At 68.3% G+C, this 125,897-nt stretch overlaps 13 protein-coding genes and 3 long non-coding RNA genes across 40 annotated transcripts in view; 7 read left to right on the plus strand and 9 right to left on the minus strand.

The window, feature by feature from the left end:
* Positions 1-5,543: 5,543 nt before the first annotated feature.
* ADAM15 (ADAM metallopeptidase domain 15) lies at positions 5,544-21,294 on the minus strand. 8 transcript variants are annotated; one of them, XM_083813594.1, is made up of 30 exons: positions 21,041-21,294; positions 19,890-19,993; positions 19,673-19,759; positions 19,083-19,159; positions 18,621-18,699; positions 18,453-18,529; positions 18,199-18,379; positions 18,060-18,122; positions 17,915-17,983; positions 17,649-17,818; positions 17,473-17,557; positions 17,258-17,406; positions 16,989-17,166; positions 16,743-16,835; positions 16,423-16,618; positions 16,245-16,353; positions 16,025-16,175; positions 15,871-15,948; positions 15,683-15,797; positions 15,438-15,576; positions 15,025-15,078; positions 14,653-14,758; positions 14,047-14,118; positions 13,658-13,729; positions 13,400-13,521; positions 7,563-7,855; positions 6,531-6,599; positions 6,358-6,417; positions 6,018-6,283; positions 5,544-5,910 (listed from the first exon to the last, which is right to left on the minus strand). In XM_083813594.1, exons 1-29 carry the CDS (start codon positions 21,114-21,116, stop codon positions 6,189-6,191), a joined length of 3,219 nt encoding a protein of 1,072 aa, XP_083669720.1. In that variant the 5' UTR covers positions 21,117-21,294; the 3' UTR covers positions 5,544-5,910; positions 6,018-6,188. The 8 variants fall into 8 exon arrangements, with proteins under 8 accessions (XP_083669720.1, XP_083669713.1, XP_083669714.1 ...); XM_083813587.1 differs by lacking the exons at positions 5,544-5,910; positions 6,018-6,283; positions 6,358-6,417; positions 6,531-6,599; positions 7,563-7,855 and adding an exon at positions 12,692-12,853 and having other exon boundaries at positions 21,041-21,291; XM_083813588.1 differs by lacking the exons at positions 5,544-5,910; positions 6,018-6,283; positions 6,358-6,417; ... (1 more) ...; positions 7,563-7,855; positions 15,025-15,078 and adding an exon at positions 12,692-12,853 and having other exon boundaries at positions 21,041-21,290.
* A 118-nt stretch (positions 21,295-21,412) lies between these two features.
* DCST1 (DC-STAMP domain containing 1) lies at positions 21,413-25,615 on the minus strand. The gene is made up of 12 exons (XM_083813787.1): positions 25,281-25,615; positions 25,115-25,219; positions 24,859-25,040; positions 24,590-24,756; positions 24,306-24,427; positions 24,063-24,220; positions 23,771-23,969; positions 23,561-23,656; positions 23,354-23,480; positions 23,091-23,207; positions 22,620-22,971; positions 21,413-22,438 (listed from the first exon to the last, which is right to left on the minus strand). The coding sequence occupies exons 1-12, from the start codon at positions 25,599-25,601 to the stop codon at positions 22,069-22,071; spliced, it is 2,316 nt and encodes a 771-aa protein (XP_083669913.1). The 5' UTR covers positions 25,602-25,615; the 3' UTR covers positions 21,413-22,068.
* A 446-nt stretch (positions 25,616-26,061) lies between these two features.
* Positions 26,062-30,079, plus strand: DCST2 (DC-STAMP domain containing 2). The gene is made up of 14 exons (XM_083813672.1): positions 26,062-26,402; positions 26,483-26,881; positions 27,005-27,199; positions 27,305-27,370; positions 27,486-27,699; positions 27,775-27,932; positions 28,026-28,190; positions 28,303-28,470; positions 28,565-28,665; positions 28,741-28,871; positions 28,980-29,095; positions 29,172-29,265; positions 29,364-29,621; positions 29,702-30,079. Exons 1-14 carry the CDS (start codon positions 26,093-26,095, stop codon positions 29,799-29,801), a joined length of 2,475 nt encoding a protein of 824 aa, XP_083669798.1. The 5' UTR covers positions 26,062-26,092; the 3' UTR covers positions 29,802-30,079.
* A 515-nt stretch (positions 30,080-30,594) lies between these two features.
* Positions 30,595-47,185, minus strand: ZBTB7B (zinc finger and BTB domain containing 7B). Of its 5 annotated transcripts, none has more exons than XM_083813654.1 (3): positions 47,060-47,185; positions 32,961-33,973; positions 30,595-32,375 (listed from the first exon to the last, which is right to left on the minus strand). In XM_083813654.1, the coding sequence occupies exons 2-3, from the start codon at positions 33,962-33,964 to the stop codon at positions 31,931-31,933; spliced, it is 1,449 nt and encodes a 482-aa protein (XP_083669780.1). In that variant the 5' UTR covers positions 33,965-33,973; positions 47,060-47,185; the 3' UTR covers positions 30,595-31,930. The 5 variants fall into 5 exon arrangements, with proteins under 5 accessions (XP_083669780.1, XP_083669778.1, XP_083669777.1 ...); XM_083813652.1 differs by lacking the exon at positions 47,060-47,185 and adding an exon at positions 45,002-45,152; XM_083813651.1 differs by lacking the exon at positions 47,060-47,185 and adding an exon at positions 44,875-45,011.
* A 161-nt stretch (positions 47,186-47,346) lies between these two features.
* On the minus strand, positions 47,347-51,549 carry LOC310887576 (mothers against decapentaplegic homolog 6-like). The gene is made up of 4 exons (XM_083813649.1): positions 50,545-51,549; positions 49,802-50,218; positions 49,537-49,644; positions 47,347-48,925 (listed from the first exon to the last, which is right to left on the minus strand). The coding sequence occupies exons 1-4, from the start codon at positions 50,699-50,701 to the stop codon at positions 48,390-48,392; spliced, it is 1,218 nt and encodes a 405-aa protein (XP_083669775.1). The 5' UTR covers positions 50,702-51,549; the 3' UTR covers positions 47,347-48,389.
* A 1,114-nt stretch (positions 51,550-52,663) lies between these two features.
* FLAD1 (flavin adenine dinucleotide synthetase 1) lies at positions 52,664-55,918 on the minus strand. 2 transcript variants are annotated; one of them, XM_083813644.1, is made up of 7 exons: positions 55,755-55,918; positions 54,565-55,324; positions 54,112-54,262; positions 53,810-53,908; positions 53,531-53,720; positions 53,057-53,130; positions 52,664-52,944 (listed from the first exon to the last, which is right to left on the minus strand). In XM_083813644.1, the coding sequence occupies exons 1-7, from the start codon at positions 55,893-55,895 to the stop codon at positions 52,809-52,811; spliced, it is 1,551 nt and encodes a 516-aa protein (XP_083669770.1). In that variant the 5' UTR covers positions 55,896-55,918; the 3' UTR covers positions 52,664-52,808. The 2 variants fall into 2 exon arrangements, with proteins under 2 accessions (XP_083669770.1, XP_083669771.1); XM_083813645.1 differs by having other exon boundaries at positions 54,112-54,259; positions 55,755-55,916.
* Positions 55,919-56,327: 409 nt separating this feature from the next.
* CKS1B (CDC28 protein kinase regulatory subunit 1B) lies at positions 56,328-57,722 on the minus strand. Of its 2 annotated transcripts, XM_083813621.1 has the most exons (3): positions 57,553-57,715; positions 56,717-56,844; positions 56,328-56,641 (listed from the first exon to the last, which is right to left on the minus strand). In XM_083813621.1, the coding sequence occupies exons 1-3, from the start codon at positions 57,609-57,611 to the stop codon at positions 56,589-56,591; spliced, it is 240 nt and encodes a 79-aa protein (XP_083669747.1). In that variant the 5' UTR covers positions 57,612-57,715; the 3' UTR covers positions 56,328-56,588. The 2 variants fall into 2 exon arrangements, with proteins under 2 accessions (XP_083669747.1, XP_083669746.1); XM_083813620.1 differs by having other exon boundaries at positions 56,450-56,844; positions 57,553-57,722.
* A 149-nt stretch (positions 57,723-57,871) lies between these two features.
* SHC1 (SHC adaptor protein 1) lies at positions 57,872-68,192 on the plus strand. 6 transcript variants are annotated; one of them, XM_083813615.1, is made up of 15 exons: positions 57,957-58,075; positions 59,858-59,925; positions 60,166-60,243; positions 63,602-63,763; positions 63,988-64,058; positions 64,507-64,570; positions 64,769-64,888; positions 65,318-65,371; positions 65,507-65,558; positions 65,765-65,891; positions 65,983-66,151; positions 66,368-66,428; positions 66,552-66,719; positions 66,872-67,134; positions 67,343-68,192. In XM_083813615.1, exons 2-15 carry the CDS (start codon positions 59,914-59,916, stop codon positions 67,469-67,471), a joined length of 1,530 nt encoding a protein of 509 aa, XP_083669741.1. In that variant the 5' UTR covers positions 57,957-58,075; positions 59,858-59,913; the 3' UTR covers positions 67,472-68,192. The 6 variants fall into 6 exon arrangements, with proteins under 6 accessions (XP_083669745.1, XP_083669741.1, XP_083669742.1 ...); XM_083813616.1 differs by lacking the exon at positions 60,166-60,243; XM_083813619.1 differs by lacking the exons at positions 59,858-59,925; positions 60,166-60,243 and having other exon boundaries at positions 57,872-57,962.
* LOC310887562 lies at positions 59,501-62,437 on the minus strand. The gene is made up of 2 exons (XR_014575749.1): positions 62,123-62,437; positions 59,501-60,943 (listed from the first exon to the last, which is right to left on the minus strand). It is a non-coding gene; the product is annotated as an uncharacterized lncRNA (long non-coding RNA).
* Positions 68,193-68,850: 658 nt separating the features above from the next.
* On the plus strand, positions 68,851-70,815 carry PYGO2 (pygopus family PHD finger 2). The gene is made up of 3 exons (XM_083813624.1): positions 68,851-69,051; positions 69,137-69,186; positions 69,291-70,815. The coding sequence occupies exons 1-3, from the start codon at positions 68,925-68,927 to the stop codon at positions 70,374-70,376; spliced, it is 1,263 nt and encodes a 420-aa protein (XP_083669750.1). The 5' UTR covers positions 68,851-68,924; the 3' UTR covers positions 70,377-70,815.
* Positions 70,816-70,857: 42 nt separating this feature from the next.
* On the plus strand, positions 70,858-74,885 carry PBXIP1 (PBX homeobox interacting protein 1). 2 transcript variants are annotated; one of them, XM_083813623.1, is made up of 11 exons: positions 70,858-70,997; positions 71,988-72,076; positions 72,155-72,254; positions 72,337-72,392; positions 72,485-72,629; positions 72,712-72,927; positions 73,008-73,031; positions 73,114-73,187; positions 73,307-73,432; positions 73,525-74,546; positions 74,639-74,885. In XM_083813623.1, exons 2-11 carry the CDS (start codon positions 72,017-72,019, stop codon positions 74,694-74,696), a joined length of 1,881 nt encoding a protein of 626 aa, XP_083669749.1. In that variant the 5' UTR covers positions 70,858-70,997; positions 71,988-72,016; the 3' UTR covers positions 74,697-74,885. The 2 variants fall into 2 exon arrangements, with proteins under 2 accessions (XP_083669749.1, XP_083669748.1); XM_083813622.1 differs by having other exon boundaries at positions 70,907-70,997; positions 71,900-72,076.
* A 756-nt stretch (positions 74,886-75,641) lies between these two features.
* On the plus strand, positions 75,642-77,915 carry PMVK (phosphomevalonate kinase). The gene is made up of 5 exons (XM_083813669.1): positions 75,642-75,797; positions 75,872-75,935; positions 76,837-76,989; positions 77,053-77,182; positions 77,398-77,915. The coding sequence occupies exons 1-5, from the start codon at positions 75,715-75,717 to the stop codon at positions 77,532-77,534; spliced, it is 567 nt and encodes a 188-aa protein (XP_083669795.1). The 5' UTR covers positions 75,642-75,714; the 3' UTR covers positions 77,535-77,915.
* Positions 77,916-79,316: 1,401 nt separating this feature from the next.
* KCNN3 (potassium calcium-activated channel subfamily N member 3) lies at positions 79,317-101,796 on the plus strand. The gene is made up of 8 exons (XM_083813640.1): positions 79,317-80,162; positions 84,514-84,609; positions 89,420-89,838; positions 94,161-94,302; positions 96,408-96,518; positions 98,412-98,539; positions 98,745-98,814; positions 100,136-101,796. Exons 1-8 carry the CDS (start codon positions 79,413-79,415, stop codon positions 100,430-100,432), a joined length of 2,013 nt encoding a protein of 670 aa, XP_083669766.1. The 5' UTR covers positions 79,317-79,412; the 3' UTR covers positions 100,433-101,796.
* Positions 101,797-103,303: 1,507 nt separating this feature from the next.
* On the minus strand, positions 103,304-108,273 carry LOC310887592. Its single transcript, XR_014575751.1, has 2 exons — positions 107,870-108,273; positions 103,304-107,002 (listed from the first exon to the last, which is right to left on the minus strand). It is a non-coding gene; the product is annotated as an uncharacterized lncRNA (long non-coding RNA).
* A 2,445-nt stretch (positions 108,274-110,718) lies between these two features.
* On the minus strand, positions 110,719-115,632 carry LOC310887591. The gene is made up of 2 exons (XR_014575750.1): positions 115,388-115,632; positions 110,719-114,796 (listed from the first exon to the last, which is right to left on the minus strand). It is a non-coding gene; the product is annotated as an uncharacterized lncRNA (long non-coding RNA).
* Positions 115,633-115,914: 282 nt separating this feature from the next.
* ADAR (adenosine deaminase RNA specific) overlaps positions 115,915-125,897 on the plus strand; it is a 12,956-nt gene continuing 2,973 nt past the window's right edge. The window contains exons 1-9 of one of the 6 annotated variants that reach the window (XM_083813625.1): positions 115,915-116,243; positions 118,135-119,676; positions 120,897-121,083; positions 121,153-121,310; positions 121,724-121,865; positions 122,047-122,264; positions 122,511-122,667; positions 123,653-123,851; positions 124,493-124,586. In XM_083813625.1, the coding sequence (XP_083669751.1) occupies positions 116,092-116,243; positions 118,135-119,676; positions 120,897-121,083; positions 121,153-121,310; positions 121,724-121,865; positions 122,047-122,264; positions 122,511-122,667; positions 123,653-123,851; positions 124,493-124,586 (2,849 nt within the window). In that variant the 5' untranslated portion in view covers positions 115,915-116,091. Of the gene's footprint in view, positions 116,838-118,134; positions 119,677-120,896; positions 121,084-121,152; positions 121,311-121,723; positions 121,866-122,046; positions 122,265-122,510; positions 122,668-123,652; positions 123,852-124,492; positions 124,587-125,897 lie in introns of all 6 variants that reach the window. The other 5 variants (XM_083813628.1, XM_083813627.1, XM_083813626.1 and 2 more) reach the window with 5 other exon arrangements.

Consider the following 125,897-nt stretch of genomic DNA (forward strand, 5'->3'; position numbering starts at 1 on the left):
GCGCGCCGTGCGGGGCGAGGGTGGCGATAGATCAGTGCTCGCCTACCAAATGTGGCAGCCCAGCTGGGGCCCCGAGGAAAAGGGATGGCCCCTCCGCCGGGCGCTGTGAGCCCTGCCCAGCCCAGCAGCTGGTGCCCTGCTGGGGACACCCCTGGGGTGCTGGTGGCACCGCCTGGGGACAGAGAGCTGTTGGGGAGCGGGGTGCCCAGTGCCACCCGGGGGAGCCCAGAGCACCCCAGCAGGGTGTCTGTCTGCCCCCTCCAGCCCGTGTGTGTGTTTGGGCTCCCGTGCTCCGGGTGCGAGCCTGGCCCCGCGCCCCCGCCGCCGCACGGGGTGTTGCCGTCGCGCAAGCACCACGCGCTCGCTCGCTAAATAATTCAGCGCATCGATCCGCTTCCTGCTGCAAGTGCTTCTGGCCACGGGCCGGCCAAGGCACACTCCTGCCAGACAGGGGGACCAGCCTGTCCCCGTCCCTGTCCTCGTCCCCGTCTTCGGCTGGGGCCCTGCATGGAGCTGGGGAGCCACCCCACACACTGGGGGTGCTGGGATGCTGGAATGGGGCCGGGCACGTCAGCTCTGTGCCCAGCAGTGCTGGCTGGGCAGCACAGGGCTCTCGCACAGCTGATGAGGTCTTTGCCAGGGAAGCTCGTTAGCAGCTTGACGATCAAAGGAGCATGGAGCGGATCAATGAACACGGGGAACAGGCACAGAGGCACTGCAGGGCTCCTGCGCCGGGGCCATTGGCACGACAAGGGACCCCTGCGCAGGCTGGCAGGGAGCCATGGAGAGGAGCCTGCCAGCCCCAGCACCTCCGCCCTGTGCCCGGCCATCATTTGTGCAGCTCAGCCCTCAGCACAGGGCCCCCATCCCGCCCAGACGGGCAGGGGGTTTGGGGTAACAGGATGGGCAGAACCTCCTCCCCACCCTGCCTCGCCACCAGCTGCAGGGGTCTCCCTCCAGCCATCACCGGCGGGCTCTGCGCAGGCCCTGCTTTCCACGAAGGACCAGCACCTGGCAGCAGCCAGAAGCGTGCATGGAGGGGGCGGATGGGGCAGTGAGGAAGTGCTGGATGGGGCAGCGAGGCTGTGCACCCGCTGCATGACCTAGCCTTGCTAACACTGCAGTGAACCCTGGGCGTCCGGGCAGCTGGCCCCCACGCCAACCATCGCAGCACCCACCCCAGGCACAGCGCACCCATGGGCGATGCTGCCCTTGGTGCAGGAGCACGAGCCCCAGCCCAGCCCTGGCCGCCCCTTCCAGCTGTCTCTGGGGACGCAGCACGCCGGGGGTTGACGCCGTATCATTCGCACCAACCCCTTATTTTCCTGATCTTCCTCTCAGACACGTCGCTGAGTGCTGGGTGAGCTGCGGCTCCGCTGTCCCCCTGCCAGCTGGGCGGGTGCCAGCCGGAGATTCCCAGGATGGACTCGGCTCCATTTAAAACCAATTAGGAGCGAGAGGATGGGATGCTTAAAACCTGGGGGGGGGGAGCCCTGCCCCGTGCCCTGCTCAGATCCTGATGGGGCAAATCCCACACTGCAGGCTCTGCCTGTGCTCCCTGGCGCCACTGCGAGCCACCAGCCCTGTCCCCGGGGAGCCGGGCAGGGGTCCCTGCCATGGGGACCCCAGGTGTGGCAGAGGCAGCTCCAGCACCGAGGGCCCTTAGTATGCAGCAGGTGATGGCAGGCACCGACAAAGCCGGCAGCTGAATCGCGCCGCAAGGACAGCTCCTGCCCGTCCTGCTCGGGCACGGCAGGATTATCGTCCGCCGGGATTACAGCGGGCTGGGGGGGCGGACAGGACAGGACACGGGCAGATGGAGACGGACGTCTGGCAGCGGAGTGGAGCAGAGGCGCATGCCGGCGGCGTTTGCCTGGGTGTGCAAACCCGGCGGGTGCACGGGGTGGCGAGCGCACGCCCCGAGCTCACGCACGCTCTCCCCGCTGTGCTGGCTGCTGCCCTGGCGGCGGGCCAGCGGAGATAAGCAGCGGTGCCCTCTGCTCCGACCCCGTCAGCAGGAATTGGCTGGAGGAGACGCGGAAAAAAGCTCCCCAGCGGGTGCAGGACGAAGCGTCCGCCCCGGCGTGCTGGGCCCAGGATGGAGCTGGAGGGGGGCAGCACAGTGTGTGTGTGTGGGGGGGGGGGGGGGGGGGTGTCACTGTGCATCGCCCGGTGGGGGCTCAGCTGTTCCAAGCAAGGAGAAAGCAAGGAAAAACGGGGACAGGGGAACGCTGAGCCTGCCCCAGCCCTGCATGGCCATGCTGCCCACCCAGCTCCCTGCCCGGGTCCCACGTGATGCGGGCTGGGATGCAGCGGCCCCTGCCCTGTGCAACGTGTGTGCTGCGCTGGTGCAAAGCGGCGTGCACACCCACCAGCCCGGTGCGCACACACACACACACACCCTCATTGCTATGACAGGCGTGGGCTCGGTGCGTGCGGCTCTGGATAATTAGCTGGCGCGGGCCGGCTCCCTCCAAAGCCCCTGCTGAGTGTTTTGCTAAATTATAACCTTGACGATGCGCATCATCAGACGGCTGCTCGGGGAACAGCCGGCTCCAGCCCCGCGTGCCCGGCGCTGAGCACCCGGCTGCAGCGGTGCAGAGCTGCCCGGCTGGAGCAGCATCATGCCGGGGGGACATCCTGCCAGGGTGGCATCCTGCTGGGGTGACGTCCTGCTGGGGTGGCATCCTGCTGCCGTGGGTGATGCAGGAGCAGGAGATGGGCTCTGTGGCGTGGCCAAAGGGTGCTGGGGAGGTCGCAGCTGGGGGCGTGGGGCTGGTGCCCGGTGCTCGGTGCCCGGCTTGCCCGGTGCTGCGCTCCGTGGGGCTCCGCACGTGCCTGTCCCCTCGGCATGGCAATCCGGTGGCCCCGTTTCCATGGTGACACGGAGCCATTTCCCATCTCCGGGATGCTCTCAGCAGCTCCCGGGGTGGGGTCTGCAGCCACTGCCCTGCGCCCATGGGAGACTGGCAGGGATGAGCCCCTTGTATGTCTGGGGGGGGGGGGGAGCACGCTCTTCCCTTTGATGCCTTTGGGGTGCTGCCGGGCCCCACTTCCAGCCCTTTGTGCCCTGCTGCTGCCCCCCTGGGACAGCTGCGGTGCTTGGCCTCCTCCCAGGCTGTTGAGGGGTGTCGGGGTGCATCGGGTCTCCTGTCCTGGAGGCTGGGTGGGAGCACCCAGGAGCAGGACACTGCCCCCCCCGGGAGCCAAGTTCCTCACAGCGGGGCTGTGGCACTGCCGCCCAGCCGGGGAGCACCGCAGGGCCCCGAGGTTGGTCCTGGACCCGTCCCGATGCGCACCCCACAGCCCCTGTCCTACGGGGCTCAGGGGCACAGATCCACCCCAAGCACCAGCCCCGGTACCCCACGGGCTGGAGCAGGGGTAGCGGGACCCAGGCAGCCCACGGAGCACCCTCACCCCACGGCCCTGCTCACCCTCCCCACGGGGGACCCTGGCACCCAAATATCCCGGCTGGCACTGGCGCGGGTGGCAGGGGGGGCTGGCATTTGGAGGGAGCCCTGGGGCGGGGGGGTTGCGAGACGGAAGGGAAGGGATAATGGAGCCTATTCCTTTAATAGATTCAATTTCTGCCGCGGCTGGCTGCGGGGCGCGGAGCCATCAATTCGATTCAGGGGACGGGGAATCTGATTTGGAGCGGCCGTGCCATCAATTAGCTTTTATTGATGGCATTGCTCATTGGAAGTCGATGGGATTTGAAGCCGGCGGTGGCTCCAGCATACCAAGCAACCCGCGCTCAAGGACGGGGCCCAACCACTCAGGGGTGCGGGGCACGGGACCCACTGGGGGGTGTCCCCCTGGGGCCACAAGGACCCCCTGGCATCACCCAGGAAAGTCCCAGCGGGCTGGGGTTGGGGTGCTGGGGTGGTGAGATGGGCTGCCCTGGGGGGGGGCACAGACCCTGGCATCCCTGCGCAGGGGTCCCTTGGGGCACAGACACCACCATCCCCACACTGAGGTGCTGCAGGGCACAGACCCCCCCCAGAATCCCTGCATGGGATCCCCTGGGACATGGCGCCCCTGCATGGGGGTCCCACAGGGCAGAGTACCCCCAGCATGCCCTCATGGGGGGGGTCTCTTGGGGCATTTCCCTGACCAGCACCCCCATTTTGGGTCCCTTGGGGCATAGGCCCCCCCTCCCAACATCCCCACATAGGGTGCCTTAAGGTACCGATCCTCCAGCAGCCATACGGGGGGGGTCCTTAGGGCTGAGAAACCCCTGGCATCCCCACACAGGGCATCCTCGGGGCACCCCCCCCACTATCCACACACTGGGGGGGTCCCTTGGGACACACCCCACCCCCAGCACCTCTGCAAGGGGATTCCCAGAGGGCACAGGACCCCCAGCATCCCCACACGGGGGTCCTTCAGCGCATGTCCCCCTCCAGCCACCCCGTCCCCACGGCACGGCCAGGCCCCATTGCCCCACCGAGCCCCGGGGGGGGCACGGGGGCCCCCCTGGCGCAGGGTGCGGCGGGCGCAGCGGCTCGAGGGAGGGGCGCGGCGGCGGCCGCTGCTTTCGCTCAGCCTCTCGCCCAGCAGTTTCTCTCGAGAAGCCATAAAACCTGTCTGACGTGCCCGGCACCACTGCGGCAGGAGGCCGCAACGCAACGCCTGCGCCGGGAATGGGGGTGGCTGGGCCCGGCTGCCCCCAAGGCACCCCCCCCCCCCCAAGGCTGGGGTTCAGCCCCACATCGGGGGCTGCACCCATGGGGCGGGGGGCCAGGAGCTGCATCCCGATGCCTCCCCGAGCGCCGCTTGCTCGGCAGACAAAGCAGGATGCTGCTGGTCCGGTGCTGGGCCCCGCTGCGCCACGAAATCACCCATGGGTGCCCCAGTGGAGAAGGGTGGCACCCCCAGAGCCGGGTGGGGAGGGCTCCACGGGTCTGGCTGTGTGAAGGGGCTGCTGCAGGGCTCTGCAGCCGCACGCAGCCCCCCGCCTTGCACGGCAGAGCCTAATTGCCTCATTTAAGCGCAGGGCGAGGAGGGGGGGGGGCCTCTTAACGCCGGGTAGAGCTGTGCCGCGAGGAGGGCGCCGGCTCCCGGGGATAAATCCATTTCATGGGCTTTTTGCAGGGCATACGTGAGCGCTGCTCCTGCCTGGGCGCCGCAGGGAGCGGATGGCAGGAGCGTGCCGGCCCCCCAGGTGCTGCCGCAGGGCTGGGGGGCGCAGGGTGGGTACGGACAGGCCAAGGAGCTGCGTCTGAGCCCAGCTAAGGGCAGGGATCAGGACCAGCGCGCTCGGCCTGGGGCTGCGGGTGAGCGACCCCCGCTCTGCCACCCCCTCGCCCCTGCCCCTCTGCAGGTGCCGGCGCCGGGCCCTGCCACCAGGCACTAATTGCAGGCGGCTGATCTGTAATTAAAGCTCTCCCTGTCACATGAGCTGACGTCTCAATATCAATCGCTGCAATTAAACCCCCCCCCAGCCTGAAAGGTTGCAGCGAGGGCTGCGAGACGGACACCCCAGCATCCCGCGGGGACAGGGACCGCGCTTGGGACGGGGGCGCAGAGCCCGAGGGCACGGCGGTCTTGCAAATACTGTATTACTCGGCTCAGTCACTACCAGGGGTTAAAACCAAGCCGCACGGACTGGAACCGCACGGAGGAGGAGGGCGTCTTCGCAGAAGACAGATCGGTGTCCTCGCTGGAGGACAAGGCGAGCGGAGGGGCCGGGCGCCTGCCTCCATCCAGCGCCCGGAGGAGCTGTCGCCCTGCTCCAGGGCTTGGGGGTCCCCGGCCCCCCGCAGCAGGGGGTCCATGGGGGAAGGCACAAGATGAGGAGACGGCCCTGGGGCAGAGCAGGTGTCCAAGGAGCTGCAGGGAGCCCACAGCGCCGGGGCAGGGTGGCTGTCGGGGCCGGCGTGCGGGGATGCTGGCAGGGAAGCAAGGCCCCTAGGAAGGAGAAAGCGCCATCAGGAGACGCTGCGGCACGGCCGAGGGGCAAAGCTCCAGGGGCTGCAGAGCTGTCTGGCCCGGGGAGACCCCCAGGACCCCCTCACCTTCCAGCCGGGAGCCCCTGGCCCCCAGCTCAGCTCGGCAGGGGGTTGGCAGGAGAGTCGTGGCCCAGGGCTGCCCCACGGGCTCGGTGGGACAGTGGCAGGAGAAAAACGTTTGCAAGCGGCCAGCGTGGCGGAGGAGCCCGTGTCCCCGCCGCGGGCAGCGCCGCGGGGTCAGATCCAGAGCAGGGCGAGGAGCGTAAGAGCCAGGCACTGGGCACGGCGCTGCTGCAGGGCCGGGGCCGCGGTGTCCCGGGGCGTCCCCGCGTCTGCAAGGGCAGGAGCAGAGGTCAGCGCGAGGCGGCCCGGGGGGGCCCCCATCCCAACCCCACCTCGTACTCACCCTCGGGGGCCCCTCGCCCGCGGGGCTGGGAGTTGGGAACCTCCGTCACCGGCTCCGGTGCTGGAACAAACCCAGAAGGCGTCAGAGAGCCGGCGTCCCCCCGGCACCAGCGCGCGCCTCCCCAAGCCCCAGTGCAAACCGGTGCCCCCCAGCAGCCCCCCCCGAGGACTCACTGGTGGCTCTGCAGCAGACGGAGACGCGCAGCTTCAGGCAGCGCCCGGCGCTCTCGGGGCTGGGCACGGCTGGGCAGAGGGGACACAGCAGCTGCCGCGGGCACCGGCACCGGCACCGGCACCGCCGCCCTGGACGGGAGCCCCGGGGCTCCCCGACGGGCCGGGCCGGGCCAGAGCCGGGCCTGGCGCGCCCCCTCCCGGCCGAATGTGGGGCGTGAATCCCCCCCCCACCAGACCCCCCCCCGCACAGCCCCGCTTCTCCGTGCGCCTCGCCCCCGGGGGCACCCAGATGCCCCCCACACCCCTCCTGAACCTCTGGCTGCATCCAAAGTCATCGTGCACCCCCCCCCGGGGGGCACCCAGACCTCCCCCCCCCCCGTGCCCTGATCCCTCATGCAGCCAGAGCTCTAGGTACAGCTGGAGCCCCCCCCAACCCCGCTTGCATGCGCAGCCCCAGGTGCAATCACTGCACCCTCCCGTGTGCCCCAATCCTGATCACATCCAGACCCCTGGGCGCATTCAGACAACGCCCCCCCCCCCAATTCTCCTCAACCCTGATTGCATCCTGCCCCTCCGCGTGCTCCAACCCCGGTTCCATGCAGACCACTGCTACACCCCAACCTGCCCACGTGCCCCAATCCTGGTTGCACGGGTGCAGCCAGACCCCCAGTGCGCCCCGACCCATTGCAGCCAGACCCCCAGTGCACCCCGACCCATGGCACCCAGACCCCCAGTGCACCCCGACCCATGGCACCCAGACCCCCAGTGCACTCCGACCCATTGCACCCACACCTCCATTGCGCCACAACCCCAATTGCACCCAGACCCCAGGCACAGCTGGTACCCCCCAGGCACCCCAGCCCTGGGGGCAGCCAGACCGCCAGTGCACCCCAAGCCCGGCTGCACCCCGACCCCTGCTGCACCCCGCTACAACCACATGCAGCCCCCCAGCGCACGCCAGCCCCCACGCACCCCGACCTGGGTGCACCCAGAGCCCCGGGGGTGCCCCAGGCCCCCAGCACGGGCACTCACAGATGTAGTAGTAGGTCTCCCCCGGCTGGAACTCAAAGCCGAGCGAAAAGGGGGTGAAGCGCTGGATCTTCTCCGAGAAGCGGACGGGCCCGAAGGGCGCCTGGGGCTGGTTGCACTCCCAGCGTTTGAAGGCCCCGGGGGTCTCGTAGCAGCCGCGGTAGCCCTCCCGGTCCACCATGAAGAGCGTGAACGTCTCTGCCCGGCCGGCGGGCACAGCCCCCTCGTAGTGCGGGCAGTAGATGTCCAGGTAGTCATTGATGGACACCTGGATGGAGTAGTCGTCCCGCAGGAACCTGCCAGGCAGGGAGGAGCTGGGGAGCGGGCGCCGGGGGTCCAGGAGAGACGCCCCCCACCCCATGCTGCTCTGCTCGGCCCCTTCCTCACCCCAGCAGAGCGGGTGGCCAGGCTTTTGTTGAAACAGCTACCGGGCACCCGGCCTCTCCAAACAAACAGGCATCAGCTCCGATTAGCTGCAGCCCGATGGAGCTGAATGGGCTCAGCGGCTGCAGCTGGGGGGCCGGGGCTGGCCTGCAGGAGCCCGGCCACGCGGGCCGGGGCCAGGGGCCGGGGCACAAAGCCCCTCGCCCCAGGCAGCAGCCTCACAGCCCCCAGCGCTGATCGGCGGTGACACCCCGACGGGGGGTGGCCCCGAGCGCTGCCGGCCTTGCAATGGGGCAGCTGCTGGGGTTGGCGGGGGGGCTCGGGCCCCAAAGAGGGGCTCCCCCAGCTGTGCAAACCCAGCCCGGGGACGGGCAGGGGAGGGGGCACAGCCCAGGTACCTGCGCAGGCAGGCACGCACCGACGCGGCATGAGCTCACGCCTGTGCAAACAGCTTGTGCAGCCAGGCCGGGGTGGAGCAGACACCTCTGCAGACACACACGTGTGCACACACATGCAGACATGCACACACGTGTGCACATGCTCGGTCCTGCCAGCCCGGGGCGGGAGGTGCAGCAGGAGTCCCTCTCCCCCATCCCCACCCCAGTAGGGTGGCAGCCCCCACCCTGCACCCACGTCTCCCAGTCGGCCGGATCCTGCTGCAGCAGGGGCAAGCACTGGGCTGGGTGTCGAGCTGGCAGCAGGCAGAGCCCTGGCCGTGCTGGCAGAGCCGCGGTGGGACGGGGGACTCCCGAGGCTCAGCACCCTGGCTGCTCGCAGCGATGGGGACAAGGGTGGGGACGTGGAGCCAGCACCTGGGACTGGGTGCTCCCCTGCACCCTTTACCAGCCTGATGGGGCGGGATGGATGTGGGGACCAGCACAGCCCAGGGCTCCCATCGCCCACTTGCTGCAGCCAACCCAGCCGTGCTGCCCCATCTCTGGGGCTACTTCTGGCCCAGCAGGGCCAGCGGGGAGCCCCCCCGGCCAGCAGCGGCCCCCTTCTCCTGCCCCCATGCCCAGCCGGAGCAGTGTTTACACCAGGCGCAGATTTTTGGCAGCTGTGGCAGAGACCGGCGCATTAATCACCGGGCCGGCAGCGCTGTCGGGGCTGGGAGGCTCAGGCCTCTGTGAGCCCCCCCCAAGCCGGGGGCTCTTCGAGGACAGGACCAGGCGTGGGCTCCCAGCTGACTCAGAGCATCAGCCAGGCTGCTCCTGCTGGGCTACGCTGGCCGGGACGAGCCCAGGCAGGGCTGAGGGCTCCCGGGGGCCAGGGCCCACACCCTGACCCTGCAGATGGGTGCTCAGCACCCCAGCCCCGTGCTGAGCAACCCCCCTCCTCCATCACAGGGCGCCTGTGGGCTTTGGGTCCCGCCTCCTGCATCCACGGCTCCCCACACCCGAGGTGGTGCCCCCAGCCCCGCTCGGGTGTGCGCCCACCTGCCCCAGCCTGGCTCCACAGGCACGAGCCCCCCACGGGGGAGCAAGGCTCCAGGGCCCCCAGCACAGCGCTCCGACCCTGCGCCCTGCACTCCCCCCTCCTCCAGTGCCCAGAGCAGCCCCGAGCCTGCAAATGCCTAAAATGGAGGAGGCCGGGAGGGAGGGATGGGTTTGAGGCGAGTGCGGGGCTGGACCCCAGCCCAGGGATGATGGCAGAGACGCGGGCGGCACCCCCAGCCAGGGGGGGAATGCTGGGCTCGGTGCCCACCAGCACGATGCCCAGAGCGGGTGACCAGTTTGGTGCCACCCGAGGATGCCCCCCCAAGGGTGGGGGGCTTGGTGCTGCCCAGGGGCGGCTGGCAGGCTGGGGACACCCAGGGCTCGCTGCCACCAGGGGCTCGGTGCCAGCAAAGGATGCCCAATGCCATCGGGGGCACGGTGCCACCCAGGGGTGCCCACCAGCTCCCTTTCACCTGGGGGTGCCCACTGGCTTGGTACCACCCGGGGCTCGGTGTCAGCCGGTGGTGCCCAAAGGCTTGCTGTCACCTGGGAGTGCCCGGTGCCACCGGAGGTGCCCGATGGCTTGGTGCCACCTGGGTCTTGGTGCCACTGGAGGTGCCTGATGGCTCAGTGCCGCCCGGGGCTTGGTGGCACCCCCAGGTGCCCGATGGCTCGGTGGCACCCGGGGCTCGGTGGCACCCGGGGCTCGGTGGCACCCCGAGGTGCCCCGTGGCTCAGTGCCGCCCGAAGGACTCAGCGGCTCGGTGCCAGCCGGGGCTCGGCGCCCACCGGGGATGCCCGGTGGCTCGGTGCCCGCCGGCTCCGCCTCGCCCTGGGGTCCCGCCGCCCCGGTACCGCGACCCTCCCGTCGGCGCGGCCCCGGCTTCGCACGGCGGCGGGGCCGCCCCGTGCCCAGGTGCCGAGCACCGGCCGCGCCGCGCGGGCTCGGGGCCGGCGCCGCTCCCGGTGCCGCTCCCGGTGCCGCTCCCGGTGCCTCGCCCGGGCTCGGCCGCGCCGCCCGGCGCACACAAAGGCGGGCGGCCCGGGCCGCCCCGGTGCGGCGGCGCTACCTGGGGTTGCTCCCGTTCCAGTGGACGCCGTGTCGGAGGCCGCGCACCGGCGGCGGCGGTGCCCAGAGCAGCGGCGCCCAGAGCAGGAGCCCGAGCAGCGGCGCGGGGCGCATGGCTCCGCCGGCGGCGGGCGGGGGGCGGCGGCGGCGGCGGCGGCCGGGGGCGGGGGCCGGGGGCGGCCCGGCCCGGCCCGGCCCGGCCCGGCCAGGCCCGCCCCGCCCCGCCAACTTCGGGCCAATCCGCGCTGCGCCGCCGCCCGGCAACTTCCCCGAGTGCCATTAACCCTTTGGAGAGGGGGGGCGGCACCGGCACCCCGCCACCGGCACGGCATCCCCGGAACCGATCCGGACTGGGACCGCCGCCCCCGGCATCCCCGGTACTGATCGGGACTGGAACCACCGCAGCCGGCACCGGCCTGGCATCCCCGGTACCGACTGGGGCTGGGACCGCCACCCCTGGCATTCCCGGTACCGATCGGGACTGGGACCACCGCAGCCGGCACCGGCTTGGCATTCCCGGTACCGACTGGGGCTGGGACCACCGCCCCCAGGACGGGCTCGGCATCCCCAGTACCGACTGGCACCGGCCCAGCATCCCCGGTACCGACTGGGACTGCTGCCCCCAGCACTGGCCCGGCTTCCCTGGTACCGGTCAGGACTGGGACCACCGCCCCCGGCATCCCCGGTACCGATCGGGACTGGGACCACCGCCCCCAGGATGGGCTCGGCATCCCCAGTACTGACTGGCACCGGCCCAGCATCCCCGGTACCGACTGGGACTGCTGCCCCCAGCACTGGCCCGGCTTCCCTGGTACTGATAAGGACTGGGACCACCGCCCCCAGCATCCTCAGTACTTGTCAGGACTGGGACCTCCACCCTAGCACCGGCCTGGCATCCCTGGTACTGACCTGGCATCCCCACGCCCCTCACAGCCCTGATGGACTCTCCCAGTTCTCCCAGTACTGACTGCACTGAGACCAGCGCTGACCAGAAGGGCCCAGAACCGGTCCCCACCCAGCACCGGTACCAGTGGCCTGGGGCACCCTGGCTGCAGCCAAGTGCAGTGGGAGCCGGGGGCCACCAGCACCCGGTGCTGCTCGCCCAGTGGGGTCCGGTGCTGGTCCTGCACCCGGGGCAGCTCCTGCACACGCGTGTGCCTGCACGTGGGCTGCTCTTACACATATCTGCACATGGGCTGCTCTTACACGTGTGCCTGCACATGGGCTGGTCTTGCACACGCATGTGTTCGCACATGGGCTGGCCTTGCACATGTGTGTGTCTGCACGTGGGCTGGCCTTGCACACGTCTGCACATGGGCTGCTCCTGCACACGTGTGTCTGTGCACGTTGCAGCTCCTGCACCCGTGTGCATCCCTGGGCCAGCTCCCGTACGTGGGTTTGCACACGCGGGTCAGCTCCTGCTCACACCTGTGTCTGCGTGCCCAGGGCATCTCGCAGACCCATGGGACGGGTTGGGGTGGCGGGGAGCTCAAAGCCCCCCTGGCTCCTCACACCCCCCCTTTGTGTATGGAAAGGCTGCAGGGGGGCCTCCCCGGAGCCTTCCCCAGGCCGACCCCCCCCAGCTCCCAGCCTGGCCCCGCAGCAGAGGTGCTGCAGCCCCTGAGCAGCCTCGCGGCCTCCTCGGGCCTCACCAGCCCCACGTCCGCCTCGTGCTGGGGACCCAGAGCTGGACATGGTGCTCCGGGGGGGGGCTCAGGAGAGCGGGACGCCCCCTCTCTCAGTGGGTGCGGCCGGGTTTTGGGGCTACAGCCCGGGGAGGGGGGGCCGGGGTGACCCCCTCGAGGTTCAGGGGGTCCCTCCTGCTGCTGCCCCCCGTCCCTCCGCTCCCCCCGGGGGCACAAAGCCGCACCACGGGCCTCAGGGCCGAGTGTCTGGGGGTGCCCCCCCGACCCCTCCCCCCGTGCAGACCCCCGAGGCCCTCTCCGGGCCCTGCCTGCCCCCCCCCACCCCTTCAACCCCCCCACGGCCCCCCAGAAGCGCGGGGGGACCCAGAGGAACACCGACGGCCCCCCCCCGCGCTGCAGCCGCCCCGTGAGGCCGCCCCGGTGCCCCCCCCCCCGCTCCCCCCCGCCAGGCGGCGCTGGCGGCCCCCGAGCCCTTTCCGGTAGCGGCGGCGGTTCCGGCGAGCGCCGCGAGTGCTGCCGGGAGCTGTAGTCCCGGCGCCCCCCGGTGCCGTTCCCCGGCCCCCTCCCGGTGCCCCGGCCCCGGAGGCAGCACGGAGGCAGGCTCACGGCCCCTTTATTGGCCCGGCGGCGACAAGCGGGCGGCGCGGCCCCGGGGGGGCGAGGCCCTCCCCCGCGGCCCGGCCCGGCGGCTCCAGCGGCGGTCCCGGCCCCGCTCAGGCCTCCCGGGGGGCGCCCGCGGGCGGCGGCGGCGGCGCCGGCCTGGGGAGGGGAGAGGGGCGCTGAGGGGGGGGGGCGGCGGCAAGGGGCCCCCCCGAGCACCCCTTGTGCCCCGCTGCGGTCTCCAGCTGCACCTCACCGCCTTCAGCCCCTGAGCCCCCGGTCCCCCCCGAAGTCCCTGCAGCCCCCCTCTTATAGCCCCTACAGCCCCCCTCTTATAGCCCCTACAGCCCCCCCATACACACTATAGTCCCTGCAGGCCCCCCCACCGCCCCCTCTACAGACCCCCCCAGAGTCCCTACAGCTCCCCCTACAGCCCCCACACACACTATAGTCCCTGCAGCCCCCCCACTATAACCCCCTACAGCCCCCCCCACTATAGTCCCTACACCCCACCCCATAACAGCCTCCAGTTCCCCCCATAGTTCCTACAGCCCCCCAACACTACAGTCCCTGCAGCCCCCCCTGCTACAGTCCCTACTGCTCCCCCCACTACTACAGGCCCTACTGCCCCCCCATAACTGCCTGCAGCCCCTCAGTTTGCCCCCCCCTCCCCAAATAAAAATCCTGCCCCCCCCCCCCACTCACCTGGAAGGGATGACGGTGACGTGGGGGTGGCCAGGGGGGGTCTCGCTGCACGGCAGTGAAGGCCCCGGGGGGTCCGAGGGCAGTGGCCGGCGAGGCGGGGGGGGCTTGGCAGGACCTGGGGGCTGCGGGGGAACGGGGGCATCAAAGCTCTGGCACAGAGCGACCCCCCCCGGGAGGCTGGGGGGGCCAAACCACCTCCCCTGCCCCAGCGGGAGCAGGGGGCCGCTGTCCTGCCGGGTGCCGCCGTGCTGCCGTTACCTGAGTGCCTGGCGCCACGGGGTCCGCAGGCAGTGGGCGGGTGGGGGGGGGCGGCCTGTCCGAGGGGGGGGCCTGGGCAGAAAGAGCAGGGACGGTGAGCGCAGCCTGGGGAGCAGGGTGGGGGGTAGGGGTGCAGGGCTGAGCCTCCAGGGCAGGGCTCCGAGGTAGGGGCTGGGTGGGCGTAAAGGGTGGTGGGGGTGTCAGGGCATGGGGGTGCCAGCCCCTGGGGGCGGTGGGCGCAGGGAGGGGGGCGCAGACCACCTGGGTGCTGAGCCCAGCCTCTGCCCATGAGGCTGAGCCCCTGAGGTCTTGCACAGACGCATGCAGCAGTGGCAGGAGGGCAGAGAGAAGGGGGGGCCCGGGGACCCCCACCCCAGCCAGGGTGTTACCTGGGAGGCCTTGGTTAGAGGGTCGGGCGGGAGAGGCCGCGCAGGCGGATCGGGCCGGGCCGGGACAGCCGGCTGCAGAAAGAGAGAGGCGGCGGAGGGCAGGCGCGCCATGCAGCCGTGCACGGGGCTCGTGCAAGCCGTGCAGCATGCGGAGACCCCCCCCCCCCCGAACCAGCAAAGCAGAGACCCCCCCACCCCACCATCAAGCAGGGGGATCCGGGGCTCAGCCCCGCTCCACGGTGGCCACCGCAGCCCCCGGCCAGGCACGGACCCCAGGCTGTGGGACCGTGCACGGGGTCCCTGCCTACAGCCCCCATGGGCACAGCGCCAGCGTGCCGGGCACAGGGACACCGGGACAGCGGTCCGGGGCTGCGCCAGGCTCAGGGTGTCACGGAGCCGAAGCACGCAGCCCCAGGAGGCTGCGGTCAGCGGGGACGCTCCGAGCTGCTCCCCGCCGGGCATCTCCTCAGCAACAGCCGTACAAAACCCCGGTACCCAAGGCAACCACACTGCAGGCTGGCAGCACAGCCCATAACCACGGCAACGGCAGCCCCCTCCCCAGGGTGACGTCCCCAATCCCCCCCCCCGCAGCCCCCCGCCTCTCACCTTGCTGCTGTGCATGACCTGCAGCTCCGTGGCCTGGCGCCACTGCGGGGGCCGGGGGCGCTGCGGGGGGCCCTGCCCGGCCAAGGGGGGCTCCGGCTGCGAGATCCTGCAGGGGAGAGGCAGGATCAGGCCCCGCTCGCTCCTGGCCCTTGGGGGGACCCCGCACGGCAACCAAGCGACACCAACACCAAGCAGAAGCCGAAGAGAAACGAACCCCTCGGCACCAGAGGATGCGACACCCTGCGCCCCCGAGCCCGGGGCCGTCCCCACACCCCAAGGGCACTGCCAGGGGAAGATCGCAGCACCGGATGCCTTGCGAAGCAGGACGGCTCAGGGACAGCCCCCAGGCCCAGGCTCCGGCAGTGACGTTACCCGCTCCAGCCGTCTGGGGCTTCTGGACCCAGGAATCGGACCCGGGTCTCAGCGCTGTGGGGAGAAGAGTCGGGGCTCAGCCCGGGGGGGCCGGGGCTCGCCTGCAGCGCGGTGGAGAGGTGGGGAGGGCAGGGTGGCGGCAGGGTGGCGGCAGGGGGGGAGGAACCGCAGTGACACGGGACGACGAAGTGCGACGGGGTCCGCTACTTGCACTGGGGGGGGACGCGCACAGACACGGCTCGGTTACCTGCTCACGGACACGCTCATGCAAGCCCACGTGCCCCGCTCCTCCCCACGGCCGCACGCGCGTGCCCACATGCACGCAGGCAGCCCCACGACGCGCAGCCACACGCGCGTGTGTGTGCACGGCCACGGCTGGGCGGCCGCCCCCGGTGCTTACCCCCGGCGCTCACCTGTACTGGCACGACGTCCCCTTGCCCAGCTGGCAGAGGTGCTTGTGCAGCCCGGCGCGGCGCGCGCAGCACAGCCCCAACACCAGCGCCAGCCCCAGCAGCGCGCTCAGCAGCAGGGCGGTGGGCAGGGCGCTCCCCCCTGCCGAGAGCCACACGTCAGTGCCCGGCTGTGCCCCGCGCCGCCTCGGGCCGCACAAAGCCCCATTCTCCTCCCCGCTGCTCCCTCCCCGAGCTCGTGCCCTCACCTCGCTCCAGCGTGGCGGCGGGGCCGCTGTCCTGGCTGCCCCCAGCTCCGGGGCTCTCGCAGGTGGGGGGCGCCCAGCCCGGCTCACAGTGGCAGTGGCCGTGGTTGTTGCACACCTGGGTGGGTGACACCAAGCCTCAGTCCCCAGCTGCTGGCAGCCCCCGCGTCCCCTCCAGGCCCACAGCTCACCCCGTGCCCGTGGCACTTGCTCCGGCACTGCTGGTCGCCCAGCACCGAGACGTCCTGGCACTGGTGCTGGAGGCACACCTGCGGTGGGACACGGCGTCAGGACCCGTGCGCACGGAGAACACCCCCGGCACCCCCCCGCAGCCCTCACGCTCACCTTCCCGGGGCCGCAGGCTGTGCCGGGCAGCACCATGGCTGCATCGCTCACGTCCTCGACCCCGGGCAGCACGGTCCCCCGGCAGGAGCCCTCCGCTCGGCCCCCACGGGCACCGCCACGCCGGCACTGCAGCCTCCCGCAGCCAGCATCCCTGTGGGGACCGAGGGTCAGGGGCACAGACAACAAGGATGGGGACAGTGAAAATGGGGACAGCACTCACTGCTGGGCACAGGCGACGTAGGAGCCATTGGGGAGCTGCCCGCAGTGCCCACGTTCGTCCGCTTTCGCATTCAGAGAGGCCATGCAGGAGCTGGAGACAGGGCTGGCACCTGCGGCAGGAAGAAGTGAGCCCAAGCCCCCCACACCAGGCCGCCGTCCCCGCGCCGTCCCCGCCGTACCTGGCCCCAGGAGCTGCTGGCACTGCCCCTCGTAGGTGGCACAGGCGCCGCCGTAGCAGCGCGCCCGCCCCCCAGCGCAGGGCTGCCCGTCCTGCAGGAAGGCGTTGGGTGGGCAGTGCGGCGAGACCCCGTCGCAGAACTCGGGCAGGTCGCACTCCCCCAGAGGCTCCCGGCACAGATGTCCCGCACGGCGCAGCTGCACAGGGGCAAAGTCAGACGGGCAGGGATCCCACTGCGCCTCCGGGGGTGGCACCCCAAGAAAACCAGCCCTGCGGAGGGGCTGGGAGGTGGGTGGTGGTCCCGGACCCCTCCCCTGGCACCTGGCAGTCGTGGCAGCAGGTGTCCCCCGTGGCACACTGCGCTCCGGGCACCAGCTGGCAGGTGCTGCTGTTGCAGCAGGGGTCGGTGCACTCCTGCGGGCACAGGGACTGAGGTGAGCACACGGTGGGACCCCCCCGCTGCCACCCCAGCCCCACAGCGGGGCCGGGACGCACAGCTCCTGGGTACAGATTTAAGCCAGGGCAAGGGCAGCTGGGGCTCAGCTGGTGCCCCCCACAGCCCCGTACCAGACTGAGGCCGCAGTCGCAGCCCTCGCCCGGCTCCAGGAAGCGGTTCCCGCAGCGGGGGCTCTCGGCCAGCCGCTGGGGCTCGGGCACGTTGAAGAGGCACCAGCCCAGCCCCTGCTCCAGGCTGCGCTCCAGGTCCCGCTGGCTGCAGTTGCTGAAGCTCAAGCCGGGTGTGAGCCTGCAGGGATGCAGAAGGGACAGTGAGGAGGGCAGGGGGTCACCGGCCACCCTCCCACTCCCCTCCCCGGAGTCCCCCTTGGGGCCCTCACCCCGTGGGCAAGTCCATGATGCAGCCGTGGTCGTGGTAGAGGTTGCTGCACTCACAGAAACGCCCGACGCCGTCGTGGCCCATGCCCAGGCTGTGCCCCAGCTGATGGGCCACAGTGGAGGCGATGACGAGGACGCTGACCGAGTAGTCCTGTGGGACAGGAGGGGCTCAGGGCGGGGGGGCAGCAGGGGGACAGAGGGACATGGGGGTACTGACCATGCTGACCCCCCCGGAGCGCGTGGACGAGCACATGGAGGCTTGGACCGACATCCCCACCGCGACGTCGTCAAAGCTGGAGCCCCTGGGGAGAGAGCAGGAGCCTCAGCAGGGCTGACACCGCCTGCGTGCCCTGCCCCTGTCCCCGTCCCCTTGTCCCCGTCCCCATCACTCACGTGAGGAGCTGCGCGTTGTCGTGGGGCAGCCGGGGCAGCAGCTCCTCCTGGCGCCACCGCAGGAACCGCTCCAGCGTGGCCCGGGCACTGCGCCCCACCTCGAACCTGTCGCCCTCGCTCCAGACCTCCACCGCCACCAAGGCCACCCGCACGCCCAGCGGCTGGAAGAACTGGGGTGCGCGCAGGGGGGTCAGGGACCCCCGCGGCAGCGAGGGGATGACACAAGGACAGACGGACGGCGTGGCGGGGTCCCCGCATCGACTCACCGTGTCCACCTGGTTGGCGATTTCCAGGGTCCGGGTGCGGGCACGTTTCAGGTCGGGGTAGTTCTGGAACTGCGGGCGCAGGGAAGGGCATCAGCAGGGGAGGGGGCAGCCCCCGGCACAGGGCGCCCACCCGCCCTGCACTCACCGCGGCGTGGTCCAGCACCATCACCAGCTCCACGAACCGCTGCTCCGCCGTCGACCGCTTGCCCTGGGGGACAAAAATGGGTCAGGGCACCAGCGAGGGGACCCCGCTCTGGTGGGGGAGGACCCCAGAGCCACCTTACCCTTTGCAGCCGGGGTGGCTCCGTCTCCACCTCCACCCGGGGAGGCTCCGGGGGGCCCTGCCCACAGGCCCGCGGTGCCAGCCGGACCTCCCGCAGCCGGTAAGCGATGTGGCTCCCCGGGGGGCCGCTGGCGTCCGGCTCCAGCCCGTAGCTCCTGTTCTCTGCCACTCGGAAATGGCCACTGCAAAGAGGGAACAAGGTGTCAGCGGCACGGCACGACCCGGGCTCAGGGACCACCGGGGTTGGGGGCTCACCTGAGGCCGGAGCAGGCACAGAGGCTGGCCCAGGAGCTGGGGAAACCCCTTACGTTCCCCCTGTAGCAGCAGTGCTCCTGCAGCAGAGTGGGGGTTAAGAGCTGGCCCCGTGCTGGAGGCCCTCTGGGGACGGGGGGGGCTCAGGGACGCAGGGCATTCAGGTCCTACCTGCCTGCTGGCCTCCTGCACCACCCGCGTGCCGTTGGGCAGGTAGTAGAGCAGCGCCCCGGTGCCCAGCACCAGATCCCTGCCAAAGGAGCGTGTCAGCCCCGAGTCAGGGTCCCCCAGCTCGCCCTGCTCCCAGCAAACCACCGACAGGGCCCCCGGGGTCTCCCCCCCCATCCTGCTCTGAGTCCATGGACGAAGACAACCCCAGCCCCCCATCCCGTGTGGATCACAGATGGGGACGGGGCTCACGGGACCCCCACCCTGCACACACCGTGGAAGTAGACGGGACCCTCACCCACACGCGTCACGGATGGGGATGGAGCCCTTGGATCCCTCACCCTGCGCCCTCCTCAGTGGATACAGGACCCCCACCCCACACGAACCACAGATGGAGACAGGGCCCACGGGACCTCCACCCCACTCCTCCCACCCCTGCCCTGCCCCAGCCAGCCCCCACCTCACCAGTTTTGCTCCAGCTCCAGCACCAGCTGCGTTCCCTCCAGCTCCAGCACCACCTGCAGCCGGCTGGGGAACCCCCCCTGCGACAGGCAGCGGTCACAGCGGGACCCCCACCCCAAGGACCCATTCCCATTCATCCCACCCCATTCCTATGTGCCCTCCAAAACGCCTCAGCCCCCAGCTGGGTGCCAGCAGGGCCGGGGACCCGCCTGAGCCTGGCGCGTGCCCACCAGGGAGGGGCGGAAGGGATCCCCCTGCACTCCCTGGCCCCCGCCCGCACGCCGCGCAGGAAGCGTCCCTCCCTCGGCAGCTCATTGTGCGGGGACGGGGGTGTCGGATCGGACGGAGCTGCCGCCACCACCCCCAGCCCCCCCCGGCCGCTCCCCTCGCTTCCTGCCTGGTGCGGCGGCGGAAACGCTGGAGAGACTCCCAACGGCCACGGGGCGGGCTGGGCCCTTCCGCCCCGGCCAGGAGGGGTGCTGGGCGCACGGTGGGTGCCAGGACCCGGTAGGGTCCCTCCCAGCACCGGGAGAGGAGAGGAGTGGGGAGGGGATTTGCTGTTCCCCCACCCCACCGGACCCTTCCCCGCTGACCTCGGGGCTGAGCAGCTGCGCCCAGAGGCTCCAGGTGCTCGGTCTCTTGGGGGATTTGGGGTCGGGGGCACTCGGATGCTGGGTTTCCTGCACCAGGAAGGGTGCAGGGGGATGTGGCGAGGCCACAGGCATCCCCCACCCCGCCGCAGTCCCGCTGTCACGAGCCAGGCAAACACCCACGTGGCACGGGCACCCCAGGGACGCGGCAGGGGCTCACCTGCATCGCCTCCTCCAAGCGGAGCGGCCGGTCACCCCGCAGGACCCGTGGCGTCACGTGCCAGTAGTGTCCCAGCCCTGCACGGTGCTGCTGCCAGCTGTCACCTGCGCAGGGCCCAGAGCCACTGTCACAGCTCGGTCACCCAGCACAGTCCGTCCGTCCCCACACGGCACGGGCAGGAGATTTGGGGTGGAGAAAAGGAGCCAGGGTTCCCAGGCTCACCCCAGCAGCTCCAGGCTTGCCACTGGGTGAAGCCCCCGAGCATCACTGGTCCCAAGGGACCAGGGCACCAAGCCTTGGAGGTGCCGGGACGTGGCACCTGCAGCCGGGACGTGGCACATGGGGGCACGAGGGAGCTTGCGGCCCCGCGTCGCAGCACGCCCTGGGCCGGGTGGGATGGGTTTCCTGGGGTCTCCTGCCAGCTCTTACGTCAGCCGCCAGCACCGAGCCGCCCCGTACAACCCGCTCGGGGACCGGGGAGGCCTGGCCCCAGCTGACTCAGTGTCCCTCGCCCCTGCAGCTCCCCACGACGCTTCCCCACCCTCCGAGAGGGCTCCGGGCACGGCCTGGGGCCGGAGCAGCTGGGGCCACGGCAGGACACCTGCACGCCCCCATCCCCACCGCCCCGACACCCCGGGCGAGGGCTGGACCCCTCCGCGCCCGGGCCGTGGCGTTGTCCCCAAAATCCCCCGAGATTGCGACAGCCACCCCCGTGTCCCGGTCCCACGGGAGCCTTTCCCTTTCGCCACGGCCCCCCTTGTCCCCGGGGGCTGGCGGTCCCCGAGCGATGCCGAGCGCCCACTGGCACCGAGCGGAGACTTCGGGGAGCCCCCCCGGGAGGGCTGGCGGGGGAGGGACAGACGGACGGCGGGACAGACGGACGGCCCGGCCCCGGCCGGGGCCACACGGCCGAGGAGGTGACGCGGCAGCCGGTCCCGACCGGGACGAGCCCCCCCCACCCCCGGCCCGGACAACGCCGAGCCCCCCGCGTATGGCAGCTCCCGGGTAGCGGGGGGAGGAGGAGGAGGAGGAAGATGAGGAGAAGGAAGAGGAAGATGACGATGATGATGATGAGGAGGAGGAGGCAGAGAGCCCGGTGCCCGCCTCCGGACCCCGCCGCGCCCGGTCCCCGGTTCCCGGTCCCCGCTCACCTGCGCCTCGCCCGCGCGCCCCGGGAGCGGCGGCGAGCAGCAGCAGCCCCAGGGCGAGGAGCAGCGCCCGTGCCATCGCCCTCCCGGCACCGGGGCCCGTCCCGGAGCCGGCGCGGGCTGCCGCGGCCCCGGGCTGGCGGCTCCCGAGCTGAGCCGGCGCGGCCGCCCCCGCCGGTGCTCCCGGTGCGCATTGCACCGCCACCGCCTCCGCCGGCAGCGGCCCGGCCCGGCCCGGCCCGGGAGGAGGAACTTCCTGCCCGCCGCCGCCCGGCTCCGCCCGCCGCCGCCGCTCCGCCGGCGACGCCCGGCCCCGGCCGGTGCCTGGGGGGCGGCGGCGGCTCCGCCTCGGCTCGCGGCTCCGGGGCTCCGCGCAGCGGCGGCAGCGGGCGCGCCGGGGAGCCCGGTGTCGCTGCCCGGCGTTCCGCAGAGCCCCCCGCTTTCGGTGCTGGTGCACAGCAGGGTCCCCGCCTGCAGCATCCCGTGGGCTGGGACCCCCAGCTTCACCGCCCCGTGCGCTGGGGACCCCCACCTTCATCACCCCGTACAGCTGAAGCCCCCACCTTCGTCACCTCACACATTGTGGACCCCCACCTTCATCAGCCCGTGCAGCTGAAGCCCCCACCTTCGTCACCTCGCACATTGTGGACCCCCACCTTCATCAGCCCGTGCAGCTGAAGCCCCCACCTTCATCACCCTGTACACTGGAGACCCTCAGCTTCATCACCCCATACACTGGAGACCCCCGCCTTCATCACCTCACACACCATGGACCCCCACTTTCACCATCCCATACACAGGAGTCCCCTGCCTTCATCACCCCATACACTGGAGACCCTCAACTTCAATACCCCATACACTGGAGACCCCCACCTTCATCACCCTGTACACTGGAGACCCTCAGCTTCATCACCCCATACACTGGAGACCCCCACCCTTTACCACCCCGTGCACTGTGGACTCCTGACCGCACCGTCCCATACTCCAGAGCCCCCCACCTTTGTCACCCTGCGCAGCAGAGACCCCGACTTTCACCACCCCCTGCACCACGGCCCCCCACCCTCAGAGCACGTCACCCCACAGACCCCCACCTCACCACTCTCCTCGGGGTGGGGGGAACGCACAGCATTTATTGCAGGGTGCCAGGCGCCCTCAGGCCGCGTACCCCTCCTGCTCCTCGCTGCTGTCCTCGGAGAGGCCGTGGTCCCCGGGGGTGCAGGCGGGGCACACACGGCCCACGTCCCTCCAGCAGGGCCTGCAGTACGAGGCGCCGCAGGCAGGCGAGGGGCAGGCCTGGTGGTCCCGGGGGGACTTGGGCTCCCCGCACACCGTGCACGGCCAGCGCACCCAGCGGCGTAGTCGCGGCCAGCGCCGGCAGCACCACTCCAGCAGGGACGTCCCCTGCAGCAGGGACGGGGACACGTGGGGCTCCAGCTGCCCCGTGGGGAGGACTGGCCACCCCATGGGGCAAATAGGATGGACCTGGGGAGCGGGGGACACCCTGGGCTGCCCATCCTGGCGTAGGCAGGGGGGGCCCGGCTCCCTGGTGCGGTGCCAGCCCCGCGTCCCCGTCCCCACTCACCAGGGCTGGGTAGCGGCGTGCCCGCCGGGCGATGCGCTTCCTCTGCAGGCGGACGAAGCACTGCCGCTGCCGGAGCAGCTTGTTGTAGAGGTAGAGCACGCGGCTCTTCTCCCGCTGCGCCGGGCACAAGTTGTGAGCCCTCCCCAAAAAAATGGAGTCCCTGGGGATGAGCAGGGCCTGGGGTTCTGGGGTCGGGTGCCACCGCTCACCTTGGGGAAGTAGAAGGCGGCGATGGCGCGGCGCAGGCGGTACATGTAGACCTGGAGCAGGCAGAGCAGCACCAGCACGGCCAGGGGCAGGCAGCTGTCCACGTACTGCTGCCGCGTCATGCCCTGGGGCTGCGGCAGGCAGGCTGGGGACGAGGCGGTGGCGCTGAGCAGCTCTCGTGGGCAGGAGCAGCCAGGCCAGGGAGCCAAGGGGGGCTCCCATCCCTGCCCCATCCCCAGAGACAAATCCCCAGGGGGCCCTCACCGAAGTTGGACGTCTCCAGCTCCGTGTCGGAGGAGGTGTTCAGGGACCCGATGGTGCTCCGCAGGAGCCGAGCCATCAGGGACGTGCCCGTCACGTGCACGGACAAGTGGTGGCTGCCTGCAGGGGAACAGGGGCACGTGGGGGCTGCACGGCAGGGCTGGGGGCTGGGGAGGCAGGCAGAGGGTGGGGGGGGCGGTGCAGGTTTTGTCATGGGGCTGTGGGGCTGGGAGCTGCCCCCCGGGCGCTGCGGGGCCGGGCCTCACTGCGGAAGGAGTACTGCACGAAGGAGTGCTGGTGGATGATGCTCAGCATGGTGTAGAGCGTGTGGTCCAGGCCCCAGGCGAGGAGCAGCAGGAGCAGGGGCGGGATGCACTCCAGCAGCTCCAGCACCTGCGGGGAGAGGGGTCCTCCACGACCTGCCCCCAGCCTCCCAACCCCACTCCCCCAGCCCCCCTCCCCCAGCCCCTCACCACGTTCTGCAGCTCGCGGGGCTGCATGGCCAGGCGGCACGGAAAGATCACGGCGGGGATCTCTGCCCGGCGCAGCGGCAGCAGCGTCCGCTTGTTCTGGGAGAGGGGAGAGCAGGGGGGCTCAGTACAGCCCTGGGGGGGCGTGGCAGGACCAGGGGGTGGCAGGGACCCCTGGGTGGGGGGGACCCCCTGCCCCATCTCCCTCCTCACCTGCTTTTTGCGGCGGGCGTCGATCTGGCGGAAATAGGTGGTGATGTAGAGGTTGTCAAAGCAGATGTCCTGGCAGTACTTCTTGGTGTAAGAGAACGCCCTGGGACGAGAGGGGGTCCCAAAGGAAGCAGGGGACAGCTGAACCCCCCCCCCAGCACCTTCTTTGTGTTCACAACCCACCGTACCTGTCCTTAAAGGAGGTTCCCATCCCTCCGCGCCCTGCGGCTAGCATGGCCAGAGCCCTCCCAGCCCCCCCAGCCCCAGGGCTCAGCCAGCCCAGCCCACGGCTCACGAGATGAAGATGAGGAGGAAGGTGAAGGAGAGCAGCAGGCGGAAGAAGGAGACGGCCTGGCCCAGGCGGGCGCTGTGCTGCCGGATCTGCGAGGTCACCTCCTCCACGATCTGCTCCCCGGACACGTTGATGCCCACCAGCATCTCGTGGTGCTCCTCCTGCGGCGGGGCGGGGGGGTGGGGCGTGGGGCCAGGCACGATCCTGCCCCGGCCCCAGCACCGGGTGGATGGGGTGGGTGCCCACCTGGAAGACCACTTTGGCGCTGAAGTGCTGGCTGAGGTTGTTGACGGAGTTGTTCAGCATGTCGTACATCTGCCCAAAGTTGCCCTCGACAGGGATCCTGTCCCAGCACCAGCTGTGCATGACTGGGGGGGCACGGAGGGGACAGCGCTGGCGTCAGCGGGGGATCCCCCAGGCACCTCCCCGGCACGGACTGGGGCTCACGTCCAAGGGGTCTGGCAAAGGGGGCTGAGCTCCCGGAGCATCTCCCCCATGGGAGGCCGGGGCTGGGCCCCCACATCACCCACCCTTGACGATGTGGCAAAGGAACTTGAACTTCATGGGCAAGCAGAGAAGGTGGCTGATGAGGGGCACGACGATAAGCGCCATGCAAGCCTTGTGCTTCGTGTTGAACCAGTCCCGGCACCGCTGCATGGCCTGGTCCACCACATCTGGGGGGCAGATGTGGGGGGCTCAGCTCAGAGCACAGCTCCCCTGCGCCCCGCCCCTCGCTCGCTTGCAGCCGTGAACCATCCAGGGCTTGTGGGGATGAGCACCGGGCTCCGCTGTGCCCCACTCACACGTGCAGCGCAGTTTGGTTTTCATTTCGTACAGCTTCTGGGTGCTGAGCGTGGCCTGGGAGTCCGTGCGCCCGCCCTGCGTCAGGTCGTACCCCTCCTCGCTGGCCACCTCCTCGTTGAGCCCCACGAAGGCGCGCGAGATGTTCTGCGTCTCGGCGTTCAGCCTCTGCCCACTCCGCTGCAGGATGGGGGGAGCGGCTCGGCCCCGCGCCCCCCGGCCCCCTCCCGCCGCCCACCGCCCCGCAGCCTCACCACCATGTCCTCCATCACCATGCGCAGCGGGACCGTGGACACCCGCCAGAGGTGGCGGCTGTGGTTGACCTGCAGCTCCGTCACGCAGCCCACCGCGCGGATCACCTCGTCCAGGTTGTGCCACACGTTGGCCACGGGCCCTGGCGCAGGCAGGGCTGGCTCAGACACCAACCCCCTCCCAAACCCGGGGACCCCGCGAGGGCAGGGGTTGGGGGTCCCTACCATTGTAGATAGCAGCGAGGACGAAGGAGAGGACGAAGACCCGTCCCTCCTTGCCCAGGAACTTGGGGACCACCAGCAGGCTGGCGCAGCGGACGTGCGGGGACGTGGCCCAGCCCAGCGCAGTCACCCCTGCGGGGAGCGGAGAGCTGTCCTCACGGCCCCACGGGGGACCAACGGCTCCCGTTGCCCCGTGCCTCCCCCCGGCTCCATCCTCACCTGCCAGCCCGCATGTCAGCTGCACCTTGCGCGTCTCCGTGAGGTTCATGGGGACAATGAGGAGCTGGCAGAGCCCTGAAACACCCGCACAGTGCCCTGAGTCCCCGGTGCCAACAGCCCCTCTGTGCCCTGCACCGGGACATGCTCACCAAGGCCGAGGAGGCTCCCGATGCTGGCGCCAAGGAAGAACTTGGTGCCGCGGTGCTGGTCTGGCCGGCTCCAGAGGAACTGGCTGCACGAGGTGGGCAGCAGCGTGACCACTGCTCGCTTCAGGGCTGGGTGGGGAGGGAAGCATCAGCCCTGCCCTCGCCCATGTCCTGTGGGGCCAGGAGCCGGGCAGGAGAGGCCCTCACTTGTGTTGGGTGGCTTCTGCCTCCCGTGTGCCTCTGTGCCAGCCATGCTCTCCAGCTCTGTGGCTCGGTGCTCGTCCCAGTGATGGGCGGGTGCTCCCATGGAACCGGTGCATTGTGAGCTGCCTGCTGCCATTCCACTGGCAGCATCGGATGTAGGAACTGCACCGGGAGCCTCAGAGACCCAAGCATGGAGCCAGTCTTGGGGCTGAAGAGGCTCCGGGGCTGGGCAAAGAGGGCCTGGGGCAGGCAGCCCCGGCACAAGCGCTGGCTGGAGGAGGAGAGCAAGGTGCGGGAGGTGGCGCGCAGCACCGCCGGCTTCGTGCTGGGCATGGCCCTGGCCAGCCTGTACGGGGCCCTGGTCCTGCTGGCGCAGAGCGGCAACGTCTGGTACTGCCTGGTCACCACCGTCAGCCTGGGCACGGCGCTGGGGCTGGGCATGGCCTTCTCCACCAAGGTGCGCGTCTCCGTGCTGCTCACGCTGCCCCACATCTTCACCAGTAAGCAGCCGGGGTCCCGCAGCGGGGGCACGGGAGGTGCTGGCCCCCCTCAGAGCCCCAGGGTCACCCTGTCCCCGCAGGGGAGGGCAAGATGCTGCTGCTGCTGCTGGCGCTGGGCATGGCTGTGCAGGGGCCCTGCACCAACATCCTGCACAACTTCTCCCGGGCCGCTGAGTCCCTGTCGTGTGGTGCTGAGCTCGCCCTCAACCAGACGGCCGAGAGGCTGCAACGTGCCCGGGAGCCACTGCTGAGTGAGATGGGGGGGGATTGGGGGAGCGGGGGGGCTCTCCCTGGGGTGTGGGAGGAGATGGGCAGTGCTGGCTGGTCCCGGGCTGCCCACGCCCTGCGGGGTGCACTCAGGGCCCTGCTCTCTGCAGACGTGCTGGCCAAAATCAAGGACATTGCCCAGAAAGCCAAGGTGGTCGGCGACCGCGTCCGCAAGTTCTTCCGCTCCATCATGGACTCCGTGAGCCACGTCGGTGCGTGGGGGCTCCCGGGCTGCCCCCAGCCTCATCACCCCGTGTCAGACCCGTCCTCACCCCCCCCCATCCCCATCCCCGAGCCCCCGTTCCCCGTCCCCATTGCCCTCTCCCTGCCCGCAGCCCGAGCCCTGCGCAACGTGTGGCGCTGGCTGGCCAACGTGGGCGAGCTGTGCAACCAGGAGCTGGGCACGCCGTACCGCCGCTGCCTGCGCCTCTTCGAGGAGGCCAAGGACAACTGTGAGCGCGCGCTCTCCTTCCTCTTCTTCCTCTGCTACATCATCATCACCTTCAGGCCGCTCTGCGGCCTGGCCAACGGTGCGTGCGTCCCCCCGGCACCTCTGCAGCGAGTGGGGGCACAGTGGGGCAGAGCCACAACCGCTGCCTGCGGCCCCACCCTGGCAAAGCCTCCCCTTTCCACAGCTGGCCTGCTCTTCTGCATCATCCCCCAGTACATCCAGTCCTTCCTCAAGAAGACGATCGCAGCCCGTGAGCATCCTGGCACTGACGGGGGGCTGGGGGCCCCCCTCTGCCCCCCATTTCCCCTTTCCTGGCTCTCTCGCTCCGACCCCCAGCACTGCCCCTCTCCTTGCCACCCCCGCAGCCCTCAGCAGAGCGCTGGACCGCGTGCGCAGGGAGTTCGAGTTCAACATCTCGGCTGTGCACCACTTCGAAGTCAGCCTCAACTCCAGCAAGACCCTGGCTGATGTGGCCCTGGACATCATGGAGGGCGTGAGCCAGCGCCTGGAGCCCACCCGCCAGGTCGTGGGGCTCTTCGCATACGCCTCCTCCTGCGCCATCCTCTACCTGTACCTGAAGTGAGGGTGCTGGGGCTCTGCTCCGGGGCTCGGGGAGCCCAGCGAGCCGTGCCCAGAACCCCACACCCTCCCCAGGGCGCTGCGGTACCGCCACCAGTACCTGCGGGATGACGCCTTTGACAACGTCTACATCACGCAGCGCTTCATGGAGATGGACGTGCGGCGAGCAGAGCAGGGCAAACCCACTGTGCTGCCCCTGAACTTCTGGGAGAGCGGCCGCTACATCCACCCCGGTGAGCCCTGCGGTGGGGAGGGTCCCCCTGTGCCGGGGAGCCACGGGGGGTCCCGGCATGGCACAGCCTCACGGTGCTCCCGTGCCCGCCCAGGGATGCCGTGGCTCTCGCAGCAGGAGCGGCGCCGCTACGGGCTGGAGCTGGTGGGGCTCCTGCGGCACATGCTGCTGGGGCTGAGCCTCGTGCTGGCCGACTACAGCCTCTTCTGGCTGCTCGACCTGGTGCGGCACCAGATGCAAGGCGAGATCGTTGCGAGGGGTGAGCGGGCATCCCTGGCCTGAGCCCTTCCCTGGCTCCCCCCTTTCTGCTTCGCTGGCTCGGGGATGAGGTTTTGGGGTCCCGCCGTGCCCCTGACTCAGCCACCCCGCAGCCCCGGCGATGCTGGCCATCAGCGTGAACGGGACGGGCTACACCAGCGAGATCTTCCAGGACCTGGTCTCTGCCTTCGACGTGCTGCAGCGGGGCAACGTCTCGGTGCTCTCCCAGCGGTGCCTCCTGCAGCCCGTGGAGCCCGACTACAGCGCCTACATCAGCATGGGTGACCGAGGGGGCGGGCGGGGGTGCCCGCACCCCACGCAGGGTGTATGGAGGTGGGGGGGGTCACCACGGCATGACCCATCCCTTCTTTGCAGGCATCCTGTATGGCATCTGCCTCTTCGTTGCCATCTTCGGCAACCACGTGGGACGCCTGCGGCGGGTGGTGTGTGCCGCTTACTACCCGGCTCGTGAGCAGGTGAGAAGCCCCCACTAAGGCACCAACCCCCCCAGCAACCGCTCGCCCTCACCCTCCTGTCGCCTTCGTGCCCAGGAGCGGACGTCCTTCCTCTACAACAGCATCCTGGCGCGGCGGGCAGGGCTGGTGCATGCCCTGCGCCAGGCGGCGAGGCTGCACTCGGCGGATGCTGGGCACGGCAATCTGCTCCTCTTCCTCACCTCCAGGCAAGCGTCCCCGTTACGCGCCTCGCTGGGCATTGCTGAAGGTCGGTGCCAACCCCCGGGGCTGGCTTTGCCCTGTCCCTGCTGAGTTGTCCCCGTTCCTTCCTGCAGGGTGCCTGCCTTTGGCCGGCTGCTTCGGCTCCTGGGCATCCAGCAGAAACACTGCCTGGCCTGCGGGATGGCGGAGCAGAAGGACTTCATCGCGTGCATCACACCCAGCTGCAAAGGTGGGCAGTGGGAGGAGAGGCAGGAGCCCCCCCCAACACACACACACCTGTCCCACCCTGCTTTATGTCCCTCCAGGGCTATACTGCAGCGACTGCCACCAAGCCCTGAACAACGTCTGCTCCATCTGCATGGGTCCCCTGAGCTACAAGGACATGGGGGACGAGGAGATGTGAGCAGGCTGGGGGGGGGACACAGGGGGCGGCACGGAGCTGGGGACATCCCGTGGGCTTGTGGAATGGGGGGGCTTCCCCTGCCCTCTCCCCACAGGGACTCCAGCGACGAGGAGACGGTGGGGCTGTGGCTGGGAGCGCTGCGGACGCTGCGGGGCCACGAGCAGGAGCAGTGCCGGGAGCAAGGGCGGCTGCTGAGGCAGCGCATCCAGGAGGTGGCGGGGGGCCGGGGGGGAGCCCGCCGCTTGCCCCCTGAGATGTTGGCTCAGCTGCGAGCCCAGCTGAAGGAGGAGGCGAGCGAGGAGAGCGATGGGGACAGCTACGGGGTGCCTGGTGAGGACAGCTCCTTCTCCAGGTGAGGACTGGGAGGGGCGGCCTTGGGGACATGGGGGTGCGGGTCCCTGACGCTGCTCTGCCCCCCCCATCCCCTCCCAGCCTTGATTTCAGCTACCAGGAGCAGCCCGAGGGCAGCGGCAGTGAGCTGGAGGAGGTGAGGGTCCTGCAGCCACCCAGCAGCAAGGGCAGGGCCGGGTGACGGCAGGACGGTGCCGCGCAGACGGCTCGGTGGCCGTGGGGACACGGCACAAGGCTCTGGGGATGCGGCCGAAGCCCCAGCAATGCAGTGGAAGCCGTGAGCTGCTGGGTAGATGGGGAGGGGTTGGTGAATAAAGCACCCGGTCTTCAAGCCACCCGTGTCCTTGTGCCCTGAGCTGGCAGCTGGCACCGCTGCAGTGGCCCTGTCCTCCCCCCTCATTGCACCCCCAGCTCCAAACCCCAGCCCTGCGCTGTCCCCAGCCCTGCTGTAACCCTGTCCCCACCCCTCATGGTGCCCCCAGCCCCACCCCCATGGTGCCCCCAGCCCCATCCCTGTCCCCAACCTTATTGTGCCCCCTCCTCCATCCTGGTGGCTCTCCCACCTCTGTCCCCGTGATGTCCCCAGCCGCACGGTGCCCCTGTCCCCACGCTATTCCCAACCCCATCGTGCCTCCACCTCCATCCCAGCAGTGCCCCCTGCCCCCTCTGTGTCCCCCCAGTGTCCCCAGCCCTATCGTGGCTCCATCTCCATCCCTGCAGTGAACCCAGCCCCATCACCGTGATGCCCCCAGCCCCATCACCGTGATGTCCCCAGCCCCATCACCATGATGTCCCCAGCCCCATCACTGTAATGTCCCCAGCCCCATCACCGTGATGCCCCCAGCCCCATCACCGTGATGTCCCCAGCCCCACCACACCCCCAACTCCAGCCCCGTGGTGTCCCCAACACCGTGCAAAGCTGTACTGGTGGCGGTGCGGGGTGCTGGACAGACAGACAGACGGGGCGCACGGGATCCCTGCTTCTCTGTTTATTATCAAGCAGCCTTCGTTTAAAAAAAAACAAACAAACAAACAAACAACAAAAAGACGCGACCCGGCGGCGCGGGGGCGCGGCCGCCCGCGGATTATTTCATTTGGTTTCTTACACCAGAGAGGTTCAAGTAGCCGAAGATTTCAAGTTCACCATAAGGCACTTTAAAGCCATGACAGGAGCCAACCCCCCCCCCCCCCGTCCCCATCACCCCTCCCGTCACCCCATGGCAAGGGACAGACACGCAGAGGCCAGGCAGCGCTGGCGGGCAGCAGCGGAGGGGCCGGGAGGGGTGGCTGGAGGGGGGGGGGGGGAATATATTACATCATCTTTTTAAATATAGATAAAACTCTTATTTTAGGCAAATAGTGCCGGTCCCCTGCCCCCCGGTCGTGCCGGGGGGGTCTGCGCCCTGGGGGCATGTGCAAAGGGCAGAGGGGTGACCGTGGGGGCCCGGCCACCCCGGGGAAGGGGTCCCACAGGGCCGGGGCGTCGCGGGGGGGGGGTGGGGGCCGGGGGGGGCTCACCCGGAATAGTGCAACCAGAGAAAGCAGCCGGGAGTGCAGGGGCGAGGGGGCTCGCCGGGGAGGGGGGGGCTGCTCGGGCCGGGGGCCTGCGGGGGTGGGCTCGGGGGGGGGCTCCGGGGACAAGCTATGTACAGCGCGGGCCGAGCGGGCGGGGAGACCCCCCCCGGCCGGTGCCGCGGGGGGGGGGGGGGGGGCCGCCAGGGGGCGCCCCCCCGCCGGCCGGGTCCCGCCCCCGGCGGCGCTCCCGGTTACCGGGAACGGAGGGGGGCGGCCCCGGGGGAGGGCGAGGCGGCCCCTCCCGGTCCGGGGCCGGTCCCTCCCCAGCGGCTCCGGCGTCCCGGGAACGGCGGCGGGGTCGCCCCGGGAAGTCGGGGTTCGGGGGGGGGGGCGGCGGCGGCGGGGGCGCCCCGGGCCGGAGGGGGGCGGCGACGAGGGGGCCCCCCCCGCCCCATTGTGCAAATCCGCCAGGGGGGGAGTTTCCCCCTTTTGCATAATTCAGAACAAACCGTGACGGGAAAAACAGGAACAGAAACCCCGTCGGGAGGCGCGGCGGGGCGCGGCGGCGGCGGGGCAGCGCGCCCGGGGCTGCCCGGGGGACCCAGGCGGGCCGGCGCCGCGCCTCCCCCCCCCGCCCTGCCCCCCGCCCGGCGGGCCCGGCCCGGCTCGGTACGGCCCGGCCCGGCTCGGCGCGGCTCGCTACGGCCCGGCCCGGCTCGGCGCGGCCCGAAGCGGCCCGGCTCGGCTCGGCCCGCCGCCCCCCGGCGCGCTCCGTCGGGGCGGCGGCGGCGGCTCCTACGCCGTCTCCACGGGCACGGCGCCGTCCGGCTGCGGCCCCTCCTCGGGCTCCGGCTCGGGCTCGGGCTCGGGCTCGGGCTCTTCCTCCTCCTCGTCGGGCCTCGCCGGACCCCAGTAATGGGCGAGGGAGAGGCGCAGCCCGTCCAGGCGCCCGTTGGAGAGGTCGAGCCCCGGGGGCCCGGCGGGCGGCGGCGGGGGCTCGTCGCGGCGGCGGCGGCGCGTCCGCACCTCCAGGCAGTTCTGGCCCTTGAGGTGCCGCTGGAGGTGGTCGTCCTTGGCGAAGGCCTTGTGGCAGACGTTGCACTCGTAGGGCCGGGCGCCCGTGTGCAGGTGCATGTGGTTCTTCAGGTCGTAGCTGTGCAGGAAGCGGGCGCTGCAGTGCTGGCAGGAGTAGGGCCGCTCGCCCGTGTGCTTGCGCATGTGGATCTTCAGCTTGTCGTTCCTGGGGGGGGGGAGATGTCAGCAGGGTGGCCGGCACCCCGAGGCAGCGGCTGCTGGGATGACAGCGCACAGCCGGGGCAGGGATGCGCTGCGGGGACAGCAGGGGTACCCCTGGGACAGGGATGTGCTGTGGGGACAGCAGGGGCACCCCTGGGACAGGGATGTGCTGCGGGGCAGTAGGGACATCCATGGGACAGGGATGCGCTGCGGGGACAGCAGGGGCACCCCTGGGACAGGGATGTGCCAGGGGACAGCAGGGGTACCCCTGGGACAGGGATGTGCCAGGGGGTGGCACAGGCATCCCCAGAGTGAGGATGGGCTTGGGGGCAGCACGGGCATCCCAGCAGAGTGCACGGGATACGCGGGGTCGGGGTGCTCTGGCAGGGCAGGGGACCACATCCCTGCTGCCTGGCTGGGGCGCACGGAGACCAAAGCCCCCCCAGGCAGGCATGCATCCCAGGGGAAATGTGTCCCTGGGATGCTGCGGGGACACCAGCAGCCACACGGGCTGGAAGAGGACGTGTCACAGGGTACCCCACGGACCCCTGAGGCAGGGCAGGGAGGGGGCCAGGCCGGCAGCACTCACCGTGTGAAGCGGACCCCGCAGACCTGGCAGGCGAAGGGCTTCTCGCCCGTGTGCGTGCGCATGTGGCGGGGCAGCTTGCCCGCACCGTGGATGACCTTGTGGCAGACGGGGCACTCCTGGGGCATCTGCGAGCGGCGCTTGCGCACCAGCTTGTCGGGCGTATCCAGCCCGGGCGCCAGCGACTCGTGGTGCAGCGAGCTCAGGTACGCCATGAGGTCGGGGTCGATGGCGTCCTCATCGGAGCCGGCCTCCTCGGGGGACAGGGGCGGCTGGTAGGGGAAGGGGAAGGGGTGCGGGGGCAGCTCCTCCTCCTCGGGCATCTCGTAGCTCTCGTAGGTCTGGACCAGGCCCTCAGGCAGGGGGGGCAGCGGGGGCGAGGGCGGCTGGGGAGGTGGCAGGGGGCTGTCGTACCCCTCGGCCTCGGCGGGCAGCTCCTCGGTGTGGTTGTTGAGCCGGGAGCCACGGGCTTGCAGGAACTTGCGGGTCTTCTTGCTGCGGCGGGCAACGGGGCGGGCGGGTGGCAGGGTGGGCACCTCGTCCTCGGGGAGGGTGGCGAAGGCCTCCAGGTAGCGGCGAGCCCGCTCGCAGTCGCCATCGTCGGGGCCGGGAGCCTCCAGCCCGCTGCCCTGTAGGATTTCCACGCAAGCAGCGATCACGCACGGTATTTCCAGCAGCTGGGCAGCCTGCAGCACCTCGCCCATGTTGGCGCTGCTGATGGTGAGCGTGGCCGTGTAGGCAAATTCCAGCAGCGCGCCCAGCGCCTCCGGCCCCACAAAGTCCAGCTCGCAGACCTCCTGCCCCGGCCCCTGCCCCGCAAACAGCTTCTTGAAGTAGCGGCTGCAGGCGGCCAGCACGGCCCGGTGCGTGCGGTACTCCAGCCCCTGCGTCTTGATGGTGACGTCGCAGAGCACCCCGAGCTGCCGCTGCTCGTTCAGGCTGCTCAGCAGCTCGCTGCTGTGCTCGGGGAAGGGGATGCCAATGAGGTCGTCCTCCGGGCTCGCCATCGTCCTCACCTGCGGGAAGCAGAAGCCAAGGAGGCTCAGCACCGGGCAGCACCCTTGGGTGCTCGGAGCCGTGGGGTGCTGACGGCGCAGAGGGCTGACGGGAGGCGGGGGGAAGATGGCGCTCGGAGGAAACTTTGTGGCTGAAGTGTCAGCTCTGCTGCAGAGCCGGGGGGGGGCGGCAAGGAAACCCCCTGCTCTTGAGGAACGCGCTGGGGGCAGGGTGCCCCCAGCAGTGGGGTGCTTGGGGCTGGAGGGGCGCACGGCTCGGCACCACCGCCGCCGCTGGGGCCTTGGGTTTGGGTTGGATGCTGAACCTTCCCCGCCACGTCGAGGCAGCCGTGCCGCGGGGGCTGCCCTCGCCCCCCGCTGCGAGGTCGGCTGGTGGCGGGCCCCCCGCCGCAGCCCCCCGCGCTTCCTCTGCCGCCAGCACCCAGCCGCCCGCGCCGCCCCCCGCGCGACCACAGCAAAGGGGGAAATCTCGGTGCGGTGCCTTTGAACGGTGCCGAGGCGCGGCGCTTCCTGCGCCAGCCCACCCCCCGCGGCCCCCAGCCCGGCCGGGCGCAGCCGCCGGCTCCCGGCACCCAGTCCTGGGAACGTGGGCCTCGCCGGCGGCGGGCGCGGGTGGGCGGGCGAGTGCCGGGAAGAGGGCCCCGAGGGCCGGGGGCCGCCCCGCAGAGCCCAGCCGGGCTGGGAACACGGGCCACGCTTCCTGCCACGGCAGATTAGGATCAGCACAAGCGCCGGTTCCTGCCCCCGCTCCCAGTGGGGGCCCAGCCCCCTCCCTCCCCCTTTGCCCCAGCCCGGGGCCGCTCCTCGCCCAGCCAAGCCCTGCCTGCGTGAGCAGGGCCTTTCCCACGCTGCAACTGGCAGGGCTTTACGTCAACGCAGCCATAAACCCAGCACCGAGGCCTTCCCGGGCCTGCGGCACCGCGGGGCAGGCTGTGCCCAGCACAGGGGCACCGCCACCACCGGGTCCCCACGGAGCAGCAAGGAGGGGACGTGCAGGCACCCAGCGCAGAGCAGCACTCGTGGCCGCAGCCAGCTGCCGGGGCTGGCGCTCAGAGGGCGATGGACCCGTGGGATGAGGGAGCCCTCTTGCTATCCCCAGCCTTGGGCATGGGACGGTGGCTGCAGGAGCTCTGGAGCTGTTGCCTGGACGTGGCCCCAGTGCTCAGCCACCAGCAACGCTGTCCCAGCCCTTTGCGGTTGCTCAGTGGCACCGGGGCGAGGGGTCTGTCTGGTGGCTGCGACGCTTGGTAAAGGCAATGCCAAGAGCGTGGCACCGCCGTGCCCGCACACCCGGCGGTGCTGTGCCACGCCATGCCAAGCACAGCCACGGCTGTCGGCGCTGCACATGGCGCTGCCGGACAGCGCCAAGCCGTGCCCATCCCCAGCGCACCATGCCGAGCCGTGCCACACCAAGCCGCTCCGAACCGAACCCTGCCGCGCCGGGACGGCCGTGCCAAGCCGCGCGGTGCCGTCGGCGGGCGCGGGGGACGTGCCCCCTCTTGCCCGCCGAGGGGCGGCGCGGCCGGCGGGCCCCCGGCGCAGGGGCCCATCCCCACGCCGGCCGCTCCCTGCGCTTGGGCGCCCGCCAGCTGGGGCTGCCTCGGCAGGCGGCTGGGAACGGCCCCGGAGCAACCGGCTGCGGAGCCGCCCCAGCCGCTGCCGAGCAGGCCCGACCGGCAGGGCAGGCGGCAGCCGCCCCTGAAACTGGGAGCCGGGCAGTGCCGACCGCCCGGGACGCCGGCGCCACCGAAATCCTGTGCCCCCCCCCCCCCCATCCTACCCGTACCCACCCTGCGGTGCCCACCGCCACGCGCCCTGTGCCGCTCCCGGGTCCCCACTGCCCGCCGGGGTGGGGGCGAGCGGATTAGGGGCGATTAAGCCATCAGGGCGCTGGGAGCCAACAGGCAGTGACAGCCCCCGATGAGATTAGGCAGGATTAGCAGCGGGGGGAGGATTATGGGAGGTGAGCACCCTGTGCCGGGGCTCAGGTGGCCCTTGGGGGGGGGGACAGGGACACTGTGTCCATCGAGCGCTGCCTGCAGCACCTCAGGGCTGGCACAGGCAGGCTGAGCACCGGCTGTCCTGGGATGGGTGGCACGCGCTGCTGCTGGACGCGCTGGCAGGCCAGACGGACGGGAGCAAAGCAGGGCAGGAAACGCTGGCAGAGCGAGGCAGCCCACTCATGCCCTCCTTCACCCGTCGCTCGCTGCATCCCCTGGACGAACACGATGGCAGCAGGAGGCACCCGCTGCCCCAGGGTCCCCATGTGCCCTCCAGCACCCCCAGCCCCTTGAGACATCCGGGCACGACTCGCTCGTACGGCTCTTCCTGTTTGCAGGGCTGGGGCTGGCACCGCTGGCACACTCCCCTTTGGGGTGCTGCTTCACCACGGGCCCGTTGCAGCACCCGCGGCCCCAGCTGCACCGCGGGGGGCTCCGAGGCCCACACACGGCCTCCGTTCACGCATCCCTCCGGCAGCCTCGCCGTACCGCAGGGTGCACGCGGGAACGTGAGCCCAAGCGCCCCGTCCGCGGGAGCAGCCCGGGTGCTGCAGAGCTCCCCGCGGCCTCGGGCAGAGGCACAGCTCGGAGGCCGGGGCGAAGGAGCCGGGACCCCCGGGAGCGGCCGCTGGGGCCGGATGCCTGCGGACGTGCGACCCGCGCTGGGGCAGGGCGGGGGCGAAGAGGTGGCAGGAGGGGGATTTTCCATCGCACCAAACCGCCTGTTACTGCTTCTTCCCCGACACCCCCCCCCCCGCGCATCCTCCCCACTGGAGCGAAGTCACATGCTGAGCGGGTGCCATTGAGGAGATCACAGCGGCGATAAGGAAATGGGGGGGGGCAAGGTGTGAGGGAGCCAGAGCCGCCCCCAGCACCCCCCGCACGGCAGGGTCCCCTGGCCGGTGCGGGGGGACGATGCAGCGGGGTGCAGCCAGCTGGGGAAGGGGCTGGCAGCATTGCCCGTGCCCCCACCTAGCCAGCACTTTCTCGGTTACGTCAATGCCCGCAGCCGGGCCCGTTTTGCCCTCCCCAGCTGCACAGGGCCGGGGAAAAGGGGAGGGGGGGTTGCTCCCCGCGCAGAGCCGGCTCCCATGCCCGGGGCATGCTGCAGCAGGAACAATGGCTCCCGGGTCACCCTGACATCCCAGCCGCTGCCGGCCCCGCGGCATCTGGCAGCCAGCACCCACCCGGCGCAGGAACCGGCTGCGTCCCCCGCTGCAGAACCTGGCCAGCACACCGCACACAGCCACGGGGCCAGCCTGCGCCGAGCTCGGGGCCTGGGGACCCGGGTGGAAGCGGGGACCCCGGGGCCTCTGCCTGCTCCTTGCCGTGGGCAGGAGGATGAGGGGCTGGGGGTCCCAGGGTACGTGGCTCCGGCTCCGGGCTGCTCCTGGGTGCTGCTGCTCTCATTAAAGAGAGTTGAAACGCTGTCGAGGGACTTCACAGCCGCACCGGGGAGAATGAGTCACCCAGGAAGGTGAGCGCAGCACCAGGCAGCGCATCGGGCCCCGGCCCCTCGCCCCAGAGGGGCCCCTCGCCCTTTGGGAGCTGGGAAGGGGACCCAGGTGGCCGGGCGTCCCCCCACCCACCCATCACCCTGCCCAAAGCCTGCAGGGAGCAGCAGCAGCCCAGGCGCCCACGCCGTGGGGCATGGGGGGTGGCATGGCTGCGGGACGGGGGCTGCACAGCCCCGCTGCCATCTGCAATGAAGGGAGTGGGTCAGGGTCCGGCCGGGCTGGTGGTCCCCGAAGGGGCATGCACCAGAGGTGCGGCTGGGGGTCCCGATGCCGAAGGGGAGCCCGGACGTGGGCTGGGGAAGCGGTCCCGCTCTTTGAAAGAAGAAAACAACGAGCACACAAGAAAGGAAATGGTTTGAAGAGACGAGAACAAACAGAACCCACCCGCCCTGTATTGGGGGGGGGGGGGGGGGTGAGCCCCGCAGCAGCTGCCCCACCAGCAGCCCCCCAGCTCCCTGCGCACCCTCCCAGCTCCTCCCGGCCCGCAGTGACACCCGGAGAGCTCCTGGTCCCCGCGAGTGGCGAGTGCCCCGCGGTCACAGCCGCGCACCCAGAGCCCAGCCATCGGCACCAGAGCGCCCGAGCATCGTGGCCCAGGTCTGCCTCTGTGCGCACCCAGGACCGGGGCCGGGCTCCAGGCACAGGCAGCCCCGCCATGGCGGCACGGCCGGCCTGGCGGCATCACCACCGCTGATCCCAGCGCCTGCAGTGGGGACCAGCAGCTGGGAGCCTACTCCATCCCCCTGCCCGCGGGCCCCAGCCTGGCAGCACGGCCCCATCCTGCTGCCAAAGCCTTCCCCACTGCCCATGCCAGGCAGAGGCACGCCCGGCACTGCTGCTATGGGGCGCGGGTCCCGCTCTGCCAGGCGGGGACACCGAGGTGACCCACACCTCGCCACCCATCCCATCCTTCCCCATCCCAGCGGCAGTGAGGGCGGTGCAGGGCTCGGTTGACGCCAGCATCCCGCCGGCTGGCCCGGCAGCCTCCCAACCGGTGCCCCGGTGCCCTCCCCACACCCGGCTGTGCCAGGGCCCTGCTGGCTCCCCAGGGGCCACTCGGCACCGTCTCCGCCGTGGCCGGCGGCGGGTGGGCGCACGGCTCACCTGGCGCGTGTCCCCGCGTGGCTCGGCGCTCCACCGCCGTTGGGTCCACGGCCCGCGAGCGGCAGGGAGGGGAAGGCAGGGTGCTGTGTGAACTTGGCCCCGCTCCCCGCTGCACTTCAGCGCGGATCCCACCTCAAAAGGAGTTGACGCCCACACCCCGGGTCACGCACCTCCCAGCCCCGCTTCCCAGAACACACACAGCATTAACCCTTCTGCAACCGGCACCGCGGCCGGGGCGCCAACCCGGAACCGGGCAGGGGGCAGCCCCGGCACCCTCCCGCCGGAGGAAATTCCCAGCGGCGCTGGGACCGTGCGCCCCGCACCGCGGGCATCCCCTCCCCGTCGCACCGGCCCCCCACGCCGAGGCGTCGGACGGGCCCTCGCCCTCCTGCCGCCCCGGGGCAGGGCGCTGGGTGCTCGCCGCTGGCCGCGGCCGGCCCTGGCCAAGCCAGGAGGGCGCCTGCGCTCGGCGGGAGCAGGGCTGCCACCGCAGGGCTGGGCTCGGTGCGGCGTGCCACGGCCTGCCCCGGAGCCGCCCCCCATCCCTGCACATGCATGTCCCGCTCTGCCCCCAAAGGCAGCCCCGACACCGCCGCGCCGCCCCGGGTCCTGCCGTACCGCAGCCTGGCAAAGGCGGGTGGCACGGGGAGCCCGGCCACCAGCATCCTGGCACAAAGGGCTGCACACGCCGCGACCTGGGGAAGGGGCTTGTGGATGGCCCCAGGCACCCGCCGTCGCTTGGTCTCCTCCGCAACCCAGGCAGGGGCACCCACAGGGCTCAGCTCCCCGCTGCCCAGCCCCACACCCCCTGCTCAGCCCCCTGCTCCGCTGCCTGGGGCAGGCTTAGGGTTCTCGCAATGCCCCCATAATTACACCCTCTGCGTCCCCGGCTAAACAGCAATTAGCAGCCCAAGGAGAGCTCCCCACACCCCACCGCCAGCACCCAGCATCCGCCCCGGCCGCCCACACCAGCTCAGCACCCGGCCAGGGCCGTGCCAGGGGCTGCTCCCCCCCAGAGCCTGGCTGAGGCCATCGGGCAGCCGTGCCAGCGCCCGGGAGCCGCGCTGGCCATGGCACGAGGCCTGGCAGAAAGGGGAAGAGCGCTGCGCCGGCGCGGCCGCCCCAGCCGTCAGGGAGGGGGCCTCTGGCCCCAGCAACGTTCTCGGAAAGAGCCGAGCCGTGTTGTGCAAGAGCCCGACCACACGGGCGGGCAGCAGGCGTGCAGAGGGGCAGCAGCCACGCCAGCATCTCGCCTTCGCGGGCACCGTGTGCCGGGCAGGGCGCAGCCGTGCCGCGGATCGGGCAGGCCCCCGCTGCTCGCGGCGCCGGCAGCCTCCCCCAGCACGCCGCGATGCTCGGGGCTGGCAGGACATGGCAGTGGGCACAGCCTCACGCCAGCAGCCCCGGGAGGGAGGGAGCGTGGCACCTGCCTGCCAACCCTCCGCCTGCCCTTTGCTCCCCATAAAGGAGGGGAACGGCGCCAGCCCCCCCTGGCCCAGGTGTGCCAGGTGCTAAGGGCGGGAGATAAGGTGGGCGAGGCGGGCAGGGAGGGGCACGGCATGGGCACGCAGCCCTGACTCAGGGTTCCCGCTGGTGGCCAGGCCCCGCTGGGGGTGACTCACCGCGGCCCCCCCACCCTGGGGGTGTTGCAACCTCCCACACGCCGTCGCCAGCCCCACAGGGCCGCTCTCCCCAGCTGGGGGGCACGGGGGGTGCCCACCCGCGGAGCTCTCGGTCCACCCAGTGGGCAATGGGCTATTGAAGAAGCGGGGTGCTGGCCTTCGGGAACGATGGACCGACCCTCACCCGTCCTCACCGTGGCTGGTGCCACCAGTGATGGCACTGGCTGGGGATGCCCAAACCCCCATTCCCCATGGGATAGGGACAGGGCATGTCCTGGGCCAGGCCTGGCTCCAGCACAGCACCAGTCCCTGTCCCCGAGGCAGGACGGACATCCAGCCGCAGCACCCCAATGGGCATCTCCACCTCTCCCACCCCACACCGCAAAATGTGGGGCCCTGACCTGCTGGGACACACGGCCCCACTGCCACCTGCGCGTCCAGCAGTGGACGGGACAGAGGTGGCTGAGGGCGTGCAGCCTCTGGGGGTCACCCCGGAGCTCCCCGCACTGAGCGTGGCTGTCCTGGGACGTCCCAAGGGCAGGGGAGAGGCCACGCGAGGCCGGACGCTTCGGCTGTCCCCAGCTGCACCCTGCCGGGGTGGCACGAGGAGCGGGGCCACGCGGAGGCAGGAGCAGGCAGAAGGAAGGAAGCAAGGAAGGAAGGGGTTGCCAAAACGGAGCTTGAGGGGGGAACAGGAAGGAAATGGTCAACAGCAAACACTGCATCGGATCGCCCCAGCGCAGAGTGAAACCCACCCACGGGCGTCTGCCGGGGCAGGGAAGGGTTGGGGCCGAGGTTTGCGCTTGCCCAGGGTGAGCAACGCTCGAACGGCTCCGAACGGGGCCTTCGGTACCCAGGCCAGCGCCGAGAGGGGCCCAGCAGAGGCGGGCAGCCCCGTTGTGGTCCGGATCCCACAGCCCAGCCCGCTCCGTTTGGCGGCTGCCCCCACCCTGCCCAGAGCCCCCAGGGGCAGCAGCGAGCCCCAAGCACCCCCCAGGAGCCACGCTGTGGCTACCGAGAGCCGGGGGCAGCAGGACCAGATTCCGCCAGCCTTACAGCGTGGGACAGCCGGCGCTGGGGAGAGCAGGGCCAGGCGGCTCCGCTCCCGCTCGCCCCGCAGCACGCAGACAGTCACGGGAGCCCCTTGGAGGACAGCCAGACCCCCAGGTTCTGCTGTACCGTGTGGCCCTGGGGGGGTGCCACGGGCTGGTGACATCTCCTCCCCCCACGCGGGACCCTGTCCTCACGGCACCCCGGGAACCAAGCAACGCCAGCACCATGGAACCGGTGCAGGATGGGCTCCAGTGCTCCATCCCGGCACCGGGACGGGCCTGGTCCCCATGGGGTCACCCAGCAAGGACAGTGCCAGCCCGCAGCCCCCCCTTAAACCCCCCGAAATAGCCCAGCTTCCGCCCCCACGGCAGCTGCCTGCCTCCAGTTCCCCGCTGCCCACGGATGATCCTAGGGGAGGGAGGGAGCAGGCGGCCCTAATCCCCCCCGAGCCCACTTAGCGCTGCCAGCGAGGCTGAGCCCGACGCAGCCCCCCCAGCCCGCACAGCACCGACAGCGAGACCCCCGGCCAGGCCCCCCCACCTCAGGGGACACGACAGACCCTGACCTGTGCCTGCGATGGAGCGGATCTGGGGCAGCCGGACACGGAGCCAGGCCGCCGCACATGGGGCTGTCCCCACGCTGTCCCCAGCCCTGCAGCAACCCAGCCGGGATGCCCCCACCGAGCCAGCTCGCTCCCGCGTGGCCCCAGAGGAACGGGAATCCCCTTCCCCTCCCCATCGCAGCCCCCAGAGCAGAACATCTTCCTGCCCATCCTCACCACAGCCCCCAGTGCTGCTGGGGGGAACCTGGCACGGGGACAGCCGGGGACAGAACCGCAGCAGAACGGCCAAGGCATCGCCGTGCTCCCGCGCGAGCCCAGCCGCGCTCCCCAGCCCACTGGCACTCCGGGTGGGCAGCACCCAGCGCCTGCGCCAGCAGGGACCCAGCGCCCCGCGGCAGGACCCCGTACTCACCGCTGCCTCCAGCCGCTGCCCATGGGGCCTGGGGACGCGGCGGGGACAGCCAGGGCAGAGCGGAGCACACAGCGCAGCCGAGCCTGCCGGGAGAGGCCAGCGCTCGCCTGACCTACTTCTCCTTCCGCATCACCTGCTTTCATTTTCCCTCACCACGGCTCGGTCCCCCCGCCCGCCCACAGCCCCGCCAAGTCACGCCAGCGGCTCCCCAGGGGCACGGGGCGCCGGGGTCCACGGCTCCCCAGGGCACCGGCGTGCACGCGGCCGGGTCGCCCGCACCCGGGGCACGGAGCGCGGCGGGGCCCTGGGCGCGCTGAAGGTCACCGGCCGCTGCTGGGGACAGCTCCAGCAGCAGGCACGGCCGCCTCCCCCCCCGCCCGCGCGGCCACCCGAGCGTCACCTCCCTGGCACGAAGCGAGTTCGACGGGTCTCAGCCCAGCCCCTCGCCGGGTCCTCCGGCCGCCCTGGGGCTCGCCGGGGTGTGGACACGCAGCTCCCGGGGCATGTCGGGGGACGCCAGCGCTGCCTCGGGGATCCGGGCGGGTGCGGAGAAGGGAGCCCGGCTCCCACCCCCGGCACCCCGCTGGCTCCTGCACTGGGGTTACTATGGCAAGGCCGCAGCACGGGGGGAGCGCGCGCGCTCCCGGGGGCTCCCGCGAGCAGCCAGCATGCTGCCAGGAGAGATTTCTCTGTGGTTTCATCATCCACCGCCCGCCCCGAAGGAGAAGTTCCTGCTCCACGCACGGGGCAGCAGCCACCCCCCCCAGGGCCAGAGCGCAGGGGCTGCCCCGCACCCCCAGCTGCGCCCACTGCCCTCCCCCTGCACGCCCGGGGCCTTCGCACTCGTGCCACGTGTGCACAGAGGGTGCTCAGCAGCAGCTGGCAGAGCTGCGCTTCCACAGCCTCGGGCTTGGCGCTGACGGGGGGGGGGTGGGGGGGGGTTGTCCCTGCACGGGTGGCTCTGTGCCTCCCCAGGATGCAGCCACCGATGTCCCCCACCCGCCCGTCACCGCCCCCTGCCCCAGCCTGGCGGGACCCAGCCTCACCCGCCGCGTGCGTCCCCCTCCCCAGCACAGGCACCCCGGCCTGAGCAGCCCCTTCTCTCCATGCCAAGCCCCCAGACCACCGTGGCAGCACTGCAGCCCAGTCCCGCTGCCCCACACCCCTCCCCTGCCCCACAGCTTCCCCTTCTCCAGGCTCCAAGTTCAAGTTCCTGAGCCCAACCCCTCCCTCCACGCCCGGCCCCGGCATCACCACCACGGCCTCAAACCCTCGGGCCGGCCCACACACCTCTGCCGGTACCGCCAGTATGCACCCCCTGCCCCGAACACGCGGCTGGGAGCCGTGCCGGGGAGAGCCGCCGGCCCAGCTCCGGCAGGGGAAACTGAGGCACGGCGAAACTCACCCCAAAGCACAGGATCCAGCCGGGGAAGGGGGCACCCAGACCTCCGGTCTCGCCACTGGGAGGGAACGCAGATGCCCGGCCACCAGCCCACGCCAAGCCCAGCCCCGCGTCCCCTCGCCCAGCGCGAGCAGCCCCCGGTCAAGGGCAGCCTCAGCCCAAGACGGCAGCCCTCGTCTGGCGTGGGCCGGGGCGGCCGCGGCGGGAGGGTAAATACCGCACCCCGCCCCTGGACAAACACCAGGCTGGGGGCAGCCAGCCCGGGTGGGAACAATTACAGCAGGGCTGGGTGCGCGCGGGGCAGAGTCCACCGGTCCCAACGCTTGGCGGGTGCCGCGGGGCGGCCGGGCGGGGTGGGCACCCCCCTGCAGACCCGCGGCTGCGGCGGGACGAAGGGAACCGCGGCCAGGGCCCCATTTCGCCCCCGGCAGGGGCAGCAGCGCCCTTTCTCCATCACGAAGGCGGGTGCCGCGGCTGCCAGCTCGCCAGGCCCGGGCAGGTCCCCAGCAGGCCCCGCAGCACCGCACAGTGTGCCAGGACACGGGGACACCGCGTGCCGTGCCACGGCTGGCCCCAGCCCCCCATGGTGACGGGAGAGCAGCGGGGGCTCCGAGCAGCCCCCTTGCCCGTGCACCCGGGGACGTGGCTGAGGGGCTCGGCCAGCCGCCGGGGGGGCGGCCCAGCCGCTGGGGGGCCGGGAAGGGCCGTGGCACGGCCGCACGCGGGGGCTGAGCACCCGGAGCGCGCCCCCCCCCCCCCCGAGCTCCGGTGCGGGGAACCGGGGCCGAGGCTGGAGGCCTGACAGCCGGCGGGGACCTGCCCTTGTCACCGGCTTCCCGCACTCCTCGCTCCGGGGAATTCCCCCGGTGCCGGGCCCGGTGCACGCAGGGAGCGAGCGCCCGGTGCGTGCAGCCCACGCGTGCCCGGCCCGAGCCGCCCCCCCCCCCCCGCGTCCCGTCCCCCCCCCCCGCGCCTGGCACCCGGCCCGGCGACGTGTCCACGTCCGGCGGCCCCAGCGCGGAGCCGCGGCGGGCGGGCAGGCGGCCGGGCACGGCGGGGCCGGCGGCGGCGGCTCCCGAGCTCGCCGCTCCCGGCGCTCACCCGGAGCGGAGCCGCCGGGCACCGGGGCTCGCGGCGGCCGCACCTGCCCGCGCACCTGCGGCGGAGCGAGAGGCACCGGCAGCCCCGCGCGGGGCCGGAGCGGGGCCGGCCCGAGCCGCGCCACTCACCGGGGCCGGGCTGCGGGCGGGAGCCGGGCGGTCCTCCGGTGCGAGCCGTCGGTCGGGTCGGTCCGCGCGCTCCGTCCGTCCGCCCGCGCCCGCGCCCCCGCCGCTCACCTGCGCGCCCCGCGCTCACCTGCGCGCCCCGCCCCGCCGCCGCCGCCGCGCCCGAGCTGCGGCCGGTCCCGGGGCCGCGGCCCCGCCTCCGCCTTCACCTGCCGCCGCCGGCCCCGCCCGCCCCCCCCCGCCCGGCCGCCGCCGCCGGGCACCAGGAAGCGCCCGCCCCGGGCCGCTCATTGGGCGGCGCGCCGCGCTCCCGGGCTGCCATTGGCGGGGGGGGCCGCCCCTCAGCCCCGGCACACCCCCGGGAGGGCGGGGGCCCTGCGGGCGGCGGCGCGGCCCCCCCCCCGGGGGCGGCGGGGGGGTGGGGGGGGGGTGCGGGCGGCGGAGCCGCGGCCGCGGCCGGGGCCGGCCCCGGGGAGCGGGGGGAGGAAGAGCTGAGTCAGAGGCGCAGGGAGGCGGCGCGGCCGGGGGGGGCGGGGGGGGGCGGTTAACGGGGCCGCGCTCGGACGGCCCCGGGGCCGCCCCGCCGCCCCCCGGTGGAGGGAGCCCGGCACGGCCCGGCCGCGCCTCGGCCGGTGCCAGGCGCCGAGCGCGCTCCGCCCGTTTGCGGCCGGGCCCGCCCCGCTCCGCCCGGACGCGCCCCGCTCGGGCCCCGGCTGCACCGGGAGGAGCGGCGAGGGGGGGGGGGGCGGCGTCGAGCGCAAACGGGGAGCGGGGCGCGCAGGGGGGCGGCGGAGAACGGGGACCGGAGAACCGGAGGACGGGAGGGGGGCTGGCGCGGCGGGGCGGCCCCCCCCGGCTGCCGGTGCGGGCAGGGAAGGGCGCGGCGGCGGAGGCGCCCCCCCCCCCCCCCCCCGGCCCTCCCGGAGCGGCCCCTCCGCAGGTGCCTGGGCGGGGGCCCCGCACAACCTGTTTGGCCGCCGCCGGTCCCCGGGAGGCAGCAGCGGCAGCGGCCCGGCCCGGCCCGGCGCTCACCTCGCTTCACCCCGGCCCCCCCCCCTCACCCCCCCCACCCCCCCACCCCGGAGCGCTCCTGACTCAGAGCCCGGCCGCGGCCGCTGCCCGGCGCTGGTGGAAAGTGTGAGCCGCCGCCGCCGGGGGCTGCCAAGGCAAACACCGCCCCGCGCAGACGTTATGTCAGCGGGGCGGGCGGGCCGCGCCGGGGGGCACCGCTCCAGCGCCGGGGCCGCCCCCCGCCCCGCAGCGCTCCCGGCCGGGCCCCGCAGCCCCCGGGGCCGCCGCCGCCTCCCGCGGCCCCACCTCTCCCCGCCCCCCCCCCCCCCCGCCTCGGCCGGCTCCGCCTCTGCCGCCGGTACCGGGCACCTGCCGCCGCCGCCCGCGCTGCTGTGCCCGGGGCGCGGGGCTGCGGCTCCCCCCGTGTCCGCCGTGCCCGTCCGTTTGTCCGCCCGTCCACCTGCCTCGCCTCCGCCCGCCCGCGCACCTCTGTCACCTCCCGTCGCCTGCGGGCAGCCCGGCCGCGGCGAGCAGCACCCCCGGCCGGCCGCCCGTCCATCCTCCCGGCCGCCTCACCGGAGCCGGCCCGGGGCCGCAGACCCCGCTCGGGGCTCCCGCGGGGGAGGCGGAGGGGGAACCCCGCAGAAAATCCCCTCCGCGCCTCCTGCCGCCGAAAGCCGCTCCCAGCCCCGCGGCGCCGACTCGCAGCGGCCTCGGCCCGGCCGCCCACCGGCCCGAAACCGGCCTCCCACGGCCCCGCCGCCTGCCGCTCCCCGCAGCCCCGGCGGACACCGGAGCTCCCCCTCCCCCGGGGAGCCCCCCCTCGTCCCCCGGGGATCCCCCCCGCGTCCTCCGGGAGCCCCCCGAGCCCCGCCACAGATGGCGGGGGGGGAGCGGATGGATCCGGGCCCCCGGCGCCGTCCCCAGCCCCCGGTACCGACGCTGCCTCGCCCGCTCCCCGGGCCGGGCCCCGCCGCCGCCCTCCCGGGACCCGCGGCCGCAGCCCCCGCCCCGACGGCCCCGCCGCTATTTTTAGCAGCCTCCGCTCTATTTTGGTGCCCGCCGTTGCGCTGCCGGTGCCGGCGGCGGAGCCCTCGGTTCCCGCGGCTGCGCTCCCCCCGCCCCCCCCCCCCCAACGCCCCGGCGGCGCGGCCCCGACGGCGCGGTGCGCGCTCACCTCCTCCCCGCCGGGACGCGGCCGGACCGGGGCGCGGGCGGGGCCGGGGGGGGGCCGCGGAGCCGCCAGGCCCCGTCTAAGCCGGGCCGGCAGCGTGGCAGGAAGGACCGGGCGGTCATCGCGGCCCGGCCCGGCCGCCTGCAGAGGGCACTGCCGGTCCCCGGAGCGGAGCCCCGCGGGTGCCGAGCTCGCCGTGCCCCGGGCAACGGCACCGGGAGCCCTCGGGGCACTTCCTAGGGGGGGGAAACCGGCGGCCCCGCGCGGTACCGGCACGCATCGGGACGCACGAGGTTCCGTGGTGCCGGTGGCACCGTTTATTGGTTATAAATACCGGACACGGCCCGGGCGCACCGGGACCTGGGGTACCCGCTCCCGTGACGGCTGCGCTCTCCCGGGGGCTGGAAGGGTCCGGCGACCGGGAGGGTCCGGAGACCTTCACGGACACCGTGCTCGTCCTGAGCTGCGCCCGAGCTCAGCTCTCCCCCCGGTCCCCACGTCCCAGCCATCCTAACCCGGGCCACACCCCCCCCAGGGGCGCTAACCCGGGCCGGCAGCTGCCCCGGCTGTGCTCACCTGCCCTGCGCTCCCTCCAGCTGTGCTCGCCTCCCCACATTCCAGCTGTGCTCACCTGCCCAAATTCCAGCTCTGCTAGTCTCCCCAAATTCCAGCTGTGCTCACCTGCCCCGTGCTTGCTCCAGCTGTGCTCACCCCCCCAAATTCCAGCTGTGCTCACCTGCCCCGTGCTTGCTCCAGCTGTGCTCACCTCCCCAAATTCCAGCTGTGCTCACCTGCCCCGCACTCCCTGAACTCTGCTCCCCCCGACTCCCCCCACGCCTGCCATGCCCCAGGGGCCCTGCGTCCGCAGCCCCCTGCCTGCTGCTCCGGGGCTCTGCCCCCTGTGCCCCTCCTGTTGCCCCCCAGCCTCCCCCAGACCCGCCCGGCCCCTGCACACCCTGACCCGGCCACCTTCCCTGGGTGCCCACTCTACATCCCTACAACCCCTACATTTTACTTTTTTTTTTTCTTACAAAAATAAGATAAATTAAAATAAAATTAACCAATAAAATAAAAAAAGAGAGATTAAATAGTGCCCCGCATCAGCGAGAGACCTGTGGCGGTGGGTGCAGAGCCAGGCTTGGGGGCACGGCCCCACGGTGGGGCTGGGGTGGGGGGGTCCCAGCAGGGGTCCCATGGGTCAGGACAGCCCCGTGGCCACGCAGCCAGAGAAGAAAGAGGCTGGGGTGAGGCAGAGGAGCCCCACAGCTCGTGTCCCCCTTGCGCCCAGCCTGGGGGGGACCTGCCACCACTGCCCCCATCACCCCCCGGCTGCTCAGCGGGGCTGGTTCAGCAGCACCTCCAGCCAGCACGGGCAGGAGGTGATGAACTGCCGGGAGTAGCAGGGCCCCCAGCCCTTGCCGAAGCTGATGCGGACGCTGTGGGTGTCGCAGGGGCCGTCCCCGGGGTGCCGCCAGCCGGCCAAGCCCCCCGCCCGCTCGTAGTCGAACACCTTCACCGAGTAGCCGGGCAGCACCTTGAGGACGGCGAGCCCACGGGCGCCAGGGGGCCCCAGCGTGGGGGAGCTGACGAAGATGGGGTGCTCGCTGCGGTTGTAGGCCCACACGCCGCCCGGTTCCCGGCTCAGCAGCAGCCCGCGGCCGATCTTGCCCCGCGCCCGGCGCACGGCCTGGCTCCGGTGTGCCGCTGGCAGCTGGCCCAGGCAGAACCCGCTGCCCCACGGCAGCTCGCAGAAGACGTTCACCGACGCCTCGTGCACGGCGTAGAGGCGGCCCACGCGCGTCCGGTGCTCCCAGTAGGCCAGTTTGCACCAGTAGCCGTCCCTAATGGTGCTCCGCGAGAGGCTGGTGTCTGTCGGGGGAGAGAAGAGCCGTTGGTGCCGGGCAGAGCAGCGCCCGATGCCGTGCGGGCACGTGGCAGAACGGGCCAAGGTGAAGCCTTGAGGGATGGGGGCACGGGGTTTTCATGCCCCCGGGTCGTGCACGGGGCATCCAGCTCCCGCCGGGGCTGGTGGAGCGGACAAACGGCCGCGGCACCCCGTGGCTGTCCCGCCAGGATGTCCCGGCGGTACGGGACGGCCGGCTCCGGTGCGGGACGTGAGTCACCGGAGCTGCTGAGCGCCGGCACGTAGGCCCAGGGCAGCCCCAGGCGCTGTCCCTGAGGGCCATGGGCCGTGGCGAGGGGGGGTCCCCGTCATCGCGAGGGGAAGGTGGAGCCCTGCCATGGAGCGGCCTCGTGACCAGCAGCCAGGCTGGAGCCGCGGCTTTGTGCGTCAAGGCACATTGTGTGTGTCCCCGTGGGCAGCGCTTCCTCCGGCGGGGAGTCCGGCACGGCCAAAAATAACAGGAGTGGCGCGGGAGGGGGCCGGGCCGAGGCTGGCTCCCCCGGCAGGAACCCCTCATCCCATTGCTGCCTCCCAGATCCGCTCCCCAGTTTCGTGGCACCGCGTCGCTGCCCCTTACCGCGCCAGTCCACGCGGTTGTAGCTGAACTCCAGGAGCTGGGGGTGCTCGGGCTCGGCCGGCCAGGAGGGGCCGAAGGAAGACTTCGAGTAGGGGGGCGGAGGGGTCTCTGGGGGGACAGGGAAGCGGGTGAGGAGCTGGGACATGCGCCCCGGCCCCCCAAAGCCCCCTGCTCCCCCAAAGCCCCCTCAACCCCCCCTCAGCCCACTCCAAGGACCAGATGCTGGAGGGGTGGGATTGGGGGGGTGAGGACGGGGGGCACTCACCGGGCACAGCCAGGCGGCTGAAGTGGTGGGGGTTGCAGCAGAGCGCGGCCGCGTCCCCGCAGCCCCCGCGGCCCCCGGCGCTCTGGCAGTAGGAGAGGTGCTTGAGCTCGTGGGGCTGGCGCAGGTCGGGCCAGCGGTAGAGGCGGCAGAGCAGGACCTGGGGGGGCAGCGCCTGCTTGGCCCCGCGCGGGTCCCCCCGCGGTGCCCAGACGCAGCCGGACTCCCAGGCTCCCCGGCTCTCCACCGCCTGCACCAGCAGCTCCAGCTCCTCGTCCTTGAGCTTCTTGAAGAGGGCATGTGCCGCGGGCTTCAGGGCGCCGTGGCCGTCCTCGGGGCCGGGCGCCGCGCAGCGCTGCCGCCAGAGCCGCCTCACCAGCGCGGCACGACGCGAGCGGAACATGGGGCAGCAGCGATGAGCTGGGGGACAGGGACAGGCGTCACTCGCTGCGCTCGGCTCTGCCACACCGGGTCCCCCCGCCCCTGCCCCGGGGGCGATGCTGTGACCCTGGGGGGGCTGCCCCATCCGTCACCCCGCTGGTCCCAGTGCACGCGGAGCTGCGGTGCCCTGCCCCGCCGGGTGCCCGCAGCCGCCATCCCCCTGCGTCGCTCTGTGCCAGGTCCCCAGGCTCACCTGGGGATGTGACCCCCACCCCCCAAAAAAAGCCCCGTGCAGGGCAGCCTGCCTGTCCCAGGGCAGGGATCCGCACAGGGCGAGGGGTCCCGGGGGAAGGGGTCTCACTCACGGTGGGCAGCAGAGCTGGGTGCAAGGAGCCGGGGCTGCGCATGGGGCTGTGCTCTCGGGGCGGCCGGGACCGCTCTGCCCACGGCGCGCCGCAGCCAGGACTTTTTCCTGTGCCGGGACTCTCTCCTCCCCCGGACCTCCCCGTTTGGGAAATTCATTGATTCGTGGCGTCCAGGCCTTGGGCTGAGCTGCGGCCGGGGCCAGGACGTGGCGGCAGCGGGGCAGGCGCCAGACGCGTGGGCCGTGGTGGGCAGGGATGCCCCGCTGCCCGCAGGGCTGCCGGAGCCAGGCTGTCTCCCCAGGCTGTCGGGCACGGCCGGGGGGGTGGCGAGGAGCCCGGAGGGCACCGAGCACCGCGGCGACACATGGCTGCAAAGGAGGGGCCGTGCTGGCACAGCCCCGGGCACGTGGGCCGTGCCGGGAAAAGGGGGAGCAGCGGGGCGCAGCACCACGGCACCGTCTGCAAGCCCCCATCCCTGCCCGCAGCAACAAGAGGGGGCCGCAGGGATGAGCCGAGCCCCCCCAGGCAGGGGTCCCCGCCGCCCCCCAGGGCCCCCCGGCTGTCCCTGCAGCCAGGCCCCCCCGCGGGCACTCCGCGAGGGTGGGAGCCCGCGCCACAACAAAGCAGCTAATGTAAACGGGACCCTTATCCCGCGCGGGGCCGCGCTTCCTGCTCCCAACTTCCCGCCGAGATAAGGGAGGCCGTGCTGGCGCCAGGCGCTCCCGCCGTGGCCGGGGCGAGCGGAGTTTCCCCTGCAGCGGGACAGGGCCGCAGGCAGCCCCTGCACCGGGGCCAGCCCGGCACCGCACCGGCCCGGCCAGCTGTGGGGCACGGTGGGCTCAGGGGACCGCAGGCAGCCCCCAGGGCCGCGGTGCCCCGCGCATCCCGCGACCTTCGCCGCAGCTCCTGCCGGGCCCTCGGGGTACGTTTTGCTCCGGCGGCTTCCCGCTGGCTCTTGGCAGCGCTGGTGCCGGCCGGGCGTGCAGGGCCAGGGCAGGAAACAGCCTGGAACGGGGACAAGCGGAGGCACTCTCTAAACAAGGGGCTGAGTCACAGCAGATAACCCGGCAGAGGGGGCAGCGGGGCCACGGCCCCCGGCACCAAGGGGGCTGGGGACCCTCCGGTGGGGGCAGTGGGTCCAGGCCGGGATGTCGCACGGGTTCTAGCTGGGTGCAGAGGGTGGAAGTTTTGGGGGTACAAGTGGGGGGACCCCTTCCCAAGCACACGCAGCCAGTCACACACTGCTCAGGTTTATTGGGGTCTGGGTGGCGAGGGGGCCACGGGCTGGACCAGGTCCTGGTGCTGGGGGTCCATCAGCTGCGGGCTGGGCAGGGCAGGGCAGGGCAGAGCCATCACAGAGCCACAAAAAGTCCTGGGGAGGGAAGAGAGGCAAAGAGGGGTGAGGAGCCCTGGGGGGCATCATGGCTGGGACCCCCCACCCCATCACCCCCTCTGGCACCAAAGCTGGGGCCCCGCGCCCTATCACCACCACCCGAGCACCACAGCCGGACACCCAAACCCTTCCCCACCCCCGGGGACCACCAGGGCCACATCCCCCCACCCCATCGCCCCCCTCAAGCACCGCGTCCGGGCCCCCGCACCCGACCCGGAGCAGGGCTCCCCCGGTCCAACGGGCAGAGCCGGGCACTCACCGGGGCGCGGGGGTCCCGTGCCCTAGTCCAGCAGCTCCCGGATGCACCAGCTGCACAGCAGGAGGTAGGCGCACTCCCGCAGCACCCGCAGCAGCCAGGAGCCGAGGCGCAGCCCCAGGGAATCGCCGTTGGGTGCCGGCAGTGCCGCCGCCCGCACCGCTCGCCTCGGGGCGCCCGGCAGCCGTGCCGCCGCGGTGCGCAGGAGAGGCATGGCCGCGGGATCCGCAGCGAATGGTGGGTGACGGCGGGGGGGCAGCTGCGTGGCCACGAGGGCCCCCAGGGCAAGCGCTGGAACCTGCTCCATTCTCTGCGCTTCAAAAGCCGCCGCGGTGACGTGCACGGGGAGGGGGCACTGCCCGGGGACCCTTTTGTTCGGGCAGAGCCGGCCTCAGCCCGCTTCGCGCTCCCACTGGAGCCCCGCAGGGCCTGGGGGGACCAGCAGAGCCAAGGCCGCACGAGACGTGGAGCACAGGCTGAGCACAGCAGCTTTATTCAGCGCCGGCACTCAGCAGGTTTATTCAGCGCTGTCCCCGGCGGGGCCAGGGACACCCGCCGGAGACCCCGCAGGCGGCGGTCTCGGCGCAGCTTCCCCCGAGCACAGCCCACAGGCTCTCACTGCCGGGACGTGCGCTCGTCCTCCTCGTTTTCCAGCTCGTAAGCGGGCCGGTAGCTCTCACGGCCCCGGGCATCGGTGTAGCGCAGCGCCGGGTTCTTCGTCGTGTTGGCCATGCTCCCCAGGGACGTGTAGCTGCGAAGGGCCGGTGTGGCTGCGAGCGGCCCCAGGAGCGCCGCCCGATGCTCTGTCCTCCTCCAGCAGGGCACCGCCGTGCCAAGCAGGGAGGGCAGCTCCCAGCACTCACCCCTTGTCGTAGAGGATGCAGTAGGGGACGAAGAGCTTGCGCAAGAACTCCCAGATGTCCCTGTACGTCCAGTCCTGCGGGCAGAATGGCGCAGGGATCGCTGCAGGCTGGTGCGGGCAGCCCCTTCATCCCCAGGGAAGCCAGCTCACCCCGGCCCGGAGCACACAGGGGGCAGCCGGCCCCTGTGGGAATCCACAGCCCCCTGCCCGCAGCCCCAGAGCGCGCCCGTCCCTCCCGGCACGTCCCCAAATGTGACAAAAGCCAGCAGGCAGGAACATGCCCTGCCTGCCGGCACCAGGCTGCAGTGAAAGGGGCCCACGGCTGGGCAGCAGGGCAGGAGATGCCAAGGGGAGAGGGGAAACTGGGGAGAAAAGCCCCCAGGGATGAGGACGGATTAATGCTGCTCCCTCCCCACCGCTTCAAACGGCCCTGCCCCTGTCCCCCGCGCAGGCAGAGGCAGCTGAGGCCACGCACCAGCAAGGGGTTCACCCGCATGTACTGGGGCCAGTCGGGGTCCGTCATGCACATGGGCGTCAGGGTGCGCGAGTAGGGGTCCGTCCGCCGCGTGCCCATCAGGACAGCCTCCAGCTGCGGCTGCTGCTCCTTCAGGGCCACCAGGGCCTCCCGGATGGAGCCCTCCACGGTGCACAGCTGGATCTTGTACCTGGTGGGCAGGACGGGCAGCTGCCAGCCGGGCTGCGGGAGGCGCCGCCCGTCCCCTGCCCCGAGGACCGGCCCCTCTCCATCCCGTACCTCTGGACGGTCGCCTGGATGAACTGCTCCAGTTCAGGGAAGGGGGACACGGTGCGGATGTAGAGCACCTGCAGCTTCTCCTGCCTCTCCGGGTACCGCCTGGGGAGAGACCTGTCACTGATGGGCCCCAGCGGATGGAGACTCGAGGCAGGGCAGCCACGCAGTCCCCACAAGGCGGGCCCCAGCGATCCGCTCACTGCCCCAGCCGAGGGCAGAGGAGAGCCCCGGAGCCCCGGCCGAGGGCTGGGGGACCCCCGTGACCCTGCCCCAGGCTGTGCCGGGGCAGCCCCGCAGCTGGGTACCTCTCCAGGGCAGCATGGACAAGGTGCAGCAAGGCCGTGCAGTCCTTGCCCCCGTTGAAGCCGACGCAGAGCTGGGCCAGGCTGTAGCGGTCCAAAGCCTCCTCGATGGTCCGCAGTGCTGCTGCCACCTTCTGTCCCAGGGCCGAGCCTGCTGGGAGGGGACACTCGGTGCCTGCAGGCACTGCTGCCTGCCCAGGGCCACGCCGCCTCGGCTCAGCCCCAGGGCCCAGCTCCCTCCTCGGGGCTCATTTCGTCCCCAGACACAGCACCCTGGGGCTGGGAGACTAACGGTGCCGATCCCCCGGCCCAGGAAGGGGACGGGACGGGAAGGCCCCGCACAGCCCGCAGCCAGTTCTGCTCCCGGGCCGCCCTTCCCGCTGCCCCGGCCCCTCGGGGCCTGCCCGGGCTACGGGGGCCGTGTGGGAGCAGCACGAGGGCCTGTACACGAGGTACCTGACTCCGCCAGGCCGTACACCTCGGTGGCCGCCGGCGACACGGGGTCCGCCACCAGCGGCACCACTACACCCGGCGGCAGCTTCTCCATCAGGAAGCGGTGCGCTTCCTCCAGGTGTTGCTCCGACTCCGAGTCCAGCGTCAGCTTCACGCGGTAGTAGTTGCTGGCCCAGTCCGGGTAGGAGCCCAGGCTCACGCGGCCCCGGAAGGCGGCGTCGGCCTGGTCCAGCGCGGGCGCAATGAGCACCTCGTCGGCCGCCACGTAGACGGCCCGCGAGTGGAAGCGGGTCTGCTCGCTGCGGAACAGGTGGCTCAGGCCGTCCAGGGCGCGCTCCATCAGCGCGGGGATGCCGGGGAAGATATAGACGTTGCGCACGCTGACCAGCGGGTACTTGAAGGCGCCGCCGGTGCGCCGGTCGGTGCCGTAGTGGAGGCACGAGGACTCAGGGACGCGCGCCAGCTTCATGGCCGGGCGCCGCGCGGCCGTCTCGCCGAAGACGTCGTGCACCAGCGCCGCCAGCTCCGGGTGCGGGACCACGCGCTCGCCGAACGCCTTGGCCACGGCCTCGAAGGTGACGTCGTCGTGCGTGGGGCCGACGCCGCCCGAGGTGAGCACGAAGGTGAAGCGGGCGGCGAAGGCGGCCACCTCACCTGCGATGGCCCCCACCTCGTCGGGCACCACCGAGACGCGGGCCACGCGCACGCCCAGGGCGCGCAGCCGCCGGCACATGAAGAAGGAGTTCGTGTCCTGCGTGTGGCCCTGCGGGGGCACGCCCGTTACACCGGGAATGCGCCCAGTACACCGGGAATGCGCCCGGTACACCGGGAATGCGCCCGGTACACCGGGAGCGCGCCCGTCACACCAAGAACACGTCCATTACACCGGGAGCGCGCCCAGTACACTGGGTACATGCCCGGTACACCAGGAACAAGACCCTTACACCGGGAGCACGCTTGTTACACTGGGAACATGCCCGGTACACCGGGAGCACACCCGGTACACCGGGAGTGTGCCTGTTACCAGGAGCATGCCCCTTACACCGGGAACGCACCCATTACACTGGGAGCGCACGCGGTACACCGGGAACATGACCCTTACACTAGGAGCGTGCCCGATACACCGGGAGCGCCCCCCCCCCAGGTTCCCGTTCCCCCCCGGTGCCCGGTCCCGCCCCGGCTCCCGGCCGCACCTTGAGGATCTCGTCCCCGATGACGATGATCCCGGCGGTGGCGGCGGGGCGCGGCCCGGCCATGGCTCGGCAGGCCGCGTCCCGCCGGGCCCGCAGCAGCGCCCCCAGCCGCGCCCCCCCCGCCGCCGCCGCCGCCCGCATGGGCCCGGCCCCGGTGCACCGGGAAAGGCCGCGCAGCCGCCCCCCGCTCTGATTGGCCAGCGGAGGTGTACGTCAAGGGGCGCTGCGAGCTCCGATTGGACGAGGGGAGACGGAACCATGGCTGCGGGGCGGGGGGGGCCGATCCCCCCCGCCCTCCCCCCGGACTTGAGCCCGCCCGGCCCGGCGGCGCGTGCCCCTCCCCCGCCTCCCCCGGTCACCGGGTCCCCCCCCCGCCCCCTCCTCCCTCCCGTTGCCCCCAACCGGGCCCCAGGAGCCCCCACCCCTCCCCCCCAGCCCCCCAGGGAAGGGCAATGCCCCACCGGGAAGCCCCCCCCGGGGCACCGGGGACCCACCGGCAGCCCCCTGGTGGGATGCTCCCGGTACCGGGACCCCCCCATCCACCCCCCCAGTACACCGACAGCACACGGCAGCTCCCGAACGTCCTTTTATTGAAGCTTTGGAGAGCCCCAGCCCCGCGGCACGGGGCCGAGCCGCCGCGGGTGCCCCGACGGCACCGTGGGTCACGGGCACCCAGCGGCTCGGCCCCGGCCGGGCAGGGCGAGACCCCGCGGGGGGGGGTGGGGGGTGGGCACGGGGCCGCCGGGCGGGCGCGTTGGGGGGGGCTCCTGGGGGCCGGGGGTGCAGGAGAGGAGCAGGAAGGTGCTTGGGTGGCCCGGCCGGCGGCGGCGCCGCTCACTTCTCCGGCTTCTTGGGCAGCGGCCGTCGGAAGAGGAGGATGTGCGGCTCTGCGGGGACAGCGGTGAGCGGCGCGGCCGGCCCAAGGGCGCGCAGCCCCCCGGGACGGCCCCCGCGGGCCTTACCTGGCTCGTGGATCATGTAGTGCACCCAGCCCTGGCTCTGCTGCACGCCCAGGTTGCGCCACTCCGACTCGGACATGAGGTGGGTCTTGGGCACCAGCTTGGCGATGTCCTTGGGCAGCATCACGTGCCTGCGGCGCCCACGGGGGGGGCTCACACCGGGACGGCGGGGGGCACGGCCGTCCCCGGGGCTCCCCCCGGTCCCCTCCCGTCCCTCTGGGGCTCCTCTGCCGCCCCTGGGGCTCCCCTGCCGCTCTGAACCTCCCCTCCTCGTCCCCCCCCTACCCCCGGGGCCCCCTCCCCGGTGTCCCCCCCCGCCCCCGGGGCTCCCCTCCGGTCCCCCCCTCCACCTTCCCCGGTGCTCCCCCCCGCCACCGGGGCTCCCCCACCTTCCCCGGGGCTCCCCCGCCGCCCCGTGCCCCCCTCCCCCATCCCTCCCCTACCTCCGGGGCTCCCCCCCTCCCCGTCCCCCTCCCCCCCCCTCCGGGGCCCCTCCGCCGCCCCCGGGGCTCCCCCGCCGCCCCCGGCCCCATCCCGTCTGCCTCTCCCGGAGCTCCCCCGCCGCCCCCCGTCCCCCCCTCCCTCCCTCCCGGTGCTCCCCCGCCGCCCCCCGCCCCTTCCCGGCCCTCCCAACCGGGGCTCCCCCCTCCCCCCCCCATCGCCCCGTCCCGTCCCGGTACTCCCCCGCCGCCCCCCTTCCGCCCCGCCCCTCCCCTCCCTCCCTCTCAGTCTCCCCCCTCCCGGGCCCCCTCTCCCCCAGGGGGAGGCGTTACCGGGAGCCGTTACGTGCCCCGCCCCCTCCCCTCCCCACCCCCGGTTACCGGCCCGCCGCCGCTCACCGGTACTCGAACTCCTCGTCGTCGTACTTGTCCGAGTAGTAGATCTGCTTGTGCGCCATGCCGCCCGCCGGCCCGCGGTCCGCCCCCTTCCCGGCAGCCCCCGCCGCGCCCCTCTCCTCTCCTCAGCGCCCCGCCGGGCCGTTGGCTCCCCTCCCCCCCCCCAACCCCGGGGGCCGCTTTCAAACGCCGCCGCCCCGCGCTCCTATTGGGCGGCGCTGCCGGGGCGGGCCGCGCGGCGCGGCAGCCGATTGGCTGCGACGCGGGACGCCCCGCCCCTCCTCCTCCCTCCCCCCCCTTCCGCGCGGCTCCGGGCCCGCCCGCGGGCCCCCGGGGGAGAGAGAACGCGCGCGCGCGGGCGCGTCACGTGACGGGGGCGCGGCGAGGCCGTGCCGGAGGGGCGGGGGCCGGAAGTGAGTGGCGGGGCGGCGGGGGGCGGGGCGGGAGGGGCGCTCGGTGCGGGCGCCGCGGCTGCCGGGAGCGGAGGAGGCCGGCGCGAGACCCGCGCGAGACCCATGGTGCCCCGGTGAGCGCAGCCCGCGGGACCGGGCCGTGGAGGGCCCCCGGTGGCCGCGCAGGCCGCGGGCGGGCTCCCGGGGCGGGCAGGCCCCGGGGGCACCGGGCGGGGCCTTGAGGCTGGGGGGGGGGCCCCGCCCCCTGCCGCCCGCCAGCCGCCCTCCGACCGCCCGCCGGCCGCCACCGGGCTGTGCCCCGCGGGGGAGTGCGGCCGTTCCTGGTGCCGGTCCCGGTGCCGTTCTCTCCGGTTCTGCCCCACCCGCGCCGGTTCCGCCTCGGCGGGCCGCGGGGAGCGAGCAGCGGGCCCGGGTGCCCCTCCCCGGTGCCACTGCACGCCCGGTGGGGACCGTCCGGTGTTACTACGGCGGCGTGGGGGGGCTGGGGACGGCCCCGCCGGTCGCCTCCGCACCCCTCCCGCGTGTCCCGGGCCCCCGGTGCTGCGGGCAGGTCGAGGGCCGTGTGTCACCGGCACGGGCAGCGCTGCAGGGACCCGCGGGGGGCTCGCTCCGGGCCCCAAACCGGCGACACTGGGCCCCGAGGCCCCCCCGTGTCCCACCGCCGTGCCCCCGGCCTGGCTCAGCCCCGGGGCTTTGGGGGGACTTGGGGGACGGGTCCGGTGTGGGCCTGGTGGACGCTTGCCCCCGAAGGCCTTCGTGACCCCGCGCCTTCCTGTTTTGGGTTAAAATCACTCGGTTCTGGGTGTGGAAGGTAACCCGGTAAACCCCAGAGGCCCCCGTGGCTCACGAGGCGCCGCCGTTCCCCCGGGACTGGGACCGGGGCGGCCGCGGCCGTGCCCCCTCGCAACTTTCTGGGGGGCGTGCGGGCACGGCGGGGCACCGGGGTGGCCTCCCCAGGCGGCCCGGTGCTCCCGGTGCCGGTTTTAGGGCTGCTTCTCGCCGCCGCTGTCTGAGCCCCGTTCCTTCCCTCTGGGGCCCTCCCGTCGCCGCCGTTACCCCCGCGGCACGAAGGGGCCTCGGGAGGCGGTGCCGTTACCGGCGGCCCCGCGGGGGCGGCTGCGCCCTGCCCGGGTGCCATGCCCGCCGGGCGGCCCCGCTTATCGTGCTGCCTTGGCCGGCCCCAGATAAGGGCGCGATGGCTTCGAGGAAGTAAATCCGGGAAGCGCTGCCCTGCTCCGCCCCGGCCCGGGGCTCTCGGTGCCGCTCCCGCTTCCCCCCCCCCCCCCCCCCGTTCCCCGGCTCCCCTCGCTGCCCGTGGCCCCTTTCCTCTGCTCCTTCCGAACACCGGCTCCCGTTCCGCTCGCTCCCGGGGCCGCAGCCCTGGGGGAGGGGGGGACGTGGGCAGGAGCGGGGGGGCCCTGCTCGCTCCCCCTCCTTGCGGCCCTCTTGGTGCTTTTTTGGGGACCTGGCAGCTTCAGGGCCTTAGGGATCAGCTCCGGCGCTCGTCTCACGGCACAGAGCCACCGAAAACGGGGCGCTTTTGGTTTGGGGAGCTGCCCTGTGCGGCTCCCAGCTCCTTTTACTGGTGGGCAAGGTCTGAACGGAGCCCGGTCCGTGCCCAGCTCGGCCTCGTGCCCCCCCCCCATTCCCGGTGGTGTCCCGGGACGGGGCCGTCGGGAAGGAGGACGCCTCGCAGGTCCCTGCCCCACGCCTCGGCAGCGTCGCAGCCCCGTCCGCCTGCGGCCAGCGAGGAGCCGGACTCGCTGACCCCCGCGGGTCCCTTCCAGCTCGGGACGCGGCGATTCCAAGGAGCAGGGGCTGCCTCTCGGCGGCGGGGCCACCTCACGCGGCCCGGGGCCGGGCCGGCTAACTCCCTGTTTGTCCCCGAACCGCAGGTGGGACGGCCAGACGAGAGGGGCTCTGCCTTTCCGTTCCCTGCCCTCCGCCGCCGATGGAGTACGTGGTAAGGCCGGCCGGCGCTCGGGGCTTCGGTGGAGGGCTAGGTGGCTTCGGTGGCGGGCCCTGCCTCCTCTCCCTCCCCGCCGGGCCCCCGCCGGCCTTCCCCCGTCCCCAGGAGGCCGCGGGGACGGCAGAGAGGAGGGCCGCGTCGCCGCTGCGTGACGTTGGAGCGATATCTGGGGGGGAAAACGCAGCCGTAGGCTGGCGGTCAGCCTTTTCTCTTTGCTCTCGCCCCGTGCTGCAGGAGGACGGGGGACGGGGAGGGCTCCACCGCCGCTGCTTTCGGACCGAGGGGGTCTCCGGCCCGCCCTGCGCCGCTGAGGTGCGTACGTGCGGCGGCGGGCGGCCCGTGTCTGCGCGCGCGGCTGCGTGCGCCTCGCCGCGATTCCTTGCCAAACCCCGCGCGTGTTCCAGCTCTCTGACTCAGCTCCCGGTTTGCGTTTCCTGGGAGGATGTCGGGCGCTGGCCCAGCGGCGGGGCCCCGAGCGGAGCCGCGCCGCTCGGCGCCCGGGGAAAATACGGGCTTGGGCTTTGCTCGGGGCGGCGGGCTCGGTCCCGGTTTGGAGGCTGCGACCCCTCTCTGCTTCTCGTCCTGCTGCGTGCCGTGCGTGAGGTCCCCAAGCACACAGCAGCACGCGGGGTCTGGCCGAGCCGGCGCGTCCCCTCGCTTCCCGGGCACGAGGAGCGGCTCGGCCGGGACGTGTCCCCGCCAGCTCCTCGGGGGCGGTGGTTCTGGCGGCTCCCCGCGTCCTCCGCTGCAGGGGCAGGAGCTGTTCGTGGGGCTGCGCACGTCTCGGTCTGCCTTCGGTGCTCCGCGGCCCCTTGGGGGGGTCTCTGCGGCCCCTGGGGGGGCTCTCTGCCTCCTTGGGCCCGCGGAGCCGTTGCAGACGAGGTGTTTGTCTGCGAGGGCTGGCAGCAGCAATATGTCTCATGGCCAGCCGGTGCCAGTTGGGATCACGTGCGCTATCTGGCCTCGGCCTCGATGCTGGAGGTCCTGATAAAATCAGCAGCGATTCCGTTTTCTAAAAGCAGAGCCCCGTCTGAGCGGCGGGCCGCGGCCGCTCCCAGCCCTGCCGCCTGCCTGGCCTCTTGGGGTCCCCTCCCCAGCCGGCTCCAGGAGACCCCAGCCCCTCTGCGCTTCCCTCGGGGCTTAACGCAGGGGCTGCCGTGCCGGGTGGGACGCCCAGCCCCGCGTCCCCGAGCCGCCCGGCTCCTCGCAGGCCCCCCGAGCCCCTTCAACGCCGCCCAGCCCCGCTCCCCCCGGCGGGACTGGCGGGTCCCTGCTTCCTGGCTCCCCGGCCCCGGGCTTCCTGCCTTTCTTTGGAGCGGCCGCGCTGCCGGCCATGGGAAGGTCACGGCGCTGAGCGGCTGCGGGGCCCCAGGCGGGGACGAAGCGCGCCGCGGGACGGCTGGGCACGGGCTCCCGCGGGACCGGCGGCGGCCGAGGTGGGGGGCTCGGAGCGGGGAGCGGGCCGCGGGACACGCCGGCGGCGGGGCGCCCTGCGCAGGAGGATATTTCCAGCTCCGGCCCGGCCTCCGTTTCCCCGGCTGCGTGGCGGTGCGCCAGGGTTCGGGAAGCGGGGCGCGAGGCCGCTGGTGCCGTGCTGGGTCCGAGCCGGGAGAGCCCTTCCCTTGGGCTGGATTCGGCCGAATTTGGCTCGGCGTTGGGTTTTGCAAAGCAAGCGGCGCCTGGGAACGTCCCGGCCCGCGTGGTGGCGGGGAGCAGGCGCCCGGCGGCAGGTCGTAGGGGCCCGAAAGCCCCTGCTGCATCCCCGAGGGCTGGAAAGGGCAGCTGTGGCCCCGTGGGGAGGGCGAGGCCGCGGAGATGAGCGTGGACGCGTGTGGCGTGGTTGGGTTGCTCCCGGCTCCTCCTGGCCCCGTTCGCCTGCTGGTCTGCATCAGGTGGGGGTGAAGGGGGAGCGGGGCAGACCCAGCGGCCCCCACCAGAAAACAGGGGCTTCGCCCGGCCTCCCCGCCGCGGAAAGGGGGTGAGCTTTGCCCCGGCGCCGCTGGCACGCTCTTGCTTTTCCCCAGCTCCCGCTAGCTCCGCCTGTGACCTTGATTTTTCTGCTCCAGATACTCGCTGGGTCCCCACCCCTCTCCGGGAGCCCCTCCTGCGCTGCCACCCCAGCCCGCTCGCAGCCCCGGCGCGGGCACAGCCCGCTCCGCTCCCCGTGAGTCAGCACGGCCCTGCCGCTTACCGGCAGCTTACCGGCAGCCCCGTTTTCCTCCGGGAGGAGCAGCCGCTCGGCGCCGGCCGCGATGCGGGGAGCAGCGGCCATCGGCAGCTCCCGCCGGCCCCGCGCTGCAGCCGGGGGCTCGCGCTGAGCCCGGCCTCTCCCTGGGGGCTCGGCGCCCACCCCCGGGCAGCCCACCTGTATTCCTGCTCCCGGCCATCCTCCTCTTCCTCCGGGCAAGGTCTGCGCCCGGAGCCGTGCCGCCGAAGGACTGGACGTCCCCGCGGCCCCAGCGAGCACTGGAGGCGTCCTGGCATCGCGGCCCCCCCGTCCTCGGGCGGCGCTCCCCCCTGCAAAGCCCGGGGAGCCAACGGCAGCTGCCTGCCGCCGGCACGTGGGTTGCATAGCGCTGGCCACCACAGAAGGACCTTGTTCGCTCCTGGCCGGGGCTTGGAGCAGGGCTGGGCTGGGCTTGGATGCGCTCTGTGGCTGCCTTGTCTCAGGGCTTTAAATATTCATGCTTTTGATTTCCTCTTAGCTGCTGGCGACTGCTTGGGGGGGAGCGCAGGGGCAGAGCGAGCCGCCAGGGGCGGAGGGGCAGCGGTTTGGGACCCGTCCGCGGGGCAGAGGGGGCCGGATCGGGCCTCAACCGAAGACAATGGGACTCGTGGGCAGCCCGGTTCGGGAGCAGCGCGGGGCTGCGGGGCTTGAGGACCTCCAGGCTGGGGGCCGAGCACGCTGAGCCCCCGCTCCGGCTGTTCGGCACGGCGCCCAGCCCCGGGGCGTAGCCGCAGCCCCGTTTCCTCCCCGCCGCTCCGGGAGCAGGGGTTGCTCTCCATCTGGCCGGATCCGTGCGTCCTCGCTGACGCCGATTGCCATCGATCGGCTGCGGCGGCGTGGAGCTGGGCAGCCCCCGCGGCGCGTCGGGGCCGGCTCTCCCCGCGAGCCATGCCGGGCTGGCGAGGGCTCGGCCGAGGCTTGCGCTCGGGGGCGGCTTCGCGGCGGCTGTAGGCGCTCGGACGGCCGATGGGGCCTCTGTGAGCCGTGCCGCGCGGGGTGGGCGCCTGCCAGCCCTTCTCGCCTCTCTCCGGAATGGATCTCCTGCAGAAGAGCAAATACAGCCACCTGCGGAATGAGTCCGTCTCCTCCCTGGAGGAGGCGGCGGGCGGCGGGGGGGCCCCGGCCTCCCCCGTGGAGTCCCTCGCGGGCACGCGGTCGCTGCCTGGCTCCCTGTCGTCCTCCTCCCTCAGCCCCATGCTGCCTCTCGGGGAGCTCTCGTCCGAGTCGGAGGACAGCCCCACCACCCTCTGCTCCTTCTTCCCCAAAATGGCCAACCTGAAGCTCTCGAACCCCGCCAACCTGCTCAGCCTGCGGGGCTCCTCGGCTGCCAGCCTCAAGGAGCCCGGGAGCCCGGGGGAGCCCGGACCGGCCGGGACGCTCGCACCGGCACCGGGAGGAGCCGGCGGCCCCGATTCAGCGGGACCTGTCGCTGTCTGTTCCCAGGATATGAACAAGCTGAGCTGCGGGAAGAAGACGCGGGTGGAAGGCGGCCAGCTGGGCGGTGATGAATGGACCCGCCACGGCAGCTTTGTCAATAAGCCCACGCGCGGCTGGCTGCACCCGGACGACAAGGTCATGGGCCCGGGGGTCTCCTACCATGTCAGGGTGAGTGCCGGGGCCGGGCTGCGGGGCACGAAGGGGCACGGCGGGCTTCCGGGGAGCTCCCGGCGCGCTGCTCGCGGGTGGGAGGTGGGCGGCGGGTGTCCTGCGGGGGTCGCCCCCGCGTGGCGGGTGGCGCGGGGACCCGTCCCCGTTCCCCTCCCTGCTCGTGGGCCGCGTGGGGGGCGAAGCTCGGGGCGTTCTGGGCTGACCCCGCTGTCCCCTGCCAGTACATGGGCTGCGTGGAAGTCCTCCAGTCCATGAGGGCTTTGGATTTCAACACCAGGACCCAGGTCACCAGGTGAGCCCTGCGTCCGCGCGGGGGGCTCTGCTGGGCCGGGGGGGCTCTGCTGGGCTGGGGGGGGGGGCTTGGGGCTGCCCCGGGGTGGGTCCGTAGGTGGTGGCCAGGCTGTCTGCAGCCGTGGAGGCAGCTGCCCGGCGGATCGATGCGCCTGTCAATGGGCTTGGCCAGGCAGGAAGCGCTCCTGCGACCCCATCAAATATTAACCGAGCTCTTCCCCTGCCCCAGCCTTGTCCGGGAGCCAGTCGGCGCTGCCCGAGGGCTTCCCTTTCTGTGTTCCTCGCTTAACCCCGTCCCTCCTGCGCTGATTCCCTCGTCCTCCACCCTGCGGACGTGGCGGTGAGCGCAGAGCCGCCCCGCCGCCGCCTCGTCCCTGTGCTGGGGTGGGTGGGGGGACGAAGTGGGGGGCCCCCGGGCCCAGACTGACATCCCGCTGCGCTCCCCGCAGGGAGGCGATCGGCCTGGTGTGCGAGGCTGTGCCCGGTGCCAAGGGAGCCGTGAGGAGGAGGAAGGTGAGGCTGGGCCAGGAGAGCTGCCGGCGGGCTCGGGCTGCCTGTGGCCGAGGGCTGGACCTCAGCCCGGCCGCCGGTGCTGGGCCGGGCACCCGGGGCTCTCGTCGCCCCCGTGGGGAGGGCGAGCTGGCCGCCCCTGCTGGGGGACGAGGCTCCGGGCCCAGGAGCCCCGTTCCTAACGCTGCCGCCTGCCCCCAGCCCTGCGGCCGCTCCCTGAACTCCATCCTGGGGAAGAGCAACCTGAAGTTCGCCGGCATGCCCATCACCCTGACCATCTCCACCAGCAGCCTCAACCTCATGGCCTCCGACTGCAAGCAGGTGAGAGCAGGAAGGGGCCAGGGGCCGGGCGGCTGGCTTCAAATGGGCAGGGGTCGTCGTGTCCCCTCCGGGCCCTGCTGGGGGGCAGGGGATGTCCCCAGCCTCCACAGGGACACCTCGGTGGGTGTAGGGCCTTGCTGAGCGCCCAGCTCCTCCTGGTCCGAAGGGCCTGGCTCACCCGTTGCTGGGGGCAAAGAGATCTGAGCGATACTCTGCAGGATCTCCAGCCAGCCTGGAGCCAGGCTTCTGGCCTTGACCTGGCTTTTGGTAGCTCCGGGGGTGTCTTGGCTCTCCTCTGGTGGCCTGTGGCTCATAATCAGGGCCCCCCGAGCTCGCGAGCCCCAGCCCCAGGGGGAACGTGGCAGGCAGGAGGCGCCAGCTGAGGCTGGGCGCCGAGGAGCTGCAGCCAACGACCCGTGTGCCTTGCAGATCATTGCCAACCATCACATGCAGTCCATCTCCTTCGCTTCTGGCGGAGACCCGGTGAGTACGGCGGCCCCCCATCTGTGCTGGGTCCTGACCCCTGGCACGGGACAGGGCTCCGCTGCCCTGTCCCTAAAGTCTCAGGGCACCGTGGTCCCCGGCAGCCCTGTCTCACCAGCTCCGTCTCTCCCGCAGGACACCGCTGAGTATGTCGCCTACGTTGCCAAAGATCCCGTCAACCAGAGAGGTGAGACCGCTGCCGGGTGCCCCAGAGGCCAGAGCCCCATTTCGTGGGTGTTTGGGTGCAGCTCGGTGGGGCGGGGGGGGACTGGGACCCCCGCAGGGAGGGACTGGGACCCCCGCAGGGAAGCTCTGGGGTGCACAGGGTGGGTTCAAGGGGTGGAGGACTTAACGCTGAGGTTCCACGCCCCCGCTCCACTGTTCCCTTCCCAGCCTGCCATATCCTGGAGTGCCCTGAAGGCTTGGCGCAGGATGTGATCAGCACCATCGGGCAGGCCTTCGAGCTGCGCTTCAAGCAGTACCTGAAGAACCCCCCGAAGCTGGTGACGCCCCACGACAGGTAGGAAGGGAGGTGTCACATCTCTCGGTGGCGGCGCAGGGATGCTTCCCTGGCTGCTGTCGGCTGCTGAGCTGCGCCGTGCCCCCCCCAGGATGGCGGGGTTCGACGGCTCTGCCTGGGATGAGGAGGAGGAGGAACCAGCCCCAGACCACCAGTACTACAACGACTTCCCCGGCAAGGAGCCTCCCATCGGGGGGGTCGTGGACATGCGGCTGCGGGAGGGGGCTGCGCAGACCCCCAACCACCTGGGGGCCACTCTGGTAAGGCCTGGGGCACGTCTCCGCGGGGTGCTCGGGGGGAGATTCCGCATTACGAGGGAGACGTGGGGACCCCGGTGGAGCTGTGGGCTGCTCGCTCGGGGTTATTCCAGCACAGAGTCCGCGGCGTGCGTCTCCAGCACCTCTCGCAGCCCGGGGTGGGGACTGGGGGCATGTCGGGACCCCCTGGGCTCGCTCACCGTGTGCCTCTCTCTGCAGCCCATCGGCCAGACGTCTGGTGGGGAGTACGACCCCCGGAAGCAGCACGCTCCTGCCCAGGGTAATGCGGGGGACGTGGCTGTCCCCGTCCTGCTCTCCTGCACCCCGAACCGCTCCAGCATCGAGCGCTGGTGCTGGGGCCAAGGCAGGCTGGAGCCCCGCTGACTTTTTGTGCTCTTTGCAGCAGGGAGAGAGAAATACCCGGCTGCAGCAGGCGCGTCCGGCCGCACGGACCTGTTTGATGACCCGTCCTACGTGAACGTGCAGAACGTGGACAAGGCGCGCCAGGCGTCAGCTGCTGGCGCCCCCGCGACGGCCAACGGCAGCGCCCAGCGGGACCTTTTCGACATGAGTGAGTGGGATCGGAATTGTAGGGGCTGGAAGGGACCTCGAGAGATCGCCGGGTCCAACCCCCCAAATGGGATGGCAGCCGCGGTCGTGCCCGGGCTGTTGGGGTCTGCTCTGGGTGCGAGGCGAGCGATGGCCCCGCTCCTTTCCCCGCAGAGCCCTTTGAGGATGCCCTGCGCGTCCCCCCCGCCGTGCCGGTGAGCCTGCCGCCGGCCCAGGTGGTGGCCTCCATGGAGGAGCAGCTGCGCCGGGAGCCCTGGTACCACGGGAAGATGAACCGCAAGGAGGCCGAGAAGCTGCTGAAGGTGAACGGAGACTTCCTGGTGCGGGAGAGCACCACCACCCCGGGCCAGTACGTGCTGACTGGCTTGCAGGGCGGGCAGCCCAAGCACCTGCTGCTCGTCGATCCCGAAGGAGTGGTGAGTCCCTGCAACCCCAAAGTCCCGGGGGTCCCGCACCCCCTGCGATTTACGGGAGCCCCCAGGGCGTTGGGCTTCCCGCTGCCCCTCGGGGGGGGGCACCTTGGGGCTGGATTTGGGGGATGGAGCGGGCACAGCAACGCACGGGGGGCTCGTGGCTTTGTCCTCCTGGGGGCAGCTGCGGTTTTCTGAGCGCCGCTCCCCGCAGGTGCGGACAAAAGATCATCGCTTCGAGAGCGTCAGCCACCTCATCAGCTACCACATGGACAATCACCTGCCCATCATCTCGGCTGGCAGCGAGATGTGCCTGCAGCAGCCTGTGGAAAGGAGACTGTGAGCGCCCGGGGGCCCTGGTGCGCGGGCCCCCCCCCGGCCCTGCTCCCTGCCCCAGGGGGGAGCGCTTGGACTCGCAGCCGGGTGCCCTGCCCGGGACTGGGCTCGGACTGCCTGGGGATGGGGACGGCCCCGGCCCCGTCCGCCACGTGGAGCTGGCAGCCGCGGGGGCAGCGTGGTGGGAGCTGCCTGCAGGGCGGGGGGCTGTCGTTGCCAAAGCCCCTGCCTCCCCCCCAGCTCCAGCCTTTGCACAGCAGCTCAGCTCAAACCAAAGCCTGGCCCCGGGCGGTATCGCCGCAGCGTGGTGCGACCGCGGCCGCCCTCGTGCTCACCCACGGGGGGCACGGGCCCTCAGCCCCTCGTCCCGCCAGCCCCAGGGGGGGTCCGGCCGGGGGCCTCCCCAGGGCTGGGCCCTGCGCTCCCCAAGCACAAGGCCGGGCGGCCGCGCACCGAATGTACCCGATCACTTTACGTGTTAACTGTGCCTTGACCCCGCAGGTCCCACACTCTTATGCAATGCAGCCAGGCGGGGGGGCGACGGCCCCGAGCCCCCTCCGGGCCCCGCCGAGCCCCTTCCCGGGCACCCTCCCCGGGGGGCTGGGGAGGGGGGGGGTGGCCGGGCCCTGCCGCATGCACCTCGTTCCCTGAAGCCAAAGCGCAGCCCTGCCCCGGCCCCGCTATAACCAAAGGAACCGGCGGGCGGTATTAAAGTTGGTATTTCTCTAGGCCGTGGTGCTGTGCTGGGGCTGGGGGGGGGCCAGCAGCGGGGCTGGGGGGGCGAGCAGCAGGGGCGGGGGGGCAAAGAGTGGGGCTTGGGGGGTGAGCACCAGGCCTGGGGGCTAAGCACTGGGGCTGGGGGGGCGAGCACCGGGGCTGAGGGGTGAGCAGTGGGCTTGGGGGAGTGAGTACCGGGGCTGGGGGGGCAAACAGTGGGGCTTAGGGGGCGAGCATCAGGGCTTGGGGGGGCGAGCAGTGGGGCTGGGGGGGCGAGTAACGGGCTGGGGGGGCAAACAGCGGGGCTGGGGGGCGAGCACCAGGGCCAGTGGGGCTTAGGGGGTGAGCATCAGGGCTTGGGGGGGCGAGTAACGGGCCGGGGGGCGAGCACCGGGGCTGGGCGGCGAGCGCTGGGGCTCAGGGGGGCCAACAGCAGCCGGGCCCCTGCACCCCCCCCTCCCTCCCCATGCAACCTGCTCCCCCCCGTGCCCGTCACGTGGTTCCTCCCGCCACCCCCGCGCGCCCCGCACATGGTTCCTCCCTTCCTCCCCCACCCCTACTCATGGACCGTCCCACGCCCGCCCCCCCCCGTTGCCCCGCACATGGTTTGTCCCGCTCCGCCAGGCGCCCCTCGCCCCGCCCCCGCGCCCCGATTGGCCCCGCGCGCGCGCCCGCGGCTTCCGCTTCCGGCCGTGCGGCGGAGCGCGGCGGGGCCATGGCGGCGCCGGGCCGGCTGTGAGGCGATGGCGGCGCCGCACGGCGAGAAGCTGGAGGGAGGCGTCCCGGCACCGCCGCCCCCGCCGGGGGGGGGCCCGCACCCCGCGGGCAGCGCCGCCGCCGGCGGGCCCGGCAGGAAGCAGGGGAAGGCAGGTGAGAGAGCGGGGCGGGACCGGGGCCGCCGGTTGAACCGGGGCCGGGCGGTAACCGGGGTTGACGGCGCCGCCTCTCCCCGCAGGGCTGCAGATGAAGAGCCCCGAGAAGAAGCGGCGGAAATCCAACACGCAGGTAGGGCCGGGACTGTGCCCCCCACCCACCCCCCAGCCCGCCCCGGTGCCGTTACCGGAGCCGTTACCGGAGCCGGGCCGTGACCCGCCGCCCTCCCCCCGCAGGGCCCGGCCTACTCGCACCTGTCGGAGTTCGCCCCGCCGCCCACGCCCATGGTGGATCACCTGGTGGCCTCCAATCCCTTCGAGGACGACTTCGGCCCCCCCAAGGTGGGCGCGGCGGCGGCGGCGGCCCCGTTCCTGGGCAGCCCCGTGCCCTTCGGCAGCTTCCGCGTGCAGGGGGGGATGGCGCCGCAGGTGCCCCCCGGTTACGGCGGGGGGCCGCAGCCCCTGCGGAGGCAGCCGCCGCCACCGCCCTTCGCCCCCGGGCAGATGGGCCCGGCCTTCGGCATGCCCCCCCAGAACCCCGGCTACGTGCAGCCCGGGGCCATGAGCTTCCCCGGGCAGCCCTTCGGGCAGCCCCTCGGACAGAACTTCAGCCCCCCCACGGGGCAGCTCATGCAGGGGCCCGTCGGGGGCTTCGGGCCCATGATCTCGCCCACCATGGGGCAGCCCCCCCGGGGAGACATGGGCCCCGGGCCAGCCCTCAACCCCCCCGGCGGGCCGGCCATGGCTCAGCGCTTCGGCCAGCCCGGCAACCTCTTCGGACAGTCCCCCCTGCAGCGCCCTGGGCAGAACATGCCCCCCCTGCCCCCCAACGCCAGCCCTTTCCCCGGGGCGGACCCCGGCTTCCCCGCCGGCGGCGAGGAGGGGGGTAAGAACCTGAACCCCCCTCCCAGCACCTTCCCCCAGGAGCAGCACTCGGGCTCCCCGGCTGCCGTTAACGGGGCGCAGCCCAGCTTCGCCCCCCCCAGCGCCGGCCGCGGCGGCGGCACCCCCGAGACCAACAGCCTGCCGCCCCCCGGCAAGGCGGCCGGTGGCTCGGGGCACCAGCCGCCCCCGGGCTTGGTGTACCCATGCGGGGCGTGCCGCAACGAGGTGAACGACGACCAGGACGCCATCCTGTGCGAGGCCTCCTGCCAGAAGTGGTTCCACCGCGAGTGCACGGGCATGACGGAGAACGCCTACGGGCTGCTCACCACCGAGGCCTCGGCCGTCTGGGCCTGCGACTTCTGCCTGAAGACGAAGGAGATCCAGTCGGTGTACGTCCGCGAGGGCATGGGGCAGCTGGTGGCCGCCAACGACGGCTGAGCCGCCCCCCCCGCAACCCCCCCCTCCCCGCCTTGTACAGCTCCCCGCGCAGTTTTAGGACCAAACCCCCCCTTTTTGTAGCCATCGGACTCGTGAGTGCGGGATGGCGCCGGGGGGCCCCCGCCAGGATGCACGGGGGGGCTCTGGCTGTGCCGGTGTGCGCCCCCGGGGGGGCTCCCTCGGGGGGGGGGGGGGGGCTCCGTCGTGCTGGTGCTTGGGGGCTGAAGCTTCCCTGCCCCCTCCCCCCCGGTGGGCTCTGCCTGCTGGCACGGGTGCCCCGGGGGGAAACGTGCCCCCCCCGCCTTCCTCCGTGCGGTCCCGGTGCCCCTCCCCTCCAGCTTTGTGCCCGCGGAGATCCCGCCCCCCCCCCCCCCCCCTTTCCGTTTTAGCGGAGCGTTCATGGAAACTTTTGTATCGTCGCTATAAAACTCTGAAACCGCCGTGTCCGTGTCTGCTCTGCTCCGGTTCCTCCCCCCCCCGCCCCCGTTCCCCCCCCCCCGGTGCCCGCCCCGCCGCCATTGGCTGCGCGCGTCACGTGCGCGCCCGTCCCGAGGGCGGCGACCGGCACCGGCGGAAAGTTACGGCCGGGACCGGGCCGAGCTGCGCCCCGAGCGGCTCCAGGTACCGCCCGCCCCGCGTCCTGCCGGCCAAGCGGCATCGCCCCGAGCTGCCCCCGGTCCTCCCCCGGTCCCTCCCCGGTCCCTTCCCGGTCCCTCCCCGGTCCCTTCCCGGTCCCTTCCCGGTCCCTTCCCGGTCCCATCCCCCGGGGAGCGGAGCGCGCGTCCCGGGCCACGATCGGTGCCGCGGGCACGGGAGGTTTGAGCGGGCATCGCCCCCGGGGCACGGCCCCGCTCCGTGTCCCGCCCCGTTCCCCCCCCGCGCCCCGGTTCCGGGGAGCCCCGGGGCGCGGCTCCGGTGGAAGGCGGGGGGGGGGGGTGCCCTAAATACTGCGGCGGGTGCCGCCGCTCGGTGCCTGCCGGGCCCCGGGCTCGCCGCGTCCCCGTGCACCTGCCGGGCGGCATCACCGCGGCTAAAAATACCCCGCGGGGCCGGCTGGTGGCGGCCCGGGGGGGGGCGGCACCGGAGGGGGGGGAGCGGGGGGGGTGTCGGTAGCGCTCCCCGGGCCGCGTCCAGCCCCGTCCCCTCCGGGAGCCTCCCGCCCCGCGGGGGGTTCCCACGTCTCGGTCCCGCCGCCCCCGGGCCAGTGCCAGCCCGGGGGGGGGCCCTGGGGAGGGTCGCGGGGGGGTCTCGGGGGGGGGGTGAGCGGCGCCTCCGCAGCTGTGCCGGGAATGTGCAGAATCCCCGGGCACCGCCGCCGTGACCGCTGCGCCCCGTCCTCGGTCCTGCTGTGCTCCCGGCACCGGGCAAGGCGAGGACTCGGTTCCCCCCCCCTTCCACCGGAGGAGCCCCCCCCGGATCCCGATGCCACCGGGGGTGCCCGGCTGTGGCATCCCACCCGGTGCGGGGACCGCGGTGCAGCACCGGGCCGCCCTTTGCTCCCGCTCCTAAACTCGCTTTGCCAGGCAAATCAGGAGTGGGGACGGGGGTGAGGTCTGTCTGCCCGTCCGTCTGCCCGTCCCTCCGTCCGTCTGTCCGTCCGTCTCCTCGCAGGGGGGTCAGCGCTGTCCGCAGGCGGGAGCATGGCGGAGAAATCGGACTTGCGGGACTCGGACGGCAGCTGGGTGCTGGCGGGCACCGAGGTGAGGGGCCGGGGACGCCCCGGGGCCGGGGGGGGATGAGGGGAGGCTGCGGGTGCCAGCTGCTGCCCCTTGTCCCAGGGGCTGCCCGTGGACACGGTGGGCCCGGAGCAGGATGCGGCCTCCCGCGGGGCTGAGGATGAAGAAGCGGAGGAGGAGAGCGCCCAGGACGCGGCCATGGGTACGAAAACGGGACAGCCGCGGCGGTCCCCGGTGCCAGGGCGCGGGGAGCCTGCTCACCGCCGGCCTCTGCCTCTCCCCAGCTGGCGACGGCGGCAGCGGAGCCTTCCCGGGCCAAACGCCGTGCCCTGAGGTCGGGGTAAGCACGGGGGGGGGGGAGGGCAGGGGGAGCGGTGGGGCTGGGGTCCTGCTGCATGCAGATGTGTGAGACCCCAGCGCCCGCGTCCCCAGGACCTGGAGGAGCGGCCGGAGCCGGGTGCCGAGGCGGTGCCCACCGCGGCCGGCCCCGCGGAGCCCAGCGCAGTGCAGAGCTGGGAGCACGAGGAGCCCGATGCGGCGGCAGAGCGGGGCCCCTGCCCGGACACCCCCAGAGCAGGTCAGACCGGGAGCACGCCAGGTCCGCGCCGGCGCCGCCGGGGTGCGGGCGCTCCCTGGAGGTCCCCGTCCCCCCCCCCCAGGGCCACCAGCGGAGGAGGGGAGCTGCACCAGCAGCGATGATGATGCCGAGGGGCTGCGGAGGCGGCAGGTCCCCGAGCCCCGTGCCGGGCCCCCCCCTCCGGGGCCTGCCCTGCGCCGGGGGACGCAGGATGGCGGCGACGAGGACGGGCTCAGCACCAGCAAGTACCTGCTGGGCGCGCTGGCGCTGGCGGCCGTGGCGCTGCTGCTCATCTCCGGTGAGTCGTGGGTCCCGGGGCAGGGCGGGAGGCGGGATGGGGAGCCCGATGTCCCCCTCATTGTCCCTTCCTCTCCCCAGGGGGCTTCTACGACCCGGCAGACGGTGAGCGCGGAGGGGCTTGGCCTGTCGTGCCCGGTGGGGCAGCCTGGACGCGCTCGGACGTCCCCATGCGGTTCCTCCCCAGGCCCCGTGGACGCCGTGGTGAGCCGCGACCTGGCCGACACGGAGCAGGAGGCGCCGGTGCCTGCGGACGGGAGTGTAAGGAGAGGGGCGCGGGGCGGGGTTCAGCACCTTCCCCCCCCCCCCCCCCCCCGAGCTGGCAGAGGGGAAGCCGCTCCCTCAGCACCTCCAGGGGCCGCATCCTTCCTCTCCCCCAGGATTTGGTGCAGCAGCCCCCGCCGCCGGCCGCCGCGGACCCCCAGAGCGTGCAGTCCGTCAGCCTCCTCCTGGACAAGCTGGCCAAGGAGAACCAGGACATCCGGCTCATGCAGGCTGAGCTGCAGGTGGGTGCGCAGCGCGTGCCCTGGGGACGCTGCCCCCTGGCACCACCCCGCGCCCTCACAGCCCCCCCCCGCTCCCTTCCCCCCCGCCCCAGGCCCACAAGGAAGAGCTGCAGGCCCTGCTGCAGAAGAGCGAGGGGGCGGCGGCGGCGGCCGGGGCGCAGCAGCAGAGCCTGGCTGCAGAGAACGAGCAGCTCCGTGCGGCGCTGCAGCGGGAAACCGAGGCGCTCCGAGCCGCCCGGGCCGAGCTGCGGCGCCTGCAGGCTGCGGGGGTCCCGGGCAGCCCCCAGCCCCACCAAGCCGAGCCCGGGGAGCCGGCAGCGGAGCAGCCCCACGGCCCGGGGGGCGCAGCCCGCAGGGAGGACGCGGCCAGGCGGGAGGGGGCCGGGCACCGCGGCTTGCTGGCGTGGGTGCGGCAGGAGCTGGCAGCCGCCCTGGAGCAAGCGCGGGGCTCGGGGGGGCTCGAGCGGCTCCCGGAGCAGTTGAGCGCCCTGGAGGAGCGCCTGGGCCGCGAGCTGGAGACGGAGGGGGCCCGGCCCTTCCCCGGGCCCTGGAAGAAGCCGTTCAAAGCGGACAAGAAGGAGAGCCGGCGGCACAAGCGGCACGGCGCCGGAGAGGGTCCCCACGAGCGGGGGGGCTGGGAGAGGAAGGAGCAGGGCAAACCCCACGGGCACGGGAAGGAGCCCCGGCCCCTGCGGGAGCACAAGGCGGGCAAAGCCAGGGGGAAATCGTCCCACGGCCCCCGCGAGCTGCCCCCGCTGAGCCATTACCGGGCGCCCCAGGGCTGCGCCGGGGTGGCCGACTGTGCCCGCAAGGAGGGCCGGGAGGTGCTGGGCGCCGCGCTGGAGCCCGTGCAGAAGACGCAGTTCCTGCAGCTGCTGGAGGGCTTCATGGGGCGCCTGGGCTGGGGGGGCCACTTCGGGGGGCTGGCGGCGCGGCTGGAGGGCGCCTTCGGGGCCGACGGCACCTTCGCTCACGACCGCCTGCGCTTCGTGGACTTCGTGGACGATGTGGAGGAGATGCTGGAGGAGCTGGCGCGGCGCGAGGGGGGCGACGAGGAGGCGGCCGACGGCTTCGAGGACTTCGTGCGGCGGCACTACGCCGGGGACGGCGGCGGGTGAGCGGGATGGGGGGGCACGGGGGGCCTGGGGGAGGTTTTGGGGGGGTCGGGCCCGGGACCCCCTCACCACTGCCCCTCTTCTCTTGCAGCTCCACCGGGAAGGAGCGGGGCCGGAAAGCCTGGCGGCAGCACGGGGGGGGCAGATAGAGCCGTGGTGCGCGTGGGGGGGGCACCCCGCTGCCAGCCTTTGTCCGGCACAACGGCCCCGGGGGGGCTCCCCTGGGCCGTGGTTGGGGTCTGGGGGCTGCCTTGTGCCCTGTGGGGGCCGCGGGCCCCCGAGTCACTGCACTGTGTGATGCTGCACTGCTGGGGGGGCAATAAAGTCACCGCTGGGCACCGCCGGGTCTGGTGCTTGGGGGGGCGGAATGGGGTGCGGGGGGGGGGGGGGGCAGGGAAAAGGGGGTGTCAGGAGGGAACGGGGGTGCTGGGGTGCGGGGGGGGGGGACAGGGAAAAGGGGGTGTCAGGAGGGAGCGGGGGTGCTGGGGGGGGAGTGGGGGTTGGGGGGGGAATGGGGGTGCTGGGGGGGGAATGGGGGTGCTGGGAAGGGAAATAGGGATGCTGGGGGGGGTGGGGGATGCTTGGGGCGATATGGGGTGCTGGGGGGGGAATGGGGGTGCGGGGGTGGGAATAGGGTGCTGGGGGAGAAAAGGGGGTGCTGGGGGCAAAGGGGGGTGCTGGGGGGGAAGGGGGGTGCTGGGAAGGGAAAGAGGGGTGCTGGCGGGGATGCGTGGGGCAGAATGGGGTGCTGGGGGGGTGCTGGGGGGGGAAATGGGGTGCTGGGAAGAAGAAAGAGGCGTTGGGGGGTCAGGACTGGGTGTGGGGAGTGAGGGTGTAGGGGGGCTGGGTGCGGTGCCCCCCCAATTTTGGGGAAACCCCCCCTGGGTTTTAGGGTGCCCCCGGTTTTGAGGTGCCCCCCCCCAAGTTATGAGGTAACCCTTCTCGGTTTTGGGGTGTCCCCTGGTTTTGGGGTACCCCCGATTTCGGGGTGCCGCCCGCCCCTCCCCGCGGCGCCCTGCAGGGGGCGCTATAGCGCGGGGGGGCCCGCACGGGGGCTGGGCCGTCCCCACCCGGGGGCGGGGCCAAACCCACAGGGGGGCGGAGCCATCATAGCCCCGCCCCCCGGGCCGTACCACCTGCGTGCCGCGCGGGGGGGGCCGTGCCGGGATGGCGGCGCCCCGCGCCGTGCTGCTGCTGAGCGGCAAGAGGAAGTCGGGCAAGGACTTCGTGGCCGAGCAGCTCCGCAGCCGGTACCGGGCCGGGGGGAGGGGGGGGGGCCGCGGGCGGAGCCCCGGGTCCCGTCCCGCTGATCGCTGTCCCGCAGGCTGGGCCCCGCCGTGTGCTGCGTGCTGCGCCTCTCCGCGCCGCTCAAGGAGCGCTACGCCGAGGTACCGGGCGGGCCGGGCCGGGCCGTGCCGCGTCGGGGTTAGCTGGGCCGGGATCCGCCGGGATCCGCCGGGATCCGCCGTGCTGAGCTGGGCCGTGCTGAGCTGTGCCGTGCTGCACCACACCGTGCCGTGTTACGCCATGCCTTGCCATACCATGCTGAGCTGTGCCATGCCATGCCATGCTACAGCACGCCGTACCATGTTACGCTGTGCCGTGCCTTGTTATGCTGTGCCGTGCCATGCTGATCTGTGCTGTGCTGTGCCATGCTGCGGCACGCCGTGCTGTGTTATGCCGTGCCATGCCATGCTGAGCTGTGCCATGTTACACTGTGCTGTGCCGTGCTGAGCTGTGCCATGCTATACTGCACCACACCATGCCATGTTACTCCATGCCATATTACGATGTGCTGTGCCACGCCACAATGTGCCATGTTATGCTGAGCTGTGCCATGCTGCACCACGCCATGCCATGTTACACTGTGCTATGCCATGCTGCACCACGCCGTGCCATATTACGCCGTGTCATGCCATGCTGAGCTGTGCCGTGTTATGCTGTGCAGTGCCATGCCATGCTGTGCCACGCCATGCCATGTTATGCTGTGCCGTGCCGAGCTGTGCTGTGCCATGCCATGCTGCACCATGCCGTGCCATATTACACCATGCCATGCTACACCACACTGTGCCATGTTATGCTGTGCCATGCCATGCTGCACCACACCGTGCCATGTTACGCTGTGCCATGCCATCCCATGCTGAGCTGTGCCATGTTATGCTGTGCCGTGCCATGCCATGCTGAGCTGTGCTGTGCTGTGCTACGCTGCACCGCATCACGCCGTGCCGAGCTTTGCCATGCCATGCCCCATGACAAGGGCCGTGCCCTGCTCACACCCTCTCCCTGCAGGAGCATGGCCTGGACTTCCAGCGGCTCCTGGACGCCAGCGCCTACAAGGAGACGTACCGGCAGGACATGATCCGCTGGGGCGAGGAGAAGCGCCGTGCTGACCCCGGCTTCTTCTGCAGGACGGTGGTGGAGGGGGTGGAGCAGCCAGTGTGGGTGAGTGGGGCCGGGGAGGAGCACGGGGGGCGCAGGGTGGCCGCTGACGCAGCCTGGGTGCAGGTGGTGAGCGACACGCGGCGCCTCTCGGACGTGGAGTGGTTCCGGGACGTCTACGGTGACGCGGTGCAGACCGTGCGGGTCGTGGCCTCCGAGGAGACGAGGAAGAGGAGGAACTGGGTCTTCGTGGCGGGTGAGCGAACGCTGCTTCCCATCACACCGCAGCCAAACCCGGTGCATCTCAGCGCCCTGCAGCACGGCTCTCCCCTGTCTCCACTGCCGTGCCCGGAGTGCAGGAGCCGGAGGGTCGGGATAAAGCTCCGGAGCAGCGGGCGGGGGGTGAGGCTGCACGGTGCCTCCCCCAGGGGATGGATCCTGACTTGTGGTGCGGGCTCTGCTCTTCCCCAGGGGTGGATGACGCCGAGTCTGAGTGCGGCCTGGACCAGGGAGTGGCCTTCGACTGGGTAATCACCAACGATGGGGACGAGCTGTCCCTGGACAAGCAGCTGGAAGCGTTGCTGCAGTCCGTCCGCGCCCAGCTGTAGCTCCCACATGGGATTCGGGGGGCATGTGGCTCTTCAGAGCCGCTCACACGGGGCCTCATCCTTCCCGGGGGCTTTACCCTGCATGGGGAGCATCGTGGGGGCCACCTGTGGGTCCCCAGTAGTGGGGCTGGGGAGGAGGATGCCGGGGGGAGGCAGCCAGCCCCCCCAGCACCTCCATCCGCTTCACCCACACCCCGCAGGGGCCGTGCCTTCCCCCAGGAGCGAGGGGCTGCTGCTGCTCAGTGGCCCTCAGCTGTGGCTCGGGGACTGTGTCCTGCATCCCATGTCCCCTGCAAGCCCAGCGGCGCTTCCCAGTTTGCCTCTCCTGTCCAGGCTGGGGGCGATGCCTGCACTGGAATAAAGCTCTGACGCTGAGAAACACCCGGGGCTGTGTCTCCTTTCCTGGGGGGGGGGTGGGGTGGGGAATTCAGGTCACTGGGGAGTGGGCTGTGCCCCTGCCCTGGTGCGGACCCTCCAGCTGGGGGGTGGCAGTGGCGTGAGGTGCGGTTTAATTCCCTGTGCCCGCCCGGGGGGCCGCCAGCTGGGTGCCTCGTGGTGTGTTTTAATAGGCTTCCTGCGGCCAATTCCCCACGGATTATCTGCTTCCGAAGCAGAAGGCTCCTGCCCTAATACCTGCCCGCCGGGAGCTCGTCTCCCGCAGCAGCTGGGCCCAACCCGGGGGCAGGGACAGGGACACTGGGGGGGGCTGCGGGAAGGGATACCGGGAGGGCTGGGGGCCAGCCTGGCCCTGTCCCCCCCCTTCCCTGTGCCGGGAGCGCCAGGGCTGGCAGAGCCCTGTCCCCCAACCCCGGGGGACAAGGGGGAGACCCAGGGGACAAGGGGGACAGGGGACAAGGGGGAGCCCCAGCCCCAGCGAGGGCTCCGCCAGCTCCAGCTGCTGCCCGTAATCTCTGGCCTCTGCTCGAGGCCCTGAGCCTCGTCGGAGGCCGTAAGGAGATTACGGGGCGTTATATAACGGCAGCTGGCGAGGTGGCTCCTCGGGGGGCCGGGGGATGCCAGGGGATGCCCAGGGCCCCCTCTGGGGGGCAGCTCGGTCCCCTCGGCCGCCGGAGCCCCCCGCCCAACCCGTGCCGGGCCAGTCCCCGCTGTCGCCCCCAGGCACCCACCCCCGTCGAGGGGCGGCGGCCGGCAGCGAGCGGTGACAGCCGCGGGCAGCGCTCCGGGGCCGCGGGGAGCCCCCGCTCCCGCCGCTCCTCGCCCCCGACGTGAGCCGCGGGCCGGCCCCGGGCGCAGCGGAGCGGAGCGGCGCTGCCCGGCTCGGTGCCGCCCAGCCCGGCTCGGGGGCTCCGCGCCCGCCCGTCGGTGGGCGCGGGGCTACCGGCGGCGGGGAGCGGCCCGGGGCTCTCCGCGGGACGGGCGGGGCCGGGAGCGGGGCCGGGAGCGGGGCGGGGGCGGGGGCGCCCCGCGCTCGCTCGCCCCGCCGCCGTCGGGGCTCCCGCCGCTGCCGGTACCGGCGCCGGTGCGCCCCGGCGGACTACAAGTCCCGTGCGCCCCGCACAGGCGCAGGGGCCGGGGGCGCGGGAGCGGGGCGGGGAATGATGTCAGCCTGCGGGGAGCCCCGGCGCGGCCAATGGCGGGGCCGTGCTGGCGGCGGGGCCGGGCCAGCGGCGGCGGCGGGGGCGGCGGCGGCGGCGAGCGCGCAGCGCCGGAGGGACGCGGCTCCCATTCATGAGCAGCCGCGCGCCCGCCGCCCCGGGGCCGCCGCCGCCGGGGCCGGGGCCGGTGCCGGGGCCGGGCGCGGCGGCGAGGAGCGGAGCGGGGCGCGGCCGGGCCGGCCCGGGGCCGGTGCCGGCTCCCGGCGGAGCGGCCGCGGCGGGGCAGGTGCGCGGCGGGCGGTGAGGCGGCGGCGCCGCCGCCATGGACACGTCGGGGCACTTCCACGACTCGGGCGTGGGGGACCTGGAGGAGGACCCCCGGTGCCCTTGCCCGTCGTCGGGGGACGAGCGCCCGCCGCCCGCCGCGCTGCCGCCGCTCCAGCACAGCCTGTTGCACTCCTCGCCCGGGTCGCTGCGGGCCCCTCCTCCCGCCGCCCCCGCCGCCCTCCACCCTTCCTCCCGCCACGGCAGCCAGCTCAACCTCAGCGACCACTTGGCCGGTCACTCGCCGGGCTCGGCGGCGGGCGGCGGCGGCGGCGGCGGCAAGCACCGGCAGCCCAGCCCGCTGGTGCACCGGCGGGACAGCAACCCGTTCACCGAGATCGCCATGAGCTCCTGCAAGTACAGCGGGGGGGTGATGAAGCCCCTCAGCCGGCTCAGCGCCTCCCGCAGGAACCTCATCGAGGCGGAGCCCGAGGCGCAGCCGCTGCAGCTCTTCGGGGCCGGCGGACCCCCCGAAATCGTCGTCTCGCGCGAGGACAACCACGCGCCCGCCACGCGGCCCCCCGCCCGCCGAGGCCCCCGCGCCGACCGCCCGCCCGCCCGCCCGGCCCCCGCCGCCTTCGCCAAGGGACCCAAGCGCAAGGCGCAGAACATCGGCTACCGCCTGGGCCACCGGCGCGCGCTCTTCGAGAAGCGCAAGCGCCTCAGCGACTACGCGCTCATCTTCGGCATGTTCGGCATCGTCGTCATGGTCATCGAGACCGAGCTCTCCTGGGGGCTCTACTCCAAGGTACGGGGGGCCGCGGGGAGGTTGGGGGCCGCTGGGGTGGTTGTTGGGGGTGTTTGGGGCCGGACGGGGCCGCGCGGGTTTGTTGGGGTCCTGGTGGCTTCGCGGTGGCCGTCGGCGTTGGACGGGGCGGGCGCCGATGGGGCTGCGTGTGGCGGGTGCTTTGGTTGGGGTGGGCGCCGCGTCCTGGCGGAGCTGCCCCGTGCCCCCGGTGGGTGTCAACGGAGGGGACGGGGACTGCCCCATCCGGCACCGCGGTGCCTCCCGGCCGCAGAGGGCAGGGGGCTGCCGGGCCCCCCGCCTGGCCGGCCCTCGTGAGCAGGAGCCCCGCTGGTGCTGGGTGCACCTTGGCTCGTCCCCACCTGCGGCTCCTGCCTGGAGGCCCCATAAAAGCCCCCGACTGCCCTTCGGGGAGCGAGGGGACCCGTTTGCATCCCTGCTGGCCCCGTGGTGGTGTTTGAGGGCTGGGGACTCCGGGGCTGGCTGGTGCGGGAGGCCTGGGGGGGCCCAGCCTGGCCCCGCAGCCGCTCTGCCGCCACCGCAGCCGGCGGGAGCTGCCAGCAGCCTGCCTGTGCCCTGCCAGCGTCGGCCTCGTGTCACCGCCAGCCCACCCGCTGGGCACGGCCTCCTGGGGGTGGCCCTGAAGTCGGGGGGCACTGGGGAGCCTGGGGGTCGGCAGGGGCGGATTCGCCCTTACGAGCTCCCAGGGTGGGTGCTGTGGCTGGGGGTGGGGTCAGAGGGGGTGCTGGGCATCCCCCAGGGTGCCGGGCAGGGGCGGGTGGGGGCAGCTGTGGCTGGGGGTCCTCGTCCTCTTCCAGCGATGCGGGTGCCCCATGTGTGGTCTCCTCGAGGAGCCGTGCCCTCCGCGGTGCAGCGAAGCCCTCCATCCTCCTCCACACCCCTTTCTTCTGTATTTTTTTTTTTTATTGCAGGACGGTGTCTTTTATTTATAATTCTCCCCCCACACACCCCTTTCAGCTCCTGCTCCCTGGCTGTGCTCGTTGGCAGCGATATGAATAACTCTTTGTATAGACATCTGTCATGTTATTTATACCTATCCAGAGAGGGGAAGGGAATAGGCACCCGCGCTGGCAGGGCGTGCGTGGCACCCATGGGCGTCAGTGGGACAGCGCTGCGGGGGAGCTGGGGGGGGGCTTGGAGGACCCCGGCGGGTCCCCGTGCCGCGGGGCAGGGTGCCACGTGCGTGGGGACGGTGCGGAGGGGAAGGAGCCGTGTGGGAAGGGGCTGCTCGCTGCTTCCTGCGATTATCTGGCAATCGCGGCGGGGAGGGCTCGTGCGGGTGGAGGGGGCGATGGAGCTGAGAGCAGGTGGAGGCAGGGACGCGCCCGGGGGTCCCGTGGGCGCGGGGGACCCTGCGGTGTCCCCATGGAAACGGGTCGGGGTGCGGGTGCACCCCCCAGAGGTGCCTCCCCGAGCCCCAGCTGCCCGCAGCTGCTGCTGGGGCTGAGCCGAGCTGCGGGGAGCCCCGGCTCCTTCTGCTCCGGTCGAGGCACGGGGATGTCTCAGTGCCGAGCCCCGCATCCCTCGCTCCCCGTGCCGAGGGAGGACGATGCTCTCGTCCACCGCCAGAGCCTCTTCCAGGCGTTTTCCACTCTGCCCTGCAGCAGGAGCGGGGCTAAGCCTCCCCCTCCCCGGGGTGCCCACTACCTGTTGAGCCACAGACGCCCGTGTGCGTGGTGCTGGGGGGGGGGGGGGGGAAGGAGAGAAAAGAGGGGGGGACCGGCCGCCCTCGCCGCACAGCACAGCTGCCAGCAGCGCTGCCGCGGCGCTCAGCAGCCCCGGCGCGCCGAGCGGCTGTGTCAGCCGGGGAAGACCCCGTGAGTCAGCGCTGCCTCCGTGCAGCAGCCCCGACCCCTGCCCCGGCGGCTGCCGCCCGCTCGTGGTGCTCGTGCCGAGGGCTCGGGGGCACGGGCAGGGAGCTGCTGCCGGCTGGAGAAGGGTTTGGGGCTCAACGGGCCCCCGCAATCCCCTCCCCTCCTGCTGAGCGCACCCTGGGGTGCAGAGGGGGCTCCCCGGTGCCTCGCACGGAGCCGTGGGCGACTGTCTATAAATACCCCCCGGCAGCCCCCAGCCCCCTCCGTTAGGAAACCGGAGCTCGCTGGCAGGGACGCGGCCGTGACTGAAGGAGCGCCCAGTGCCGGGGCCGGCAGCTGTCGCGTGGATGGGGATTTCGGTGCTGCCGGCCCTGGCCCGCATCCAGCTCTGCCCCCGCGGCCGGCAGCAGAGATGCCGCACGCTCCTCGGGATGTCGGAGCCGGTCAGCAGGGCGAAAGGGCTGGAGCAGGGTCCGGCCTGTGGATAAGCTGGGCTTGGAGATGCGGCGGCCAGGTTTTGCCTGCTTTCTGCCCATCCCTCGGGCGGGATGCGGCCTCTCCTGCCCCCAAGGCCGGCAGCACTGCTTCCCAGCACCGCCGGCAGCCTGCGCGGCACAGCCAGGGCGAAGCAGCCTGGCACTTGCACGCGGCGCAGGGAGGATGCGTGCCGGGGTCCCTCGGGGGGCCGAGGCGTCGGTGCCGCTCGGACGAGGTCTCCCCGGCCCCGCGGTTTTCTTTGTCGCGAGCGTGGGAGCCGGCAGCCGCTCTTCCTGCCGGGCCCCTGCGGGACCGGCGCTGGCCGGAGGCGTTGAGAACGGCGGTGGGTGTGCGGTGACCTTTGCCGAACGGCGTTGGCCTTGTTGCCTCCCCGCCCGGCCGTGCTGGGGGGGGGGGTTCTGCCCCCCGCGTGCGCCCTTCCCGCTTGGTTTTGGGGTGACATTGGATGCCAAGCCACGCCACCTGGGGGGCGGCCCTGCAGAAGTGACAGTGCACGAGGACGGTGCCCGGAGCTGGGAGAGGAGGGATGAGCGTGGACCGTGCCGAGCGAGCCGGGCGCTCGGGGGGTTCCCATCTGCTGCCCTTCCCCGTCCGTACCGGCCCTGGTGCCAGGACCAGCTCTGCCGTGCGGCACCGCTTGCCAGGACCCCTTGGGGTGCGTGTGGGTGCGATGGCCCCGGCAGCGCGAGGTTCCCATGGCTCAGGACAGGGCAAGGGCTGCCAGCTGCCTGGTGCAGCACCGCGCTGGCACGGGGCAGTGCCAGTTCCGTGGCTTCGCATCCTCAGCCGGCGCCGCCAGGCAGCTGCCTCGCCGCGGGTGCTGGCAGGAGGAGGGTTAAGGATGTCTAGACGGCGACTGAGATTGGCCCTAAAGGATGCCAGATCCTTTGCGGGAGTGACATCTCGCTGCAATTAATCCCGGGTGTTCCCCCGAGACACCGGCTTGCTAAAAATAGCCAGCTCGCTGCCAGCTCGCCCCGTGGCGCTCGGTGGCGGTGGCGGAGCCGCTCGGGGTCCCGCCGGCCCCACGCTGCGGGGAGGGTCCCATGTGTGGATGCAGGCAGCATCACCCGGGCAGGATCGGTGCTTCGGGAGGGCCCGGCCTTGGCACGAGCCCTGCCCTGGAGGCTGCCTATTAATAGCGTTGTTTGGTCCCCGGCACTTCTCTCAACACCAGCCATTATATGCACACAATTGAGAGGCGAGTGCCAAGTTGTGAAGCTGCTCACAATGCGTGGCCGGAGCACCCTGAGCGTCCGCAGCGCTGCCAGCAGCCTCTCCTTAGGAAAACTTTCCTCTCTCCCTTCTTGAACTCCCCCCCGTCTGTCCACGGCTCGGCCTTTCCTGCTGCCCTGGTCCCGTTCCACACCCCGGCCGCGTTGGCCACGGGGGGAGATGAGCACCAGGAGGGGGCTGCTGCTGCCCGGGGGGCCAGTACAGGCTCACAGCGGCCGAAACGGGGTCTGGGGATGAGCCCTCGGGGGGGAAGGTGAATCCTGCCCTTCCCTATAGGGAGCCAGGGGAGGCTGGGAGCATTTGCTTTAGTCACCAGTGAATCAGGGGCTGGTTTAATTTACATAGAGCTAATTAGCAGGAGGATCTGATTAGACCATCCATTAGGGTGCCATAATATTGGGCTAACGCTGGATGTGGATGGATCGCTGGAGTCGCTCGTCCCAGCCGAGGGGAGGCTGGTAATTTCATTTGGTGGAAATGGATTTAGAAAAAAAAACAAACAAGAAACAATCAAAACGTTTTGGAGAAAGCGCTGCTCTCCAGAAGTGCCCCCAGCGCACGTGGCAACGTCAGGGCTGGGGCCGCTGTGCTGAGATGCCGACGATGGGGAGCCGGGGTGGCCGAGTGCTGGGGGAGGGCGCGGGATGCCCGTGCTGGGGAGGGCGTCAGCATCTCCCTGGGGGCGCAGAGCGGCGCTGGTGCCACCCTCGAGGCTCGTGGTGCCACGCGTCCCGCTGCCCGTCGGGGTCCCCGCCGCTGACGCTCTGCCTGCTGTTTCCTTGCAGGACTCCATGTTCTCCCTGGCCCTGAAATGCCTTATCAGCCTGTCCACCGTCATCCTGCTGGGCCTCATCATCGCCTACCACACGCGGGAGGTGCAGGTAGGTCCCGGGGCCCCTGGCCCTGACAGCCAGGCTGTGGGCTTCACAGCTGCGCCCGGCCACCAGCCCGCAGGGTTTGGGTGCCAGGACGTCCTTTCCCTTCCGTTAGGTCCCTCTGGCTGTTGACCCTCATATGGGGAAGAGCACCTGCAATCTGCTCTGCGGGAGTGATGGGAATTAGCTCGTTAATCCCATTAAAGCTGCCACCGCCTCGCTCTGGCTGGGTTTTGCTCCCTCACCCTGCTCCCAGGTTTGCAGGGGTGCCCTGGCCTGGGTGAGGAGGCAGCAGGGCAGGGCCCCGACTTTTCTCTTTTCACCGCACGGATGATATGCCAAGGGAAGCTGTGAAATACTTTCCTAATCGAGCCTGCCCATTCTTTTCCTCTTTGCTCGCTCCAGCGTTGCTGGGAGAGGAAAGGGCTCCCAGTTTGCTCCGGCTCGGTGCCGACGTATTTTGGGGATGGGAGAAGGGACTGTTGGGTGGGAGAAGGAGCCGGTGCTGGTGTGATCCTGCCCGGATGGCAGCTTGTGAACCATGCCCTGGGTTTGGGGACTGTTGTGGCAGAGTGGCTGGGGCGCGCGGCCAGCGCTGCTGTCCCCAGGGTGCCCTGTCCCCTGCCAGCCCCTCCAAGGCCGTGCCTGGGACTGGCTCCTGCTCCTCCTGCGGGTTCGACGTGTGCAAGCGGCCAAGGAAAGGCGCTGGAAAAGCAAACTTCCTCCCTGGGCTCCCGGCCAAGCCAGGGCTGCGGCGTCCGAGCAGCAGGGCCAGGAGCCACCAACGTCCCGGTGAGCCCGGCAAGGGACCCCGCAGCCGTATGTGCCTGTTCGGGGCCAGGTCCCCACTGTCCCGCTCGAGGCTGGCTTGCCTTACGTGCGCTGTTGGGTCTGAGCTTGTCCGGCCCTAAAAAGCAGAGCTGTGCTGCGGTGCTGGCAAAACCTCGGTGCAAAAGGGCTCTGCGCGGGCTGCTTGCGCTCCAGCCTGCGCCGGAGGGACTGCCCGCGGGTGATGGGTTGCTCAAAGCAAATATTTGAGAGAGCTGGGTTTTGCTGGAATAATATTTACCCCCAGGGCTGCTTTGTTTGTGGTCGGCAGGGCAAGCTGCACCCCCAGCTCTTTCTGGCTTCCTCTGGTTGTTGTTCTTGGTTCTGCAAACACCGCGTCCACCCTGACCGGCACGCAGGGCTGTACAGCTCTCATCCTGCTCCGCCTGGAGACGGGGCTGGAATCCCCATTGTCTTCAAGTGCGTGGCCCCTCCGACGGCCCAGGTCTGCTTATTCAGGCTGTGGGTCAGGAAAGTGCTGGAGGACGTGCTAAAATCTGCAGAACCGGCGGGATCGGGGACGTAAGCCTGCGGGCAGGATGCTGTGCTGGGGGCTCGCTGGCGGATGGGAGAGGCAGGCGCTGAGCACGGTGATGGGCTGTGAAACCAAAGCAACCCCAGCGCAGCTCCCGACGTGCGAAGGTTTTCCACCCCGAGGCTTTCTTCCTCCACCGAACAGCTCAGTTCCTTCCACCTTTCCCCACGGACTTGCCAAGGTCTTTGCATCCTCGTGGTTTCTCCTCTGGGCCTTCTCCAGTCCTCCCGCGTCTCCGTTGACGCACGCCGCGCAGAGCGGGACGTGTTGTTTTGTGCTCCCTGTTGGCAGCGACGAGCGCTGTGAAATAATTTCTTCCGCTGTCCTGCCTGCGACCCCCTGCCCAGTGCAGCCTCCTCGGCCGCTGTCCCGCGTCGTTCCTGGGAACCCTTGGGTTTTGCCGGGCTTCGTCTTCTCCAGCTGGAGCCAAGGGAGCCTGTCGCCAGTGGCCGGCTCTCTGAAGCGCTCCTGCCGGGAGCGTTCCCGGTCCCTGCGCATGGAAATCGCGTTGGTCCGCGCGAGGAACCCCGCTGCAGCCGAGCTGCACCGCACCGCCCGCTTCGCCCCCTTCTGCTGCGCCGGTGACTCCGGCAGGGGAGGAAATGAGATTGGTTTGACTCGATTTGCCCCTGACAAATCCATGCTGGCTGTTTATCGCCCTATTATCTTTTAGGTACTTATAAAGGGATTGCCGATAATCTGGCCCGGGATCTCAGCAGAGATGGAAGTGGGGCTGACAGAGCTGTAAATCCTCAGCTTCTCCTTTCCTCCTTGCTCGGGGTGGGGGGGCTGCGTTCACCCTGCCAGCACTGCCAGCCCTCCCCACCCTATAGAAAAGATTAGGCAAGAGCCTCGGCTGCTTCCCTCGGTGCTAATTGCGTTAATTGACAAGTCCTGGGGACGTTCCCAGCTCTCCCCTTGCCGTGGTTTCTCTGCGGCTGGGGGCATTGCCTTGTCCCCACGCAGCGGTGGCAGGAGGGGGCTGCCGGCTCTTCACCCCCACGCTGCCCTCTGTCCCCCGCGCCGCGTCCTGGTGTCCGTGGGCTCGGCAGCCGGCTCTGCCTGGGACGGGAAGGAGCACGCAGAGACGTTTTCCTCGGGAGGATTTATCCCCCAGAGGAGATAAAGAGCAGCCGCCCAGCATCCTGGGTCCTTTTCCTGTTGCATCCGACTGTAATGAAGTGCGCGGTGATGGATGGGCGCATCCCCGCTCCCGCGGGGCAGCAGCTCCGGCGGCCGAGCTGGCTCTGCGGCAGGGGAGGTGGCTGTCACCACCAGCTGTCACCCGGCCGGCTGAGACGGTGGCGGGTCCCCGCGCCGTGCCCATCGCCCCTCCAGCCAGGGCTGCAGGTGAACGAGATCCTTCCCTGCGGTTCCTCTTCCCCCGCCCCCAGCAGCCTCTCAGCTCTCTGCCTCCTGCTGCGAGGCCACGATCTGCTGCTAATTGCGTGTGTCGCTCGCTCCTCGTTACAGCTGAGCGTGTGCAGGGAGCTGGCACAGCCCAGCCTTCCTCCTCCCTGCGCGGATTGCTCCCGGCCCTTTGCACCTGCGTGGCAGGGGCTGCCCCGCTCCCATGGGTGCTGAGGGGCTGGGTGCTGAGGGAGGCGATGGGCTTGGCACAATTTGGTGCTGGCGTGGCCTCGGGGACAGGGCGGCACGTGCCATCCCGTGCCAGCGCGGTGTTTGCTGCTGCTGCACGTGATGGGGGACAGCGCTCAGCTGGCCTGCAGGCTGCCAGCTCAGGCAGGAGGTTTTGGGGGGGCTGCTTTGGGGATGCCCAGAGCCGTGGTTTGTGCGTTCAGTCCCCACCTGTGCACCCAAGGGTGCCGGAGCGCTGCCCCGTGAGCCCCATGGGTGTGCACGGAGGTGGGAGCTGCAGCCCCGGCACACCCCGTGCCGGGATCCCTGGGTGAGCTGTGGGAGCAGAGACCCCCGGGGGGTCACAGGGGGAGCACCCTGCTGGGAGCCTCTCCTTCCACCGTGCGGCTTCCCGGTGCCTTTCCTTGCGCTTTCCCGCACGCTTCGCTCGCCTGCAGCCGCGGTGGTGAACGCACTTGCTCCTTCCCCTGCCGGAGCCGGTGCCGGGGATGCCGGGGTGCCGCCGGACTTTGCCTGGGGTTTCCATGGAAACCCGCCGCAGCGATGCGCTGCAGAGGGGCTGCAGAAGGGGAAATCTGCCCTGAGCACCCCCCCTTCCCCGTGCCCTTCACCCGGTGCAATTCCCCACACGCAGCCAAAAGGCTCTCTGGCTTTTTCCTCTTGCTAATTTGTTTATTTTTAACACCCTTTTCCAGGAAGGAATGGGCTGTCAGCTTGCTAAATGCCTGAGGATCTCCCTTGACAGCTTGGAGCATTTTTTTATAAACAATTTCTCAAAGCAGCTAAAAGGAGTGGAGCTTTCCAAACAGAAAGGGAGGTGGCCGGGGACAGGCGCTCCGTGAGTCAGTCCCGGCGGCTCTCGCCGTCCCTGGGGACAGCCCCATGCGCCGCGCCGTGCCGGCCCCGCGGCTCGCGGCAGGTGCCAGGGCTGGGGGTGCCGATGGAGCGTTGTGCCAGGGATCCCACCCCCCCGGATGCTCCCAGCCCCCAGGACGAGCCGGGGTCACCCTGCTCTTTGCAGGGTCACGGAGGTGCTGGTGAGGGTAGTGTGCTGCCGCGTCCCCTTGGGGTCCGTTTCCAGCGGTGTCTTTGCCAAGTGCTGCTCACGGGGAGTCCCCGAGCTGGTCCCTGCTGTTGGAGGGGACGTTGGTGGCACCGACGTGGCCCAGCGTGTGCGGAACAGAGCTGTGGAGGCGCACGAACATGTGGATCGAGGCCGCGTCTCCCGCGGGCCGCGTGGGTGATGCTGGGCAGCGCACGGCTCCCGGCCAGGCGAGGAGCCCCTGCTCCCATCCTGCCGGGTGCTGGGGCTCCTGCAGAGCGCCCGGCTCCTGCTGCAGCGGTTGGAGAGGAGCGGTGCCGCGCTGCTTTGCCCAGGATGAACCTGCAGTTGCTATGACGACCCGGTTCCATCCGTTGCCACGCTTCCTCCTGAAAAGTTGCCCGCATCGGCGTCGCCAGCTCCTGGCCCTCCGCCTGCGGCTGGGAGCGGAGCAGGGCTGCGGTGGCACCTGGGTGACGCCGCTTCTGGTGCGAGCAAAAGGAGCGGGGTGGCTTGCGCCGGTGGCACCGTGGCTCGCCCATCTCTGCCACTGCAGCAGGGATGTCTCGGGGCACCCTAAAGCTTTCTGGGGCGTTTCCAGCGCCACAGCCATGCCCTGAAGGTGCAGGCAGAGCAGCTGGAGGGTTCGGGGAAGGTTTGTTCCCGCTGCTTCCATCCCTGGTCCCCCAGGACAGTTCCCTTTATCCATCTCCGTGGGACTCTGGGGTCGGTCCCCTCCAAGCTGCGGGGCTGTGCTGCGGGGCAGGGGCGGCCGGGCCCCCCGGTAACCCTGTGGTTTTGCCTCCCGGTAGCTCTTTGTGATCGACAACGGGGCCGACGACTGGCGGATAGCGATGACGTACGAGCGCATCCTCTACATCAGCCTGGAGATGCTGGTTTGTGCCATACACCCCATCCCCGGGGAGTACAAATTTTTCTGGACAGCCCGCCTGGCTTTCTCCTACACGCCTTCTCGGGCAGAGGCGGACGTGGACATCATCCTGTCCATCCCCATGTTCCTGCGCCTCTACCTGATCGCCCGGGTGATGCTGCTGCACAGCAAGCTCTTCACCGACGCCTCGTCGCGCAGCATCGGGGCGCTCAACAAGATCAACTTCAACACGCGCTTCGTCATGAAGACCCTCATGACCATCTGCCCCGGGACGGTGCTGCTGGTCTTCAGCATTTCCCTCTGGATCATCGCCGCGTGGACGGTCCGGGTGTGCGAGAGGTGAGAGGGGCGGGGGCTGCGGCTGGGATTTGGGGCGCGGGGCTTTGGGGTGCCCGGAGCAGGCAGGGAGAGTCCCCAGCAGGTGCCCTGGGGATGGCGGGGGGAGGACGTGGGGGCCCCGCTGGGTGCGGGGAGGCTGGCGAGCGGCGGCGCCTGGCTCTGGCGTCGCTGCGAGCCGAGTGCCATGACAACACCGCGGCTGCAAACCCACTGCCGGATGGCATCACGCCGGCATCGCCGCGCTCGGCGCAGGGGTTGCTGTGGAGACCGGTCCCGGCGGGTACCGCGGCGCCTCCGGTGCTGGGATGCACCGGCACCCCTCGGGGCCCCCTGTGGGTGCCGGGGGGCTGCGGAGGGGGCACCCCAGCCCCTGCCAGGGCTTCTCTGGGAGCTGTTCGACCCCGGCTCCTGCTGCGCATCCCGGGGCAGGGGGAGGGAGAGGCCCCCCCGGTCCTGTGCGGGGCTGTCCCCGTCCCCAGGGGGCTGTGCTGGGTGCTGAGCCGCGATCAAAGCAGGGCTAATGGCTCAGGACAGCTCTCAAGCCCTGGCTCCCAGCCTTGCCCTCGCTCAGCAGACACTTGTGCTGGCTCTGAAGTGCGGCACCGGCAGTGGGTGGGCCCGTGGGGCTCCCAGGGGGTGCAGGGAGCAGGATACGGCCCTGCCTGCCAGCCGGCTCCGCTCCCAGGCGTTCTTCCACTGCTCTTCCACCTCCCCGGGGAGCGGGGCCGGGGCGGCCCCAGCCCTGGTGGCTTGTCCAAGGAGGTGGCCGAGGGCGCGCTGGGAAGCCCTGCAGGGGTCGAGGGATGCTGCTGGGGAGCGGGGGCTCCCTCCCAGCACCTGTGGTTTTATTCCCGTGCTGACAGCCACCTCTGCCGGGCCCGTTCCCGTTCCCCCAGCAGCACCGGGACTCGGTGCCACCGGCACCGGGCCCTTGCTCCTCTCCCCATGGCCGGGGTGGAGGGAGCCAGGGCGCGTGGGCTTGTCTGCAGGAAACCGCTCAAGAAGACAAACGCGTGTTATTATTTGCTTTAAGTGGATTAGCCAAATCGCATTAAATCCCTTTAAGTTGTTGCGGCAGTTTGGTGCTGGGCTCAGAAATGCAGGGGTTCGTCACCGCAGCCAGCCCTGAGCCCCCGGCCCCGCTCGAGGGACGCTGCAGCGGGTCCTGCTCGGGGCTGGCAGCACCCGAGGTGCCCGGCTCGCTTTTGGGTGCTTGCAAGGCAGGAGGAAGGAAGACCCTCCTCCTCCTCCTCCTCCCTCACAGAAGTCACCTCCTGGTCCCCCCTGGGTCTTCGAGCCGCACGGAAACTGCGTTAGGGCAGCTTTAAGTACCGTGGATGTGGACTGGAGCTGCACGCTTGGATTTTACGAGCTTTTGCAGGCTGCGTTTATGTTCCTGTTTCTCTTAATGATGCTATTAGAATGTGCTGGAGAGTTGTGTGCTCCTTAATTGTGTTTGGGAGGTTTTTATTTGTACCTCTGAAATGGGGAGCGGGCGGGCGGGCTCCCAGGGGACACTCAGGGGATGGATTTCTGCACCTGGGGGGTTTAGGCTGAAAAACCCGATGTAAATAAATAGCCATTAGCAAGGAAAAATAGAAATGATGCAGAAGAGCCGCTGCAGATTGCCAGCACAAGAGCTGCCGTGAACTGCCACCACCTTCTTGTGCCTACAGAGCGGCAGATGCGAGCCCCCCTGGCCGGGCTGGAGCTGTGCTGACCCCAGGGACACACCGTCCGTGGGGCGCGCAGAGTCCTGGGGGGTCCAGGATCCTGGGGACAGGCGCTGACCCCAAGGGATGCGCCGTCCCCGCAGCGCGCAGGGCTCCTGGGTGCTGGCACAGCCCCTGCAAGGGCCACCAGGTGTGGCAGCGGGACACTCGTGTCCACCCAAAGCAGTGTGTGCACGGGGGAGAGGACGCGTCCCCGTGCCCCCCCGTCCGGCTGCTGCACCAGCACTGGAACCAGTTCGCTGTGGTTTGCACGGCAGCTCCCGCCCAGCACCCACCCAGGGACGAGGCGCGATCCCCACCGCCGGGGTGGCATCGCCGTGCCGCGTCCCCCCACCCCGCCCTCGCGTCCCCCCGGGGCCGCAGCATCGCTGCGGGCGCCCTCCCCACCCTGCGTGCCGGGGGGGCCGCATCTCCCTGGAGGCAGCGAGTCGCTAAGCAACCCTCGCCCGGCCGCCGCGCTGCCTGCGGTGCTGCCTGTGGCCGCACACGTGCGCCCGCACGTGCCCCCCGCCCGCTCCCCGTTGTATTTCGGGGTGTTCCGCATGTGCACGGCCTCTCGGCATGGCCTGGCCACCCGCAAACCCACGGCGCGGCCGAGCACGTGCCGCGGTGACGTCCCAGTGCCGCGATGCTCGGCGTGGAGCTGGGCTGAGCGCTGGGGCGATGCTCGGGGCAGCCGTGCTGCGCTTCACTCTCCGCGGGGAGCGCAGACGAGGGGGTGCTGGAAATCAGCTCTCGGGTCTAAACAATTGCATCAGCCCTTGGCACGAGCGGCCGGCCCCTCTTCCTGCTCGCGCAATGCCAGCTGCTCCTGTTTATGAGCTCCGAGTGCTTCTTGGAAGAGAAGCCGTCGGTCCGGCTGGAGCCTCCGGAGCCCCCTTCCCCCCGTCAGCCCCCGGCATGTTGTTCCCGTCAGCTGGGGTCGTCCCCACGGCCTGAGGGCTCACATCCTGCCGCGGGAACCGGGGCTCAGCCTTTATCGGGGAAACGCAAACGCCAGCAGGGGGGAAACGCGCGCCGAGGCGGGGGAAAGCCCGTTGGCCGCATCAACCCGGGGGTGTCTGCTCAGCACGGCACGGCCAGCTCCTCCACGCCACTTGGGTCACCCGTCGGCACGCTGCATCGGGGGCCGGGGGGGCTGGGTGTCTGCTGGCAGCCCCCCGATGTCCTGGGGACCAGAGCTGAGGCTGCGCTGTGGGATGCGTCGGGTGGGCTCGGCACAGGGAGCCGCTGAAGCTGGTTTTTGGGGAGCCCTCACAGGGTCCCGGGGCAGCCGTGCTCTCCAGCCCCTCTCTGCCCAGGCTGGAGCCTCGCCTTGTCGTGGCTGAAGACGCTTTCTCCTGCTCTGCTATTTCATTAGGGTCTCCAGTTACTGGGGGGGGGGAGGAAAAAAAATGTAGGAAGAGGAGAAAACCCAACTGTTGGGCGAGTTATGAGCTGCGAAGCTTGGATGAATTGATTTGCAGGGAATTGCCAAAAGCTCCATCTGTTTTTCCTCTAATGATTTCGTGAGGAGGCTGGGAGAAACCTGCTGCGGGGAAGGGACGCGGGCAGGCAGGGCTCGGCGCCGGGCGGCGGAGAGCCCGGCGTGGGGGCCGGTGCCCACCCTGGGTGGGACTGGTGGGGCTGGAGCGAGGGGGGGCTCCTTGGGGGGCACGCACAGCTTGCAACGAGGGGGCCTGCTCGCGTGTTAGCGGGAGGAGAGGCAGCTGGGCTGCTGCGGTCGCTGACCTCGGCAGAGCAGGAAGCAGGGCAGGACGTTGGGGCTCGGCGGGGACGTGGCCGCGGAAGGTTTGCAGCACCCCTGGAGCTGGAGATGCTCTGCGGGCGCTCGGTCCCGCGCGGCGAGCCGCCCCTGGCTGCGGCCAAGAGCGCGGTGCGTGCCTGCGGCTTGGCAGCGTCCCCGCAGCGCGTCCTGAGCTGATGGGGGGGGGGGGGATGCGGGATTGGGGACGGGATGAGGAGCAGATGGGGTCAGCACTGCTGATGCTCGGGGCCGGGGGCTCGTGCGTGAGTCACCACCGTGACCACTTCAACAAAGCACCCTGAGCACGGTGCCCCTACATCCGTCCACTTGCACAGCAGCTCTGGCCAGAAAACGAGTCCTTGGGGGTCCAGATGTGCTGGGATGCTCTGCCCCGTGCCCTCCAACCACGAGGTTTGCAGGTCCGGACCCTTGTGGGTTAGAGCAGGGGCCCCACATCTGTTTCTCCCATCAGACAGCTCCTGCCGCCGCGCCACGTGGCACCGGGGACGGAGCCGGAGGGCCTGGGACGTGGTGACAGGTCTGACCAAAAGCAGAAGCCCTCGCTGTTGAGTTTTTGCTCTGATTTTGTGCATGTGGATTTTTTTTTCTTTGCCGGAAATTGTGCAATCGCTGTTGCTATGGGGCATCCCGCCGTGCTATTAATCTTTATTCCCTGTTTCACACGATGCGCTCCTGCCTGGGGAGCCGTCGCACCCAGGTGCACCCACTGCAGCACGCGAGCACCCGCTACCGCGCTGTGCCAGCGTTTCAGGTGGCAAGCCACCACCCAGGTCATGTCCCCGTCCCCTGCTGTGACACTGACACCCGCGTCTCCTTGACAGGTACCACGACCAGCAGGACGTAACCAGCAACTTCCTGGGGGCCATGTGGCTCATCTCCATCACCTTCCTCTCCATCGGGTACGGCGACATGGTCCCGCACACCTACTGCGGGAAGGGGGTCTGCCTCCTCACCGGCATCATGGTAAGCGCCGCGCCGAGCCGGCCGCCCGGCCCCTGGGCTCTGCTCGTCCCCCGCCTTAAGGCTGGGGCAGCAGGGCACCAGGGCAGTGGGGTTTTTATGGGGACCGGCTTCTCGGCAGGCTTGTCCGAGCCGTAATGGCTTCAGTTCTGAGGTCCCGCAGCCTGAAAGCTGCTGGAGCTGTAATTGCAATTGCTGTAAGTGCGGTAATTGGCAGGGCGTGCTGGTTTGGGTAACGAGGGGGTGGCGCGGGCTGGGTGCATGGTGGGTGCTGTGGGGTGCTGGGCTGTGCCCGAATCCCTTGGGGACACAGCGTGGGACACCGAATCCCTTGGGAACACCGGCCCCTGAACTGGAGCACGTTGGGGCTGCAAACCTGCGAGCTGGCTTTGCCTTTGCTCGTCCTTGCGGGTGAATTTGGGGTGAATTTGGACCCTTGTGCTGCGAGGGAGCAGGGAGCCAGGCCGTAGCAAAGCCTGGGGGGGGGGGGGGGGGGGGGGGCAGCAGCTGCAGACGGGGACACAGAGAGGCCCCCGAGCATCCCTTGGCCGCCCTGCTTGCGCAGCCTGGCTTCCATCGCGCCGAGTGATCCCAAATGCTGCCGGCGTCCCGTGGGGAGCGGGGGCCAGCTGGGAGCGCTCCCCGCCCACGGCACCGCTGCTTCGCTTGCTCATGGCCAGAAGGTCGCTGTCCTTTGGGGCCCTGAGCGTACCTGCTCCAAGATGCTCGTGAGACGTCCCAGCTTGTGCGGCTTTCCAGCTGGGGACAGCTCAGGAGCCAGCGCCAGGGGCCCCAGCGAGGCACGGCTCCTGCGCAGATCAGCACCCCAATTCGGTCCCTGCCTTGGGTGCCCGGCTTTGGGGACGGAGCTGCCCCCGTCCCGCCTGGCGCGCGGGCAACCGGCACCAGCATCGCTTGGCTCGGCTGCCGTCGTGCCCCAGGAGAGCCCTTGGCTAAGGCGGCTCTGCTGGAGGGTATTAATTTGATATTATCTGCAAGTATTTCATCTGTCTCCTGTAAGGTTGGGCGCCAGGGAGGCTGATGCTGTTGATAGGAGCCAACCGAGGGAGAAAACTCAGGGAGGGCTGGACGTGGCGTTTCCACCAGCACGGTAGAACGCTGGCCAGTAAAGCCCCTCTCCACCCAGGAACTAGGGTGGGCACCCCCGGGCTGGGGACCCCCTCAGGGCTGGGGACCCCCCCGGTGCCCCCCTGCAAAGCCCTGGGGGCCAGGAGCACGCTGGGGCTCCCCGAGCAGCAGCACCGGGGCCGCTGGCAAAGGGAGAAGTGGTGAAAGCCGAGAGCGCGCGCTGGGACCTGCCGGGATGCTAAAGGATTCAGCTCAGCCCATGATGTTAATTAATGACTCTTTAATAAATTAAGGATCGTTTGCCAGGGTCGTGGGCCTCTGCCAGAGCACCGGGGAGGGGGGAGCGGCTCATCTGGTGCGGGCAGAGCCAGGCGGCGCGCAGAGCCCCGCGGGGAGCGGAGGGTCCCCTGCCTTGGCACCTTGGGTTTCTGCCGACAAAGGCACGCCGGAGGCGACGGCTGTGGAGTGGCGCGGATCCGCCGCTAATCGCTGGGATAAAGCGAGCTCCAGCTGTCGCCATCTGCAGCCGTTCGGGGGGTCCCGCTCCATCCCGTGGCACTGCAGGGGGCTGGGACCCCATCCCCGCTCTCTTCCGGGGTGCTCGGTGCCTTCCCCGCTGCCCAGTGACCCCGGTGACACCCCTACATGGGGCGAGCATCGTGGTGCTGGGACAGATCCTGGCCCGTGGCTGGCAGCGATGAGCAGGATTAGCTCGGCCGTTCCTCGTGTCCCCAGGGCGCTGGGGAGGCGAGGGCTCACCACTGACCTTGTAAATCAGCCCCGTTAATTACCGGGTGCGTTGGCAGCCGCTCAAGGACGCGGTGGGAAGCTGGGTCCTCTGATAAACCCCGGTTAACCTGTTGGGATCATTGGTTTCGTGGGTAGGGGGCATGTGGTGCTTCAGTTATAGGGGTTTGCAATCCTGGGGGAAAGCACAAGGGTGAGAGCGACTGCAGGGCTGAATCCACTCCCCAGCCAACGTCCCTGTGTCCCCCCCCATCCTTGCTGTCCCCGTGCAGGGCGCCGGCTGCACAGCCCTGGTGGTGGCCGTGGTGGCCAGGAAGCTGGAGCTCACCAAAGCGGAGAAGCACGTCCACAACTTCATGATGGACACGCAGCTGACCAAGCGGGTAAGGTGCCGGGGATGGCTCGGGGTGGGGGCAGCGGGAAGCAGGGGTGCTCCGGGGCGTTTTCTTCTCCGCTCTGATGGGAAACTGCAGCCTGCAGCATCCCCGAGGGTTGGTCCCACGGGTACCAGGGCGGGAGCGAGGTGTTGAGTGCCTTGAATGCAGAACAGGCTCAAGCATTACGGTAAAAGCAAACGGCATCAGCCCTCCGCTCCACTCCACTCCACTTTACAGGGCTGTAGGAAGTGCAACGAGCTCTGCTGCACCTTGGGGAGGAAATGCCCGAGTTTTTTTCTTTCCTTGGAGGAGACAGACCATCTCCTCTTGTGGAATATGATCTCACTAATCTCAGTGTCAGGAAGACGAGAGGATTTCAGTGATTCAGCATCTTGCCTGCTGCAGACGAGAGCTGCGCCGTGATGCTGCTGCGGTCTCGGTCCCCAAAGAGGGACCCAGAGGCCGTGGCTGCGGCAGGCCCATGGGCACCAGCTGGGCTGCTCCTGGATTTCAGTCACCAGCAAAACACAGGGGAAGGGGACAAGGGTGGCATCCGGGGCTGTGGGACACTCAGGACATGTCCCATGTGAGCAAACCATGCTGCAGCATCGCAGTTTGAAGTTTGGGCATCTCCACAGAGCTCCCCCACCTCTCCAAGGGAGTGAAATCCCAAACCAGTTCCTGTTTGCCCTGCAAGATGCCCAGGCATCTGTGGTCGCTGCGAGTGGCACAAGGGCCCCGTGACCCATTGGGCACCATGTCCCCAGCAGCGTGCAAGGTCTGTGGGGGGAGACCTCTGGTCTCAGCAGCCCCGTTGTGGCGCAGCGTTGGTGACCCAGCGGCACTGGATGGCTGGGTGGGCTCCTAACACCGATGTTGGGGCAGTTTTTATGTGAGATGGAGCGAGGGGCAGTGCAGCCAGGCTTGGAAGCAGAGGCGCAGCCCATCTGCCCAGCTGGTGGGGATGGGGCACCCTCTGAGGGTGTGCACGATGGTGAGAACGGGAGCCCTGAGTGTCCAGCGCTGGGCAAAGCGGCTTCCCTGGGCAGGACAAGCTGATGCTCCCCACCTCAATGCAGGCAAGCAGGTAAAGCACAGCCCGGGTGAGGGGGTGCTCAGAGAGCAGCAGCGATGCCCCCAGGAAGGACTCAGCATCCTTCCCCCTTCGGTCCCCGCGGCTGAGCCGTGGCCAGGAGGCTGCAGCCACAGGTGCCTGGGTGGCGTGCGTGGTCAGGCTGGGACAGCACCCAGCTGGTCAGCCCCTTCCTGCGGCCGGGGATGTGGCTCTGTGGGCTGCGTGCCAGGCAGGCTGCGGCCAATTCGCTCCGGAGCAAGCAGCAGGGCTGCAGCTGAGCCACGGAGGCTGTGGAAGCCACGACCTCGCGCCAGCAGCCGGGGCGAGCACGGGGCTGATGCCTTCTGTGCATGCGTGCGTCCAGCCAAAACCAGCAGACAGACGCAGGAGAGGAGAAATACTCGGGGATTTATTTTCCTTCGAGGCGTCGGTTCAGTGTAAACTTCCCACGCGGGTGAGGCGCCTGATGGCTGGAGCGCGGGGAGCGGTTTTCCCCAGGGCATCAGAGCGGGGTGGGATGGGGATGTGGACGCGGCGGGGGCCAGGACGCGCTGCTCTGCCTGGAGCCCGGAGCACAGGCTGCTCCGTCCCCACCGCGCGTGACCCCTTGCACACACGCAGGAGCTCGTCCAGGCGCACGGAGCCGAGCGCCACACTCCCAGCTGGGGCGAGTCAAGCGCTGTCGCAGCAGCGCAGCAGCAGCTATTTCTGCTCACAAACGGCAGAACCCAGCGAAGCCAGAGCATTGTTTCCGTGAAATAACATGTCCCACGCGCTGGACCAGATGGGGCCGGTGACCTGCGGCCGACTCCCTTCTCTTACAGATCAAGAACGCTGCAGCCAATGTCCTGCGGGAGACGTGGCTCATCTACAAGCACACCAAGCTGCTGAAAAAGATTGACCACGCAAAAGTCAGGAAGCACCAGAGGAAGTTCCTACAAGCCATTCACCAGTAAGTGGGGCGTGCGCCAGCTCCCGCAGCAATGGGGGGAAGGGGGGAGTGGGCTGCTGAGCCCTGGGGAGGGGTGACCCTGCCCGTCCGCGGGGGACTGGGGACAGTTTCCCATTTCCCTGGAAGCAGACAGGTCTCTGGCTGCGTTTTGCAGCTGCAGTTTGGGAAAGGGGGTGCATCCGTGTTGCTCTCTCCTCCTCCCCAGGTTGCGGAGCGTGAAGATGGAGCAGAGGAAGCTGAGCGACCAGGCCAACACGCTGGTTGACCTTTCAAAGGCAAGTCCTCGCTGTAACCTCGCGGCCCGGCCAGGCTGCAGGAGTGTTTCTCCTCACTCGGAGAACCTAAAGCAGACCTGGCTGACTGCAAAATGCTCCGGTTCCTGAGCTGTCAGCTGGGAATCGCTGCCAGGGGATTGCTGCCTGTGCACGGCAGGAGGAAAGAGCACAAACACAAGCTGGGAGGTGGGCGGGGGGGGGGCACCCCGCTTCCAGTAAGGGTCTGTGCTCACCGTCCCTCGGGAAAGCATCGCAGCCCCAGCTGGGGATGCTCAGCGGTCAGCAGCGCTGGGTTTCATCATTTTAATGTCCTTGTAGTGGAAGAGGGGGCGAGCCCAGCACCGGTCACGGTGCGGAGGGGCTGGGGCCGGATGCGCCGCAGCGGGTGCGTGGTGTTTGCCGTGCCGCCGCCCGCAGCCCGAACCTCCCAGCGCCTCGTCCTGGTCTGGCACGGGAAGGCTCTGGGGGCGCAGGCTGGTTTTGCTGGCAGGAAGGGATTAAAACGCAGGGATTATCCTGCGGGGTGGCGCCCCAGATCGCTGCCCATCCTTTGGGGCCCTGCCTGCATCCCGACAGCAGCTGGCTCGAAGCGGGCAGCAGCTGCCCCTTCCCGTTCTGCTAACGGGGCTGTTAGGGCAGCTCTGGGGCTCTCACACCAGCCCAGCCAAGGAGATCACCTCTGCCCTGGGGGGCTCTGGGCAGGATGCCTGGGAGCAGGCGGTGGGGCCGAGATGGCCGAGAGCAGCCCGGGAGCTGCAACGAGGGCCCAGCAGCATTAATCACTTTGGTGGGGCACACGTGGGTTGTAATGGAACGGAGCGTTAGAGGCAAAGCCACAGCTGCCCCCTGCACCTCGGGTGAACAACCCTACAGACGCTCTGGGGAGGCGACGAGCTGCTCCGCTGCGGTGACCGCCTGAAGGTGACGCACGGGGAGGCGAGCTGCCAGCCCCCGCTGTTGCAGGCTGGTGTAGGGCCGCTCCTGGTCCCCCTCGCCGTCCCCTCCTGGTCCCCCTCCCTGTCCCCTCCTCTGCTGCTTGCTCTTTCTCCTCTATTTCACCGCGTTGTGCTGAGCTTGCAGAGCTGCCTGATGAGAGCTGACAGCGCCGGGGCGTGCTCGCAAGGTCTCAGCAGGCGAAACCTCCGGCGCTTGCAGCCCGGGCGGCGTGCGGTGGCTCAGAAGCAGCCTCTGAAGCCTGGGGACGGTGCGGGGCTGCCTCGCAGGAGCACTGCGAGCAGGGCTCGGCGTTCCTGCTCCGGGCAGCGGTGCAGCGCCCCTAGCCACCGCGCCAACCCCTCGGCTGTCTCCTCTCTCCCCGCAGATGCAGAACGTGATGTACGACCTCATCACCGAGCTCAACGACCGCAGCGAGGACCTGGAGAAGCAGATCGGCAGCCTGGAGTCCAAGCTGGAGCAGCTCAGCGCCAGCTTCAACTCCCTGCCGCTGCTCATCGCGGACATGCTGCGCCAGCAGCAGCAGCGCCTGCTCGCCGCCCTCATCGAGGCGCGGGGGGTCAGCGTGGCGGTGGGCACCCCGCAAACTCCTCTCTCCGAGAGCCCCATCGGGGTCAGCTCCACCTCCTTCCCCACCCCTTACACTAGCTCAAGCAGCTGCTAAAAACGCAGAGCGAAGCCCCTCGGCCCTCCACGGACACGGGAAGAGCTGACGCGCGGGTCCTGAGGTCTCAAGGGACTTTCTTTGGGTTTCTCGAAGCGCCGCGGGAACGTTCGGTGCGACCAGCGGTGCCGAGCGGGTGCTCGGAGCTCGCTAACGCCTTGGAATAGGAAATCTAATCCCCGTTTAGGTGCCTCTACACGTGGTGAAGGAAGGGGACGGGAGGCGAAGCCTCTGGCAAGGCCCGTGCTGCAGTGTTCGGTGGAGGACAGAAATCCACGCTCAATCTCAGGTCTTCACATTGAAAACAAAACAAAACAAAAACAAAACCAAGTCGGAAGCACTGAAGCAACGGAGACACCAGAGGAAGAGTATTCCACTGTGTGGACCCCGGGGCCGGGTGCGAGGCCGGGGCCGCTCGCCCAGGGCGCGCTCCCCTTCCTCCTGCTCCGCTCCCAGCCCCGGCGGGCAGGCGCCCATCCCGTGGCTTCTTGCACAGGCTCTGACCTAAGATGTCCACGCTCCATCCCATCTCCTTGCCAAGACACGAATGCACACACGCACCTCTCGCGTTCCAGGGTAGGTGACGGTGCCTGACCTGCCTGGGGGTGTTTCTCCGGAGCAGCGAGAGGTTTCTGCTCGGGCAGGACAAGCAGCGGTTCTTCTTCTTCTTCTTGGCGCCAGGAGCTCGGGAAGCAGTGCCTAAAGCAGGCGGGGAACGCCGCCCCGTTTCGGAGGTGTCCCCACCGTCACCCACCCCGGAGCACCCCTGCGTTTCGGGAGGGCGCCGGGCACGTCCCCAAGCCTGGTGCCGTTCGCAGCGGCCCCAGAACTGCCGGGTGCACAACGCCCCCAGCCGAGCCGACGGCGCCGAGGTTGGGGGCTCCCTGTAAAGCGGTGTAGTGACGAAGGCGAGTACCGAGTGGGACGCTTCATCTGTTTAAAACCAACCCCCCTCCCTTGTCCCGCTTCTGCTGGGTTTGGTGGGGATCAGCAGCACCATCCGGGGCCGGCTCCGGCTTTTAGCTGGTGCTCAGCTCTCTGACGGACATCACCTGGCTACTTTGGGAAGGAACCGTTTTCTGTTCTGCTTTCACCATTTCCCCTTTTTCTTAGCTCTGCCCTGCAGTTGTTTTGGGGCTCTGCCTGGCCTTTGCACAGAGCCTTGCCTCCTGCCAGCAGGCTGCAGCTCTGGGATGGTGTTTGCTGCTTTCAATGAAAACTCAGCAGAGGATATTTATATATTTTTAAACAGATGAAGTAACCGTGTAATTACTCCGCGATATTAATTACACATCACCCGGCAGTGTCAGTAATTGTAATCAAAGTCACTGTGTTACGCCAGGTATACTTAGCCTGTAATCTTCTCCTGTGTAACTCTTTCACTTCCATAAATAACGCCGCATTTCACGCGCACGTAGGCAGGGCCGTATCAGCCTGGTGCAGAGGGATTTCTGTGCAAAACTCCACTTACTGCTGGTGGTAGGTGTTTTACTCCCTGCGCCCTGCAATTAAAGTTGCATAGAAAACAAGCGGCGGGTAGCAAGGCGCGCTCCCCCCCGCCAGCTCCAGCCATCAGCATGCAGTGGAGGAGGAGGAGGAGGAGGAAGAGGAGGAAGGCTCCTCTGCTGTGGGCTCCGGGGGAGCTGCAAAATGAGCTCCTGGTGCTGCAGAGGTGGTTGTGTTAAGGCTGTCGGTAGCATGGTAGCAAGCCGTGGTTGTTCTTGTCGCGTGTTTTGCATTCAGGGAGGAGAGGAGGTGCACGGAGATCACTGCCAGCCTTTTCTATTCCTTGGCCAGCAGCAGATACTCAGCTTCTGGGAATGCGCTGCTCTTCCCCTTTTCAAAGATCTTGTCATTAGTGTAATTGTAGGGTGGGCAGGACTGCTGGGAGAGTGTCACTGCCTCGGCAGCAGCCCAAAGTCTATTCTGAGCCTTGCTGCTGATCCCCGTGTGCCTACAGGTAACCCTCGTCCACACTTCCCCGGTCCTAAGATGGCGATAAAGAAGCTTCTGCCCGTCTTTGTAAGGAGGTTTCAAGCCTGGCAATGAAGAAAGCCTTGTAAATTCTAAGAGCGAGCCTAAAATACAGAATCTCCACTGGCCGCAGGCAGCCAGCAGAGAAAAACATTTCCCCGCCTCTTCTGTGGTTTGTGTAGGAACAAACTGCCGTGTACAACATGTACACGGAGATGCAGAAGTACATCCTAGGGCGTTGGATAGCTGAGGGAAGTATTGATGCCTGAGAATCGATATCACCAGCGGGAACCTCCTTACGGGCTAATCATCAAGTCTGGGAAATCAAACTGAGTAAGACGGGATGAGGAAATGCCAGCTGGCTAGGACCTGAGGCTGCGAAGGGGAGTGAAATACCAGCGGTGAAAGCTCGAGTAGTGCAACCAGTGCAGGAGAAGCTCCTCTTTGGGCAGAGCTGCTGCTTCGGCGTGCTGTCACGAGGGGCCAGGAGCGACAGGAGCCAGGCTGGGGAGGTGGCATCCCGGCTGCAGTGCTGGGTTGTGCCGGGCCACGTGCTGCTGCATGGCTTTGGGGTGCCGGAGCTCACGGCACCGCTGCAGCTCCTGGCCCTGCATCCTCCACGCTGGGCTCTGTGCCCTACGACCTGCAGACTGCAGCCCCCAGCCCTGCACCCCACACACTGCACCTCCCGTCCTCACCTCTGCACAACCCCAAAACCTCCCTGCCCAGCACCTCGCAGCCCTGGGTCTGCACCCTGTGCTCGGCACCTTGCACCCTGCAGCACGTGCACCCTTGATCCTCCATCCCGCACCCTTGATCCCTCGTCCTGCACACTGTGCACCCTGCTTCCACCATCCCGCACCCCCCTGTTGGTTCAGCACCGCATCCCACTGTCAGTCCTGGGGCCAAGTCCCGGTGCCCACCCCGGGCACTGAGCCCACCGGGGCCAGCCCTGGGGCTCCCCCCACCTCACGGCCCCAGCCCCGCCGCCGGGACCGGAGCCGCCCTGAGGCCACGGTCAGGGCTCCTCTCCCCAGCAGGCAGAGGCGGGCATGGGGCGAGCTCTCCACGACCCCAACCCAAGCACCCCAGCATGGTCTGGTGCCTGGGGTGCGCACCTGGAGCTGTTCCCCCGCTCCCTGCATCTTGGTACGAGCGCTGGCGTCACCTCAGTGCACGCGGCAGCCACCAACGCACGTGCACCGGGGCGCACGCTCATGCCCCGGAGCTTCCCTCCCTGGCAGCCGGCTGGCAGGACCGCGGTGTGCAGCCTCCCCCTGCCCATGGCAGGATGCTCCCCGGTGCTGTTCACACACCTGAGAAAGTTGTTTCGGAGCCTGCGGCCATGGGCCCGGAGAGGCTGCCCCTCCAACTGCGTCCGGGCAAGCGGAGAGAAGAGCTGGGACCACCGACAGATGCGGAGGAAAAGCACAAGAACAAAACTGAAACGTAAATTTATAAACCCAAAGAGATGCTGACCTCCTCCCGCAGCCGGGAAGCCGTCGGACCCCGCACACCACCAGGACCGAAGCTGCCCGCACCCCGGTTTTGCAACGCAAGAGAAAAACCACCCCGTGCTCTCTTGCTGCTAGAGCCAGCGAGGTGATCGCGCCCCGAAGCCCCTCCAGGACCCACCCTACGACAGCCAGTCTCCTTTTCAGCACAGCCTTGGTTTTTGCTCCACGAACCTCTTGCACTGCCTGCAAGGAAACGTCCTAGAAACGCCAGAAAAATACAAAATCCTCTCTGCAAACTCACAGACTGAAGCGTTTCTGTCCAGACTTAAGGAGCTTCAACATGGGTTTGCATCTTGCCTCTGTACTGCTCGCTTCTTTTTTAATAATAGGGGAAAGCATAATAGTTTATTTTAACTATGAAATATATTGCTATATTATAAAGGTTATTGTAACTTTCAATTATGGTTTTGTATCCAACCAGTTTGTCAGCAGGCAGCGACGCCAGCCTGCTGCCAAAATGTCTGTTTCTGAGTACAGTCACTGCTCCACGTGAGGACGGAGGCCAGGGGTAGCAGAGGAGGCTCTCTGGACTCCGTCCAGAAGGACTCCACGTGCTCCTCATCCCTTCCACCCCCGGGCATTAATTCCCCTTGCCTGGAAGCTGGCCTTCAGCAGGTCTAAATTCACGCAGCCCGGCCACACTGGAGCTTTGCTTCTCCCTAGGGAAAGGTGTGTTCCTCTTTTCTCCCGGGGTCTCAGCCCCCTCAGCGGTTCCTGGAAAGCCATTTCCTCCCCCGGTCGTCTTCTCTAGCGAAGGTGGGGTTCAGCTCACCGGGCACGGACTGTACGAGGGCCAAAATTCCCCGTTTGCCCCCGGTGACGGAGGCTCTCAGGGACAAAGCAGCGCAGGGTGCGCCGGGCTCCCCGCTGGGCTTTCGGCGCGGAGACCAAAACATTTCGGCTCAGCACCGAGTGACACGGGCAGGATCCGGATATTCTGAACTAGGGAATCACTTGTGCCTAGAAAAGCGCGAGGGGCGCAACATCCTCCTCCTCCTCCTCGGCAGAGCTGCGCGCCAGAAAGCACCGCGGGGCCCGATCCTGCCCGCTCGGGCTCCCTTGCCCCCGAGCCGGGGCAGCGCGGGGTTCCCTCGGGAGGAGGGACGCCGAGGCAGCGCGCTCTCTTTTTCCTCTCAGGTCAACACGTAGCTGTTGGGATGACGGGGTAAGGACAGCCCTGCACGGGCGACCGCTGTTGCTGCAGGTAAGGCCTCGGCGCAGGGAGGGAGCCCGCTGCGCCCGCCCAGCGGGGAACGGCCCCGAGGGGATTCGGGCACCGTGCCCAGCTCGTGCCGGGTCTCGGGCAGGACAGGAGCTGGCCCTTGGGAGGGTTTTGGGCTTTGCGACCTGGCCTGCGGAGGCACTAGCGTGGTTTTGGTCCCTTCCATCTCAGACTGTGGTGGTGTGGAGAGACGAAGGGGTGGCCCCGAATTTAGAAGAGAGACGCGGTGAGGGTGCAGGGACTTCTCAGCCTTCCGGTGCTTGATGGTACTCTGAGAGCAGCTCTTCCCTACATCCAGCCCCAATCTGGCTGCAGCTGATCTGCATCTCGTGTAGGACAAGATTCGTGGGCAAATAAGTCTTAAATTTCCTTTTGCAGCCCTGCCCCCTGTTCCTGGGCAGTCTTCCTGTGCGGAGCGTGGCCTCGCTGGTGGCCACGGCCAGGAACGGGCAGAGCGTGTGGGACCAACTCCTGCTTTCTTCCAGAGCAAACAAAAGCCCCTACACCAACTCTTCCGTATCAGAGCAGTTGTCACTGTAGTGCTGTCATTATCGCTGTTAATTGCTGTCGCAGCTGTGCTGGCCTGACCCTCCCAGGCCGATTATCCCACTGGGAGTCACGGCAGCACCTGTACCTCACCGAGCACTCCGGCCGTGAGCTCCAACGTCTTCTTGCTGGCCCCTGCAGCCTGATCTCCTCCAGTATCCCCAGCTCCTGCCCCGCAGCAGCTTGCTGTGATGCTGCCCCGAGCTCTGTGGTGGGGCTGGCTCCAGCTGCCCCCCGTTGGGACCCAGCCCAGGACCAGACGGGGCCTTACAGCTGGGCTGGAGGAGAGGGGCTGGCTCCTCTCCTCGGGAGGGCAGGGCTGCCCCTCTCCTGCTTAGCTCTGGGGGTGCCTTGAGATTTCTAGGGTGCTTGGGCTCCCTGCGCTGCTCTCCCTCGGGTTCCTCCTGCCCTGTGTCCCCCTGGCTGGCTTGCAGGCCTGTGACTAGCAGGTAGGTTTGCTGGGGTGTTGGTGGTGACCTCCTGGGGGGTTTGGGAAGCTGCTGCTGGAAGGCTGTGCTCCGCTTCCAGCCCCAGCTTCTCCTCGCCCAGCTCCGAGCTTCCTCCCCATAGCCACATGGAGGGCACAGGGTTGCAGACAGGGGATTTTGCAGGGGAAAGCCAAGCTGCTCTGTGGGATGAGGCGTTTTCCCCCAGGTGAGTCCCGTCTGCCCCCTCTTGCTCAGGCAATGGGGCACAGGACAGGTCTCCAGCACCGTGAGCCCGGTGGCTGCTCTCATCCGGGACGCTCGATGCGCGCCTTGCGGCACCCGGCTCTGCTCCGTCTTCTACCCAAAGTGTTCTTCCCCTCGCGCTGCCGGGGTCTTAGCACACCCCAACGCACCTCCTGGCCCTGGCGGAGCTGCTCGCGTCTCTGCGGTCAGGCTCTGGCCCCGGGCTTACATTCCTCCTTCTGGTCTGAGCGTGGCTGGGTCTCCTAAACAGGGGAAGGGAGTGGGGACTTGCCTGTCCCGACAGCATTGCCATAAAACTGATCTGTACCCAGAAACAGGCATGTTTTAAACTATGGCTTTAACCTGTTCACTGTAAAAAGTGCCTTGGACTTTAATCTGAAGAGGTCAGTATCTATAAATATTTACCTGTGCGGTGTGTAAGTATGCAGATACCTATGTATAGTTACACACACAAATATATGATATATACGTACATATATAAATGCTTCGGACCCCTCTGTTCTGCTGGTCTTTGGAGCTCTGTTCTTCCTGCCGGTGGGAGCGGTGTTCGGCTTTGGCTCGGAGCAAGGCTCAAGGTGCTCATGCCGTGGCTGCATCGCTCCTGTAGGACAGCCCCGTGCTGCAAGAGGTGCGGGGTGGGAAACCCGTGGCGTTGGGTGGCACGTCCCCGGGTGGTGCTGAGCTCCCTGCACGTCCCCGGGAAGCAGCTTTGTGCCTCTGGGGGTCTGTGCCAGGCTGCCGTGGTCCATCCATGTGCTTCGGGGAGACCCTGGCGAGGGGGGAGCATCCCCGCACTGTTGCACCGTGGGGGTGCTGAGGCACAGACAGCGATGGGGCTGGAGGGAGGCACGGGGGTAGCAGCACCAGCGCCAGGCTTCGAGGTGGCTTCTGTCATTGCCACTTGCACCAGAGAGAATTAAACTTCCCCGTGGGTCACCCTGAGCTGGACCGAGGGAGGAGCTGTGCCCACGGAGGTGGCAGATGCCGGCTCCTGGCAGCCTGCCTGGCTCTGATCCGCGCGGGGCTCGTCTTTTCTGAATGAGAGCGACGAGCAGGGAGGAGAAGTGCCTGGAGAAACCCAAGCAGACGGCTGCGGTTTCTCTGGAGCCCGGAGCTGCTCTGCCACCTTCCAGCCGCAACACGAGCTCCGTGCCGGGAGCTGCTCGGCGCTTTGTAGGGCCGCGTGTGCTCCTTGCTCCCTCCCAGGAATCTCAGGTTCCTACATGAGCAGCAAGGCGTTTCCAAGCCACCTGCTCCCAGAGGGGTTTTGCTGAAGGGGTTTGGGGTTTCCCATGTGCCTTGTGGGGTCTGTGGCACGCCCCAGGTGCTTGCCAGTGTCACAAATCCTCCTTCCTCTAGCCGTGCACTGAGGCACGCTGAGGATTCCCCTCCCGCTTCCCCCAGCGTGACCTGAGCACAGCAGACATGAGTGTGTCGAACCTGGACTGCTCCTTCAATCCAGCTAATGGCTTGGTTTGTCCCTTACCTCTAAAAAATGAGGATGAAAGCTGGCTGGAGCGCAAAGGGCACAAAAACAACTTCACAGAGGGAACAGAAGAGAAGGGGAAGCTGGAGCCTTTCCCACTTGGTGCTGCTAAATCCAGGCGACGATTCAAAAGCCTCGCTTGAAGCCTGTGAGCACTGTGCTGGGAGCTTTGGCTCAGTCCATTTAAAAAAAAAAAAAATCGGTCAATGCAGCAGCAGTGCGAGGGCCTGGCAGCCAAGCAGCTGCCCCGGGACACGTCCTGCACACGTGGCAGGAGGGCTCCGGTGGGCACAAGCCTTTGGCTGATCCAGGCGTGGGTGCTGCGGGGCCAGCAGAGGAGGAAGGAGGGGGTGATGTGTGGCGGTTGAACTGTGACGAATCAGTAAATTGGGCTTTTTTTTTTTTTTTTTAGCTAATACCTGTAAACTCTAAAAATACCTCCAACAATTTGAGGGGCTCTTTGATAGGCAATTAAAAACATACAGCTTCATTTCCCAAATTAGTGGCTTAGCGAAGCAGAGCCCCAACGTGTGACTACAGCTGTAGCTCTGATGCTACCCCCGGAGACTAGGTGAAATTCCTTTAATCTCTGCGTGCGGCATGAAATCTGTTTTTATTAATGGTTTGGGATTAAGGCTTCTGCATGGAGGCAGAGAACCATGTCCCTCGCATGTCCCCTTGTCCTCTGCTTTCCCAGCCTGGGGGGGACGCTCGGTGCACGTGGCAGCATCGGTGTGTGCTCTGCGGTGGCGGCGATGGGAGGGGAAAAAAAAAAAGCTATTAAGTGTTTCACTCAACAGTTTCTTGAAAGCAGATGGAGCTTTTTATAATCAGTAGGGGACTGCTGGCCTTCAGCGGGGAGGGGAGAACCACAAGGAAATTGCTCCACGAGCCCTGGGTTTGAATAGGCACCTGCGTGCTGGAAATGAGCTGGGCACAGGAGACAGCTCCTGGGGACGAGGGCGGGCGCGTGGCCGCCGGGGGCTTTGCAGCAGGTTCTGTGCTTGGAAGGAGGCAGGAGGAGGGCTCCAGCTTCTGCACGCTGCCATTTCCCCAGCTGATGAGCTGAAAGCCCCTTTACCTGCTGAAGGGCACCCAGCAGGCAACCGCAGAGTGGTTTTCTGCTCTCGAGGGGCTGGGTTACAGCCACGGGGAGCTGCAGCTTCCAGCCGGGCAGCGCAATCAGCAAAGCCTCCAGTATAACCTCCCCCTCCAAGGCTGAGCTCTGCTGCAGGAATAAAACAAGCTCGGGGCCTGTCTCCCTGCGGTTGTTTCCATTTCACACGGGCTCATTTTCCAAGGTAAAACTGGGGCCGCCTGGCTGCTAATTTCATCACCCCGGCCCTGGGAGCGCAGGCGCCGCTGGGGCTGTTAGTTACTGTTAATTATCCCGCAGCGCGGTGTGAGGTCTGCAGGCCACATCACGCCTCCGGAGAGCTCTGGGCAACATCAGCCGAGCAGCTCGGCACCATGAAAACTGCTCCTGATCCGTTGCGAGGTGCACGGCAGGGAGGGGGCTCCGGCTGCCTCCCCTCCTGCTCCGGGGTCTCCGGCACTTCTGCACAGTTACCCAGCGCAGCGGCGACCTGCGGGGCTGGGACTGCACGTGGAGGCTCGTAGGGGGTGTTTTAGCTGCTGCTGGGCGCTGTTATCTCCCCGGTCAGGCCGCAGTGTTCGCACATGAGCTTCCTCTTCTCTCCCAGACGTGCCTGCAATTCCCATGAGCGCTCACAGAGGATGCATCTGCCTGCAAAGATGCCAGGCTCGTATTAATGGCATTTGTGTCCCTTTGCGTGGTTATCAGGATGGAAGAAGCTATCTCCATTTCCCAGAGCCTGCCGGCCTGGCACTCGCACAATAAGGGTTTCTCAGCAGGAACCAGCTGTGAAATGCAATGGTAAATTACGCTTTTCTACCTAAATGGGTATTTCTGGATTTCCTGCTGGGGAGCATCCGCTGTGCTTAAGCAATCGTAACTGCTGCGAGCCGGCTGGCCGAGGGGGCTTTGCTGCAAAACCTCCAGACCAGTTATCGCCTCTTCCATGCCAGTATTTTGACAGAAGTGGGGGTCCAGAAGTGGGGGTCCAGAAGCAGAGTCAGATTCCTGCTGCAGAGGAGCTGCTGGGTGAGAGGGGAGTGGCTGTGCCCACGTTGTGCTGGTGGAAGGGGAGACGTGGGTCAGAAAGACCAAAGAATTAAAACCATAAGGTGGCATTTTCAGAAGTCCTAGAGACCTGGCCAGATGCTTGCAGGGGCTGAGTTTGAGCCTGCTTGACAAAGTTCCCACCTGACCTAGGAGCAGCGAGCACCGAACCTGGTTCAGGCAAGTCCCTGAACGTCCTTTCAGAATTCAGGAGGCAGAAAGCAGAGAAGTAACTTCACTGAAAGTGAACGTCATCCTTTCCACTAATAAAAAAGCAAGCTGATATTCTGAAGCTAAATATCTGCTCCTGTGTGCTACGTACGCCTGCCCTTAAGGCTGCCTCTGGAGGAGGGTCGGCTCCTGCCCTGCCCTGGCACTGGGCTCTCAGGAGCGCGCTGCTCTAGGGATGTCTTCACTGGCCAGGTACAAGCCAGAAGCAGACTTGAACTTGGATGAAGCCACTTGAAATCATATCCACGACAAACAGTTTAATGGCATTAAGCTCTTTTCCATTCGAAAAATGCCATTGTGTTTGGGGTGATAACTGGCGGGCGGTTTCCAGGCGAGGGCAGGCACCGGGGCAGAAATCCCGGTGAAGTGTCACGTTACCCGCACGCTCTCCTCCAACGCCTTGTGCTGACACGGCTTCCTCTCCTCTCTTCTCCTCTGGCTCTTGCTGCTTGGAAGAACATCTCAGACCTTGGAGGTGAGCCCTGTCCCCAGGTGCCGAGGTGGCACCGTCAGCTCTGCGCCGCTCCCCAGCTGCTCCTCGCCTCGCGCTGCCACGCCAAGCTGGCGTGGAGCCGGGGAGGATGCTGCTTGCTCCAAAGCTTGCACTGAACATTGGTTGGGAGCAACAGGTTTTGTACTAATTAAAGAGGAATCAATTAGGCTGCAAGATATTCAGCCACCTGGTGCTTCTGACTATTTTTTCCTCCTCCTTCTCTTTTTCCTTAATGTGCTGCTGCTGCCTCCAGGGAAGTCATGAAAGAAGCAAGACACGTTCCAGTTTCTTGCTTTCTTTTAGATTAAAAAATGCTGTTTGTGGGGAAATCTGTGCAGACCAACCAATTAAAGCACCGTACATGTCCCTGAGATCTGCAAACAACTATCTTCCGTGCCATCCATCATTCCCTCCAGCCGCCCTCCTGCCTACCCATCTATGCGAGTCACTGATCTACGGCTCTCGGCTCTGTCAGCTGGGTTGTGCTGCGTGAAAAAATAATTCACAGCGAATAAAGAAAAAGCCAAGAAGAAGGTGTAATAGGATCCTGTGGGAGGCACAAAGAAGTCCTACACGCAAGGAAGCCCTTTGGAGACCCGGCTGCGCCAGGCTTTCCCTTGCGAGACAATCCATTAAACAGTCTCTCTGTGCTCAATAGCTCCATAAATAAAAAGGAGCTGAGAGCAGCGGGCTGTCTGTCTCGCTGCCTCCCCAGGCAGCTCCCGAAGTTTGCAGAGCGCTGACCTTGAAGAAAATGGCAGGGTCAGCAGGGAGGCGGCTCGGCTGAGCCCTGAGGCAAGCGCCGCGAGCGCTGCGGATGAAAAGCCGCCCCTGGCTTCCTGCCCTCGGGGTGGTGACGAGCAGCAGGGGAGCTGCGAGCGGGGAGCCCTGTCTGGGGGTGCAGCCCCAGGGGATGCGTTCTGCCCTCGGGCTGATGCTTTTCCCAGCCGAGGGATTGTGAAATCCCTTTGATTTGTCTGAGTGCACAGTAAAGCCCTCTCTCTGCCAAATCAGATTTAATATTAAACACAAAAGGGAGTAGCAAAGGGCAAAAGGGAACTGGACTGGGTGGCAACGTAAAGGTTACAGAAGAGAATATTAATGCCATATATTAGGGAGCTCCTCGGAATCTGGCATTTGGAAGTGTTCATTTATGTCACTGATTCACTCTCTGGGAGCTGCTGCATCAATTCTCAGTGGCCGTGGGGTCCCCTTTATGCTGATCCCCCTCCAAGAAATCTCTGCGAGAGGTGCTGGGCGGCCGCAGCCGAGGGTCCCCCTGTGGTGCTTCAGCCGCCACCCAAGGGACGACAGCTTGATAAGGAGGAGATGACCAGGCTGGAGCAGCGTGAGCCACGCCAAGGAGCAACACCGGTGTTTGAAGGCAGCAAAAGGCCAGAGAGCGCTTGGTCGCGGTGGCAGCGGCGGGTCTTCCTGTCCCCGAGCCAAAGGAGCCCCTGGCAATCGTGGTGCGAGGCTGAAGGAGAACACCACAGGGTAAAGTTGCCAAGTGGACACGACGATGGCCATGAACCCACGGCAGATAAGCCTGTGATCATCCAAGAGCTAAAGGCGAAGGCTGTGCTCACGTGGCAGCCCCAGCCAGGCGAGGATCAGCCGGCGGCGGTGCCGCGCTCCGTCTCCTGCCTGTTTTCCAAGCAACGCCCTGCCTTTTGTAAGAGCCGGCACAAACCTGCGCTCCTCGCTGCTGCAGCTGTGCTGGGAGTTACTGCTGCGGCTCCTTCCACTGCCGCGGCTCCTTCCACTGCCGCATCTGTGCCATCCACACCTGCCTTCCCACGCCGCGCTTCCCAGCTCGGGGCCGAGGACGTCGGCCGCAGGAGCGTGCTGTCCCGTCCCCAGAGCAGAGCAAGCGGCTTGTGGACGGGAGAAGCGGCAGAGTCCCCCTCTTCCCCTCCGCACCGGGAGCTCTGGAGATGAGTAATTGCTGCTGACATCTCTGGAGAGCAGACATGGCAGCTGCCGGGGCTTTATCAAAGCTCAGGTTCACGCCTTTGCTGAACAGCAAGGAGCCTTGGAAGAAAAAGCTTGCACGATGCTCCGCGTAAGCCTGCTGCTTCGCCAGCTGGGAAACAGCCCCGTGGGAGCGGGAGTGGGCTCGGAGGGGTTGAAGCAAAGCAAAGAATGGCAATTCAGCACCTTCTCCTGGTGCCCCAGGCTCAGGATGGGGCAGAATTTCCCATGTTTGAGAAAAAAGAGGCCGAGGGCTGGAGGTGTGAGCGCAAGCTCCCTCCGGATGAGCAGGTGTCTGTGCATCTGTCTGACGGCGAGCGCCAGCTGGTCCACGCAGAGCTCGGCGCTGTCCTGTGATGCTGTAACAAGCTAGGAGTAATGCTTCAGGCTGATTAATTGCTAGACACTTGTATAAAAAACGTACCACCAGAAACACACTCCTGGATGGACCCATCAAGTTACCTGCAGTGTGTTTTTAGCTACAAAAAAATATATATATATATCTGTTGGGGAAAAAAAAAATACTTTGCATGGGAACTGAAGGCACAGGAGCTGCAGTTTTTTCCATGCCAGCTCCCAGCTTTGCATCTGCACCCAGAGAGTGAAAAGCAACGCTGCCTGTTTTGGAGAACGTAGGGGCTGAATCAGCACGATTCCTTGTGCGAGGAACCTGGAGGGCTTGATGGGGGCTCCTGCGAGAAGGCCAGCACCTAACTGCACCTCTCGGATCCGCAGCGCGAGAGCAGAGCTTGCCCCTGGGGTGGAGGGGAGCAGGCACCGGCAAGCCCGGTAACGCAGCAGCGCTCCCAGGGCCACGTTCAATTAAACAATGCAGTCATCTGATTTAGGAGAGTAACAAAATGTCCCCTTTGCAATCGAGCCATCAGCTTTTATCTCCCTGGTAGGAACAGGCTGACTTCAACAGCGAGGAAGCGATATTTCAGAGTGTCTAATAAAGCAGTTTTAAAATGAAGCTCGGCGGAACAATAGCCGTATCCAAGAGCTGGCATTTGAACAGGGAGTCGGGCGGGGGAGCTGTGCTACAATTTATTTCATCTCATTTCATTTCAGAAGAGGGAAGCGAAACAAAGCAGACACCTGAGGCATCTCCAGCCCGTTAGAGCCTTAGCAAATGCTGCCATCGCGCGGGGACGGCGGCTCCGGGAAGCCTCCTGCGGGGCCCTGGGGGAGCCCCCACGGGGCGTGGGGCAGGACGAGCCCCGGCAGCCCCTGCTCTCGCGTGGGATGCTGCTGCCGGGGGAGCGAAGGGGCCCTCCTCAGCCTCCGCCAAGGGCTGGAGGCAGCAGCCTGGAGGCAGCAGCCTCCGCCTCGGCTGCAGCAGCACGTAAAGCGGTGATCCGGTGATCGGCTCCTTATTTCCAGCACAAATTAAGTCCCCAGGCCCATTTCCAGCGAGCGGGAGCCCAGCGTTAGGCGGCTGCGATACGGGGAGGCCGCGGGAGCTCCTGCCAGCACGAAGCAGATAACGCCGCCGTGCTAACGCCGGGCCTCCGGCAGCTCGGCTCGCACAGTCTCAAATCACGTTCCTATGGAAACGAGCTTGGAGGCTGCCCAATTTTCCACAAACGAGGAGAACGGAGAATGAACTCGTATCGATTAAGTGGCTATTTGTCGCATTCGGGGCGCTGCAATTCAAGAGGATGTATGGCTCCGTAACTCCCGCTATAGATTATTTCATGGACAAGGTATATCACATCGACACCACAGAGAGCAGCTCGGTAACCCTTCTGCTGTGCCTCAGGAGCTGCAAAAATGAATCAAATTCACTGAGGCTGGGTTAAAGCTTCAGAGCGATCACAGGCAATTAAAAGGGAAAGGAAAAAAAAAAAAGGAACAGATTGAGGATTTGACGGTTGTGTGCTCTGCACGCCGCAGTCATTCACGCTTCTATTGAGTGGGTGAGAAACGCTGCTTCTCTGGGCTGGTAGCGCCTGACCCCAGTGTCTGCAGGTCTGGGGTGAGTCTCATCCCAGGCAGGGTTTTCTGCACTCCCAAATCCTCCTAGGAATCAAGAGGTGAAAATTTCAGCTGACTGAGGGGGTCCTTTTTTAGAAAATGGGTATTCCTGTTACAGAAAAAAAAAATAAATAAATGAAAATAAAATTCAGAAATCAGCCTGGGGACCACAAACCCCAAAATCTTCCAGAAAAAAAAAAATAAAAAATCCCAGAATCATTTGAAAAAAAAATAAAAAATAAAAATAAAAAGGAAAGGAAAGGAACCTAAACAACCCTGAACCTGAGCTTCACAAAAACGTCACCAAACATGAGCAATAGCTGAGCCTGACAATTCTGGGGCCTGACTCACAGCTCCTGCGTGCCTGCAGCACTCCCAGGCTCATTTAAATGCCTTCGTGAAGCCGCGGGGAAGCAGCCCCGTGGGTGTGCGATCCCCACCCCGAGCAGCGACCTCGTTGGGCCTAGCAGAGGCTGGGGTCCTCTGAGGAGCTCATCCACGTCCTCGGGTGCTCAGGTCCCTGGTGGGCAGATGCTTTGAGGGCAGACGCTCGCGGGTGCCCCCCTAAGCCGCTCCCCAGCCCTTCCCTGGGGGCTCCCGGACACACGACCGGGGGCTCCCGCTCTGCCAGCCCCGGAGGTGCCCGCTGTCCCCCTGCGTACACCCCCACCCCCAGGCACACCCCCATGAGTGTGCACACCCACGCGCACGCTGCCTGGTGTGCCCGCAGCCTCCGGGACGAGACGTGCAACCTGCTGGCGGGGGGCTCCTGCCTCCCCCCCCCCCCCCCCCCCACGGGCACCATCGTCGCTGCCGGACGGCAGCTGGCACACAGCCGCGTACGGGGACGAGCTGCTCCGTGCCGGGTGTGATATGGGGGGGCGGGTGCCCGTGAGGGGGAGGCCGTGTGGGGGCCGAGGCTGTCCCCGTGATGGCAGATGGGGGGTGCGGGGCTGGGGGGGGGGGGGGCGGCTTTGGGGTGCTGATTTGGGGATGGGGGAGCCCGGGGGAGGGCGCGGGGGGGCTGCAGGATTTGGGGGGGGCCCTGGGGGCAGGAGCCCCACAGGGGTCGGGGAGCCATTGGGGACGGGGGGGGCAGGGGGGGCTGTGGGGCTCGCCCCCCCCCGGGCTCGTCCCCCCCCCGGCCCCGAAGCCCCCACGGCACGCGGACCGTGCGCAGCGCGCATGCGCGGCCCAGCGGCGGGGCTGTGGCGCATGCGCCGTGCCGGGCACGTGCGGGCCCAGGCCTGAGGCGGCCGCTCCCGCGGCTCCCCGGGATGAAGCCGCCGCCGCCGCCGCCGCCGCCCCCCGCCGCGAGGTACCCCCGCAGCGCTCCACCCCCCCGGCGGAGCGGCACGGCCGAGCCCTCGGGTGTCGTGCCCGGGCCCCGGCCACGCCGCGGCGATGCGTTGCCCTGCCCGAAAGCGGGCCCTGAAGCGCTGTGCCCTGAAGCAAGATGGCGGCCGCGCGGCCTCGGGGCGCTCCGCGCAGGCGCAGGCGGGGCTCGGTGGCGTCATCACCGTGCGCCCGCCGCGGCGCCAACGGCGGCGGAGGGGGTAAGGGGGCGCGGGGGGAGGGGCTCGGCACCGGGAGTCCCGGGGCTGGGGGGGCTCGGGGAGTCGGGCCGTGCTGCCCCGTGAGCTGCCCGGTGCGGCCCGGGGCTGCCCGAGGCCCCGGGCTCCCCCCCCCCCCCCCCCGTTCACCCTCCCGGTGTCCCGGAGGCCGCACGCGGCGGACACGGAGCCGTCCCGAGTTCCAAGGGGAATCCCCCCGCGGAGCGGCGGCCGTCAGGGGCCGGGGGTCCCGCAGCCGCCGGTACAACCGGGGGAGCCCCGGTGCTGACGGCCGGGCCGAGGCTCCCGCCGGGAGCCGCTCCCCGATCGCTGCCCAGCCCCGGGCCCTGCCTGCGGCCCCCCCCCCGCGTCCTTTCCCCGCCGCCGTCCCGGGCACGGGGCCGAGCCTCGGCGCTGCCCGCCCCCGGCAGGGCGGGGAGGGTGCGGGAACCGAAACCGAAAGGGAGCTCGCGGCCATCTTGCGGGGGTGCCCGGTGGGACCCGGTGCCACCTGCGCTCTGCCCGGTCGGGCCTCGCGTGTGCTGCTCTTGCTGACAGAGTAAGTGGCGTGTGCAGGAGCTTATGGACAGGAGCGAGGTAAGAGCCTTCAGCGTGGGGATAAACCTTTAACCCCCCTCTGCCTTCCTGCCAGCCCTGCCTTCAGCACAGGGCTCGCCTCCCGTGGAGCCCGTGTTGTTCCCGGGGAGTGGAATAAGCCCATGTGGTGGTGCCTGGGTGCAGGCAGGGGTTGTTGACCTCCCTGTTTAAAGAGTGAAGCTCTCGGCGACCTTGGGCCGTACTTGGTTCTGCGCATTTTGCTGTTACTCTGCCGTTTAGGTGACTTTAGGAATGAATTACCCCGCACACAGCCCACCTCCTTCTCTCCTTTTCACCGTGTAACTGCCAGCTCCTATGTTTCACCCATCAAAGCTCGCACCACGTGGCTGCAGAACTCTCACAAAGCCCTCTTTACGAAGGAAGGGAACTTTCTTCATGAAGTTAGTTTTCTAAGGAAAGTCTTAGCCACGTAGGTGAAGATAAGTGACTTGGGTGTCACCGAGAAGGAGGTAGGAGGGTATCGGTTGCATGTTTTTATCTGCTCGGTTCACAAGCAGCCGTGGTGGAAGGGCTAGATTTTATCCTGTGCTTGGTTTCTTTTCTTTAAAAAGCATGTAAAAAGCTTAGACCTATGCCCTGTAGTGCAGGGGGATGGCCCAGCTGTCAGAGATGCGAGTGAAATTGGGGCCGCGGTCCCAAAATACCTTTCATACTGTTAGAAAGCGCGCACCTATCCGATTTCTCTGTATGTTATCACTTTACTCCTCTTGCAGTGCGATGCTTTACCTCTGTAGGTCACATCCAGGAGGGAAAGTACATTTAGGGTGTCAGACTTCAGGCCACGAGTCTAAAAACTGCTCTGAGCCCATTGCAGCTCTGCTCTGTCCTGTGTCAGCTGCTTCACCTCCTCGTGCCTCTGTTTCTCTGCACAACAGAGCTGTGATTCTTGCCTCCCTGAGGGCAGCCAAGCGAAAACTGCTTGTGTTCTGGAGGCACCTGGTGAGCCTTTGACAGAAGGCGTTGCCAAAAGGCAACCAGCCTCTGCACAGCCGGCTTGAAATTCAGCCCCAAAAGAAGAGAGGGTCGCTCTTTTTTTTTAAGCTGTTTTCTCGTGGGTAGCTTCACCTGTGATTCCCAACTGCTGGCTTTTGTGCTGGGCAGACAGAATTTGCCGTTTGTGTCTACGTGAATAATTTAAACTCCGTGGAAAGCAGGGAGGCTTGGCAAGGCGAAGATGCCTCAGGTGTCTCGGGAGCAGGGAGGCTTTTCGGACTGACTTTCTGGGAGCCTGTAACTGTGTAACTGGGTTCTGAAGTCCTGTTTTTCCCCCTCCTAGCAGGTTCCTGTTCAGGACTGGAGAACGCCGAGTGACCCACGGCTTCTCTTATACCGCTGCGAAGGCAGCCCGGTTCCCCCTCGCGCTCCAGCAGTGCGCTATGAACAGAGGCACCACTCGAGGCAAAGGCTCGTATTTTACTGGTTCAAGACCTAACTACTCCAGCACTAATCCAGGTTTCTTTCACCGCCCCCATACCCCACAGGAAGCTAACCCGGACGCCTTTTCACGACAGCAGTTCCTAGAAGGGCAGGACAGCGAAGTCTGTTTAATTCAGGAGCTGCAATCGTACAAGGAACCGCGCGCTGGAGGCTGGCAGGCTGTGGCACCGGCTCCTGCAGGGAGATGGCAAGCCAGGCGCAGCAGAGCGGGATGCTATAGGTTCTCCAACAAGTGCCTGCGGGTGGAAACTTCATCGCATTGTCACCCTCCTCAGTACCACGGTCAGGAGAACCAAGAGAGAGATTCTGACACCATAAGTCTGAATTTCCAGCGACTGTCTCTTACTGGGCAGAACCATGAACAGGAAATTCTGAATATCTTCAGGCAGCTTGGGGTGGGGAAGACTTGTACGGTTTATGATCTTGCACGGAAGCTTAAAACTCGAAAGAAAGAAGTCAATCGTATTTTGTACAAGCTCCTCAAAGAAGGCAAACTGCACAAAGGTGAAGAGACGCCGCCACTGTGGAGGATTGCCAGCCCAAGCGCGGGGAGAGAAAGAAACCCTCCGGAGCACGGGGGTGGCAGCGCGGCCTCAGCTTCTGAGAGCACAGGGGAGAGGAGCGCGGCCGGCTCGAGAGACATCAGCCCCACGATGGCTGAGACAAAGGACAAAATCTGCAACTACTTGTTCAGAGTGGCAGAAACGACGGCGCTCAACCTTGCCAAAAACATTGGCTTTTCGAAGGCCAAGGACGTTAACGCCTTTCTCAGTGCTCTGGAGAAGCTGGGCGATGTCCACAAGGAAAACTCGAGCCCTCCGCGGTGGTCCCTGACGGACAGGAAACGCGAGCGGATGCAGATGCGGCTGAAGGGCAGCGCGGCGACCAGAAGAGCAGACCCCACACCTGGGTCGAGTTTGCCATCTTCCTCCGTTCCTCCAGATCCCCGGGAGATGACCGTGGCTGTAGCTTCGCCGGCGGCAGGATCGAGTATAGAGAATGGACAGCAGCCTCTGGGACAGACTGGTCAGAGCAGTGACAGTGACACAGAAGCAGCCGTGCCTGAGGACACCAAGCCTGTCTTCTCTAGCTTCAGTACCTACGACAGCTCTGAAAATGGCAGGTGGGCTTCGGATGACATCCCAGACAATCTGAACACTATCAACAAGCAGCCTGAGGAGTCGGAGTCCATCATGAACTCCCAGGCTTCCCCCGGTTACGCCGCCCAGTTTGACGCTGGTTTCCCGTGTACGCCTGTCGAGAAACTAATGGCTTGTCAGGAGAAGAACCCAGTGAGTGGCCTTACCGAATATTCCCAGTACACCTCCCAGCACTGTGAGTTTGAAATGCTGGAGCAGAGCGGGCCCTCTCACGAGCCACGGTAAGAAGATCTCCTAGCTTCCCTGAGCTCTTTGTTTAAGCTAACCTGAACCAACTTCACCTCAGCCTTGTCCTGAAGGGCCTGCTCATTAATGTTTACTTCATTTGGGACTGATTAGCCTAGCTGATTCCTTGTAGCAGCTTAAAAAAACCCAACAAAACGCTAAAATTTAACCCCAGGCAGCCTGGATTTCATCGCTTTCAGATCACAGAGAGTAAAACTGGCATTGCGGGGGTACCTCTCACTTATCCAAAGGCAGTCGAGATGTTCTCTCTGTGGAAGTGGTATAAAGGGAGCCCCAAACAAAGCCCTTGGGCATGGATATCTCGGGTTAGATGAGGTGAACCCGCTCGGAACATCCCTGTGGTGCAGCAGGTCAGAGTGGATGCCGTGCGAGCAGAGCGTGGCGTGACGCTACGGTTCGTGGAGTCAGTTTCTGGAGTCCTGCCTCCACTTGCTAAATTGTGGCTGTTCCTGAGCACCAGTGAGACGGTGAAAAGTACGTATGTGCCACGCTGGGGTATGTCAATAGACTCGCTAGACAGGAAAATTGGCCTAATTTCTAAAGACAGAGTCCCAGGCTTTTTTTGTAAGGGGTGATCTGAATGGATTCAGCCCCACAACCCATCTCCAGATCCCACTTGACCCCTTTTTTCTGGAAGCAGGTTTCCTCTGCACGGGGCTGGAGGCCAGGAGAAAAGCCGTGTAGCGCTCACAAGGAGGAGGGAGACAAAAACACGGAAGGCAAGGGGTTTACGTGCGGCAGCACCTCTCTGAGGTGGTGTGAATGCACTGCGTGGTTCACGAGCACTTTGGGTAGTCAGGGAAAACACCGGAGGGACAGATGACCCGGAATGACCAGGTGCAGATGGAACTGCAGGCTGCTTTTAAGCTTCCTCCGTGTGCAGGAGACGTAACTGAGCTGTTATTTGCATACAGCCGTTGCACTTCTCGGGCTTGGCAACTGTGGAACGAGACAATTCATCCTTTACTTTCAGAACGAAATCTAGAGCTGCTGTAGGTCTCGTGAACAGCTCTGGAAATGCTATGAAGCAAGGCCCAGATGCAGAGCTCTTGGCATCCCTGATATTTTTGTCCTTTCTGCACGTGGCAGCTAGCTGTTCCTTCTCACTTGAATCCCGAGGGGAACTGCTTGCTGTGAGAATACCGTGGGTTTGCCTCTTGGTTTACCTTGCTTGTTTTTTTTTTTTCTTTCAAAGATTTAAGTTCCAGGCAGTGATCAGCGGGCGCCGATTCCCACCAGCAGAAGCAGGGAGCAAAAAGCTTGCTAAGCAGGAGGCAGCAGCTAATGCTATGAAGGTCCTGATGCAAGAAGCAGAGAACGGAAGGCCCGATGGAATTAAATGTGAAGAGCCGTTTCCATCCAACAGTTCTGAATCAGAACTGGTGAGTCTTGTCTTCTATTTGTAAGTCTGGTCAAACAGTGCTTGGTCTGAAATTGGTTTCTTGCCGTAGCCTTTGCATGCGGAGCCAGAGTCGTCGTCTGCGCCAGCTCAACTGAACATGCTTCCCGGGAAGCACCCCATCAGCATATTAATGGAATACGGACAAAAATCAGGGAACACGATTGAATTCCAGCTGCTCTCTCAGGATGGCCCACCTCACGATCCTAGGTATGGCATGTCGTTGTCAGCTCTGGGGAGGATAGAAACCCTTTCTTTAATATCCTTGCTGTTCAGCATGCTACCCACGTTCCCGTGGTCATCGCTGACCTAGCTGAGTGCTTCTCTTATCCCAGGAGTCTGGGAACGGCTTCTCCAAGACATCTGCCTCCAGAAAGAGACCAAAAGTAATGCCTTTTCTCAGAGAAAAAGGGTGCTGTTTGTTCTACCAAACCAGGAGCAGCTTCTAGTCTTGTACTGTACCTGGTAGTGCCGGACTGGCATTTTGAACTGTTTGAGGCCATCGTGGTAGACTTAAATAAGAGAGAACGCAGAAGGATTTAATTTGAACTGGGAGAAGGGGATAATAAACAGACTGCAACATCTATGCTTAACACTCTCCGTATGCTATAATGTCCTGTCAGGTTCAGCTACTGTGTGAAAATGGGTGACCAAATTTTCCCTGCTGTGGTAGGAAACAGCAAGAAGGGAGCAAAGCAAATGGCAGCAGAAGTTGCCATGAAGATTCTTTCTGGAGAGCCTGTGCCACGTGTCTCACCGGAACAGGTACAAAGAGCTTCTTTATGAGACCCAAGTGTTTTGTTTGTCCTATTTCCCCTTTATTTTGTATTCCATTGGATTTCACCCCACCAAGTCATGTTCTGGCTCTAGCAGAGGTTTGCTTTGTCCTGCAGTAATACCAGCTGTTCTGTATTTAACAGCCTTCTCCTGTCTAACTCTGCTCTAGCCTGTCGTGACGCCCCAGGGTGAGCAGTCCACGCGCGGCTGTGGAGCACAGGTCATCGCTCCGGATGAATCCAAGGCAGCAAAAGCGAAGGGTGTTGGGGAGCTCATCAAATACCTGAACGTCAACCCTGTCAGCGGCCTGCTGGAGTACGCCCGCTCTAATGGCTTTGCTGCAGAGTTCAAACTCATTGACCAGTCAGGACCTCCCCACGACCCAAAGTAAGTAGCTGCATCCCTCCGGGAGGAAACTGTGCGTTTTTGCTGTTGTGTTCTCTATCCGTTCTTCAGGACAAAGTTCCTGATGCAGTTAAAGGTGGCAACAGGCCGTGCTGCTGCCTCCGCCAAACCTCGTGTCCAGACAACGATAAGCTACCTCCTCTCTGCTCTTTTCTACACTGAGATATAAAAGCAGACTGAAATCCAGGGGTCTCTGAGGTTCTCAGAAGTGCACTGCTGTCTTTACAGGTTCGTCTATCAGGCGAAGGTTGGAGGCCGCTGGTTCCCAGCTGTAACTGCACACAGTAAAAAACAGGGCAAGCAGGAGGCAGCTGACGCAGCGCTCCGAGTCCTGATCGGGGAAACGGAGAAGGCTGAGCGCATGGAGGGAATCAACATCACAGAGGTAACATCCTCTTCCTCCAAGGCTGGAGCTGCTTTTCTAGCCCTGCCTGTCCTGTGCTGTTCAGTCCAGCAGAAAAATGCCTTCAAGAGCAACTGTGAAATCGTTGTTCTCTGAAGGTGTAGATAAGCTGATGCTCTCCTAAAATGGGTTAGATGTTTCCTCAGGGCATAGACGTTCTCTTCCCTCATGATGGTGCCTGCTGTAGGGCTACATTATCCTCAGATACTTCCACAAGCTGCTGAAATATGCTCCTGTGGTGAAGCAGGAACGTGCTCATTTTTGTTCTGTGATTAAAATAATTCCATTCTGCATTCCTTCATAGTACACTTAAAATTATGTCAGCTCAGAAAGTCGTGTATCAGATAAGAACAAAGCCCTGTTTGTGTCAGGACGGCTGTCCCAAACCTGTGCTTCTTTAAATCACACTTGAGTTTTGTGGTGTCTTAAAAGCTGCATTCCCAGCTGCACAGCTGAGTGTAGCAGCTGTGTCTGTAAATAGAAAATCCATCAGGGACGATGTGGCAGTCAGCAGTGCTAGAGGAGGCAAGTGCCCGTTTGAGACGGGGTGACTGTGCAGTCTCCCAACAGGCAGCCAGAGAAGGAATTCCTGCGAAACCAGTAACAGATTTCCTTGGCTGAGTCTCTGGGAACGGGCAAGATTGGTTTTGTTCCTTTGCAATGGGGTTCCCCCGGCAATCCCAGGAGGCCGCTCCTCAGCCCGTTTAGCTCGCTGCCAGGAGGACAGCTTGCCGCTGTCTGTTGATGATGCGCTTAAAGCCGAGCTCAGCGCATCGGAGAGTATTTCCCCAGAAATAACCAAAAGAACCTCACCCACCCCTTGATACTCTCCGTGTGCTCAGCCCAAAATTGCGTTCCCTATGGTCTGTGTTTTCTGTCTTCCTGCCTTCTGCTTGGATAGCTGTGTTTCAGGCTAGCTGCTGCTGCTCGAGCTGTTTTGTTCACTAACCTGTTTGTGGTCTCTTAGCAATCCTGGTCTGCGTCCCCGTTCCAGCTCCCTGTAAGTGGCAGTACCCTCCACGATCAGCTGGCCATGCTGAGCCACCAGCGCTTCAATGCCCTCACTGCTCGCATCCAGCACAGCCTGCTTGGGCGGAAGATCCTGGCTGCCATCATCATGCGGAGGGGAAACAACGACCTGGGAGTTGTGGTCAGCATCGGAACAGGTATGGACAGCTTCTTCCAGCATGAGCTGATCTCTGAACCCCCTGCTCTTCCCTGTCAGCTATGACTAGGGAATTGCTGTAGGTTTCTTCAGAGAGGGCAAGAAATGCTGCTGGGGCTTGCGTAGTGTCACAAGTGATTTAGTTAGAGAGAGAGAACAAAGTGATTGTGCCTTCAGCTGTATTGCTCTTAATCTTTGCTTGCATTGCTCTGTGCTAGTCTGTGCGCATCCATCAGAGCGTGGATTCCTGCGTTGTATAGCACAAGATCCCCCAGTTTTTCACAGCTTTGTGTACCTTCGTCCCCTTTCTAGTTAGCTGCAATGCTTCCACCCAGAGTGGTTGGTTGAAAAGCGCAGAGGGTTTTGAAGGGACACTGCCTTAAAACTGTGGCAATTTAAGCTTTCACTATTCCTAAAGTAGCGTGTACTTTGTCCCTTATTTTCCTAACTGCCTGGATCAGGATAATGATCTAATAGTCAGGGTGCTGCTACTCAGAAGCCCGGAGAAGTAAAACTTCAGGTGAGATAAAACCTTCAAAACCCTCCCTTCTTCTGTGAAGCTGTGTGTTGACTTTGTGACGTGTTTTCTTTTGTGAAGCTGTGTGTTGACTTTGTGACGTGTCTTCTTTTTTTTTTTTTCAGGTAATCGATGTGTGAAAGGAGAAGAACTGAGCTTGAAGGGGGAGACTGTGAATGACTGTCATGCGGAAATCATTTCTCGAAGAGGTTTTGTGAGGTGAGACAAGGGGAAACCCAAAGGAGAGGGAGAGGTGCCTGCCAAAAGGTGCTCACCCCATCCTAAAGGGATGTAGCCGTGATGGTTCCTTCGGAGGTAGCCGTGATCCTTTAACGCCGCTGTTTACCCATGTGTTGTTAAACAGAGGGATATTATTTCTGATAAGAAAGGGCCATGCCTGAATGGTCCCAAATTAGTACCGAACTGGAAACCTGCCAAGAGCCCAAGGGCCGCTTTGGACGTACTTAAAATGAAGCATCCTGCAGAGGCTGCTTGGCCAGCACACAAAACGTGGTCTCAGTCTGAGCCCAGCTTTCTATCAGAGGCAGAGTGCCGGGGAATCTGCCCGCCAGATCCTGCTGCAGCCTTTCTGGGCCCAGGTGTAGAAAGCTTCAGGAAAATTTGTCAAACATGTTCGTGTTGAGAAGTGGGAAATCCTTTTCCATTAGTTGGGAGGGGCTTTCCCCAAACCAAACAGTGCAATTGTTCTCGTCTTTGTATAAACATTCAGCATGGCGCTTTTTCTTTTCTTAAACTGAAGTGAGATGCAGTTGGGCAAGCCTTTTATAGTTGTCTGCCCTTCCAGGTACGAACCGTGAAGCCAGCTGGTTTTGTAAAGCCTTTGTCTGCTGCTGTTAGGATCTGTCTTCCTCAGTGCTGGAAGGTGTTGAGGGCTGCTCCCCAGCAAGCTGTAAAATCAGAGCGTTGCGCTCTTGCTTACTGTCTGTCTCTGCTATTAATCTTGACAGTCGTGGCTGCTGGGCTGCTTTGGCACAGCAAAGCCTGTCAGAGATGAGAATGGTGAGCTCCACCTCTCCTTGCAAAGTGCCTGCACAGGTTTTATTTGAGGAATCTCTGTGAAGCTGCAGTTTTTCTTTAGTCCTTGACAGCATGTTGGAGACCTCAAGGTTTTTTCTCTGTTCCCAGACAGAAGCAGCCATAAAAGACCCAGTCGCTATAAATGGATCGTGGGGTTGTGCTAACAATTCTGCTTGTGTTCAGCTGCCTTTGGGGCCGTTTACTGTTAATGTGAACTTGGTGCTGACTGAAGGTGCTAGGTTACCAACCTTGAAGTCGTCTTCACGCTTGGATCAGATGCACGCAAGCAACAGAGCAGAGCCAGCCAGGCTTCTTTCGCTCTCCTTCCAGTGCTTCCGTCTGCTTACCTGACAGAATACTTATTTTCTACTACATGTCTTCTGCATTGCAAGAAATCTGCTTTATTTCATGCCTTGTCTGGAGTGTCAAATGCTGTAGGTTGGCTTCCAGGTATTCCCCGCCATGACTCCTGGTCTTTGCTCTCGTGTGTGG

This window comes from Anser anser, assembly GCF_964211835.1.
Source record: "Anser anser genome assembly, chromosome: 28".
Taxonomy (NCBI): Eukaryota; Metazoa; Chordata; class Aves; order Anseriformes; family Anatidae; genus Anser; species Anser anser.

Coding starts and splice junctions, on each gene's coding strand:
- ADAM15 (XM_083813594.1), bottom strand. CDS start 21,116: ATGGCACGGGCGCTGCTCCTCGCCCTGGGGCTGCTGCTGCTCGCCGCC. Junction 19,160..19,672: donor CGCAGCTGCTCAGCCCCGAG/GTCAGCGGGGAA, acceptor TGCCTGTCGCAG/GGGGGGTTCCCCAGCCGGCT. Junction 16,354..16,422: donor CCAGCAGCTCCTGGGGCCAG/GTACGGCGGGGA, acceptor TTCCTGCCGCAG/GTGCCAGCCCTGTCTCCAGC.
- DCST1 (XM_083813787.1), bottom strand. CDS start 25,601: ATGAACCTCACGGAGACGCGCAAGGTGCAGCTGACATGCGGGCTGGCA. Junction 23,657..23,770: donor ACGCCCGCCGCAAAAAGCAG/GTGAGGAGGGAG, acceptor CCCCTCTCCCAG/AACAAGCGGACGCTGCTGCC. Junction 22,439..22,619: donor CACGCCGCTACCCAGCCCTG/GTGAGTGGGGAC, acceptor TCCCTGCTGCAG/GGGACGTCCCTGCTGGAGTG.
- DCST2 (XM_083813672.1), top strand. CDS start 26,093: ATGGAGCCAGTCTTGGGGCTGAAGAGGCTCCGGGGCTGGGCAAAGAGG. Junction 26,403..26,482: donor GCTGCCCCACATCTTCACCA/GTAAGCAGCCGG, acceptor CTGTCCCCGCAG/GGGAGGGCAAGATGCTGCTG. Junction 29,266..29,363: donor GACATGGGGGACGAGGAGAT/GTGAGCAGGCTG, acceptor CTCTCCCCACAG/GGACTCCAGCGACGAGGAGA.
- ZBTB7B (XM_083813654.1), bottom strand. CDS start 33,964: ATGGCGAGCCCGGAGGACGACCTCATTGGCATCCCCTTCCCCGAGCAC. Junction 32,376..32,960: donor TGCGGGGTCCGCTTCACACG/GTGAGTGCTGCC, acceptor CCCCCCCCCCAG/GAACGACAAGCTGAAGATCC.
- LOC310887576 (XM_083813649.1), bottom strand. CDS start 50,701: ATGAATTTCCCAAACGGGGAGGTCCGGGGGAGGAGAGAGTCCCGGCAC. Junction 49,645..49,801: donor CAGCCGCCTGGCTGTGCCCG/GTGAGTGCCCCC, acceptor CTGTCCCCCCAG/AGACCCCTCCGCCCCCCTAC. Junction 48,926..49,536: donor CAACCGCGTGGACTGGCGCG/GTAAGGGGCAGC, acceptor CTCCCCCGACAG/ACACCAGCCTCTCGCGGAGC.
- FLAD1 (XM_083813644.1), bottom strand. CDS start 55,895: ATGCGGGCGGCGGCGGCGGCGGGGGGGGCGCGGCTGGGGGCGCTGCTG. Junction 54,263..54,564: donor GTACGGCCTGGCGGAGTCAG/GTACCTCGTGTA, acceptor GTCCCCTCCCAG/CAGGCTCGGCCCTGGGACAG. Junction 52,945..53,056: donor TGCATCCTCTACGACAAGGG/GTGAGTGCTGGG, acceptor GGCCCTTCGCAG/CTACACGTCCCTGGGGAGCA.
- CKS1B (XM_083813620.1), bottom strand. CDS start 57,611: ATGGCGCACAAGCAGATCTACTACTCGGACAAGTACGACGACGAGGAG. Junction 56,845..57,552: donor GACGAGGAGTTCGAGTACCG/GTGAGCGGCGGC, acceptor TGGGCGCCGCAG/GCACGTGATGCTGCCCAAGG.
- SHC1 (XM_083813614.1), top strand. CDS start 63,191: ATGGATCTCCTGCAGAAGAGCAAATACAGCCACCTGCGGAATGAGTCC. Junction 63,764..63,987: donor GGGTCTCCTACCATGTCAGG/GTGAGTGCCGGG, acceptor GTCCCCTGCCAG/TACATGGGCTGCGTGGAAGT. Junction 67,135..67,342: donor TCGTCGATCCCGAAGGAGTG/GTGAGTCCCTGC, acceptor CGCTCCCCGCAG/GTGCGGACAAAAGATCATCG.
- PYGO2 (XM_083813624.1), top strand. CDS start 68,925: ATGGCGGCGCCGCACGGCGAGAAGCTGGAGGGAGGCGTCCCGGCACCG. Junction 69,052..69,136: donor CAGGAAGCAGGGGAAGGCAG/GTGAGAGAGCGG, acceptor CTCTCCCCGCAG/GGCTGCAGATGAAGAGCCCC. Junction 69,187..69,290: donor GGCGGAAATCCAACACGCAG/GTAGGGCCGGGA, acceptor CTCCCCCCGCAG/GGCCCGGCCTACTCGCACCT.
- PBXIP1 (XM_083813623.1), top strand. CDS start 72,017: ATGGCGGAGAAATCGGACTTGCGGGACTCGGACGGCAGCTGGGTGCTG. Junction 72,255..72,336: donor CGCCCAGGACGCGGCCATGG/GTACGAAAACGG, acceptor GCCTCTCCCCAG/CTGGCGACGGCGGCAGCGGA. Junction 72,393..72,484: donor CGCCGTGCCCTGAGGTCGGG/GTAAGCACGGGG, acceptor CCGCGTCCCCAG/GACCTGGAGGAGCGGCCGGA.
- PMVK (XM_083813669.1), top strand. CDS start 75,715: ATGGCGGCGCCCCGCGCCGTGCTGCTGCTGAGCGGCAAGAGGAAGTCG. Junction 75,798..75,871: donor GCCGAGCAGCTCCGCAGCCG/GTACCGGGCCGG, acceptor GCTGTCCCGCAG/GCTGGGCCCCGCCGTGTGCT. Junction 77,183..77,397: donor GAACTGGGTCTTCGTGGCGG/GTGAGCGAACGC, acceptor GCTCTTCCCCAG/GGGTGGATGACGCCGAGTCT.
- KCNN3 (XM_083813640.1), top strand. CDS start 79,413: ATGGACACGTCGGGGCACTTCCACGACTCGGGCGTGGGGGACCTGGAG. Junction 89,839..94,160: donor ACGGTCCGGGTGTGCGAGAG/GTGAGAGGGGCG, acceptor TCTCCTTGACAG/GTACCACGACCAGCAGGACG. Junction 96,519..98,411: donor ACACGCAGCTGACCAAGCGG/GTAAGGTGCCGG, acceptor CTTCTCTTACAG/ATCAAGAACGCTGCAGCCAA.